We start from the raw sequence: 134,433 nt of genomic DNA, 5'->3' as shown, positions 1-134,433 counted from the left end.
GAGAAAAAGGTTTTATGATGTCAAACCACAACTTATCTCACAATCACTGCCGACAACATAGGTTTTTTTGCAATGGAGAAACTTGACTATGGGCGTGGACAAAACCTGTATAAATATCGAGCTCTCAGTCAAGACTTTATAGCAACTGCAAACTTAGAGTTGAACAAGCCGAAAACTGAACTTCAGCGACTCCTTGAGACGTCCTCAGCTCACAAGTGATCATGGAGGTGGTTGTACTTCTGCTGTTATCTGCTGTGGCTCAGCTGGTGGGATCAGCTCCTTCTCCAAACCTTTCTGCTGAAGCCCTCAGACTCAACCTCAAAAGGGTTATCGACGGGGTTCAGAAATTTAACAAAAGCTTTGCAAATGTGAGTTTTCTCTTTTAAATCTTGACTTTTCACGCAGCAGTTAAATGTTTAATTATAGATACAAATGTGGCAAGTCTTTTTAACTGAACTTGTTTTATTTTGTGACAGGAATATTTTGTGGAAGACGTGTCAGATTTGGTTGATGCTGGTTGCAAGGTTAGAAGAATTTTTTGTCATCACCTAAAGCATATTTTGACATCTTTGAAAGGATTTTTAAAAAGATAATGTGTTTACATACTATTGAATTACTTTTCTTATAGGATGAGTTCTTTTGCAAAGTGCACAGTATTCTGCACAAGCATGAGAAGTTTGAACACTCCAAGGACAACGAGGCTCTCGTGAACATCCTGAAGCATGTCCTCAACAAATTGAATGTAAGATGTTTATGTGTTTTGGCCTTAGCAACCGCATGGATTCTCTAGCAAAAGACTCCAAAAAGTAGTGACAACTGAGCAACTTCAGCTTGAATTAACTTGATTACTTTTCTTTCAGGTTAACTGCACGGAATTTGTGAAGACATCCAAACCCTCTGTTACCAGGCCCATCCCTGTTCTCCTGGAAAACCTTAAAGTATGTAGCCAAAAGAGAAACACCTGCTTGCCTGGCAATTGCTGAGCTACATCTACAAATCTTTAGAGATATCCTACGAGGTTTATCTGCATTTTCTGAAAGTTGAAATTGTGCTAAAAACATGTGTATTTTTGCATCATATGATGAACAGAAATTTGAACGCTGTGGTTCATCTTTTGTGTAGAATGTTAAGTTAAAATATGATTTTATTTTAAGATATTCCATCTTATTTATTTTTTATTTAAGTTAACATAATATCTATTTATTGTCATTTTCTTTTACGGTAATGAAATGAGCTTTAGAGAACATTAACTTTTATTTCTAATGACTTGAACTTCCTCAGAATTTCTTAGTTCTGAATAATTCATCTTAAATCACATCTTAAGAGAAAATATTATATAAATTAGTGTTTACAGTCCGCTCATCTGCCTGTATTTTATGATAATCAGATGGAATTCTACCTTATGTACTTCTGATTTAATTTGTTGAAGTGTATTGAAATAAACTGAATTGAGCAAAGTTGAAATGGAATGTTTTTTTTGTAAAGTAACTGGAGATTTCTTTATATTTTTCAATGAAATTATTGGGTTACATATTCTGCTTTGACACAGTGGCTGAGAAAATTTTGACCATATTTTGGAATCACCTTATTGAATTCATGGGCATCTGCAGTTGCACTCTGACTTAACAAAAAGCATTTGTGGAAGCAAATATGTATGAACTTCCTGTGGTTTGGCTGCTACCTTGGCCAGGTCTCTCTTGAAAAAGAGATTCTGAATCTCAATGGGACTTCCTGGTTAAGTAAAAAAAATAAAAATTTACTGCTGACAGGATCAATCAGCTTCAAAGATATCTTTCATAAATGTATACTTAATATATCACTCGTGTGACTCACACTGAGCCTGGTTCTGCTGGAGGTTTCTTCCTGTTAAAAGGGAGTTTTTCCTCTCCACTGTCACTACAAGCATGCTTAGTGTGAGGGATTGTATTTGAGTCAATGCAATCAACTGGTTTTCCTTAGATAGAAAACTTTGCATCAATTTGACTGTATGATCTGGTTGAACTGTAAAGTGCCTTGAGATGACATGTATTGTGAATTTGGCGCTATATAAATAAACTGAATTGAATTTAACTGAACTTAACAATTAGAGAAAGTTCTAAAAAAGACTATTAATTAAGAATTTAGATCTTTGGAAATCCTAAAGATGTGTTGCTTCTATCAATTTGGTTACTTCTCTGATGCAAATAATGCCTTGCTAAAGTATTCATCCCCTCAGATTCTAAATGGCGTTCATCATTCTTTTCACAAATTGGCTCAGTAAGTTTGGAAGGACCTAACCATTGACCCAGCATCAATTTTAAACCTCTGATGGATTTTTTTTCTCTGCTGAGAAAAAGCTACTTCAAAACATGATGCTACTGAGAGTTAAGTGTAATTGTAATAATGATAGTTTCTATATTCACTTCATACAGTGTTTCAAAAAAAAAAGTATTTCAGATTTTTCTCCGCGTGACCATGGCCTTCTACATGGCTTGTGGTAAACTGGAGTTTGTGTGACTGATGTATAAATACAGTGAGGAAAATAAGTATTTGAACACCCTGCTATTTTGCAAGTTCTCACACTGAGAAATCATGGAGGGGTCTGAAATTGTCATAGGTGAATCATCTAAAACAAATCCAGAAATCACAATATTTGATTTTTGTTTTAATTGTTTATTTGTATAATACAGATGCAAATAATTATTTGCACACCTATCAACTACAATTCTAACCCTCAAAGACCTGTTAGTCTGCCTTCAAAATGTCCATCTCCATTCCATTTATTTTCCTAAATTGGATTAACCTGTTTAAGGGCGTTAGCTGCATAAAGACCTGTCCACCCCATACAACAATCCATACAAGGTCTCACCTCAGTGGGTCTCAATGATCCTAATAAAGGTGAGAAACCAGCCCGGAGCTACACGGGAGGAGCTGGTCAGTGATCTGAAAAAAGCTGGGACCACAGTTTCAATGGTTACTGATGGTAATAAGAGATGGTTTGAAACCATGCTTGGCACTTAAAGTTCCCCTGCTTTAGTTCCCAGCACATGTCAAGCCTCGTCTTCATTTTTCAAATGACCATTTGGATTATCCAGAAGAGTCATGGGAGAGAGTCATGCTGTCAGGTGAGACCGAAATTGGTCATAATTCCACTATACATGTTTGGAGGAAGAAGAATGATGAGCACAATCTCTACTGTGAAGCATGGTGGCGGTACCATCATGCTTTGGGTGTGTTTTCTGCACATGAGACAGGGTGACTGTACTGTATTAAGGACAGGATGACCAGGGAGTGGCTCTGTAAGAAGCATATCAAGGTTTTGGCGTGGTCTAGCCAGTCTCCAATAGATAATCTTTGGAGGGAGGGACAGCCAGGAAACTTGATTGATCTAGAGAAGATCTGTGTGGAGGAGTGGGCCAAACTCCCTCCTGCAGTGTGTGCAAACCTGGTGAAAAACTACTGGAAACATTTGACCTCTGTAATTACAAACAAAGGCTACTATACCAAATTGATAAAATAAAAATGCAATTCAGTTTCTTTATATAACACCAATTCAACACATTTCATCTCAAGGCACTTTACAGAGACAATGCAACTAGATCATACCGTCAAATTGATTCAAATTTTCTATCTAAGGAAAACCAGTTGAATGTAGCGACTCGTTGACTTAAAGGCAATCACTCACACCAAGCATGCTTGTAGTGACAGTGGAAAGGAAATATCCTTTTTAACAGGAAGAAACCTCCAGTATAAACAGGATCAGTGTGAGCGGCCAAGGAGACAGAAGCAGACATACAAAATGCAACTGTCAACCAGCTCCACAGGCGGCCCCGTCCAGGAAACACAAAGCCAGGCAGACGATCTCCGGGCCATATCCCATGTCAGCAGATGAAAGAGAGCATATACAGTTAGTCACAGTAAGAGAAACAGGACTACACTGAAAAAAGGCCAAGCTTCAACATCTATCAACAAAGGTGTTGATGGCAGCAGCGTAGTTGATAATTCTCTCCAGGATAGTGTCACAGCCAAACAGGGAGTATAGAGATAGACTGAAGCAGAATGATGAAAAAGGCTCCCTATGTCCTCCAGCAGCCTAAGCTTATAGCAGCATAACTATAGAGATAGCTCAGGATAACCTGAGCCACTCTAACTATCAAAAGCTTTATCAAAAAAGAAAGTTTTAAGCCTAGCCTTAAAAGTAGACAGGGTGTCTGCCTCACGGACTAAAACTGGTAGTTGGTTCCACAGGAGAGGAGCCTGATAACTAAAAGATCTGTCTCCCATTCTACTTTAAGAAAATCTAGGAACCACTAGTAAACCTGCAGATTGAGAGCGAAGTGCCCTGTTAGGAACAATCATATCTCTGATATAAGATGGAGCTTGGCCATTTAAGGCTTTATATATGAGAAGGAGGATTTTAAATTCTATTCTGTATTTAACAGGAAGCCAATGAAGAGAAGCCAGAATAGGAGAGATGTGATCTCTCTTTTTAATTTTCATCAGAACTCTGGCTGCAGCATTTTGGATCAGCTGAAGGCATTTAACTACAGTTTGTGGACTTCCTGATATTAAAGAATTACAATAGCCCAGCCTTGAAGTAACAAATGCATAGACTAGTTTCTCAGCATCACCCTTGGACAGGAGATTTTGAATTTTTGGAATATTCCGCAGATAAAAGAAGGTAATTCTCTTAGACCTCCCATATAACTTATTTGATATGGGATTTAAGAGTTTTTACTTTATTATTTGAGATCAATTTAATCCCATCCAAATGAAGTGACTCACTAATTAGCTTCTTTCTAAAAAAAAAAACTCTGCTCCATAGACTGTAAGTTCAGTTTTGTCTGCATTCAGGAGCAGAAAGTAAATAGTCATCCAGGTTTCTATGTCTTCAGGACATAGGATTATAGACAGATATAGCGGAGTATCAGCATACCAGTGGAAAATAATTCCATCCCGTCAAATAATTGTACCGATCAGGACTATATATATATATATATATATATATATATATATATATATATATATATATATATATATATATATATGCATGAGGAAGATTTATCATTAACATGACCAAACTCAAAATTGGTCAGATAGATACGATTTAAACCATTCTAGTGCTGTTCCCTTGATCCCTACAAAATATTCAAGTCTTTCTAAAAGAATATTATGGTCAACTGTATCAAATGCAGCACTGAGATCTAACAGGACAAGTACAGATACAAGTCCATTATCTGAGGCCATGAGAATATCATTAGTGACTTTCACCGGAGCTGTTTCAGTGCTATGATGAGCTCTGAAGCCAGATTGAAACTCTTCGAAAAGTTCATTATGGTGTAAGTGTGTGTTCGCACACTTGTTTTGAAACTACTTTCTCAAGAATTCTAGATAAAAAAGGAAGATTGGATATAGGTCTATAATTGACCAAGTCATCTGTGTCAAGAGATGGTTTCTTAAATAAAGATTTAATTACCACTTTAAAAGCCTGAGGTAAATATCCCTGTTACAGGGATAGATTATTCACATCTAAAATGGAGGAGGAGATCAGAGAGAATACGTCCTTAAATAAAAATCTTAGAATGCAGCAGCATTTTGTGTTTACTTGTGTTATCTTTAATATTTAGATTTCTTTGATGTGTTAAAACACACAAGTGTGACAAACATGCAATTGGGGTAAACAACATGGGGTAAACAATTTTTCACATCACTGTATGGAAGTTTTTCTTCCAGCACACTACATGAAGGGTTCCAGGTTCCAGATGACCCTATTTTAGGTTTTTAACCATTTGTTTCACAGATTTTGGAAATAGTTATTTTTACAAATCGAAGAAACAGTCAGCACAAAATCTGATAATTCACATTGTATAATCTTTAATTCACGAAATTACATTGTATAATTTTTAAGTCATACATTTAGAGCTTATCTGTCCTTTATACAGATAACAAGTTCCAACAGGTGCATCTATGACGGGTTCTAGGTGGAGAACCTCGTAAAGAAGAACTAGCAGGACTACCGGGCTGGAATTCTTATGGGCTGGTAGGTGATTGAATGAGTATGTCACACAATAAAATACAAACTAATTTCTTTAAAATCATACAGTGTTAATTTATGGATTTTTGATTATAATTCTGTGACTCATACTTCCGTATGTTTTGCAAGTGAGAAAACCTGCATAATTGAAACTATCAAATACTTGTTCTCTCCACTGTATCCCATTGAAAGCAGCTTGTGTGTCTCAATGATACATAGGTTTGTGCGTTGTACAAAATACATTCTTTTAGACAAAAAAAAGTGCTGTTCTGACTCAGCTGTATCTGTGCCAAGAACAAAAGTAGCTGCTTCAACATTATCACTCTTTCACTTTGAAACCACATAAGTTTTACTTGGTGAGCAAGATCATAGACAAAGTTTCTTAGTATTCAGGAAAAGCTCTTCTGATTTGTATCTTTAAAAACGTGTCTTGCAGCAGTGCAAGACTAAAATCCTGTTGAAAATATAAAAATGCAAATAACACATCCTACTGTTGCTTGGTGACAGATACATGAGGTTTCTGTCCTCAGATTACATTCGATGCCCAATATGAAGTACGTGTCAACCTGCTGTTTTTTTTCAGAACATCTTTAGAAACCTTTTAAAATATATAATGCCCATTTGTGTTTGAAGCTGTAGAGAAATATAAAGCAATTTGAAAAGAGTTAACGATCTGGAAATTTGGATGTGGTCAGGGCACATGAGACGAGGAAAAGCAGCTTTGGCAGCCATCTAGTGGTCAGTCCAGTGTATTTGTATTGGCCTCTTTATTATTTTTTTCTTTTAGCAAATTTGTCTTACAGTTTTTGGCCTTTTTTGGTTTTGTTGGTAAAGAGTTCTAAACCTTAGATATGTGTTTTGTTTCATGCATTGCATAAAATAATATCACAAAGATTATTCTTTTATTTTTGTGTCTCATTTTTACAAACCACAAATCACTTGCTTGCATCATTAGCTCTTGAATAAGTTTGTAACAACAATGGACAGTCGTTTCCATTTTTTGTTGGCTTTGCAGCAATCTCTCAAAAAGAGCATACATGTAGCGACATTCAAAAGGACAACTTGCCTATAAGAAGAAGAAACCTCCAGCAGAACCCTGGCTCAATGTAATAGGCCGTCTTCCACCAAACATGCAAAAAAAAAAAAAAAAAAAAACAGTTGCAGGAATACTTTTATTTTAAAGAAAATAAAAAAGTCTTCAGTAGATCATTGAATAGATTCATCAAGAGAGAACAACTAAGCAAATCCCCACCAAGAAACTTTTACAGATAAATAGAGCAGGATCCAGGTTTTTACATTGAGAATAACAATGAGGGAACACACAGTTTAAAGCAGTAATAACTGCAAAAATGGAAAAGTGGAGAGTAGTAGAAAAATGTAGCAGAGTTGGAATGAATGGACATAATGTTCTCCATCAGATTAAGCTTTTAAAAGCATAAGTACAGAGGCAGCAAAAGATTTAACAGAGAGCCAATCAGGGGAAATGCAAACAGGACAAATATTTCAGTCCATCTTAAAACTTTTTTCAAATGATTAATGATTACGTGTCCTGATATAGCGTTTACATTTCCTATATATGTAATGATAAAAAATTATGCTATTAAATAAGGTGCTAAGTTGCAAAAATTAAGTACTGAAAGATTAAGATACAGCTAATCAGAGGAAATAAACCAGAAATAAAATGTAAATGTACAGATTCGAGGGATCTGGGGAGAAGGTAAGGATAATGATATGGTCTAGCACAGGGGTCTGCAACCTTTCATATCTAAAGAGCCATTTAGCCCCGAATCCGACCAAGTAAAAGTTGTTTAGGGCCGAAAAATATAACCTGTGTGAAAATTTTTTTTAATATCTCATATGGGAAATTAGTTGCCAACAAATTATGTATTTTTAGCTTTTAAAATAATATTGAACACATAAATTCCAAGCTAATTCAAAGACAAATGCTTCTAAAAACATACTTCTGGTTCTTTTAATGTCATTCTTTTCCATCTTGTGTTTAAGAAAAAATTTAAGAATAGTACATTATTTAGCTCTTTATTTACATTTTAGCCACTATTAAGAGCCGCTGTAGGGGGTCCAAAGAGCCGTATGTGGCTCTAGAGCCGCAGGTTGCAGACCCCTGGTCTAGCAGCATTAAGGGATTAGCAATGGAAATATATATATATATATATATATATATATATATATATATATATATATATATATATATATATATATATATATATATATATATATATATATATATATATAAAGAATTCAATGTATAATACTTTAGATGGTCTTTTAACTTGACCTGGTCTACTGCAGTTAACATGAAAAAGACAACTAGTTGCATCTCGCAGCTCTCTTTTGGCCTCAGTAAAAGAAGTTTGTCAGCTTTCATTGAATTAATCAATATTCAAAACAATCAGAGATTTTCACGACATTGGTGAAGTCTCATGATTTCATTTCTAAAACAGCTCATTATCAGCTCATATTATAATCATAATTTCTTATTATAAGTATGTAAATATTATGAATTGCTCCCATTGGATGAAAGAATATTAAGAAGTGCAGAAACAACTCAGAAACCACCAAGACTGAACTACAGTGATACCTTCAACTACAGCCTAGACAAAATTAGATGAAATAAGGATTTTAAAGTTTAGCCACAATGGCAAGACAAGAAGTTAAGGTAAATCTTTCAAACCTTAGAAAAACTGTACTAATAGCCAAGAACAGTATTGGAAGCATCATGCTGTGGGGCTGTTTAGCAGCCTGTGAGGTAGACATATACTTGAATTATGTGGAAAGGCCATCCCAAAGTAATCACACTTGTATTAGTAGCAGAGATGGGAAGTATCGAAGTACAAATACTTCATTACTGTACTCAAGTAGATTTTTCTGATATTTTTACTTTACTACTTATTTTTACGGCGACTTTTTACTTCTACTCCTTACATTTTTAAAAATTGGCTCGTTACTTTAGTTTTGAATCATTTCAATGGAGTTACCGTTATTATTTTTCACGTCATCAATACCAAATTCAATCTAATTGGATGGGAATCTACCTTGCATTTGACTCACCACTACAAGATTCGCGGCAAATCATTGCAGCTTGGTGGCGGTGGCGTTAGCATAGTAGTATGGACGACGAGATGATTGAAAATGAACACAACATAGATCTAGTCCTATTGGCAGACATCCATTTAAAATGTAGGCAACGGCATGAAAAAAGTGGTTTCTACTTTTACTTTTATACTTTAAGTAAATTTACAAGCCTGTACTTTGTTACTTTTACTTGAGTAAAAAAGTTTAATCAGTAGTTCCACTTTTACCAGAGTATTTTTTAACACAAGTATCTGTACTTTTACTCAAGTACAGAAAGTGAGTACTTTTGCCATCTCTGATTAGTAGATTTTAGAAAGTTATTTTTAGAGTAGAAAATTAACCAATTTATATGTAACCTATTCTTTTTTTTATCAGTGGTTAAATTGCATTATTTGATTTTGCACAGACAAAAACAACTGATTGGTGTAGAATCAACTCTTTAAAGGACAGCCTCCTAATGTTTGTGGGGGTATTTGGAGAGGGAGGTATGCACAAATTAAAGCCTATTTTAGATCCTATTTCATCTAGAAAAGCTGCAATATGCTCAAAATCTGGCAATTAAATTTTCTCTTCATGTTTCCTTGGAAGTTGTAACTACATCACTACATCCTTAAAACTAAAGGCTTAAGAAAAACCTAAAACCCTGAAATTATTGCTAATCTTCCCAAAACCATAGTAATAGTAATAGTGACATGAATTGGATTTTCTTTATCACAAATATTTAAAAGACAAATGGTTAAAATATGACCTGAAATGGAGATTTTTTTTTTCCAAAAATCATAACAATCACTTGTTGTTGTGACCATTGGGAGCCATTGTTTATCATTTCTCCTCAGAGGATGTGATGTGACTTGAAATTGCAATGCAGGAGCGTTTAGAAGTTCAAATCATCACTTAAATATTAATGATTTTGTAAATCATTTAACCCAGAAGGAACTTCAGAAGAACCCTCTTTTGATGTAGTGCACTCAGCTAATCGTAGCGCTCCAGAAATGCATTTGTGTAAATGCTGTGCCATGGCTGTGGGGAGCTCGTTCTCTCTCTCAGAAGAACACGTTTCACCACTCTTTTCCCCTTTGCCTCGGACAATGTACCTGTCATTCAATGACTTGATGCAATGTGAGAGCTAAGGGGGAGGCTTGTTCTTGGTGGAGGGTGGGTCTCTTTGTGCCATTCAATGATGTGTATCTATGCTACTGAACCGTGGCTTCCTCATTATTTAATAAAGAGAATCACTATCCTTTTCAGCTTTGCTTTTTATAGAACTGTTGAGGAAAAAAGTCCATCTTTGTGTATGTTTTTCTACAATAAACAAGATTGATGTAAAGATATATCAAAGAACAGGTGAATTCTCATATCAGTTCTAAGTAATGCCAATTAAAGAAAAACCTGGAGTATCCTCTAAGTCACTGGAGAGATATGATTCACTAATATTATTACATTAAACCTGCAGGATTCTAAGTTGAGTTATTCATTGTTTAACACCGGAGCACATTCTAATGGAGCTTTTTTTTCTTAGTTTGTTGAGAGGCAGCAAATGTGCAGCATTGACATTTGTCAGTGCTTAAAATACTATTTGATTATATCATTTTGCAGCACAATAAGGGGTTTAGTGATGCTACATTTTACTTTTTTTTTTTTTAAGTCTGCAACTAACAAAGTTTGAACTGATAGATTAATGGAAAATTATTAAATCTTAGGCAGACTTTACTAAATCTTGATTTACTATATCTTGTTGATCTTGAAATTATAATTTTTTCCATTAACATATGACAGTTGGATGGTTTGCACCTAAAACAAGACAGTGTAGTGTTGGTTTTTTATATTTCAAAAATTAATCATCAAATTATCGTAATTATCTGCAAAAACACAAAAATAACCCTTATTTCAAGAGAAATTTACTTGCCTAAATTTTTGTGTCAGAAGTAACTTGCTCCTTTCACAGATAGAATCATAAAGTGCTTCACAAAAGACATAATAAATAATAAAAGTAAATTAGATCAAATAATGCAAAGCAATCAAAGCTGCTAATCAATAGGAAAATAAATATTTCACTTACATTTCATAGAAACACAACAGGTTTTAAAGTGAGTCTTTGGAGTCGTGAGAAGATTCAGACCTTAGGGCTGAAGGGTGCTTATAATCCAAAGAGAGGGCTGCACAGCGGGGCAATAGATATCACTGCTGCCTTGCAGCAAGAAGGTTGTAGGTTTGATTCCTGGCCTGGGGTGTTTGTGCATGTAGTTTGCATGTTCTCCATGTGCATGGTTTGGTTCTCTCTGGGTACTCTGGCTTCCTCTCACAGTCCCAAAACATGACTGTTAGGTTAATTGGCTTCTCTAAATTCTCCTTAGGTATCAGTGTGTATGTGTGCATGGTTGTGTCTCTGTGTTGCCCTGGCACAGACAGACGACCTGTCCAGGGTGTACCCTGCTTCTCACACTTAGACTGCTGGAGATATGCACCAGGCCCACTGTGACCCTGATAAGGACTAAGCGGGAGAAAATGGATGGATGGAATGGAAAATGCAAGATTTAAAGGCTCAGTTTTCTGGTGTTTTTTATTTTTTATTTTGCCTTGCAGGCTCACATTTACCCACATTTAATACGATGTTCTGATGAAACTTGTTTTTTAAATAAAGAGCAGACATTTTTTTCAGCTGGTCTGATGTGATGGAGGACATACAACAAAATTTAATACACATTTTCTCCAGTTAAAAAACAAGTGTATCATAGTGAGTCCTGCACATGCCTGTAAATCTTTAAAGTGTAAAGATTCCCATTGTGGATCAGTTTGTAATTTAGGAGGGCTTGATAAATAATCATTTTGTTACGTTCTTCTCCTTGATCTAACACAAGCGGGGAAAAACGTGCTCAGAGCTTTCAACCTCTACTGCTTTCTTTATTGTGTTCCTTGTCAATTAGCCTCGGGGCTGTCTTCAGGGCTTGGGGCCGGTGGGAGTAAATGGGGGTGTTGGGGGTTGGATGCGTCTGCTAGGGGACCTTCTTCATGGGGTCCCACTGTGGCCTAGCTCAGTTTTCATGTCTATCTTCAAAGGCACAGCCCGGTGCAGGGAGAGAAAAGAGAAAAGATGGTAAAGAGACAATGATGCTGCTGCTGTTTTCCCCTGTGTCCACAGTAAGAACAACTAATGTGACAGAATATTCTGACATCAAGTTGCCCTTAAGATACACAATGTAAGCTGTGCCATTATTGTATAAATTGGTGTCAATTAATCTTGAAATAAAAACAATTTTGAAATTAAACTTTGAATCTACAAAACTTAAATAATTATATTATTTCCTTTGCCCACACATGCATCAACCTGGTGGACCAGAGGCATGCAATACGAAGGGAACGATTAAGAGTTAGCTGGCAATTAAGAGTATACCCACCCTGCAGTTTGTTCTGAGTATGAATTAAGAAGATAAATAAAACATGCATAGTGAGAGTCTAATGAATAGGCCTTGATAATCTACATGGACAGCCCTTTGCATGGGATAATGTCTCTGCTGTGCAGGATTTTGCAGCCTCCTCTACCCTACTGGTCCTCTGGTGCTCCTGCTGTCACAGGGGTTTAGCTTCACATTTTTCAAACCAACAGGGATGCACTCAACTTGATGTGATCAAGTTTGAGAAAAAAAAAAAAAAAAACTAAATCCAGACAGCCAGAGTAACAGACACGTCCACATTCCAGATTTGTATTTTTGGCTTATTGTGTGTTCATTTTCTTTTTATTTCTTTCATACGAAAGCTGTGAATAAAGATGTTTATGGTACCTTATAAATGTAGTTGTACTCTATGCAACATTATAATGACTGTTTCTAATCATTTAAAATGTATGCCGTGTGTATCCATTTCTTTTTCTTCTGATTCCTCTATATAAAATAGATTTCACCCTAATGCATTTATTCATTCAGACATGACCATTAATGTATTTTGTTCTCAATTAAAATGCAACTGCTCTGTGAATTAGACATTTTCCTTATAGAGGAAAAAAACAATAATTTAATCTAAGCGCCACACCTATTGTAAAACATGTTAGTGTCAGAATCATGCTGTGGGTTTATTTTTTGTTTTTCCTTAAAGGAATAGTACACCCAAAAACATGATTACACTACTGTTTATGCTCTAAAAACATTCTAAATGACTTCGTTTCGAGTAAATTCTGAATGCTACCCACTCAGGACACTTGGAATACATTGGACGAGCAGTATGGAGGAATATTGACACGTTTTTTGTGGACTTTTATGGACTTTTCTGTCTCGGGCACCATAGACCTCCATTATTTGAATGTCAGCAGACAGCAAGAAGCCTCCCAGATCTCCAGATGCATTTGAGATATCAAAAAAGTACTCCAGAGTGTTGTTCAGCATGGGGGTGAGTAGAAAATGAAGGCTAATCATGTTTTGGGTGTACTATTCCTTTAAGGCCAAAGAAGCTGATCAGAGATTAAGATTAGTAGATAACTTTATGAAGGACTAAAAGGAGAAAATGTACAAAGTTGAAAATACTTCACAGGGGTTTACCCAACTCTTGATTATTGCAATGCTCTTAATGTTGGGGTTAGTCTCCATTTTACAGCATCAGCTTGTCCAAACTGCACTAGCTCAGCTGTTAGCTTGAGTTCACAAAATAGATTTTAAAATTCTCCTTCTGGCCTATGAATACCATGATGGACCTGCACTCCAACATTTCTTTGACCTACTTCAAGGGCACTAAGATTATTCGATTAGCAGATTGTTTTGAGTCCTGTTTTTTTTTTTTTTTTTTTTTGCAATATACCATGGGCATTCAGCAATTAATGGACAGGCTTTTATTTATTTCAATTTTAAATATCATATATCTGTGTTTATGTTGCGTTCCCCCTTTATGTTTCTGTTTTACTCTCATCTTTTATTTTATTCAGTACCTTTTTTTTTTTTTATGTTCTTTATTAGTAAAATTGACTTGCAAAAGAGCAAGAAACTTGCAGTGAGTGTTTTAATGGAAGTGATCTGATCATTGTTAGAACAACCCAGGAAAAGTCCAGATTTAAATCTGATAGGTCTGAGGCAAGACTTTAAAGAATACAGGCAATCATAATGCAATCTAACTGGATTCGCAAATTCATTTCAATCTCTATACCTGCAAATGCTGGCAGAGGCAAACTGTACCTCAAGAGACTTACAGGTTTTCTCTCGGCAAATGTTGATGTAAAGGCTTTTTGGTTAAAAAAAGTCATAATATGCCTGAACTCATATATTTTATAATAACATTTATTGATACTTCTGTCAATGTTTATTTCAGTGCAGTGTAGGTTTTCATGGCTGTTATTTCAAGGAACACACTATACACTGGAAAATTCCTATTAAGAGAATGAGTGATGCGTAATGATCAATTAAGACAGCTTTCAATTAGGAAATATGACTCACTGGAATCAAAACATAAACAAATGAATGATGATCTACTGACAGCTTTTCTAGCTTAGGTTTGCATTACTTGTGCATTGTTTTTCCGTTATGACAAAACTACATTCCCTGAACGCTCACGTGCAGAAATCCTGAAGTATTATTTTCATTTCAATTCATAATTACACCCTGTTCTGTGTTTATCTGTCACATGCAATCCAAATAAAATTAATTAAGGCTGCTTTTTGTTGTATGAGAGACAGTGAACATGTTTAGGATGTATTAATATGTAACAACCCTACTTATTTTTTTATTATTTCTGCAATCTTACAGTAGTTTATTTACACTGATTCCTGTATTCCTGATTCTTTTTTCGATCCTTTTCTTTCTGTGTTTAATTCAATGTTCATCCTCTTTTACTTGTTTCCTTGTAACTGTTTTTTACCACATTGTCTGGGAGGATTTTGTTCAGCAGGTTCTATCTCGAGATACTGAGTTCGTGCTTAGGCCTGCACCTGACCAAGTGCTTTAAAGGGAGAAATCACGCCACACTGAGTTATTTCTGGCTGGGTTATTCCTATTTCTCTGGGCGCTTTGATAATGGAGAGCATTTGAATAATGAATGGGGTGTATAATACGGTCGCTAAGACCCGTTGAATGAATTAGGCAAGTGCACATAAGTGAGGTTTCTGTAAGTGTGTCTCTAATTCGCACCCCCCACCCACCCATTATATCCTTTCAGCTTTATGTATTTAGTTGCAGGGAATTTAAAGACACATTTACTCTTTAGCAGAGATGGCAAAAGTACTCACTTTCCGTACTTGAGTAAAAGTACAGATACTTGTGTTAAAAAATACTCTGGTAAAAGTGGAAGTACTGATTAAACTTCTTTACTCAAGTAAAAGTAACAAAGTACAGGCTTGTAAATTTACTTAAAGTATAAAAGTAAAAGTAGAAACCACTTTTTTCATGCCGTTGCCTACATTTTAAATGGATGTCTGCCAGTAGGACTAGATCTCTGTTGTGTTCATTTTCAATCATCTCGTCGTCCATACTACTATGCTTACGCCACCGCCACCAAGCTGCAATGATTTGCCAGGAAGGAATACAGCCGAATCTGTTGATTCATCTTGTAGTGGTGCGTCAAATGCAACGTAGATTCCCATCCAATTAGACTGAATTTGGTATTTGTGAGAAAACGGCTCACCAGCTCCCGCCTCACGTCAGAGGAGGAGTAAGCAGATGACTTGCAAAAAGGTGGTAAGAACCAGCGGACAACAAAATTCCAGTTCAAAAGCGTGTAACGGTTTATTTACTGGTGCAACGGTGAAGACAAAAAAAAAACAAAACAAACAAAACACTTTCAAATAAAGAAAACAAAACCGGCCATTGCAGGCAATACAAAACACTGACAGCCTCACAGCAAGCTGACTTTAAATATAGTCTCTCCAAGTAGCCCTCCCAAGCCATTGGGAGTGTGCCCCTTAAATAGACCCACCAATAATCAGCCAATTGGGACAGCCCAACTAAACAGGAAGGCAAATCGCCAATAAAGCACAGTTAACATTGTAGAAAAGTAAATACAGACAATAGCATCATTCATACAAAAACATACAAATTTCTGAAATAATTTAACCATACTAACATTACCATTTCACCTACTTATTACCATGCAAACAATTATTACATACATTGAAATCCCACTTAACACCCCTGCCCTAATAGTCTTTTCCAATGCCCTGGGACAATGGATAAGAGACTGGCTCCGATGCGGTACGTGTTTCCACACGGACCAGTATGCTGACGGACTAAGGGAAGAGAATGTGTGGGCGTTTCTCTTCACGAGAACGCGAGTACGTACTCGCGTTCTCGTGAAGTCCGTTCTTGGCGAGAATGCAGGAAGATCGGACTTGACGAGAACGCGAGCACGCAATCATGTATGTGTATTGGAACAGAAGCGTACTTGTGACGTCATCACATGCAACGTTCTTTAGCATTTCTTTAACAGTCAAAACTATTTACTCCCTACACAAAACATTTTGAAAACAATATTTTTAATTTCTAAAGCTTAAAAAACATTAAAAAAAATTACCGAACCGCAAAAAACCGCAATCAGAACGAGCGGTAGTTAACACATAACTAGACCGAGAGAAGTGCACTACAGACGGGGTAAATTTAGCCCTGGCTGTGGTTACCCTCGGAGGTCTGCTGGTCACTCTGGTCCGCTCAACGTCTGACTTTTTTTTTTTTATTTCGCACTAACTCTGTAAACAGACCACACAGGGAGGCTTCAATGTATAATGTTTTCGCCTCAAACGATTTCAAAACGTACTTTTGAAGAACAACAGCAGCAGAAAAGGGAATGTTTAACTTAACACTGTGAGCGCTGTCTCGAATCAAGCTGCGGCCGCGGGGCATTCTGGGGAAGCGGTCAGTATGAAGAACGCACAAGTCTGCTCTGATGCATGCTCGATAAAGAGGGCGGGGCAAGAACAACATCCGGGAATTTGGTGCGTTCTCGATCTGGCGTTCTCGAGAATTAGAACGGTACTCAGGCTGAGGCTGATGACGTGTCACGAGTACACGAGCACACGAGAACGCTCAAGAATGCATATTGAGAAACGCCCTGTAATTTGACTGGGAAGTTTTATTGCCGACTACGGAATGTATATTAAAGCTGTCGCAGTGGGTACCTTCAGAGTTTGCTACGCTGGTGAGTAAGTAAAGTGTTGAATGAAAGGTGACATTGTAATTTCGGAACTAGTGTAAATTACCGGGTGAATTGTTCGGAACTGCCGCCACCATGACGGCCGGTCTGTGGTGCATGCTGGGAAATGTAGTGAAGGATGTGACGCTGTGTGTGATAGACGGCAGCTACACTTTGGGAAGAGAGGGGGAAAACTGCTCCGTTTTCACAGTACTGATGACGTGAAAAATAATAACGGTAACTCCATTGAAATTATTCAAAACTAAAGCAACGAGCCAATTTTTTAAAATGTAAGGAGTAGAAAGTACAGATATTTGTGTAAAAATGTAAGGAGTAGAAGTAAAAAGTCGGCATAAAAATAAGTAGTAAAGTAAAGTAAAAATATCAGAAAAATCTACTTGAGTACAGTAACAAAGTATTTGTACTTCGTTACTTCCCATCTCTGCTCTTTAGCACAGCTTAATAAGGAAGAATTATCAAGTGGCCACACCTATGAAAATGTATCAACAAAGACAATTATCTCTTTTATTTATTCTCAGCAACATCCCTTACTAATGCGGGAACTTCTTAATAGCACTTCTGTTGTAGTGATACTAAACAAACACCTTTACCTGAGAAAACTCAGCATTTCAGAGGCTTGATATGTTTTCAGCTGTGAAGTAATGAAAAGTTAATCCCTGTTCAATTTAGAGCGGATTTTAAAATACTTGTCTTTGTTTTTAAGTGCCTAAATAACCTTGCCACATCTTACCTCTCTGAGCTGCTTCACCCTTACTTGCCTCCTCAGTTCAGTAGAACAGCAGCTCCTGCAGGTAGCGAACTTTAAGAGGAAGCTCAGAGGAGCGAGAGCCTTCTCTATCGCTGCTCCTCGTTTATGGAATAGCCTCCAGCTAAACATTAGGGAGGCTCCTTCTCTGCCCAATTTTAAAACACTGCTCAATACTTACTTTTATTCACTGGCTTTTAACACTGGCAGGAGTTAGTTCTATTATTTAGCTTAAACTAATTCTTATTTATTACACATTACAGATTCGGGTTCAAATCCGTCCTGTGGATTCAGCATGTCTTTCCCCCTCTCTCATACTCCCTTTCCTGTCAGCCTACTGTTGAAAAAAAGAGCCAGTATTGATGTATAGATTAAAAAAGAAAAACAAATACATTAAAGTCAACATTTATTTATTAATTGGAAGCTGTCTTAATTAATCACTATAGATCACATCTCTTCTTAGAAATTGTCCAGTGTCTAGTGTGTTCCTTGAAGTAAGAGCAGTGAAAGACTGCATTTTTATTTTTTTTTTAATTACCAGCAGACAGTGAAAAGTATCTTATCTTCATGTTTTAGGCCTATGAAATATAGCTAGTTAAAAAATTTAAGATAACCTAAAACATACAGTATTTGTTTTTTCTAGGTGTGGATGCTTACCATCACTACTGAAAAAATAAGAAATATAAATAAACAACATTTTTGTTTAGGAAAAGCAAGTTTATTTAAAGCACATTTCAATAATAGCAGCATTCAAAGAGCTGTGTATAAGAAAAAAAAAAACAGACAAGGACACTGCAACATAATGATAAAAAGATTGATAATGCAATGGAAAAGAGCTGATCTATAAAACTTCAACTAAAATGATGGCACAGTCAAAGGCCACTCCGAACAAATATGTTTTAAATCTTGATTTGAATCTTTAATTGCTGATATGGATGTGGAATTTGATCCGTTTTCAGCACTTTCACAGTTTTCTGGGAGTTCGTTCCAGTTGGAGCATGAGACTTGGGCTGCTTATCTATGTTTGGTTCTGGTTTTATGTATGTAGAGTAGATTAGAGCCAGAAGACTTGAGAGGTCTGGGAGGCAGATACACCAACAACAACATCTGGATTATCCTGCCTTCCTTCGTCTGCTCAGGTCTGATCCCCTGCTTGTTCTCCGAACTGGACTTCAGCCTCTGGGACTCTCTTGTTGACAGCAGTCCAGCAGGAACATACCTCTTCCTCTGGGCACGGACTGAACTTTAAGACCAGGTTAGTGACTCACACATTCATTATCATCTTCTGCCAGATAGACGTGGTCACTAAGCTGGTGTCTTTACCTACATGCTGATGCCGTTCCCATCTTAAATAAACATTTTGTGAAAACCTAACATTCTCTCTACCTCGAAAACCGGGTCCTCTTGTTGTGAGTCTGACACATTCAGTGATTTATAGACTAACCACAGGATTTTAAAGTAGGGATTTGGCGAGCCAGTGTAAGGGCTTGAGAAGTGGGGCTATGTGCTCCACTTTCTTAGTTTTGGTGAGGATGTGGGCAGCACTTATCTGGATCAACTGCTGCTGTCTCATCAACATTGTAGACAGAGCTAACAAGACAACATTGTGGACATCATTTCTATTAAAGAGGAACACATTCATTATTTTTTTAAGATCCTGCAAAGACTTTAGTCATTTAATCCTGGATATGTCCTTTTGGGGATAAAACTCTGTTACTGTCTTTAGAATGGAATTTTGAAACTTTTGCAACAATGGCCAGAAGATTTGGTAGATTGTCCTAATTGTTACCATGACTTTCATCCTGAGACACTAACATTTGTTATTTATTCACCTACCAGTTCTTTGCAAATCACTGTTAGTGATAAATTCTACTTTATTTCTATAAAACTGCATGATATTTGCTCTTCTTTTAGATTTATTTAAACCAAGTCTGTCTTAGGCCCCGTCCACACGAAGTCAAAACGAACACGAAAAGCTGATATTTTCCAAAACGTTTGCCGTAAAGACGGAGACGTAAAATAAATGTGATCGTCCACACGAATGCATGAAAACGCTGCAAAATGTATGCCATGCCTGTAAGTGGCGCTGTGGTGCCAAAGCAAAAATAAGCGACGAAATGTTGGGCATGCGCACTAATATTTATACATGGTTGCCCTGCGGGTCCATTTTCGTGGTTAAGTCAAATTCAGGTGCTGAACCATGTCGTCGATATTGCTCTGTTCTTCCTGGAGATATTCCAGAAGAAGAGGATTCTGTTGTAAGCCCGACAGCAGAGTGAGTAGCATTAGCAGCAACCGTTCAACACAGTACGGCGCCATTGTTGTTGTGATACTGTGTCGCACATGCGTGTTTAGAGGCGACGCTATGACGCATGCGTGTAAAAAAAAAAATGCGGTTAGAGCGTAAAGATGGAAACGCGAAAACGGCGTTTCAGAATCTTCCCACTCTGAAGGCTGAATAAAAAAAAGATTGTTTACAGACCCCCGAAACGCCGGCTTCGTGTGGATGAGAGGCTGGTTTGGTGAAAAATTTGTGCGTCTAGGCCAGGGTTCGTCTTCGTGTGGACGGGGCCTTAAAGTGCCTTAGAAAACAATTAATGTAAATTATTTCTAATTCACTCAAAGCCTCATTTTGAAGGATTTGCACAAACCAGACAGAAAACCAATAACCAATAAATAATTTGAAAAAAAAGGTCTTACTTAATTTCCAAAAAAGTGTTAAAAAAATAATAATCCGGGCCCAAAAATAAATGGTCAACAAAACAGACTTCAGTTCAGGTATTAACACAAAGAACTCGAGCACAAACTGACCTATAAAACAAGACTTGAGGGAAACTCAAAGGCATAATGGATGATTTTCATGAATTTGTTAAAAGACCCTCCCTCTCCAAAATCTACATGCACAACCCTGCACCTGGTGCTTGTGCACACTCTATTTAAATGTTGCTCTTTGCATCGCTCATACAAGCATACTTTCAAAAAGAAGATTTGCAACTTTTCCACTATGTCAGACTCACCACCGGTAAGTGAAAATGGTAATATCACCAGAATGATTGACAATTAGGAGGACCACTTATTTAGAGGATCCACCTGGGAAAAAAACATCCTCCATTATACTTTTAAATAGTGGCTGATAAGACCACTGTTGACACACAAGGGGGATAACTGACTAACACAGGGCCGGCGATTGCTATAGGCGAGCTAGGCAATTGCCTAGGGCGACAAATGTGTTGGGGGCGCCCTCTATAGCGTCGCCCTTAGGCTTACTTCCCATTAATCATAGAATTAGAAAAAAAAGCGAATTAAACCGGTTATGAAGCGTCCGTCAGTTTGACTTAACCTTACGTATATATAAATAGCAAAATATGAACAAATAAATATACCACCGTTTTTTTATTTATTTTTTCACATTTAAGAGAAAATCGGAAAAGATTCTGATCACTTTTCAAGCGCCCTCCAACCCGGAAGTCGCGACGTCAATCACTGCAGCATGTACACCAATATTTTGGAATGAAATTGTAAGCAAACAGATATTAAAAGTAAAACAAGTGAAGTCTGGCAGTTAACTTAGCTCGCGACTCGAGAATGGCTGAACGGAAAAGACTCCTCCTCCTGCCGCCGCGGTCGGGCCCGTCTTAATCATCCACTCAGAGTACCACCGGTAAGCGCACACAGACTTTGTAGCTTGTCCGGTCAGTTAAAAATATTAATTGTGAAATCCGTCTTGTAATCGGAAGCATACAAGCTAGTTAGCTTGAAAAGTAAATAAAGTTTCAGACGTGCTGCGTGATGATGTGTTCAGATTGGCTCAGTAAAATGACAATTAGGTTATCATGATGCGTTCAAGTGTAACGTAAAGAAAACGGGAAATTTTGTTTTTGGCGAGAAAAATGAGTAATACAGTTGTATATTGCTCTATATATAATTAAACTACTGATGCCAACATTTATTAAAAATTACATTTAATTTAAAATACAATTATTTATTTGTTAAATATTTTCCTAATCACTAAAAACATGATGAAAAGTGACAGTAGACAATACATTAACCAACAATTGTGAAAATATATTCTAGTTAGTTTTATGTCATTTCGAAGTGGCCTATTACATTAGCCATGTTTATTGAAGGCTAGAAACGTTTTTGTTATGCTCACTTGTTAAGCAATAGAAGCAATACCAGTTCTGTTAATAAAATTTTGTTGCATCGTCTTTCCACCAAATAACAGAAAAGTATCGATAGTGGTATCGATAAAGACTCGGATCGATAAGGAGTATCGATAAAGGTATCGATATCAATAAATATTAACGATCCCCATCCCTAATGTTGACAACATTTTTTTCTCAGAATTATGTGCTATATTATTAGTTTGAGAATGGGTAGAAGATACTAATATAAATAAAATATTTTGTAGTGATTATCTGCATTGAGTATTCAAAAGGGATGTACAAATAATCATCAAAATATATGAAGTTATGGCTGTTCATCATAGAATATGTGAACAAAAAAAAAACAACAACTTCAAACTTTTAATTTTGTAATGTATTCATAAAAGCACTTTTGTTTGTAGAGGGTTAATCCTTTATTTAATCACTAATCAATGTCAGAAATCAGGGTAAATATACCTGATATATTTTATTTAGAGGAAAATTTTGTTTATCTCATTTCTATTTATGTTCAAATGATTTAATTGAACTGGAACAGAAAATTTAATTTAATGTTTATCAATTACTTTTTTATGTAGTCCTTGGTTGAAGAATTTCTTAAATTTCTTATTTTTTATTGTTATTTGGTAATTTCTGAAATTGATTTATTTAATATTTGTTTAATGTGTGTTAAATTTGTTAATTGTCTGAAATAAATTCATTCAATGATTCAATCCAGTTTTTTAGTTATACTTTACCTAAGTGTCCTTACAGATGGTTAAAAGTGTTTTTGCACAGTCCTAACTTTGAGTGTGTAATAAATTATTTAAAATAATAAAAAAGAAAAGGTACTGAAACCTATTCTGGTATTTGTCTATGCATCACTCCATGCTAAGTTACAATTTTTTCTGAATGCTTAAACACAACCTTGATTCTTATAGCACAATTTCTAAAACTATTAATACTTATAGCAAATCCACTCACTGAGTTCATAAAACTAAAAGAACAAACACTGCTTTGCACTCAATTTGCAATTTTGTAACACACACTTTGCACAACTGTAGGCACAATTCACCGCACAGCACTCTTTGTGGAACTGTAAACACAACTCAATGAAGCACTAAACAGATGCTGAAAACAGTACTGGTATTTCGCACGGCAAAAGTGAGGGGGGGCGCAAAACTCAATCTCGCCTAGGGCAACCAAAGGGCTAGAACCGGCCCTGGACTAACACATTAACAAATAAACTCAATTAAACAAACAAATACTGGTCAGACACTAAGTACTTTTTTAACTGAACAAATATAACTCAACAATCAAAAATGAAGAATATCTAAATAAATTATAACCAATTTCGCCTCCCATTCCAGTAAGTTGTGTGACCCGCTGATTAGGCTGCAACGACCATATAAGGAGAAGAAAGCTGCAGCTCATTGTAGACCTCCAGCAGCCGCTCTAAAGGAAACTGGCAACTCAAAGAAAAAGAAATGAATCAATTGCATCTTAACCAAAATATAACAAACTGACAAATAAAGTGAACTAAATGAGTCCATTGCTAATAGCTAACTAAGAAGTCAGACTAATGAAAATGTTATTTAAAATCAATGTGAAACGCATTCTAAGAAGAAAAATATATATAAAAAAAGTTACCACTCAGTTTTAGTGTGGGACAGCAGGCTATATCAAACTCATGCTTCCATCAATATTGTGTCATCTGTTCTTTAAAATTCTGACCTAAGTAAATGCAGTAAAGTACTGTAAAAAAAAAAAAAAAAAAAAAAAAAACACATTTAAATACAAAAAATAAAGGAATTGTTGGCAGATGTGCAAACATTTGTGTGTAAATGTTAATTCAAATATTTAGAAACTTGGGGACAAAAGGGGGACACCTTATTGATTTAAAAAATATATATACGGTTTAAACGGTTCATGTTGACAATTTCTTTATTATTTATTATTATTCAGTTATTAACACGCAAAGACTGGATTGTCCTTTTTCATTTTTTTACACTAAATTAAGTTGTCTATTTTATTATTCTTTCAAAGAGTTTGCTATGTATTTTCTTTAATATTAAAAAAAATGAACTAATTTCAGTCAACGCTCTATTTAGAAGTAAACTTGTTGAGTTTAGTTAAGGAAACAGAATAATTTCTTTAATAAACATTTATAACTTTGGCTTTATTTTCTGCACAGTAGCTCACTGGGTGCGTTTATGTGTGCGTGTCCATGCTTGACATGAAAGTAGAATCCTGCAGGATGACTTGCTGCTTTGCTGGTTGGGCTTGTGATGATAACTGAAGGTGACTAAAAGGGAGGTAGCTGTCTTCCTTCGCTCTGGTCACATTCTCATTTGTTGCTAGTGGCATCCTATGAATTATTGAGTCTTGGGTGTCGTGGCTCCCACCTCTCCTCTCACATTCCCTCAGTCTGCTTAACAGCCAACCTGTGTGTTTGTGTGGCTGTTAATAAAGCAAGCGTGTGTTCAGTGTAAAAGTGCATGCATCCTCAGCAATTAAACGGAATTCCCATCCTCATTCTGACAAAAAAATGTCTCTCAAATCCCAAATCTGCGCAATTCCTTGGACTCTCTCTTTCTCTTGGTCCTTTTTAATTCTTGCATTAGTTTTTGGATTAATTGTAAACCATTTATTCACTGAAAACAATAATGCAACCGTTTTTGGCATATACTCAATCATATTTAGTTACTTTATCACAACTGTCTCATGTAAGCAGGGTAGGACATAAAACAATTGTGTTAAAGTAACTAAATATGATTAAGTAAATGCCCTTTTCCCCAGTGTTCGCTGTGGAAAGCATGCTTTCTTTAAAGGGATAAAGCAGAAATTGGCCTCCCGGTGCACCTCGATTATTGCATGAGAAACAGCAATATACCTTTCAGTAACTGCTGAATAATTGAGTTGCCCTCAGTCGCCACATGCCGCTGACGCTCACAGGCATTCAGCTCAACTTACGCGTTATGATATCAATACTAGCGACTATAAAGATCTATTATTTAAAAGGCCAAATTTCACTATTAGACCAGAAAACATCTTATATATTTTTTTAATATACAGATTTTTTTTTAGTATTATTTTACCTCTGAATAATCTTTGTGGCGGATATTTAAATGACCTATATTTTTAACAGTTAACAGACTGTTAGTTACACTAACTTCACTCAAGGTTTTTTTTTTTTCCCTCTTCATTTTTTTAAAACTATTACAAAACAATAAATTAAAACGAATTAAATCCACTCAAACCATCAAAGAGAATATTCATGAGCGCCACAAACGGTTCCGCGTAAAGCTGAAACCTTTCGATCCCATGCAACTGTGGGGCCCACACGGGAAAATTTCCACAGCCGTAAGCCACGGCCACCGTGGGAGCGTTCCAGCGGAAGCTCCTCGCTTTCCACTCTTTATTTCTTCCCTGTCTAGAAACCAGAGTTGATATTTGGAGAAGGAATCCGAGCAGTTTTAAGATAAGCCTTATTTTAGGCATCCGTCATCCTGCTGAGTTGAAGAATCTTTTTAGATTTATTTTTAATAGACTAAAAAAATAAATAAAAGCAAACCTAAAAATATGAACAATAATGCCATATTGCGTTTCTTAAAAAACAAGTTATATTGCTGTAGAATGTAATAAAAAAACCATTATAAGAGCATTAAAAAGATACTTACTTTAACAAAACGCTGGTAAATCCCAGGAGTCGCCCTGTAGCCCCCCTTTCAAACTTCTCCTCACAGCTCGTCCAAACTACTTGCCTTTATATACATATATAATTAATATTGCATCGCCATTACTTAATAATTTCAGTCCCAACGCTGGAGAAAACCCGGTAACACGAGGGCATTCATAATTGAAAGTGCGCTAATTAGAGGGGAAGGGGCCAGGAGGCTCTCTCCTCATTCCACGGTGTCAGAATCAGTGTGAAAATCAAGGGCCTTTCCCGTGTTTAGATGTTTTTCTTGTATCATATACCACAATGCATATTTAAAACCAAAAGAGTTCTGGGGTCTATAAATAATAGAGCCAAAAAACACATAAACACAACCCTGTTTGTATATGATCCTCCTCTCAAATATAAAAAGCTACATATATGTAACAAAAGTAAATAAAATTCTGTTCTAAAAGATTTTCATTTTCAAAAAGAAGTGTTTGACTAAAACTATACACTTAAGTAGCCTATGTTGCACAATTCACAAACTGCTTTAAAAAACAGTCACTGTAATTCGTGTGGGGAAAATAAGAAATGTATCTTATAGCTGATAGTGGACTAATGAACTCCTGCCCCCAACACACACACTCAACCACACACAGCTTTGTTATCATGATATATGGGGATATTTCAATGACTTACATTCATTTTATACGGTTTAAACTAGACACTAGTCCTAAGTCTAACTACTACCAACATATACCTAACCCTTGCCTAAACTGAATTCCCACCTTAGTCTTAAACTAACCAAAACTTAAAGAATTAACTTTACCTTATGGGGACCAGATGAATGTCCCCATAAGTACCTGTAGGTCCCCACAATGTAGTATATTTTACAAAACACTTCCCCTCATTGAAGGTAAAACACACACACTCTGACTGTTTAATTTCTTTGTTTTCTTTTATAGATTCAGATGAAAAATATGAGTTTTGGATTTTTATTCCAGATTTATTAAACCTTCAAAAATAAATAAATAATTTGAGAAAAAGGTATATTGAGCTAAGCCTCTCTCTCTCTCTCTCTCTCTCTCTCTCTATATATATATATATATATATATATATATATATATATATATATATATATATATATATATATATATATATATATATATATATATATATATATATATATATATATATATATATATATATATATATATATATATATATATATATATATATATATATATATATATATAGGCCTCGGGCCGAAGGCTGGAGATTTAAAAAAAAAGCACCCTTTAAATAAAACAGCAATAATAACAACAACATTGGGAATTTTAGAAAATAACGAATAATTTATTAAGTTTAAATATCACACTTCTGTTCCAAGTGAAATCAAGAGTGAATAAAATAGATACGTAGTCTATATCAGGTGTTAAAAGCCATAGAATAAATATCTATACAGCTCACCCGTAATTCAGCAAAAAAAAAAAAACATGTTCACATCAAAATATTAAAATATAGCAGCAGCCACGTTGGTTGTGCTTCCTATAAGGACAGTGTAATTTCAATTTCTTGATCATTCAAGATGAACAGAGTGTTACAGCTTGTGAAAAAAGACACTTTTTGTGCGTAAATCACGATCACTCACAGTATACAAAGAGAGCGGCTCCATTCGAAGCGTTTAGTGTTTAAAAGGTGAAAACTTGGAACATTTTTATCCTATATGATCCACAGGTGAAGACATATTATTTCTGCATATGACGTGAAGAACATAAGTGTTGTTTTTTTATTAATGTATGCAGTAAGTAAAAAAGTCCTGTCCAATGACAATAAATGTGATAGTTTAGAGTAAAAGTCCACTGTCAGGTGTGCAGAGTATGATCGATAACATCCAAAATATCTTTAAAATAAATAAATAAATATGCCAGTTTAATAGTAAAATCCAGAAAGGTGCAACAATGCAGAGTGAGTGACAATAAAGGGGGGAAAATCCTTTCTGGAAACGATCCCAAAGGACGATGTTGATAAATCCCTGTTTGTTGGGGTTACTCGGGTTATTATTAATCACTCAATCAAAAATGTAGTAGGCTATTTTATTCATGATGTTGGTGGGGAGAACTCAGTGCACCGCCGAGTACTTCATTCGCTTCTGTTTCTGCCGCTGATTGCAGAACCACACTCGAACCACGTTCTTTTTCAAGTCCAATTTCTCAGCGATAGCCGCGATTTTCTCCGAGGAGGGCCGCGGCTGGATGGCGAAGTACGCCTCCAAGGAGCGCTTCTCCGGCGCGGCGATGGACGTGCGCTTCCTTTTCCTCTCACTGCCGTTGAAAAGGTCCGGCTTGCTGCTCTTCTCCCGGTGCGCAGCCTCTGCTTCCTCCAGCCAGGCCTGTAGGACCGGCTTGAGCGCGATCATATTGTTATGGGACAGGGTGAGGGACTCGAACCTGCAAATGGTGCTCTGGCTCAGCGACCCCACACCGGGGATTTTGAGGTTGGCCAGCGCAGCACCGACGTCCGCCTGGGTCACCCCGAGCTTAATCCTGCGCTGTTTGAAGCGCTCGGCGAAGGCTTCCAGCTCCCGAGGATCGGACTCCACGTCGCTTACGCACGCCATGCCGCCGTGCACGGACAGGGAGTGAGGATGGGCCATGGTGGCCATCGCCTGGTGAAGCTGCCCCATGGTTTGCAGGTGGTGGTGAGGGTGCTGGTGGTGGTGCGCCGGTGCGGTCATCCCTGGAGGCTCTGGAGCACCCATCCCGGTCACAGCCAGGCTGGTGGAGAGATGATCCAGAAGGTCCCCGGCCTCCAGGGTCTGTCCTAGGTGATGGTGGTGGTGATGGTGGGAGATGGGCACGGTGGTGGAGGAGGAAGTGGAGGCTGAGGTGCAGGGGACACTGCTCATGGTATGGTAAGTCACGTCTGGTTTGAACGGGTGGCTCTTGCCTTGAGAGACAATGCTGTCAGCAGCCGCCAGAGCTTCAGCCCGTGCCAGCAGGCTCTCATCAAAGCCTCCGAATATATTGCCCTGCAGCTGCAAGCAAGAGTGCGCATACTGGAGTCAGTTGGGAATACTGTCAGGCAGCTCTCAGGATCTAAAAAACATTTTCCAAAGGCAAACAGCGCCGAGGAGAGGAGAGAACCCCTCCTCAAAGCGCAAGTCATAAAAATTAATATGAAAGCAAAAGCATTGCTTGAATAGACATGTGGATGGGGGGGCGGAAGGGGAGGGGAGGGGGGCATAGAGAGAGAGAAAGAGAGATAGAACAAAGTCCTGTCAAATCAACTTTACAGACATTTCCAGTGTGATATTTCCCCCCCTCTCCTCTCACCCAGCAGCGACTCAGCCCTTCTCTCCCACCCTGACCCCAACGTACCTGCGGGGCGGGCAGACAGACTCTGCGCATGCCCTCCGAGCCTGAGTGCAGGCCGGGATACTTGGGCTCGTGCAGAGCCGGGTGCATGGAGAAATGCTGCTTGCCATTCATGGTCATCATCGTCATCCTCCCTGCAGCCCCCTCGCAAGCAGTGTGGCCCCGGACATGAAAACAGCCGAGAGGAGCGGGCAGCCACGGGAGCCTCCTGTGCTCTCTGTCACCAGACTGATGCTGTTCACAGTCAGCGCGCCTCCCGGCAACCTCCTCCTCCCTTTTCAGCCCCCCTCCTTCTCCTCCTCCTCCCTCCCACCTGCTCCTCTGCTCAACTTACAGGCTGCAACAGGGTGGCCTGCAGACACCAACACATTAAGGTGGTCAGAATCCCTTATGTGTTTTACCTTTGTAGCCGTGCACTGACGAGAATTTAAATATTTTGGTTAAATTTATTTTTAACTTGTTTACATCTAATAACTTTTATTTAACACAGCAAATATTAAAAGTTAATATGCTGAAACCTATACAGCTGTCTCTTTTTTTTACTTCGATCTATGGTGTTTGTCATTAGAAGAAGAAGATTAAATGTTTGGCGACCCTATCATTTCAGCACCATGGACAGCACTTCAAGACGTTTCTTTGAGAAATGGATAAAAGATCTCAGTGAACTAGAAAATGGTCGACAGGTTCATTTATTTCACTGGTTCAATTAAAAAAATTTAAGTAAGAAATCGCATTTCTGTTCATTTAAGGACTTTTTTTTTTATCGTTTCTTTACATCAGTAATTATTGGTAATAACAGATAAAAGGCCTACATTAAAATAGAATTGTTTTTATCACTATTTTCAAATACATAAATATCTAGCAACATTTCAATCGTTGGTCTTGGCTGCAGTAGCTTCGCTGACATGCAAGAAACTTAACTTTTCTCCTTCACTTTTCTGCGTGTTGGGGTTTAGGTCAGGTCAGTTTATTGCCCAAACATGGGCAGTAATACAATTGTAATCAAACCAGTCATTTGTAGCATGGCGTAGACAATTCACGTTTGCAGTTTGAAGAGCACCTGCTTGCTTCTGATGATTTCCTTTAGCTATCCATTGAGTGTTTGCGTTATATGACTCATCCAATTACACTAGTTTTCACTAGATGTGGATGGCGACAATGATCTGCATTGGATGGCACACAAGACGTGGAATAAATATTAATAAACATTAAACCAAAGCCAAGAGTAACGAGTAACATTTTTTTTTAAATGTAAGGAATAGAAAGTACAGATACTTGTCATAAAGTAGGAAGAAAAATAAGTAATGGAGTAAAGTATAGATACCTAAAAAGTGTACTTAAGTACAGTAACAAAGTATTTGTACTTTGTTACTTGACAACTCTGCTTATAACCTGTTGCTTCTACAGCTTTTATCACCATATTTGTTTTCCTTCCACTCAGCTTTTCATCAAAAAAGCCAGCAAGAAAAAAAGGTATATTGAAATTTGGCTGTTACACAATAAGAACCAGTTAAGTAGTATGAATATCTATTTAAAAAGCTGTATTTGCATGAGAGGGAAAAGAGAATCCAGCTTCAATTTAAATGAATTGCTTCAATTTGTAAGTAATTGAGGCAAGATGTTTTAATTCACTTATTCAAGTTGAAAACTTCTAAAGAAAATAAATAAAGTTGGATCAGTTTGATTAAACTTCTTGTTGCATTCTCTCTTTAGAGTGAATCATACACTTTAATGCAAATGCCTGTCCCAGTGGCCTTGGCCTGCCCTCCTCTGTATGTAGATGCTCAGTTTTTTAGAGTTGCTTCTTTACCCGACTCCTCATCTTAACCACCTGGTTAAAACTCAGAAACCCGGATGAACGGACCGAAAGAGGAGCCATGCGAACAGAGGCTGGGCCGATGACACAGCGGGTCCATCTGATCCTACCGGCTGCCTCTCCGGTTCCCCAGACCCTGAATAATTCAGCAACCCGGTGGCAGGCATCCATTACCATGTTGGCATCTTCTCATGCATTACGCAAATTAAACAGCCAACCTTTTCTCGCCATACAGGCATATTGATGCCAAACGTGGACCACGGGTTTCAGACAGACATAGTTCTGACAAGGTAGGCCTATATTAAAGGCTGGATTCAGATTGATCAGCCTTTGGTGCATGTCCTGCAGATGAACAGCATATAGATGTGACAAAAAGAAAATAAGAAATCAAATGTTTCATGATAAAGCTGTGCTTTAATACGAATAGAGTACAATAAAATAACTATGAAGGTCTTGTATTTCAACAATTCATTGATAACCACCTTAAGCACTAAAACACTATTATGAAAGTATATTTTGACATGTATTTTAATTAGTTTCAGAGGTAACTTGTGTTTAGAAAAGTCCTTTATCAGAAGCGATACGAATTTAATATAATTCTTTTGATAACGCTTTCTTTTACAGTACAACAATAACCATGTAATAACATGGTAATAAAATAGCAGGGTTACAGTATATTACTACGTAACAAGAAACACATTATGGAGAATTTTGGTAAGTGCTGTTCTTCAAATTTTAGGCAAACAAGGTAAAGTCAGACTTCTTAGATTTCAAACAGCTATTACCAGGTAAGTCAGTCATTTCACAGACAGCAATAAATCAACGCGTTATTATCTAGTAAAATGCAGTTTATTACTTGGCATTTATTAGAAAACCAAACCTAGAAGACAGCAAGCCAAGCTTCTTAACTAAACTCTTATTTATATGTAACTTCAGTTCAGTTATATAATGCTTTATTTATTATAAGTTACAATCTACTTTGTAAGCTGTAGGTAGGTGGTGGCCAATAATAGAAACGGTTATGTTGTAACCTTATGGTAAATACCCACCAAACTTCTACATTGTTACATAGTAACATACAATTGTAATAACTACATGCAGGTAATTACTTTGAAATTATATGCTTTAATTTTTGGGTAATTAACAAATCAAATTTCGTGTTACCTAGTAATATAATGTGACTTGCTATATTATTAACATGTTATTGATATGCTGTAAAAGAAAGCTTGAACTGTTTTTTAATAAACTGCATGACATCTTCATGACACATCTCTAAAATGCTTCTGCATGCGTAGAATGGCTATTTTAGAATTTAGATTCCAGTGAGGAAAAGTTAAGCATTAGCATTTTGATGACTGGGGGCTGTCTGATAAATCATATAGTTAGGGATTTTCATAGTCTTTTTGTTGTGATATCTGTAGTTTGGTTCATAGACACACAATTTCAACTCAGATTTTACCTGACCTAATAATAAGCTTTTCATTTCAGTAAGACAATTTATAAGGTACTGTACAGTATCACAATATTAAAAAAGACAATAAAGCCAACAAGTATTAGTAAATTGGTACAGTGGGAGGGATAGAGAATATGTTAAAAATGTAAAACCTTTATTTCTATCATGTTTTTAGGATTAGATCCCTCTTAAACTTCCACAAAACTTTTTTTGACCTATACATCCTTTACATTTTGCTTTAACTAAGATGTTCAGCAATAATAAAAATGGATCATATTCTTATGGATCATACTCTTTATGTATAAATACGTACGTAAAACTATACTTATGTATAGTTTTACGTCTGTCAAGAATCCCTTTAGCAAAAATCACAAGATTAGAGCTCTGATAGAATTACAATTAACTTTTATATTTAACTGAAGAACCTGAAGAAAATGGTCTCTTTCCAAATTTCATAGCCAATTTTTGTGGAATCAAAAGACTCTCAAATTTCATCTGGTCCTCACATTAGCCCTGGACAAGTATAGAGTGCTTAATAAAAAGGTATTTTCCTGGGTGAGCAGCTGCATAGCATTACTTTACAAACAGAATGCAAAGGGTTTAATGCAAGGAGGAAAAACATGCTGCAACTCTATAAAGAACCATTTTGGATGTTTTGGTTAGGGAGGTTAAAGGAGCTTTGAATGCTGCAGCATAAAAGTACACTTGAGACAGTCTTATAATCCTTAACCTTATAGGGATGGTTTTAAGATGTACTCTTTAGTTCCAACACATCTGTGCACAAAACAAAGTCCACAATAACATGAATGAGTAGTTTGTCATCCGTTGGTGTCTGAATGCCCTTAAGGAGGGATGGTTTGAAACTCCCAAAACAACCTTCAAACCTTACTGACAGTCTTCCCAGAGTGGTTGAAGCCATTGTAGCTGCAAATGTGGGCCATAACCACATTCAAGTTTTGTTTTTGAATTAATTGCATCCTATTCTAGTTAATGTTTGGGTAAGAAGACACAAGAATTTTGACAATACAATGTACTTCCACCTGTAACTTACTCTCAAGCTAAAGTTTATAAATCTTTGTAAAGTCCTTGTGAGCAAACCTCTTATTGCAACCAAAGGCCTAGGCCAAGAACATACTTGAGAATAATTTAGTCAACCCTCAGGGGCACATAAGGACAGTTATTAAGTCAGTCTTTTATCACCTGTAGGACATTTCCAGGATTAAAGGACTAATGTCCAAAAAGGATCTAGAAAATCTCATTCACGCATTAATCTTTAGTAGAATTGATCACTGCAACAGTGTCTTCATAGGTTTGCCTAAAAAGTCTGTCAGACAGCTGCAGCTGGTCCAAAACACTGCTGCCCATGTTCTCACTAGAACTAAGAAAGTAGAACACCTCAGCCCGGTTCTGAAGTCCTTTCATTGGCTCCCTGCAGCTCAGAGAATAGACTTTAAAATCCTTCCTTTAGTCTATAAATCACTTAATAGATCAGCACGTCAATACATAACAGATTTATTGTCAGTTTATCAACCTCCCAGACCACTCGTATCTTCTAGGTCCAGCCTACTGTTCACTCATAGCTAGCACAAAACATGGAAAAGCAGCATTTAGCTTCCATGCTCTCCTTATCTGCAGCAAACTCCCAGAAGACTCTAAAAGTGCTGAAAGCCTGACTTCTCTTAAGTCAAAGATAAACACATTTGTTTAGAGCTGCCTTTGGCTGTTGAAGAACCTGTTAACTGGGGTATTATTAGTTTAAGTTTGTGGTCCGACTGTTTTATTTGTTTTACTACCAATTTTTAATCATGTTTTTAATCTTTACTTTTTTTACTCTGATTTACCTAAAGCACTTAGAATTGTCTTTGTACTGAATTGAACTATAAAGATTGACTTGCCTATCCTTAAAATATGTAACTGATAATAGTGACCCATTCTAATTAATGTAAAAGCTTGTATTTTTGCACTGGCTTTTTTTTTTACAATGAATTAAATTTATAAATAGTTTTTCATGTGTTTTTAAGATTTTTTTTATTTGCTATTCACAGTCACACCCTTTTTGCGTTTTACTGATCAACTATTATTTCTATTGCACTCTATATACTAATGAGGTAATCTTGTGAACGTGCGTTGTAATACTGCGGCCTTTGTTTTGAGTTTCCATTCCTCTGGAGGAGCAGAGAAAAAATGTGGTCTGAAGTGTTTATAGGTCCAAAAATAAATAAAATTTATATATTTAAAAGTAAAACAACTCAGCAACCCACTAATCCTATATGACTTGAGTCAAATTCAAATGTCATTTCAGTGCTTTTAAAATTGCTGTACATTAAAAAAGTATTCACAGAGTTTTACATCTTCCACATTAAGTTTGTCTTACAGCCCTATTCCAAATGGTAAAAATAATTTGTGGTAAATTAAAAGGTATAGTGGAGGATTTACGGGAATTTTTGAAAAAACCCGCCCTCTCCACTTAAAAAAAATGCACATGTACAACCCTTTACCCGCTCCTGAGAGGGAATGCCTATTAAACTCCTGCAAGTGCATGCACAAGCCCATTTCTCTTCATGCAGTCTGTGTTTAAAAGTTGCTGTTTGCATCGCTCATACAAGCTTTCTTTCCAAAAGATATTCAATTTTTCCACTATGTCACTCACCACCCTTACTTTAAAATGGGGACAAGCACGTAGGACGGCCTTACGTAAATATATAAGCAGAATGACTGACAATTAGAAGGACCACTTATTTTGATGATACACCCGGAAGAAGAACACCGTCCACTATACCTTTAAGCTGATTGGACAGTTAAGAAAGGAACTCACCTACATCAGGTCGCATAGTTGACCAAACTGAAGTTTCAGGAAACCAGATACTGCTCATCACCAGGTCAATGCCATCCCAGCAGCCAGGCACTGTGGTGGCAGTAGCATGCTATGGGGATAGACTTCTTTTGCAAAAGGAACTGGCAAGGCAGTTAGGATAAAATGGAAGATGAATGCAGTAATGAAGATAGAAATTCTAGTTAAGATCCTAAATAAGACAGAGTGCTCTTGACCTTAGACTAGGGCAATGACCGATTTATTTAGCAGGATGACCCAAAGTTCACAGCTCAAACGATTTAGCTTCCCTCTTCCTTCCAACATGGTAGTTTTAGGTGCACTGCTAAAAACAATGGGTCAAACTGACTTAAGATAGGTGTGCTAAGGCTGTGGCACCATACTAAAAATATTAGAGGCTGTAATTGCAGCCAAAGTGGGATAGCTAAAATCCATGCCAGATGCAATGTGCCATGTTAAACTGCATCTAAAGAATAAAAATGGAAATACGTCCACACCTGTGCGAGAATAGCAAGAGCTACACCAAGAGAAGCACACAAAGGAAAATACACACATGAACAAAAGGAGACCACTCATCAGTTTAAAGGGAATAGTTTTCTGGAATGCTTTTGCTTGAATCTTTTTTTTTTTTTTTTGTCTGTGGCCAATATTCTCATTTTTTTCCCCTCAATTTTTTTAACATCATTTTTTTCCCTAATCCAATTATTTTTTTTAGATTTAGTTTTTTTTGTTTTTGGTATTATCTTACAAGCACCCCATTCCTTTGTCTTTATTGGCAAAAGCAAACATGCTAGTAAATTATAAATCAATTTTATACAAATAAAATACATGAAAAAAAAATACACACACATCCTGCAAATATAAACAGTAACAAATCCAAAACTGTTATCCAATACACATTTTACATTTGTACACTATTGAGTGATAGCATAACAGAAGTTGGAACAGAAACTGAGTGACACTCAGAATCTGTATTTTAGATAATTAAAGAAAAAACAAAAATGACAAACCTCTGTGGCAAAGTGGAAAGGTCTACAATGAAACGTATTAATCTCTTACTGAGACTGACAAACTTGTTTGAAACAGTTTCTCATCCTCTTAAGTGATACCGCTGCTCTGGAGCTAAATGTATTTACATGCAGGAAATATACCTGCTAATAAATTAATCTCACCTTTAATTTGGCTTCATTCTGTCTTTACTGGTCGACCAAGTTAGTTCTAGGAAGCTGAATGTAAACAATTTGCTGTAGGGGTATTGCAATCTTACTGAGTTAATGTATAAAAAAACAAAAAACAAACTGAGCTCCCATTCCAATTACTCTGCATCACAGAAAAGGTTAAAAAAGGCAAAACAGGGGGCAAAATCTTCCTTTATCCAGCTAGAAAACCAACACTGACAACATGGGGCAGCGCTGCATAGTGGTGTAATCCAGACCACACAAACCAAGACAAGTCCATATAAGGTCTTGACCTTGTCTTGGTACTCTGTCTGGCTTGGTGTGGTGTAGACTACAACACTAGCGCTGCACTTTATGCAAAAAAACAAAAAGTTACACTGTGCTGAACGACTTAGAGGTCTTTATAAAGAGTGTTTTAACTGAGAGCAGCTCAGGGAGGTTCTTTAGAGCAAAGTTTCTACTTAGATGAAGGGTAAAAATGAAGACTGTCCAACTCATATGCTAAACTGTGCACTTGTTTGAACTCTTCTACTGATACAATCCTGCCATTTAAGAGAAAAAAAACAACAAAAAAAGATGCAAATCTTAACAGTAATTTCTCTTCATTTACAAAATTTACAAAAGTAAATCACAAATCCTGTAAAAACTCAGCGATCCGCTGATAGTTTAAGGCAAAGAAATTACACACATTTTCTTTTATCATAAAATCAACTGTTAAGTACTACATTCAAACACCTGTCTTTGGATGTCATATTTTGGAAATGTTGGAGCCTTAGTTCAAAAAGCGAGACATTTACACCCTCTTAAATGCGTGTTTTTTCAAATCGGGGTGGCACAGAGGGGGAAAAAAGGTGGGGAAAATCAGGATATATGCTACAAAACTGTCAGGTTGACACAGAGACTGTTATTTGTAAACACTGATCAACTACGCCGGGATCGCTCAGCGCCTGCACTCACCTAAAAGTGTTGGGCGAGTTAAAATATATCTGATCAATTCTTCAATTTTGGAACTAAGTTTTACCGAAGGAAAGTTACACTGAGAGTAAAGTGAAAGTGGAAACCATACCAAGAACAACACAGTTTATCCATGTGGTGGAAAAATAATCTCTCTGGAAGCAATAGAAAGCCTTCTACTGGTGATGGAATGGCTGTCCCTGAAGTGAGGGTGAGATCGTTTCATTTCTTTTGTTTTATACAAAAAACTGGTGAGAAAAAGAGCTTAAATACAGTATGTATAAAAATACCTAATCACAGTAGACACAAATGTTGTGCATTACTGATATTAATCATTTGATAAGCACACTAAAACATACATAGATTTGTTTTCCATCTATAAGAACAAAACATTTATCACTCTCAGCAGAAGTGATACGTTCTACATGTTCCACTGAGGGCTAAAAAAAACTAACGACCCTCTGAAAAACTAAAGATGTTTTCCATTAATTCAAGTCTAAAAGTAATGTAAAGAAATAAAAAAAAATAATAACAGTTTCCTTGTATGCAGGAGAGAAAAGAACAGAATCCACTGGAGGGCATGCAGGGACAAATCTGTCTTATCGTCTCCAAGATCGGCTCTCGTACTCGTCGTCTTCATCGTCGTCCTCCTCCTCCTCTTCGTCCTCCCCCCCTGTGTTGTTTCCTGGAAGGTAGGAGCTCGATTCCTTCTGTTCAAATCAAAGGACAACAGTAAGGTTAGATCTTTTTACGGCCTTAATATATTCTTGCAAAGTAGAATCTCACCCTAGAAGCTATATACAAACCAGGCGTAGCAGTTTGTGCTTTTCTTCCTTTGAAACTCAGCATGAATAATTAAAATTTGTTATAGAAATAAAGAACATTTTCACGGCAGCTATCAAAGTCCTAATGAGCCGGATAATCTACAAATCTTTCAATTATCACATTAAACTTATATTCTTTTTTAAAGCTAATAAGTAGTTTGGACATCTACAAAGTTATTCTGACATCAAAAAGCCTTTCTGCAACAGGAAGACATTTAACATGTATGGGTGATGAAGACAACCTGAGGTTGAGGCAGAAATAACTAACCCAGTTCATGTGACCGCTTCTGAGCAGGAAGTTTCTCAGGTACAGACGTGAAAATCCCACATCTTTCAGCTAAACTCACCGTTTGAAATCTCAAAAAAGTCACCCACAGGATCCATGTAGATTCAATGAGGGCAGGGGGAAAAATAGGGGGGGATAGGTGTTGGAAGTTAACTCAGAAGAGGTTTTATTATGGCTTTAGTTAGCAGTGCCGCTCTGATAGCGAGCCAAGAACGTATATCTGACGTAGGGCTGAAACAATTAATCATATTAATCAATTAGTGAAATAATCTTTAACTAATTTGGTATTAGATTAATCGTTTAATGGACTATAGAGACTGCAAAATATGCTTTTATCTAACAGAGTGACCCACTTAAACCAGCAAATATAACAAAATTGTAAAATAAAAATATAAAATGTTGCATTTAAGATGAAAAATCTTGCTCTAACAAGAATTCCTCCAGTGGAAGCTCTTTAGTTTCACCTGATTTAATTAAGTAAAAAGTCTTCTTTAAGGCACCTTTGGCAATCTGATTATTAATTGATTAATCTAAAAAATAATCAATATAATAACACTTAGTTGCAGCCCTGGTCTGAAGGGAGCCTTGATTTCTTGACTGGGGCAAATGTTGAAAGATCTGGTTTGAGAAACTTTAAGGCGGCATTGACTGACCAAAGCTAATATTAGCTTTTGTCTAAACTGCTCGCGTACAACAGAACCACAGCAGAGATGACAAACCTCTACTTGCTGCAAGATTTCTCTTATGGGGATCTAGGGGTGGGTGTTACGATACATGTCCCAATTCTTGGGTCACGATACGATATTATCACAATATTGCAATATCACCACAGCAGTAGCCATTCAAAATGTCCCCACTTTCCTTGATGGGCCCTTGGCTGGTCCCCTACAATTAATTTTTAAACATCAATCTTTGTGGTAAAATATTCTTTTTGTCATGATTTGTGGACATTAAGATCTAAAGAGAGGCGTCATCTCCTGGTCAGACCCTGTAATTCAGTGAAAGGTTTGAGTCAAAGTACAAAAATATGCATTTCCAGGAGAAGGAAAGGGACACTCCAGGGGCTGGAAGTTGGCTGCCATTCGGTTGGCATTTGACTGGGAAGGGCCATTTTGAATGGCTGCTACAACTATCAAAATTACATGTATAGATAAAACAACAAGTGCTGTATATGTGCATCAGAAGATATTGGTAATTTAGTCATTTTGGTATCCATGTTTGGGGTTGTAGTGAGTCCCCGTCTTCCACTGTGACTGCCTGAACTACAGATATAGTGCTGTCCCTAACAGCAAGGACTCCATGGTGCTATATACAGGGTTCCTACAGCATAAGGCAAGTTAAATTCAAGAGTTTTTAAGAGTTTTTAATACCAGTTGAAATAAAAATTTAAGACCAAATTCACAAGAAAAACCCGCTTGCAACAACTTAACTTAACCTTAACCCAAAGGTTTATTTTAACATAAACCACTGCACTAATGTTTCAAATTTTGAAAAGCTTCCAATACAGGAAGAAAGCTAAAAACACACAAATGACAGATATATTTTAACAATTATTTAACTGAATTCACAAACTTTGTTTTAGCAGGGAGCAAAACAAATCAGTTTTAAAGCCACAACATAACCAGTGCTAAGTCTTTTTTGCAGCTATTTTTCTTTGTATCGTTTTCTTAGTATGTTTGATTTGGTGATAAGTGGAGGCGTTGCAGAGACAAGGGTGGAACAAAACTGAGAAATACCGGCTGGTTCTCAGTAACTCCATTTTGACGCTTTGTGTTTCGTGCTTCGCATGTTCGACTCCACTGCCTTAATTCCCATCGTTCCGAGCTTGAATGACTTCTTGCACAAAATACACTGTGCCTCATGTATGTTCCCTGGTTTTAGCCATGGAGAAAACTCTTGGCTGGAGAAAATTTTCGTTACATTTTCACTTGCTCATATTTTCCAGACAAAAAGTTAATGGCGCATCTCACAAATGTCCCGGCCGCAACAACGCTTTTATTGGTTCTGCTATCAGGAGCCGTTATTTTTTTAAATAAAAAAAATTGTCAATTTTAATGTTTTATTTAGATTACAAAAATAAATCATAATAAAAATAATCCTATTTATGATGTTTTAAAAATTAAGACCTATGAAAGACTGATTTAAGACATATTAATACCAATTAAGGCCTTAGTTTTATTTTGAAGAATTCAATGCCTTTTAAGGATCCGCGGGAACCCTGTATATACCACAGTGGTGGTGCGTACTTAGCCCATTTTCCCCTCATTATTTTAGGTGAAATATTTTACAATCGATACTAGGAACTGAAAACTCGATATTATATTTGGCAGCCGAAAATCACGATATATCGCCAAAACGATTTTTATCCCACAGCCCTATCAGAATCAGAGCTTTTTGTCACAACCGATCACTGACCACTGTGCTGGAATACAGGCACACTTCACTTATCTCAGAAAGCTTTTAAATATTAGTTAGAATGCCAGTCTGATAAGTCTCTGTTCTCTCCATTAGGCCTCTCTCTCACAAAATTACTACCAACCATCTTTTCATCACATACCCTCCTATAGAACTCGTATTTGTACCTCTGACTTCAGGGTTTACGCTCCGTACCAAACTGTAGCTCTAACATTCAGCTCCTCTTTGTGCCACATTGGTTGTGATTTATGCAATTGTGAGGCACTTTACAGTTGAAACAGCTGAATTGTTTTAATTTTTTAACAGGTTTATGTAGAACAAGCTCAAAATCCAATGAAACAGGATTTAAAGAACTGATAGATCTCTAGTTACTATGAGTTGATCAGCAGAAGTAGTCCAAGTGAAAAAAAACAAACTAGCCTTGACCAAAAGGATAAAAATCTTAACCTTAAAAAACTAAATATTTAAGGTACTTACACCTAAAAAAAAAAAAAACCCTACAGTAGTAGGATTCCAGCTAATCTGAATGCTGCTTTACTCAAGAGGCTGAAATGCTCTTAGCACAGAGAGGCTACGCCTGACTTTGCATTGGGAGCAGCGGTGAAAAATTCAGAAGCACTAGAAATGTACAAGTAGAACTGATGAAAACTAAAATTAGGACTTCAGAAAAGTTCACCAACAGACTTTTTTTAATTCTAAAAATTCTCAGTGAATAAGACTTTCTCTGAATAAACTGTATGATGCGACTCCTCCTCACCTTCTCCTCATCTTTAGCCTCTTCCACCTCAGGCTCGGACGTGACAGACGACGTCTTGGGCTTGTACCAAGAAATCTGAAGAACACGACCTTTGAACTTGGCTCCCTGATTGGCTGCCTAAAATACAAAACATAAGGATTATTCAAAGAACAAGAAGGTAAGAGCCTGAGCTGCTTTGGAGCATGAAACATACATTCTCTGCTTCGCCTCGCGTCTTAAAAGTCATGATGACTGTGTTGGCATCTTGGTCACGCAGTTCTTCGATTTCACCAAATTTCTAAAAGAGACAGAAAATCTTAACACGACAGACATATAAAACTCCTGCTAATAATTATGTATAACAATCTGTATGTTCACACCACAAAATGCGGCATTAGCTCTTCCTTTTCCTCCTGTGTGACTCCTAAAATGGCAAGCGTTCTGGTTCTGTGGTCCACAACCATGCGGTTCACAACCCCTCCGCGAGCCATCATCTCCCGGCTTCGGCTCCTGCCACGCCCCATGTGTATCGCGCCGGGATCAAGCGCCATCTTCCCGCGGCCTCGGCCCCGACCCGTCGGTGGGATCAGACCAAGTCGTTTTGCCTAAAGAAATGACATAAAATGCTTGGTTGCTGATTTTTTTTCCAAGTCACAAAGTAAACCTCAGTTCTGAGACGTTGTATCCCAAAAACATGTCTCCCACCTTGCATACTGATGGAGGTCAGAGGGCACGCAGGGCAGTTAGTGAGCCCCATGGCAACTGTGGCTACTATGTAGCCACTATTAGTGTGCGATTGGGTGAATAACTAAATGTAGTGTAGAGCGCTTTGGAGTCGTCTGACCATTTACCATGGGATCTTATTTCTTTATGGATGTTTTTCGAATCTTTTTTCACATTAGTTGCATGCTTATTTTCAAATGCCAACTCTTATTTTAAAACTTTACTTTCTGAATAGGATCAAAAGATCTAACGCTTAATAAAATAAAAACAAATTAAAAACATCAGAAAGATCAGGGGTTAAAGAATCTGAGAAGTTTAAAGACCGCAGACTGGCAAATAGGATCATATCCAAACACCTTAAAGATGGACAGTGCTACAGGGAAAGGGCTCAGTTTGAAATAAGTAGCCAAAAGTCATGATCTAAATCTTAATAAGAGTCTGTGGCAGAATCAAAAAAAGGGTGAACACTGACTGGATGGACAGTGTCTGAGCAAAGCAAAGTTAGCTGCTGGTTGGACATGCGACACCTCACCGTCTTCAGATTTCTCTTCATAAAAACGTTTGAACCCATGTTTAACTTTGATTCCACTTCACATCTGGGCACCTATTTCTGTTCTCTCAAAGGAATGTCCAAGAAAATGTGTTTAAAGGCATACTATGGACTCTGTGACCTAAAGAGTTGTGGCACATGAGTTATTTTAAATGATTCCTCAGGCAAATATACAGCGTTTGCTGCTACAAGTGGGGCTCCCCCTCTTGAAATACTCACTATTTAAGCTACAGTCGTTGACCAGTGCATGTGACCTGGAAGAACTTATCCCTTTATGGCTGTAGGCTCCTATTTCTTCATGGAGCTAAGGCTTTTGCACTACTATTTTTCCGCCTGCCCAACTACTAGTCATGGCTGAGGCAAGGAAAAAGTTTAAACCATCTAAGGAGGCTGAAAAGAGAAATGTGAAAGATATCGTGCACGAGAAAAAGAGTCGAATGGAAAGGAGATTGTTCGTTGGTGCAAGCTGAAAGAAGCCGGATGTGAAATCAATTCTCTTTTCTCAACTTTATTATTAGACTGGTAAGTTAACACTTTGCTCCTAGTATACATTCACTTCATATATCTTTGTTTTTATTTTCAATGTTTAGTTGAAGCAAAATACTGGCAGTTACAGGTCAAGCACCCCTGGTGGCCAAAAGTTACACGTGTGCCTTTAAGGTTGTGGCTGTAATGCAAGAAGATTTTGAAAACCTCTGTGGGTATAAATAATTCTACAAGGGACCAAATATGTTCACCTCTCCCACCACAGCATATGCTGTTCTTCCTCCATTTTTAACAGGACATCTCTCTTCTTCATCACTCAACAAGCTAACAGCCTACTCTCTTCACCATTTGTCCCTGCCTCACTTAGGCCTTTAATTGTCATTCTGTGATTTCCTTACACGGACCAGCACCTCAAACTTTAATGAGACAGGGCAGCATCAGTGTAAGGACTTGTGTCTGATTTGGCTTCGTTAGTGGCTACTCCTCTGGGCTTGCTTAAGTGGCTTCGGTTTAATGCGCAGAAGGACGTTTGGGCTTGAATAGATGAGGCGGGTTTGGGGGCAGAGGATATGCATTTTTAAAAAAAACAGCTAATTAAGGACCCCTGGGATAGAGCAGGAAATATGCAAGTGTGGTGCTTTAAGTGTGGGGTTATGTTGACTTTCGGGGCTCCACCCATTAGAGTCCATATTTTCGATACATTTAGATTGTAGACTTGATTTTCATGGTCAGGGTTTATGTGATCAGAAGGAATGATGACAATAATACCATTAAAATAAATATGTAAAATTTGAAAGATGAAAACTGAAACATATGTTAAATTTACTCTTTATATTATTATTATGAATTTGTTTGGTGTGGGCCTGAGAGATCACCCCAACTACAACATAGAAAACTGATTTCAGTTTGAAAAAGACTGATGCTTTCATCTTTGAGACATGTTCTGAGGAGTGTCAAGGCTAAAATTTAAATGTTTCGACATAACTGCTATGTTCACAAAGAAAAAAAAAGATGGGGAACCTTAGAGGCTGAGAAATATTTGACACATTAGACTAAGATAATACAGTTTAAGAGGCATTTCCATGAAAGAAGAAAATGTTGGTAAATTTCAGATTTTACAGAACAAAAAAAAAGTGTTGCAGGTAAAGCCATTACTAAGAATAGGTGAATTTTACTTGACTGATATAAAACAGTCAGATTAAAAAGAATGTTTTTTCCTAGCCCTGTAGAGCATATAGTAGCCCCCACTTATTGAGTGCCTCTAGTCTGCGGTCTAAAATAAGCCTCCAACATTTTTACTAATAGGCAAAACACATTCAATATAACATTAAACAATGAGATCTCAAAGTGGCCAGAGTGTCATCGGTAGGTTTAACCTTTCTCCTTTTGTTCCCTTAAGGCAGGGGTGCTCAAGTCCAGTCCTCAAGAGCTACTATCCTGCAACTTGATGCACCCCATTTTTAACACACCTGAGTCAAATGAGTGGTTCATTACATGCCTCTGCTGAGCTAAATGAGAGTATTGAGCCTTTCGATTCAGGTGTGTTAGAGAAGAGATGCATCTGAAAGTTACAGGATGGTAGCTCTTGAGGACTGGACTTGAGCACCCCTTCCTTAAGCTATTAGTCAAACTCACAGTACTGACTGAAACAAGGTTTTTTTAAAACACACTGCGATGATTAATTTATTGATGCTAAACAGCTCAATTGGAGCCATGGAGACCAATTGCTCTTGTGTGAAAAAAAAAAGAAAAAACAAAATTTGTGCGCATCAATATGCTCAGGATTTCTATTCTAATCAAGTTACTTTTGCAGTTCCCTGTAACGGCTTTTAAAGCAGATGCCGTTTTTAGGTCACTCCTTTCCTTTAACTTTCTGCACAATATTTCATTATAACTTTCACATGAAGATATTTCTTTAATCATTTGCTACATCTTGCTGCATGTTTAATTTCTTTGCTGCATGAGCAGAAGGCGGCAAGAAAATAACCTCATCTGCAAACTTCCTCCGACAATTCAAAGTATCACATCCTCAATTTCAGCTTGTAAAATATAAATGCTGATAATATTTGATGTTATCGGTGTTTGTTTGTTCTCCTGTATGGGAAACACTCACCAGCTGTTCGGATTAGTATATAAACTTTTATAATAATGTTTTAAGGTTGATCTCTGCCAACAATCCGAGAGTTAAAATGTGTTTTTTTTTCTTACCTCCACCTGTAGCTGTCCAAGTTTTCTCTTAAGGTCTGTGGTGTCTTCTCCAGAGCTCATCTTTTTATGAAAGTCTAATTCAGCATCAAGCAACTCTTTCTGGGCCTGACAAGAAAACCATAACAAATACAAAAAAATGTTTATAAAAATAAAATAACATTTCAATGATCAAGTCATTTAACACAGGGTTTCTTTAGACCCAGATCTTCAGCAAAACATGTTTTAGACGTTTTCTTGCCTACGCACACCTGTCCAGAATGAAAAAGTGATCAACAGACTTTTACAGCATTCAATGGCTACTGAGGAGGTAATACAATTATTTGAATCAGGTGTGCTTAAGTAGAGACGCATCTAAAACATGAAGGACTTAGGGCCCCTGAGGTCCAGGGACATGAAACCCAGATATTAGAAGAAGTTTAACAAGAATAAAAAGCTTGCAGCTATGAAAGTCCACCAACTTATTACTTTAAAACCTTAACATAAAAACCTACATCAGTTTTGGTCTTTGGTTGGTTGTGAGGAGTTTTGCCACTTGAGACCTGAGGGGAGGGGTTCATTTCATTCTGCAGCTGCGTTATCTTCTCCGTTAGCTCCTTCAGGGTTTTCATGATGTTGGCCCGCTCCTCAGGCTTCATAGTACGGTTTTTCTCCAAGCGGTTAATCAGCACCTGAAGGAAGATCAGTGACATTAAATTAGGTGTGTTTAAACAAGCGTAGAAAACATTTAAACAAATTTCACGTCAAAGAACAGTGGAGGAAATAAAGGGGGGCAGTTACTTTCTGACAATCGATCTGTGCCTTCAGCATCTCCTGTTTCTTCTTCCTCATGTCCTGTTGGAGTTTCATTGCCTCCTACAGCAGAAAAAAAGTACTTAGCACACCCTTTTGCCATAAGTACATATTTTGTTTCACGAGAACAAAATATTTACTTGTATGTTTCTTATACAATATGCAAGCAAATCAAGAAAAAAAAAAAAACCCAAAAATGATTCATGAGCAAACTTACCTGCTTCTTTTTCATAGCTTCTTGAGCTTCTAGCGCTTTTCCAGTTTTCCCGAGACTCTTTGAGGAAGATTTGGGGGCTGTAGCGGGGAAGGGACCTTTCTGTGTGTTAGGGGGAACCTAAAAACAGAAAATAAACACACATCCATGTAACTGAAACAGGATTACAGCAAAAAAACAAAAAAACAGTGTAAAAACTAGAATGGTTTTCTTGCAAAACTAGGTTGGCACGCAGTTTAATCTAAATCCCTTACTTTTTAGCCTTAAAGCAAATAATAACAATAATCAAACTTTATTGATCTCTCATTGGAGAAATTTACCTCTGCATTTAACCCATCCCCTTGGGGAGCAGCGGGCTGCCATTGTGTGGCGCCCAGGGAGCAATCAGAGGTTAAGGGTCTTGCTCAGGAACCCAAAGTGGAGGCTGTGGGGATCCAAATGGGTACTTGCAACCCTCTCAGAACACAAGCACACTGCTTTAACCCACTAGGCCATAACTTCCCCCAAAAAGCCCCTGAGCTTCCTGAAAAAGGGTTAGGGTTAACCATTCCCTAATCTCCATCACATTCCCTGGTGTGACCACTGCCAATTTGATTTCAGGAATGGAAACCTTCATGATATCTGCATGTGTTGCAGAGAACCAGTATGATTCAGCACATTATTAAAACTGCATAACTAGTTAATTTTCAAAAACATATAATAACACTTCTGAACACATAAGGAAGAATAAAAGCGTACAATGAGAGGGTCTGAGTTTGGATTCAGGCCATCGCTCTTTATGACATTTGTGGTTCCAGGTGCTGCAATCAGGGGATGCTTTGGTACAGTGTTGTTCAGTACGTAGGCACCTGGACTGTGTTGTTTGATCCCCTGCAGCAAACCAAAACCAAAAAAACAACCCAAAACATAAAAAGGACAGACAAGAGAGAGAACACGTAAGGAAGAGAGTAATTGAAATGAGAAATGTATCAGATTACCAAGAGAAATTAAGTTGGAGCCCAATACTGATTATTATCTTGATCAGCAGGAAATTGCTGATGTGATTTGAGTGGCAGCTTGGAAACTCAACTCTATGATATTTAAACCATGAATTTAAAAGCATTACTGAGCTGAAGAAACGGCATTCTTGAAGTGAAACGGTGCCAACACAAAAAAATTTGATAGATTGCTATGGCTACTGTTAGCCACCAGGTGTCTCTGTTATTAGATTGGCTGAAGAACAGAAACTGACACTTTTTCCAAGTAAAGCAGGAACAAAAGCCATAGAGCCTAAAGAAACATCATCTTCTCATCATTACTTAGCACAGCTATTTAAAAAGGAACATATTCTGTTGAAAAAAAAATGAGATATCTGAGGTTCATTCTCACTCTGCCAGGCATAGAGCTTCCAGGTAATGCTAGCTGCATTTTGGAAATCTCTGAGTAAAGATAAGGTTTTACACTCTCCAGGGTGAAAGTGCAGTTTTTATGCAAACTTAAAAAAGGCTTGAGACAGTAAAAATAGTAAAATCCTGTTTTAACAATAGCTGGTTCATTAAAACATAAAATAACTAAATAAAACCTTATTAGAAATGAATCGATTTTTGTCCCAACATCTATTTCATTTCTATAGCTGTGTCTCATTCTTTCCATTGGGCTTTTGTAACATAAAAAAAATTAAATCTTCTCTTGGAAAATCCAAATTTTGTCTGATTCTGAAGTCTTCACACAAACCTTATGCATGTTGCCGTGCTGCAGGCCTTGGCCCGGGGCCGACGCTGGCCCCTGTGTCCCTGGGTTCTGCTCTTGACCCGCAGTGTTGGTGCAGGGCTCGCGGTGCCAGTACACACGGATGAAGCGGTTGTTGAGGACGGCCTGTGTGCTGGATATGGCCCGTCTGGCCTCCTCATTCTTTGTGTATTGGATCAGCGCTGCCTCCGGGTCGCCACCAAACACCACCTGGGTGGAGCGAAGAAGTGAGCTGGTTAGCTGATGCTCCAATTACATTCGCCTTCCATTAAGCCGGGCTTACACTGTGAGATTTTCTGTCCTTTTCGGGGCGACTTTCCAGTCGTGCGACAATTTTCCGATCGGGCCAACTTTCAGCCTGATCGTGCGTCTTGTAGTGTACAGGGAGTAACGAGGGGCGATCAGTCTCTCAAGACCACCTTCCGATCAGGAATCGTGAGGTGCCTGAGTGAAATTGAGTTCTTTCTGTAAAATTGACGGACCATAGTAGCCATGTTTGCTCAGCCATGTCTTTGTCCAAATACTTCATTGCCTTTTCTTTTTAGGGTTTTCAGCACACAAAATTACACAAATTGCCAAGGCAGCGCGGTTCACTCTAGCTTCATATTCCTCTTCTATTTGTTTGGCTTCTGGATAGAAGAGTCAGAGTAGCTCTATCTCACTGCGGAGCTGAATCTGACGTGGTTTATAGGCGTACAGTGTGAGCAGGTAGATCGCATGAGAGCGCCGTGCTGCACATACATTGTGAGCTGTGAACTTGCACTGTACGATGAAACTGCAGGGTTTCGTCATACAGCGTGAGCAGCAGCAGCGTGCCACGATAAAAACATAAAAATAAATAAATCGCACTGTATGCCCGGCTTTAACAGATGCTCCTCAAAAAGGAAATACTTCACCTGTATGTTGACGATTGTTCCAAACTTGCTAAAATGCTCATTGAGCTTCGTGATGTTATTTAGTTCCCGTGGGATCTTGCGCACCTCCAGCTTCGTGTTCACATAGTGGTTCCTCTTTGGAAAAACATTTTTATCTTGACCGATAAAGTTTGGTCTGAAATGAGAGAAGATGTCATATGAACATTGACATGCATGTTAGACAGAAAACTTCTAGGCAAAGGAGAGGCATCTAATAAGCCAACAAGGATTTAAGCAACTAGGGCTGGGTATTGTTCAAAAATTTTCGGTGCCGGTACCAATACTGATACCTTCACTTCGATACCGGTTCCTGAACGACACTTTTTTCGATACCAGTTTTATAAAATCAATTAGAAGAAAAAGAAAATTACACAACATAATAAAGTACAAATCTTGAGTTTTATTTTAAGCTCTGTTTTTTACCATTTACATTTTTCCTCTTACATAAAAAAAATTTTTTTCAGTGAAGAAGAACAGTTGCAAACAAGTCCGTGTCTAATATTCACTGTTACATTGTGAGGACCTTTTTACTTGGCAGTTTTTCTTTAGAAAGATTAACATGTCTGCTTTCTCAGGAGACAAACAAGCCCGTTGAATGGGAATCCTACTGACAGCTCACCGCTGGTATGTGGGGTCTGAGTGGCTCAGACAGAAATAATATTGGAAGGCAGGATAGTACTCTGGATTAACTGACTGCACTGATTAAAGTTTCAGGTGGATATTCCCACTTAAAAACATAATAAAACGACTTTATTCCCACTGTTCACAGCAAATATGGCTGCAAGGCAAATAAAGGATAGAGTAGCTCCGCCCAACGCGCGTCAGAGCCGCTTTTTGACCGCGCAGCCAGAGCAGCAAAGCTGCTTCAGCAGCGCGTCAGAACTAATTGGTACAAGCAGCAAAAATGAAGCAGCAGACGTGATTTTGTTGCTACTGCTGCGTCTGGTGTGAAAGCAGCATTATTCACTCCGCTCTGGCTTTGCTCTGCCCACGGGCTGCTGAGAGGAGGATGGTTGCGCTGGCTGCGGTCCGCTCTTCTTGCAGTCAAACACAGAGCAACTTTCTGCTCTTAAATTGTTTCCGTTCTATTGCATTGTGCACTATTGGCATCAGTCTTAATAAAGTGAAGCCACACTTTTGACCTGGGGGGAATTTTAAAGGGGTTCCACGACGCTCGCAACCAGTTCACAACAGATACACATGAACCCTGGCTGTAGGCGTGACCACCTATGTATTTTTCCTTGATGGCACAATCACGTTAGGTGTTACAGCCAATCACCGAAACTTGGCACTGAAAGACGAGGCATGTTTCGATACTCTGTAGAACCGAAGCATTTCGGTCGGTACGATAAAAGAACTGATGTTCGGTACCCAGCCCTATAAGCAACCGAACTATAAATGATGCAAGACTTTAATCAAATTGCATCTGAGCCATTTAACCAAATGTCTGCACAATAACAAAAAAAAAAAAAAACCCTACGACTTTCTGGATTAACAAAGAACCACTTCAGTTTGATTTGTATTAATCTAAATCTTATTTGGTATTTGTTTTTTTTAGATCATCTTTGCCTCCTTACTTCTCCATCCAGGGCTTTTTAGCTGCTGGGTACTCAGCTGCACTGGCTCCCATTGTCCTCTTCCTGATGTCCTGTTCAGCGTTGAAACGAGACATGTTATTTCTAGGAGAGCTGGATGCTGTTTCAGGCTCTGTCTGGATCACTATGTTGGCAGCTAGAAGAAAAAATAAAATACAGGACATAATCAGTTAAAAACTGATAACTGATTGCATTAACTGCAAGTGATTTTTCTTCCGTGTCTAATAAGTAGAGTCTTTACATATGGTAACAGCGTGTAACATGTCTTAAAACAAGAACTTTTTCATAGTATTAATAGGAAAAGCTCCTGGAACACCATGGAATAAGCTTAGTTTTATTTTAAGTGTGTCAAACGTTTTAGATAAACAATAAGTGATTATAAAAATTTCCAGTTTCCCAACTTTTAGTTGAAAACAACAGGTCCTTTGGATGAGAAACAGCCCCCAGAGCATGAGGTAGTTTCCATCTATATTAATTTTTTCAGTTTGTTTCAAACTAAACCCACTGGAATACATTTATACACCAGAGAAATAGGCACGCAACTAACCATCCATAAATTGATCCAAATCCAAATCCTTGATCAATTTGAAAAAAAAAAAAAAAAAAAAGTTACATTTACTTCAAAGGGTGTTTTAAGAGATTCTAAAACAATTTCCTTAATAAAAATCTCAAATGATGATTTTTTTTCCTTTAAAATTCGGTGTAGTATTATGCTCCATCAATTAAGTTAACACATTTTTATTTTAATCTACAAAGAACAGCTAAAAAACTGTCTGTGTCTCTTATTGGTCACTGATCCTGGAGCGGAAACGGTTGTTACCTCTGCAAACTTGTCCTTCACTAGAAGTGAGACCAATGAGGTTAGAGCGTTGGCTTTGGACTCTGGGGATAAACTGGCGATAAGAATTACGGCCTGCACCAGTCAGTCCCGGGGATTCTGGGTTGTAGCCTTCTGGATCATAGTTATCTAAAATGAATAAAACACAAATTTACAAAATCGAGCAATAAAAGAGTCAAATATATATACTAAATACTAAAACCTGCAACAACATGCATCAGAGTAAAATTCTATTTTCAAGGGTAAAACTTTGAAATTCATATATGCCCAAACTTCAAAAGAATAACCTATATATAAAGTCAAAAATAATATTCATTAGAATACAAAAACATTAATTAGTTCAATTTAAAGGGTTAAAATAAAAACCTTCTAATGGCCAAAAAGTTCAAATGGGAAAATTTTTTATTATTAATCTGAAATATGGAACCAGCAAAGCACCTGGTAATAAGAATAGGGCATTTGTCTTTCAGATGAATAAACAGCACTACCCCATGGCCAACAGTGGTTACTACAATGATTAAAAAACAAAAAACAAAAAAAACAGCAACAGGAAAAAAAACAAAAAAAAAAACACCCAACAACCAAGATGCCTTCATACACGACAGAAAAACAAATTATTTTTATGCAATAAAAATCTATTGTATGTTAAGAAAAGTTACCAAATGGAAATAAAGGAGAGATAAAGAAGGGAAACTGAAACAAAAAGCCACCCAGTCCTGATCTGAATAGGAGAAGCATTTCTGCTTACATTCAGACTGGACATATTGGGGCCTCAGAGACACAGATGAGGACGAGGAGGGAGGCTGAGGAGGAACAGGAGGAGGAGGAGGAGGAAGAGTAGGTGGGAGCCCCACTCCGGGTGGTCCAATGGGGGGAGAAGAAGTGATTGCAGATTGATGGTTGGGGGTATCGATCCCACTGGTAGCTATCAGTGGGGGTCCTGGGGAAGACAAAAGCCAAAGCTAATGTCTCAGATGTGAGAGAGTCTGAACTTTTAAGAAAACGTATAATTTAACTGTAATAAAAAAATGTTAATAGACAATTCTGGAAATGTAACAAAAGGGGACCAAATATTAGAGCTCTGAAAACTTTTTCTGGGAGGAAAATGAAACACACACACTGCGACCTTCAACTTTCACTAAAACTCACCTGTCATAGGGAAGACACCTGGTGGCGGTGGCTGGGGGTAGGGGGGCATCACAGGTAACCTGAGCGAGGGGGGCGGCTCAGTGATCGGGGGCATAGGCAAACCGGCAGGAGGCATGACGGGAGGAGGAGGGAAAGGAATCATCTTGGGCAGGGTGACGTCGTCGACGATGAGAGGGTCGTTGCCGTGATCGAAGGGGCAAAGGTCTCCACGGACACAGAATCCTTTTTCTGTTTAAGCAAGAGTGACCAAAACATATAGTACATCACTTTATCCATCCAGTCATTAAAATCTACCACAACAGTATTAAAACCTCCCAGTTAAAAAGATGAAATATAACTAAAGAGGAATACATGTTTAACACGCCCAGTGTACATTTATCCCACAGCCTCATTAGAACACTGAGTCTCCAGTGGCTGTTTGAGTACTGTGACAGCAGTGCGCTTCAGGGACAGGGGTTAAGTTTAAACTCTCTAGTGTCTATGCAGAGAAAGCCTAGTGCTTTGCCACCTTCACTGGGGACAAAGGACTGATTGGGAACAGTGGTCATTAGTAAAGAGGTCCAACAAGGGCCTCTGAGGGAAAACAAAACAGCAACTACACATGATGCTAAATTATTAGGCATTTAAAAAAAGTTTTACAGTGTTCCCTCTTTTTACAAAAAAACATAAACAACTCCTACCATCATAATCCCTGCATCGCTGCTTTAGATGAGTATTCTTGCTGCTGAAGGGCTTCCCGATGCCATCCTGCCTCTGGGCGCTGTAGTAGATGGACCAGCTGTCTGTAGTGCTGTCAGGCAGGTGGGCCGGTGTCACTATAGGAACCCCTCCGGCTCCTGAGACCCCGGCGGATGAAGAAGCAGAGGAGAAGGGGTGTGGAGGGGTAGGAAGGGGCAGGAGAGGCGGTGGAAGCTGCTGCTGCTGCTGCTGTTGTTGCTGCTGTGGGCCGGATGTAATGGAGGCGTTGTATCCGTCTGTATCCTTTCTTTCCACCTCAAACTTGGACTTGAACTCTGTTAGAAACATTAGGTAGACAACTTTTGAAATAACATTACAATAAACATAATCTACTACTGAGGAATTAAAAATCAAAAACTTCTTTAAACATGCAGATTAACCTTGCGGGTAATTAATCCAATTCCAACCCATGTTGAATCCCCAATGATGTGGCTGCAGAGCTGTCCACATTGTCCTGTTATCTCTCAACAATCCAATTAGCTACATTCAGCACTTCAATCAATTTTCGCTAAACAATCAAAATCCACTCAGGTCCAGGATGTTCCTAGCAGCTCTACTACATCATGAATGCAGAGCTACAAAGCACCTGCACACCTGGGTCTGGTCCCCTGTGCTTTTATTACTTCTCTCTCTCACCTCTGCCTCCTCTGTGCTCCCCATCTCGGCTCTTTCCTCGGCTGCCGCTGCGGCTCCTGCTGCGGCTCCGGCTGTAGCTCCTCCCACGGGGGCTTCCTCTGCGCCGCTCGTGGCGATCTCTATTCCCATGCCGCTCGAAGTCACGCCGCTTGCGCTCGTCCCGCCTCCTGTCATCGCGGCTCCTGCAGATTTGGGGAAATAGAGGGATCATATTTGAATGAGTTATCTGTGTTTCTGCTTTAAATACAACCGTTGACCAAGCAGGTTTCCAACAGGACAGACAGATGTGGGTCTTAAACTTGCAAGCAGATGCACCTTAAGGGACATAAATTACCATATCCATCCAGTTTTATCTACTTAACTAGAACGGTTTAAGTCACACTTGGAATTCAAGCTAATTTTTAATCAAAAAGAAAAAAAATGTTATGGACTATACAATAAAGAAAAATAAAGGAGGGTAACCCTAAAAGGTCGGCTGCTCTTCATCTAAGCGAAGGGTCACCAACCTTTTTAAGACTGAGGGCTACGTCATGGGCACTGAGTCATAAGAGGTTTACCAATATTGAACTATGAACTGGAGAAGTGAGCATTCACCCAACCTTCATAGATAATAAACATATTTCTGTTGTTTCTTTAATTTCTAGTATGCTTTTAGATATTGTCATTTTGAAATCCCTATAAATTGTTAACTGTTCTACATTATTGATATGATGAAATGCTCTATAAATGATTAAAAAAAATTCAATTCATTTCAGTTTAATCATATAGTGCCAATTCACAACAAATGTCATCTCAAGGAACTTTACTGAGACATTTCAACCAGATCATCCAGTCAAATTGATGCAAAGTTTTACATCTAAGGAAAACAAGTTGATTGCCGGGAGGAGCAGCATAAAATGTAATTTAAAACTTAGTCGACTGGTTAGCTTTTCTGTTTTCAGAAGATCCTGAGGGCACCCCATGTGGTCTTTGGGGGCCCCTTGGTGCTCGAGGGCATCACGTTGGTGAACCTTGATCTCAGCACATTCAGGGAAAGCTTAGTGGAAAGAAAATGTCTAGTTTCTATAATCTCTAACAATTAAGGATGCTGTATCTGTTAATCTATATCTATTACTGTAATAACCCAAAAATATTTTGAATGACTGCAACACACTAGAAAAATGCTTCCTTTCCTGTGGGGGCCACATGCTATGCACTATTTTTAAGGTTGCCTTTTTTATACCTGGCTGGGGGACTACCGATGAAAATTAGCACTCATTAGCTAACTCGGGTATATTTACATTGTTTTAATGTTGATTAATGTACACTGTCCCCTTTCAAATAAACAATAAATGAAAATGAAAATGCGTTTATTGAAAATAATGACACACCAAGTTTATTCAAGGAAAAACTTTAAATGTTAACATAGATTGTTGAAATTTATTATACAGATGTCTGCCTGATAAAAAATTGTATTGAAAGAGTTAAAATAATTGGTACACCGGGGAAGTTATATAAACTCGGACTTATGTTGGCATCATAAAATCTACTCCCTGCCAAAATGCAGCATCCTGAGTCATCCTGAGTCAAACATTGTTGACAAACTGGGTAAAGGTTATAAAAGTGTCTCACGCAGCAATAGCTCTGGGTATTTGGGATATGGAGTTCCTCCAGCAAGATCTTAAATTCATCCAAATACAAATGTAGCTCCTAGCTCCTTTTCCTTGACCCTTTTAGGAGATCAAAGTAAGAACATTATCAGGGAGAGGAAAGCAATTCAGGACCTCTGTGCTGAATCCAGAAGCCCGAAACTTAATAATACAGAATGTAGCAAATGGCTGAAACTCTCCATTATTAAACCCAGAATATATCAAGATGTGACCATTAGCATTGAAAAGACCCGTGGCACGTACCTGCTGCCCTCACTGTATGAAGAAACCCTGCGGTTTCATCTTACAGTGCGAGTTCACAGCTCACGATGTATGTGCAGCATGACGCTTTGATGCGATCTACCTGCTCACACTGTACGCCTTAAAAACCACGTCGGACTCGTCTATCCGGAAGCCAAACGAGTAAAAGAGAAATATGAAGCTCACTAGAGTGAAACACGCTGCCTTGGCAATTTGTGCAACTTTGTGCTGAAAGCCCTAAAAAGGAAAAGCAGCAACGTATTTGGACAAAGACATGGCAGAGCAACACATGGCTACTACGGTCCGTCAATTTTACAGAAAGAACTCCATTTCACCCGCACCCCCGCCAAGCGTCTGTGTTTTCATCTAATACCCCATTTGCACTACCCTTAAAAAACCGATTCATGCCGAGACCGGTCCAAGCTGGGATCAGTTAACCAGGCTAAGCTTGGTTCTGACGACCTTTTACATATCCCGCTATCTCGGTTCCTCGCTCCTGTTTGTCAACCGCCATAAAACACAAGAAGAAGAAGACGAAGAAGGAGGGAATCAAGCAAATCAAAATGTTGCGTGGAGAAGATTTCGATTGTTGCTTATAGTTGTTCTTCTTTTTCGTTTTGTGTTGGTTGGCAAGCAACTTCCGGAGGGGCATTACGGCCAACTACTGGAATGGAGTGTGAATCGGAATGTGCAGCCAGACGGAGATGACGCGTTCTGCTCATGCGCTCTTGTTATCAGAGAACCGAGCCAGGGAAAAACGGAGCCGAGCCCACCTTTGGAACTGGTCTGCAGTTAGCGCGGTCCAGTTGAGTCTAGCTCGGTTCAGTTCAGTTTGCTTTCCATTTACATATGATAAGTTATCTCAGTTACTGAGCTCGGACCGGTCTCGGCACGGTTTTTCAAGGATAGTGTAAATGAGGTATAAGAGGAAGAACAAAAAAAAAGAATCCGAATGAGCAATCTGCCCACGACCTCACGATTCCTGATCGGGATGAGATCGCCCCTCGTTACCCCCTGTACACTGTATGACGCAAGATCAGGCTGAAAGTCGGCCCGATCGGAAAATTCTCGCAAGATTGGAAAGTCGCCCTGAAAAGGGCAAAAAAAACAAACACACAGTGTAAGCCCAGCTTAAGTGAAGATGGGGATGAGCACGTAGGACGGCCTCACATGAACATATCACCAGAATTATTGACAATTAGGCGGACCAATTATTTTGATGATCCACCCGGAAAAAGAATATCGTCCACTATACCTTAAAACTCTGAGCTAGGCTGCCCCTAAATGTCTCTCACTTCAACCATTTCACAGAACATCATTAACTGCTGAAAGATAAGATGTGAGGCTGAGGTTCCTGATCCAGACGACTCCTCTCTACACCTACAGATACGACCCATGAACACCATGAACCAGACTAGCTGCAAGGCAGCATACAAGGTTTGGACAGCCTTTATAAAAGCGAGGGGAAAGATCTGGTAAAGGCCAAGATTGAAGCATTATTGTTCCTTCTGGATCTGAGGTTCAACTACCAGGCAAAACATCCTCCCCAACACCCCTAAGGAACCTTTCTGAGGGCGACCTTACAGTCAGGTTTGCTTTAGCTTTGACAACTTAAAAAAGCAGACTGTCAGCCTGCTTCAAGTTGCTAAGGAGTCATAAAAATGCAGCAACAATAATAAATAGAGTTGGAAAGAAATAGCCTTGCCTGGATTCGTTTAAGTCAGGGCGGTTTCTCAGGGGACTCCTCCTGCGTCTGTTTTCTCTCTCCTCCTCTGGAGTTTCGGCCTAAAGGGAAATGACGGTTGTGTTACACAGGGAGAGATTTCAAATGACAAACATCACTGTTTTGATGTAAATCTTAAAATAGGAAACAACAACAGACAGCTCCGTTCTTTATCAAACTTTAAGGAAATGCTTTACTTATTCAGTAAAATCTGTCACTGCTGACTGTTTTTACCTCAACGACGTCAGCCTTGTTTGCAGCAGGTTTAACCTCCTCTTTTGGAGCCTCCTTAGCAGCAGGGTTACCCAGGTAGTTTTTTGTTGTTAACGACTCAAAAAGGCTATCAACAAACTTCACAGTTTCTGAAACAGATTAAAAAAAATAATGTTGCAAACATACAGTTTTACAGTAGCTGAGACAGAAAAACAAAGGGAAGAAAATATGACAATACTACTGTAGTCCTTTAGTAAACCAGTACTTTTTTTGTATTGCATCAATTAATTATTGTCAAAATATAGCTTTGTTCAACTTAACACGATCCTTTAAAATATTGCATAATACAGGATAATATAATTTTAAAAAAATATGTAGACTATAAGTTGAAAAAAAAAGAAGATATAACTGTAAAGCCCATCTTAAAATAAGACACTGGAAAAGCAATGGTTGACTGCATTAAAATATGACATAATTATCACGTATGACATTATGTGATTTTATATATTTGGGCTGCAACTAACGTTTATTTTAAATAAATTCATCTGTCAATTATTTTTTTGAATAATCAATTAATAGAAAAAGAAAAAGATTCCTTAAAGAAGACTTTTAACAGAGTTAATCCAGGTGAAACTCAAATGTCTACCCTTGAGGAGTTCTGGATACAGCACATTTAGCAGGTGAAAAATAAATATTTTCTATTTTAAATGCAAAATGTTTACTTTTTTTCTACAATTTTTATATAATTACTGCTCTAAGTGGGCTGCTCTGTCAGCTAAATGCAGGTTTTACAGTCTTTGTAGTCCAGTTAACGATTAATCGATTACTAAATTAGTTGATGATTATTTCAATAATCTATTAATCAGGATTAATCTGAATAATTGTTTCAGCCCTATTATATATATCACATTATATTACAAGCAGAGCATTTGCAAAGATTCAGAAAGGTAAAATTTGAAAGAACAGGCAAAATAACACTGTTACAATAGATTGTTATATGCTCTAGAAAAAAGAAAAAACAACTTCTATTAGTCAACATTTTTTTCTTAGTAATCAGTCGGATGTATTGGCATCCCAGGCTGTTATCAGATGACACAAAAAAAAAAAGTCATTGATCTTTACAGTTCTTTTTTTTTTTTTTTTTTTATTTAGCACTCCCTCTAGTGGTCTTAAACGTGAAAAGTGAACTCTGTGGTTAAAAAGCCTGGTGAATTATTTACATGATTCCATTTTGAAACATGCAAACATCTCCCATTCTCAGGTTGAGAACATTTGACTACCCTTCTGACACACATTACGTTTATGAGGCTTACAGCTCGTCATTTTGGAGATAATCTAAAACAATGCCTTTTTCATAAATGTAACCAATCTAAAACCCTTTAAGATAACTTGAGCATTGTCAGACACTAATTTTGCATGATGTGGGGTGAATATCTTTCTATTTTTATAATAACTGCACACGAAATTTACATCTTTACCTACATGTCATAGAAATCTCTTAAAATAACATCCAATTTAAAAATTATTCATATCTATTTCACCAGGGAATACTCGACCCAGTGATCAAACATGTGAAATGTTCCCTTGATTGGCAGCTCAGCACTGAAACTATGTGATTGTTCAGCCCTCAAAGGCAATAAAGACACGGTAACTTAAGATAAAAATGCTAGTGTAGCAAGTGTAGCACAGAAGCATGCAACACATAGGTTACATGTGGGACAGCATTTAAATTATTTACATAACATGCATAATACTAATAATATTACCTATTTTAGTATGGTTTCTGATTTCAGAAATGGGAAAACAAGATTAAGGCTAAGATGCTCCTTTTACAAAATAATATAACAAGAACCATAAAGTTGTTCATTTCTCCATATTTTTAAATCTAGAAACTGACTTTTAAATAAATCAAAATATGGGATAAAGTAATGGAAATTTCCTAACTTCATAATTATTAAAAAAAGATAGTCTAATCTATATTTACAAGCACCTTTTCTAGATGCAAAGAAAGCAGAGCTTCAGTTATTGTCCCAAAGCTGTGACAGGGTCTCATACCATGACCAACTTGCGCACGATGCTATTAAAAATTGAACAAGTAAACGATTTAATGCAAAATATTTTGGAAACTACATTTAAAGAAAATAAAACACAGCCAACGGAAAGACTGCAGAATTGTCCATAACTAAGTGAGTTGTTGAAAGTTGATTCTCAAAGAGCTTTTTTGTGAACATTGCAGAAGTTGTTTTAAATTCGATACTAGGGGGGATGCAACATTGTAAAAATGAGTCGCAAAAGAAACACACAGCTGAAAAACCCACATATGTCCAGCATTGTCTCTGATCAGCATCCTAGTTGTCCCACATTTGTGTTTTTTCAGATCTGGTCGCCCCATAACTTACCCATATATAACTCATTAAATCATCTCCCCATGTAGGGGAAGATCCTTACTGCTCAGAAACCTGTTGCTGCAGGGCGTACTTTGTAGCGTCTGGTGTAATTTTTCTTATCTTTATAAATACACGTGTAAGCTGCGCCATTACTTCACCCACTGCAACCCATTTATATCCCTTTATCCTTCTTTCAGTTCATATGCATCAACAAAACACAAATGTTTTCTAATGCCATTCTAGTTCCAAAGTAGGTCAAAAGAGAACTGATGTAAATCAGCATTTAATCAATGGATTAAAACAGATATCAAATGAAAAATAAATAAAACTGGTAAAGGTCTGTAACATTTCTCACACGGTTATAAATACTTCTCTAACCAACTTCCACCATGACAAAACAGGCAACGACCAGAAGTGCAGCAAGAATAAAGAAGCTTTAAGCAAAAGTTCTTACCCTTTTGTAGGAAAACATCGAGCTGGTCAGCACAAAGGGCTTTCAGCTCCTTCTCTGGTTTGTCTTTCTTCACAAGTGCCACCACATAGTTGGCCAAGGCAGAGGGATCAGCTTCACATCTGCAAGTCAGAAGGAATGAATGTTTAGTTCACAAATAGCTTTTTTTTTTTTTTTTTTTTAAATTGCACAAATTAAAGTAAATTAGTGCTTTGCCACAAACTCCAAAAATGCACTTTACATTCAATGAAAGGTGAACCACTGTTGTTCTGATAGACCATTTCCCCATGTGATTCTAAAAAGTCCAAGCATGGTAACAGAACAGTTTATTCTCAAGGTGAGTAGATCAGGCAGCTCTTAAAGTCTGGTCTAACAACTAACATTATGGCCATTTCTAACATGCAGCGGAAAACTGCAAAGCCTGCAAAGAAAAAGCAGTATTAATAGTAAAAGCAAAGATAAGAGGCAAAAAGAGAAGAGTCAATCCCACTTAAACTAAGAGAGCATTGTGACAGATTGTGCTATCTTCAGAAGATAATCTAATGCTTCAGGAAAAACAAACTGTACAAATCATTAATTGTTTGCTAAAGCAAAGTCAGAAATGTAAAACATTTATCAATATACACAGACTCTTATCTACATTACAAGACATATGATTGTTTGAAAGAAACGTTCATATTACACTCCACGTATAAAACTGTAAAAACAGCTGTTAAGAACATTTAAAACAAATAAATTCCTCCAGCATACTATACTGATATTCGAGAACAATGTGAAAGCTAAACTCCACTATTTTTTAGAAGAAAAACATCTTCAACCATATTCAGGGCATTTTTGAAAGCCAAATACTAATGTTAAAAAGATTATCAGATTTGGATACAGTCATGGATAATAAGTCTAAACTAATGTGTATGTGTTTTTTCTTTTCTTTTCCCTCTTACAGAAACTCAGGATGCAATGGGTTCATAAAGAATCTGTTTTAAAATCAAACTGCATCTTAAGTGTGGTGCTTTACTGAAGCAAACTTTTTGGTAATTTAATAAAATTGCAATTAATTCAGAACAAAATATAAAAAATAAAATGTATTATTTCCTACCAATTTAAACTAATAGTTTTTTGTTTTGTTTATTTACGTTTTAAAGTAAAAAAAAACAAAAAACACACGGATCTCAAAAACTAGCTTTTATTTTAATTACCCTCTCTGTGTGGTGACCTTAATATAATGTGCATCAAAATTGAAGCTGTGAAAAATACTATAAAGCAATCATGCTCCCCAACAATCAATGAAAACATAAGGCTGTGTCCAGTCCGCCCTAAACCCTCAATCACTATATAGAGCAGGGACTCTATAGTAGACTTGATAGTGAAATCATTTAACTGACCACTCGGACAGATGATCACTACCTTTTGCTCCCAGTTGGTCACGTGACTCCAGTTCCCTGCACGGTGCATGCACCATTTTTGTTCTTTCTCAGCCCCAAAATCAATCCCATGATGCTTTGTGAGGAGATCTCTTGCATTCTGGAATATAGCTGCTTGTCACACTACAGTTGGAAGTGCATTGTGGGAAGTTTTCTTTTTCATCCACTAGACATTCGGACATTAAAATGGCATTACCACTATATAGGGCTTACATTCGGACACAGCCAAAATGTTTGCTGCTAGTGGTGTTACACACTAAACTAGTTTATTAGTTTAGTATATATCTAAGTAGAAAAAGTGATGCGTTAATGTCACCATAAGTTATGGAAGTCCAAAGGGTGTATCGGAGGAAGAAAACAAAAAAAACTATTTTTCATAAACTAAATGTTCGTAAACAGAAAATCTGAATTACAATTGTCACAGAAATTTAATCTGTAATCGCAAAAGACTGCTTCCAGGAAGATTTAGTACACAGTATAACTTTAGTTATTCATACATTTAAATAGGGCTAAACAATCATTAAATATCAATATATATATATATATATATATATATATATATATATATATATATATATATATATATATATATATATATATATATATATATATATATATATATATATATATATAACAATATACAGGTGCTGGTCATAAAATTAGAATATCATGAAAAAGTAGATTGATTTCAGTAATTCCATTTAAAAAGTGAAACTTGTATATTATATTCATACATTACATACAAACTCATATATTTCAGATGTTTATTTTGTTTAATTTTGATGATTACAAATGACAACAAATGAAAATCTCAAATTCATCATATCAGAAAATTTGAATATTGTGAAAAGGTTCAAAATTGATGGCCCCTGGTGCCACACTCTAATCAGCTAATTAACTCAAACCACCTGCAAAAGCCTTTAAATGGTCTTTCAGTCTAGTTCTATAGGCTACACAATCATGGGGAAGACTGCTGACTTGTAAGTTGTCCAAAAGACGACCATCGACACCTTGCACAAGGAGGGCAAGACACAAAAGGTCATCGCTAAAGAGGCTGGCTGTTCACAGAGCTCAGTGTCCAAGCACATTAATAGAGAGGCGAAGGGAAGGAAAAGATGTGGTCGAAAAAAGTGTACAAGCAAGAGAGATAACCGCACCCTGGAGAGGATTGTGAAACAAAACCCATTCAAAAATGTGGGGGAGATTCACAAAGAGTGGACTGCAGCTGGAGTGAGTGCTTCAAGAACCACCACACACAGACGTATGAAAGACATGGGTTTCTGCTGTCGCATTCCTTGTGTCAAGCCACTCTTGAACCACAGACAGCGTCAGAAGCGTCTTGCCTGGGCTAAAGAGAAACAGGACCAAAGTCATGTTCTCTGATGAAAGTAAATTTTGCATTTCCTTTGGAAATCAAGGTCCCAGAGTCTGGAGGAAAAGAAGAGAGGCACTTCATCCACGTTGCTTGAAGTCCAGTGTAAAGTTTCCACAGTCAGTGATGGTTTGGGGTGCCATGTCATCTGCTGGTGTTGGTCCATTGTGTTTTCTGAGGTCCAGGGTCAACGCAGCCACATACCAGGAAGTTTTAGAGCACTTCATGCTTCCTGCAGGTGACCAACTTTTTGGAGATGCAGATTTCATTTTCCAACAGGACTTGGCACCTGCACACAGTGCCAAAGCTACCAGTACCTGGTTGAAGGACCATGGTATCCCTGTTCTTAATTGGCCAGCAAACTCTCCTGACCTTAACCCCATAGAAAATCTATGGGGTATTGTGAAGAAGAAGATGCAATACACCAGACCCAACAATTCAGAAGAGCTAAAAGCCACTATTAGAGCAACCTAGGCTATCATAACACCTGAGCAGTGCCACAGACTGATCGACTCCATGCCACGCCGCATTGCTGCAGTAATACAGGCCAAAGGAGGCCCAACTAAATACTGAGTGCTGTACATGCTCATACTTTTCATTTTCATACTTTTCAGTTGGCCAACATTTCTATAAATCCTTTGTTTTTATTGGTCTTCAGTAATATTCTAATTTTCTGATATGATGAATTTCAGATTTTCATTTGTTGTCATTTGTAATCATCAAAATTAAACAAAATAAACATCTGAAATATATGAGTTTGTATGTAATGTATGAATATAATATACAAGTTTCACTTTTTAAATGGAATTACTGAAATCAATCTACTTTTTCATGATATTCTAATTTTATGACCAGCACCTGTAATTGTATTTAATAAGGATGATATGACTTTTAATTTAAACCCATTTTCTCATTTTAATACATGTTAAAGTCTAAGATAAAAGCTGGTGTTAGTGGTGTATATACCAGGTTTCATGTAGCTTCATGTGTTTTGATTTTTAAAGTAAATATTTAATAAATGAGGATTTATAAACATGGTAAAATGATTGTTTTATTCCGTATTGGTCAATCTAAGCAGTCTTTTTGATTATTTTAGTTATTTTAATTTCAATGTGATTCTTATATTGCGTCACCTGAAATAAAGAAATATTTTATTTAGCCAATACTGTCCCGCCCTTTTGCCTTGTATATGACTGTTTATAAAAGCTATACAGCCGGCGGTGGACATAGTGATGATGAAAAATAAACAGACTGTTTTAGTATTGCCAGCTGATCAGCTCATCTTGGTCATACCTGTTATGCTATTGACCTACATAAACACTAAGCAGAATAAGCTGATGTTTTCTTAAATACACTTTTCAAAATAAAACTTGTTCTGTTTTAAAATAGCTCAACTGCAATTTTTTGTTTGTGAGAAAAATACAGATCCCTTGATCTCTTAAAACAAACAACCGGTACACCATAAAACTAAATGTAGAAGTGAATGAATCCAACTGATTGAAAGTTAAATTACAATTATTGGTAATCCTTCCTTCCATTAACTTTTTTCCCCTATTTGCCGCGTTAAGTTTCATTTAAAACCTTTAGAATCCTCTTTTACATTTAAAGAAAACCAGAAAGACTACCTGTGGTATATCGAGAGGCCAACTTGATTCATGTCTCTTGATCAATCTAATAAATCGACGCTCAAGTAAGGCACGTTATTAAAGCATTTCATGCGCGAAGTAAACAGGATTATAGCTGTTCTCTTCCTCCAAAGGCCTGATTACAGCTCGGCTTCACTGATGCTCTGGCCAGGCTCGCTAGCTAATGTAGCATAGCAGCTAAATGTAATTTCAATCGAGTACTCACATCGGCTCCAGGAGTTTAGCAAGCCACGACTTCAAGGCATCCACATTTTCTATTATCATCGTGAAAAAGACTTTAATACTGCCTATAAATAGAAAGTATGCCTTGTCAATCCTAGTTTCATCGTCTACACTTTTGTAAGCTTTAAGGCCTCCTGTCTTCTCTTCTGGCAGGTCGTACGCACTGTTTTACGGCTTTTCGACATGAGTCGAGCTGTCGTAAAGCAGCCTCGAGGCACGTCATAATATCCCAAACAAAATGTTATTTCCAAGCCACGAAAAATGATTATAACAAGCGGATTTTTATATTGAAATACAGAAATATTACTAAAACATTATTTTGAATCAAGACAGTTGATAATTTGGTATTTTATAATGTAAATAACTAAAAGGCGGTTGGGACCACATTTCCCAGAAAGCTTTACGGGAAGTCGATGAGTGTCATCATCTAGACACCGGTGGCGTGGGTTTCTCTTCTCACTTGAACATTTCTTTTATTTTCCCCTTTTTAAAGAACAGAAAAGCACATCCCAACGCATCTTTGCAAAATGACAGTAGGTGACAAACATAGGTTTACCACACTTGATAATGTTTCTATACTTTTAAATAGATTAATACTTTTTTCCATCTCTAACCATAAGCTACTTAAGCTAGCACGAGCTCTCGATTCAGCTGCACAAAATTCGTCTGATACACCAAAAATGTGACAAATTTCCTTTCGTTAACATAACATTATTGGCGTAATTTTTCCTCTTTCTTAAAAATGTTGAATTCATATTTTATTTTTACTCAAATTCTTGCTTAAATTTCTTTCCAAGGAACGAAAAGGAACAGCCAAGTTGGACTACTTGAGAAGGATTGAATTAGAAATCCAGGAAAAATGGGAGAAGGAGAAAGTGTTTGAGAACGATGCACCTTCAACCGTTGGAGAAACTTACAAGTGAGTTGCAGCCGTTATCATTTAGTTCACCTTAAAATTCCTCTTCAGATGTAATTGGTAAATACAATCTGATATGTTTTATACTATAAGCTGAATGTTAGAACATTTTCCTTAAGTTTTTATTTTATTGTGACAGATATATTACAAATGTTATTATATTTTCATTCCTCCAAAGGTGGAAGTCCCAGATTTACCCACAGGAAATACAATAAAAATCATATAGTTGGTATGTTAGGAAAGGTTTCTTAACCAATAGTTTAAACAATGTTTTTATTTTATTGTTTTGTTACCAAATAACAGGGAAAAAACAAACTAAAAGTTTTTCAAAGGTAACATTTGTAATAATTTCACTGAATTTGTTTTGAAATTCAAAAACCGTATTAGCTTTTTTTCCACAGTATTGTTGTTGTTTATATCTTATGTCATCTGTAAATGTCCTTGTGCAATTTCCTGTCATTTATACATTTGACTAAATGTTAGTTTATTCTTTTGTAATCGTCCCTTAATTGTATTTCCTTTTTTTAACCATATAGTTGAAATTAAAATAGAGATGGGAAAATAATCTAGTTTGTAAAAACACAACTATTTAATTTGGACTAAAGCTAACTATAGCCAATGAATAGCATGTCCGTTATTGTATAAATCTTTAAGAACTATTTTTTTTAATTATTTAAAGAAATTGAAATTTTCTTGTAATAATTTTTCACCCAAACAAACAAAAAGTAAAACAGTTTAAATGGAAATACAGAATATATTTTATTTATTTGGAATTTACTCGCCTCTAGTGAGGGGAAATAAGTATTTCTGCTTAAATTTCTATTTAAAATGAGCTTTTGGTACTATATCTTGAATTTTATACATATTAGTTTCAATATATATTTTAGTCTACATCTTCTAAGTTCTTAGGCATTAATTGGGAAACTATTTGCAGATAAAAAAAAATCAGCTGGTATTCCATCCCAACTTCAACGCTTAGCCCCTTCTATTTCACTAAGAGATACATTTACGCTATTTTTCATAACTGCATCCTTAAACAGCAAAAAAGCTATTATTATAGGGATGTAACACCCAGTATTTTAATAAACACTTAAAAGAGTGGATCACAAACAAACACATACTCATAATATCAAAAGTTTTAAAAGCCTACTCTGGATGATTGCATTGAATATCAGGTGCATACTACTACATAGTTATGCCATTTTGGTTTCTTTTCAGCAGAAACAAGTACTTTGTCACTTTCCCGTATCCATACATGAATGGTCGATTGCATCTTGGCCATACTTTCAGCCTGTCAAAGTGTGAGGTAAGTTGGAATTTCGAAGGTGAAATTAGTTTTATTTACTCTTCACATGTATATACCTAGGCAGAAAAAAAAAATTGACGTCTCTGAACTTTTCAGTAGAAAAAAGTTGGCCATGATCTAGATCTTGGCATTGATTCCAACCAGCTGTGATTTACCACATTCTCTCTGCTATTCCTGTGGATTATAACAATTTAATCTATTGTCATTTGGCTGGCTCAGAGAGACTTTAATTGGATAAACAGGAATGCTTGTAAATACGTTGCAAATGTTGCCGTCTTTAAAATAAAGGACCTCCACCTTATACACTCATATTTTATAATGCTTTGTCTTTAGTAGACATGTGCAAATAAATTTTCCTTTGAGAAAATGTTTAAGTCTGTCTTAATAGTCCTAAATTCAAAGATGTGACATAGAAGGGAAAAATCACTTCAATTATAATGTTTAAACAATTATTTGTCCTGAGTTCAATTTGGTTTCAAATGGAGAAGTATTAGATTAAAATTAATGCCAATCATGGAGGTGGGCTGTCCTAAAAACATATATAATTTGGTGTTTGCTGTTTGTTGGAATTTTGTATCATATTAGAAAACTATTATATGCTGTTTAAACTCTGTATCTTAAATGACTTGAAACGTTACTAATAATTTACCAAAGATCTTTTTATGCAATTTTCTTCCTCTAATTTGTTCCTGCAGTTCGCTGTTGGCTACCAGTCTCTGAAGGGGAAAAAATGCCTCTTCCCGTTTGGACTGCACTGCACAGGCATGCCGATCAAGGTTAATCTTCCTTTTCTTTTCCCTACTCCTACCATAAAATTTGAGTAAATTTTTAAACAAGATTTCCTTTTCCTGATCTAATAAGTTTAAGTGCTTTCTTTAAAATAAAAATTATTAAATAAATAATAAAAAAAACAACATAAAGTACAGAAAGTCTTTTTTTTTTATCTACGGCCATGAAAATGCATGAAAATTATATACTGCAGAATAGATTTTCTCTAGTGTTAATACTTTTTTCTAAATAGTTCTCATTGATGAAACACTTCATCATTGGATAATAAAAAAAAAAGATAAATTTGTTCCAAAAATCTTAAAAAATGGTTTATCAGCGTAGTTGTCAAGTTTGATGTTAATTTCAAAGTTTGATGTGTCCAGAACTTGCATGTCTTGTTAAGCCCAGTGGGTCACACCAAATGTTTGGAGTCAAACTTATCTGACCGTATATTTAGATTCCATCTGTTTGTTATTTGATTTCTGTTTTCAGAGAGCAGTTCAATTAGAATTGATGTTCTAATAACCTCAGGCCTCTTTTTAATTGAATTTGAAAAATGGAAGTTGAGAAGGATGGATGCTCTTCCCAGGTCAACCTGTCTTCCATTAAGAAAACTCTACATGATAACTCTGCTGGATGAGTATAAATTTGTCTCAGTGATTGACATTTTCGAATTAATGCCAGGCAAACTGATAAAGAACTCAATTACTGATGAAAACTAATTTGTTTGCCTTTGGATTTAAAGTTTCAAAGGCTATTTCATCCTTTTCCTGTAGATAGCTTAAAAAGGAAACTTATTTAGGCTCCCTTTAATCTCTATAATGTTTCACAGTTGAATGGAAGCTACTACATTTCTTAAATCATATTAACCTCATATCTCAGAAGAAAACTTTTATAAAATAAAACTTAAAAAATACCATCAATGTGCAACTGAATAACTGGCATCAAAGTCTATACAGCTGCTAAACACTAGTTTTTGATAAAAAAAAAAAAAAAAAAAAAAACTCTGTGGTGGCATCATATTATCATATCTGCTTTATCTTTTATTATCAAATTGATCATTAATTATTGATGTGATGTTCATTTCTATGATAAACTCTGCTTAAAACGGGTCATAAGCGATTTCTCACTTGTCGTTCTTAAATTGATTTTTCGTCATCAGGCTTGTGCTGACAAGCTTAAGAGAGAGATGGAGCTGTATGGAAACCCTCCCCAGTTTCCAGATGAGGATGAAGAGGAAAAGGAGAAACCCAAAGCCTCTGATGAAATCATCATCAAGGACAAAGCAAAGGGAAAGAAGGTTGGGATGAAATAATTTTCCAAGTTAAGATCTAATGAATGTAAATTGGATTAAAATAAAGAATGAAATATTTCTTGATGAAAAATAAGTGATAAAAATATTTCTGTTTCAGATTTGAAATAGGAGAAAAAAGCAATAGCCTTGTCTTGTAAACAGAAAAAAACCAATTATTTTTCTTAAGCTGTTTTCTTCCACTTCTTTCCTTGTCAGAGTAAAGCAGTGGCCAAAGCTGGATCCTCCACCTTCCAATGGGACATCATGAGGTCTTTAGGTCTAAATGACCAGGAAATTGCTAAATTTGCCAATGCAGAACACTGGCTGGAGTACTTCCCTCCTTTGGCAATCAAAGACCTCAAACAGATGGGAGTCAAGGTGATTCAGCGTACAAAACTATTGCTTGCAACAGTTTATCTTCTTTATTTATCCTCACATACATTTTTTTCATTGTGTCATTGGAAATACTTCTCAGGAGTTTTTATAAAAGGAAAAAAAATACATTTTCAAGCTGTGCTGGATTATTTTACAGGGGGATTGGAGGCGTTCTTTCATCACCACTGATGTGAACCCATTCTACGACTCTTTTGTCAGGTGGCAATTTCTCACACTGAAAGATAGGAAGAAAATCAAGTTTGGCAAAAGGTAAACCTTTAATCTAGTCTTTTTGAGCAGTTCCAATAATAAACAGGTTCAGTGTTTTCTTACCATGAGCATGTAAGAATTACAGTTTTTCCTGTTTTCATGTTGCCAGTTTACAACCACAGAATATTAGGAATTTACCTGCAATTTAGAAATAAAAAAATGGCTCAACACCTTGCATGGCTTTAAGGTGGAAAGATGTTCAAACCCCTTTACTGTGACACTCCATAAAACAGTTTAAGCTCATGAAAACGTCAATATTGACAGCCACATAGAGAGGTCATTAATTGGAGACAAAGCCAAGAGGGTGGTGGTTACTCTGATGAAGCTGCAGACATTTACAGCTCAGATGGAAGAACCAGACTCACCCCAAACATCTGTGTTCAATTATAATTCACATCTAATGCCATATTTGTAGTTTTTGAAAATTGTAGAAAACAAAGTAATGTTGCATTTTGAAATATAAATGCAGGTCAAGGGGATTCTTTTGCAAGGTTTGTTTTGGTTATACAGTGCCATTATCCTTTATCATTTAATTGATAGATTTATTTCAATGATAAATAAAAATTAACTGCAGATTCCTTCAGATTAAGTTGATGTGTGTTTGAATGTGTGGTGAGAATGATTGTTTTCATCTCTGCAGGTATACTATCTACTCTCCTAAGGATGGACAGCCATGCATGGACCATGACAGGCAAACTGGGGAGGTATGCATGCTAACCTTACTAAAAAAAACAAGTGCAAGTTTATAACAAATGCAGAGTACCTTAACAACCTTGACACATTTATTATTTAATTTGAAATATTCTTCTTTACTAACACTAGTTGACCCTAGATGTCCCTGTAAGCATAGGGAGAGCCTTTGAACCCATTTTATTTGGCTCTCCTTACAAAAGATTTCCATTATGGCCTAATTCACAATATAATTAAAAGTTGATTTTTATTTAATTACTGTCATTTGCAGGGAGTGGGACCTCAGGAGTACACACTCATCAAGATGAAGATAGTTGAACCTTACACTGCAAAATTTAAATCCAAAGTGTTTTACAGCAGGTAAAAAATATTCTGTGACTTTTTGTTTTTTAGTGGCTTAAACTGTGTTGTTTAGCTCTCTTTTTATTTCTTTATTCATTTTGTTCTATATGTAAAATGTAATTTAATATGGCTAATTATACGTACTGTTTACAAATAAGGTAGACAGGCTTTGAGACTTGTTGTCCTCCCAACAGTGGCATGAAAGGCAAAAATATCTTCCTGGTTGCTGCAACTCTGAGACCGGAAACCATGTTTGGTCAGACCAACTGCTGGGTGAGGCCTGATATGAAGTATGTCGCCTTTGAAACAGCCAGCGGAGACATCTTCATCTCCACCAGGAGGTCTGCCAGAAACATGTCCTTCCAGGGCTTTACCAAGGAGAATGGAGTGGTGCCTGTGATCATGGAAATACTTGGACAGGTAGAGAGCCTGTTCATGTTTTGTGCAGATGTAAATACAAGAGATGCTATATAGTGAGGTAGGAAACAGCCTTGACAGATTGCCAGTTAGATTAGCGTTTAGGTTTGAGAATTGATTGACCCAATTTTATTGTCCAGACTTTTGTTATCTGGACATTTTTATGAATCAAAATAACTGCAGCACTTTGGTTAAAAGAAAACTTTTTAGAAGGGCACTGAAAATAAAGTTTTGAGTTATAAATGAAAAGCTGTGATAATCTCAGACTGACTGATTTTCTGGATATCCTCTCATTCTAGGCGACATTCACAGAGAATTCAGCTCATTGTCAGAGTGACATTTCCTATCAGTGAAAAAATGGGAATCATCTATTCTCTGATATTAAGCTGTGACAGTTTAAAAAAAAAATGTGGTCAATAATGTGTCCGTTATTCGGGTCCATTTTTTTTTTACGAACATTAAATAGTCTGCTCACATTTTCCTTAATAGATGCACAGGTTAAATATTAAAACTGCATATTTTGACGTATGTTCTCTGTCTAGGATATCCTGGGTTGTGCCCTAAGTGCTCCTCTGACGTCCTACAAGATCATCTATGCTTTGCCCATGCTCACCATCAAGGAGGACAAAGGTATGAAAACTATTAAGAAAAAGGATCAATTATCTATGTATCAATTTTTTTTCTGATCTAGACAAGATTCTTGAGATTTTTTTTAATTTTTCACAGTATTTGATAGCCACTGTTTAACAACATGAGGGTTACACAACAAAGACTTAAAAGTATTGCAGAACAAGGTCTCAAAGATTTTAATGAGTGACATGACTACAAGGGTTGGGCATTGAGAATCATCAAACCAGTTCTAACTTTTCAGCTCTCCCAGAATCGTTCAAATAGTTTATTTTTGGTTTATAGTTTTCATGGCGCACCTTCCACAGGGAGAGCAGAACTTTTTTTTTTTTTTCTCTTGACCTCATTATAGATACCTGCATCATCTCCTATGCACTCTGAATAGAATGAAAATAACTTTAAAGGCACACTATGCAACATTTTTCAGTTAATTAATGTGTTCCATAACATTATGGATGATTAAATGATTCATTTCAGGTTGAACAAAGGTATTCTCGGCCGCCCTGGTGGTCTGTGGGGGAAATACCGCACTTGCAATTGCAGGAGCACCGACCCACACTCACAGGCTCAGAAGTCTCGCGAGAGTCAGTCTTGCTTTACGGTGAGAACTGCTACACGCCCCCACTTAAAAGCATGCTCGTTGCTAGCACAGTGGCGATCTTTGTGCAGTTATGCTACGTTCACATCGGACGCAGCAAAATCGCGTCTGCTGCTTCATTTTTGCTGCTTGTACCAGTTAGTTCTGACGCGCGGCTGAAGCAGCTTTGCTGCTCTGGCTGCGCGGTGCAAAAGTGCGTCTGACGCGCGTTGGGCGGAGCTTCACTATCCTTTCTCTGCCTTGCAGCTATATTTGCTGTGATCAGTGGGAATAAAGTAGTTTTAATATGTGTTTAAGCGAGAAAATACACCTGAAAACGTAATCAGTGCAGTCAGATTATTATCCTGCCTTCCAATATTTTTTCTGTTGGAGCCGCTCAGACCCCCACATAATAGCGATGCGCCGACAGTAGGAATCCCTTCATCAGCAGCCTCTGGCCGGGTCGCCTCCTCGCGGTTCACCGCGGCAGCTGGTAGGTGTTTTTTATCTAAATAATCCAAACTGCATATTCTGCCAGCAGATTTCTGCATTTTAAGTTAATTTAGGCGTCAATAAACTGTTTAAGAGGAGTGATCATAGCCTCTGATCATCAGCGCTGTGTCTCTCTCCCTGCGTCAGATGATTAAACGCGCCTGACGCGCTGCTTCAGCTGCTCAGACGCGCTGCGCCTGCTGTTCAAAACGCGCCGCGGGACCTTTTGCTGCGCCTTGACGCGCGTCAACCATTGACTTTGCATGTAAACTCGCTGCTTCTGTCGCGCCAGCTGCGTCCAGTGTGAACGCAGCAATAGTCATTCGTTGCGTTCGCATGTCTGCTAAGCTCAAAACAACCACGGCTGGCTTGACAGAGAAACCAGGAGAACAGCTGAGCATATTTACGACAGTGCACTTTTACTTTCGCCCTCTGGGGGGAGCCTCGCTGGAAAATCAACACCAGTTGCATAGTGTACCTTTATTCTCAATCTACTAGACATAAATATTTTAGTATAACTCCTTTTTATTTTATTTTAATCAGGATCAGTTTCATTCAATAAAACCCACTAACTGAAAGGCAGAGTATTAAGTTGTATCCTTCCTCGATCTGCAAAAGTAAAACATCTGAAATTCTATCTGAGTGGAACTGAACACTGGATATAAATTCTGTATGTGTCACTTCCTATTGCACTGCTTTTTCCTCCTAACACCACATTACAGTCAGAATCAGGTAAATGACATCATAATATTGTCTTATAGAGCAGGCATCCCCAAACTCGGTCCTCGAGGGCCGCTGTCCTGCAGGTTTCAGAGGTTTCCTTTGCTCCAGCACAGCTGATTTTAATTGAAAGCTGATTAACAGGCTTTTGGTCTACTGCAATCATTATAACCAGCTGTGCTGAAGCAGAGAAACCTCTAAAACCTGCAGGACAGGGCGCCTTGAGGACCGAGTTTGGGGATGCCTATTATAGAGTATTAGTACCTGCAGGGTCAGACTTTGGATATGTTTGAATGTTTTAATGATGTTTGAAAAAGAAAGATGATTGTAAATGTTAAACTGTGTGAAAGAAAATAAGAATATATCCGTTCATATGTTTGATGTTTATATACTGGTTAAAAATAACTATGTGATCATTTATAGTATTGTTCATTCAAAGTTAGATATTCAAGGAATTTAATTTTAGACTACCCAGGTTATCTGATAAAAGGGATGCCCTTATTTAGGACAAACTCATGTTACAGCATATTTACTTTTATGCTCCTTCCTTTTAAAAGTCTGACTGTAGAATTGATAGGAACCATAATCAGAGCAGATCAGAATCAATTCAGTTTATTTATATAGCACCAATTCACAACATGTAATCTCTAGGCACTTTGCAGGTTAACCAGATCGCACAGTCAAATTGATTCAAATTTTTCTATCTAAGGAAAACCAGTTGATTGCACCGACTCATTGACTCTAATGCAATCCCTTACACTAAGCATGCTTGTAGTGACAGTGGAGAGGAAAAACATATTTCTGGCAGGAAAAACAGTGGAGATGGCATCATTTGAATAGTTAAATTTCAAATAAAGCCCAACCCTACTGACTACAGACAGCCCCCACACTTCTCATGTTGTAGTTGACATTTATAACTAAACTAAATGTGAGAAGGGTTGAAGGGTTTGAATACTTTTCTAAAAAGTAGTGTACATAGTGACATTGTGTGTTTCTGGGTTTTGTGTTGCCCTTTCCCCCAAACAAACTCACCATATTGAAGATATTTTCTTTTTTGCTATTTAGTTACTAAAATATTCATAGATTGCATTTCTGAACCACTAAACTGAAATGTCACAGTATCCATATGAATAATAATGAATTTCTCGTGCTCAATCTGTCATCTTGTCTTGAAGGGTTATGGAGTGTAATGAGCAAGAGTAAATGAGATCATGTTTTTGTGTCCTTTTTCACAGTTGGTCTGTTGCTCCAGTGGTTGTTGCGCAGCAGATAATGAAATGTGGCAGCATGGGGCATTTATTAAATTTGGAGCCACATAGAATGAATAAAATTAGTTTGTATTTCCATCCGTGTTTCTTTTCTCTTTCTTTTCTTTAGGTACTGGGGTTGTAACCAGTGTGCCATCTGATGCTCCTGATGACATTGCTGCTCTCAGGGACATAAAAAAGAAACAGGTGACACAACAGATACAAACTTCTACTCTGCAATAACCAAGTGCTATTTTTTTCCTCTCAAATAATAGCTTTTTAATTTGTACAGAATCAATTTAAATTTGTGGTAACCTCATAGATTTTGAATGTTTATTAAAATGATCAATAAATTATTTCACTTCCTAAAGGCTCTAAGGGAAAAATATGGAATTGAGGATAAGATGGTGTTGCCTTTTGAACCGGTAAGAAAACCTTATAAAAGTCTTTTTTTTTTTGCTACACTGGCACTGAACTCTCTTATTTAATGAATGAGTCTCAATTTACATATTTAGTTTTCTTTCTGAATGTCTGCACCTCAGGTTCCCATCATTGAAATACCAGGCTACGGAAACCTTTCAGCCCCTCTGGTCTGTGATGAATTGAAGATTCAGAGCCAGAATGACAAAGAGAAACTGGCTGAAGCCAAAGAGAAGGTTTACCTGAAAGGATTTTATGAAGGGGTGAGTTTCAATCAGCCGCTTAAATCAAACCCCCGGTGGATTTAACTTCAGGTTTGAAAGGAATCTTTATAACTTGCAGTAACATGGAGCGACTATGAAATGAATTTGCTAAAGTGAGGTATGGGTTTCTTTCAACTGGCCTGCTCCCGAAAAAAATCTGAGCGCAACCTGAATTTATATAAGAAAAGAGACATTTTAGGTTTTCTTTTTCTGTAAAGATTTTGCCAGACCATCACATTGGTAAATTCAGCACAGCCATCAGTGTGTACAGTTCTGAGATTATCTGCAAAAAATTCCTGTCTGACTTAAAATATTGCACATATATTATCTATTTTTACATTAGTGTAAGTGAGCCTCTGTGAATGTGTCTCTCAGATCATGCTAGTTGAGGGCTACAAGGGGCAAAAGGTCCAAGATGTGAAGAAGCCAATCCAGAAGATGATGGTTGAGAAGGTAAAACATTTAGCTCCAACTTGAATTATTTCTTGCCTCTGTGCAGTGATGCCCTTGTGTGAGATACCTTTGTGTCTGTAACATCCAAATTTATATTATTTTTGAATTATCAGTTTGTTGGATGCTTATATGTTACAGGGTGAGGCTTTGATTTACATGGAGCCTGAGAAACAGGTCATGTCTCGTTCAGCTGATGAGTGTGTGGTGGCACTTTGTGACCAGTGGTGAGTGTCTCTGATATGTTTATCAAGGGAAAAAAAAAAACATTTTTTTTTTAGCAGGTGTGTGTTGATGTGAAGTTGCTACAGTTTTATAACTTGGAGTAAAACATACTGTTAAAAGAAAATTTAAACATGTAACATTCAAAATAGAAAAAGCATTAACTGTTCTTACACCAAACAAAAGCTGTAGTTAACATTTATCAATTGTTTTAATATCTAGGATAAAAAATGAAGCGCTTGTCATGGGTTGTTGGTTGGAGTCTACTTCTTCGTTCCAGTTATATGTGGTCTCAATTCTTTTTATTTCTAATTACCAGTATTTTTTGTAGTTTTTGAATTTCTGGCTATGATGAGTGAGGTTTTATTTGGTTCATATGAAGAAATTCATATAAAAAATATTACATTTGTGTTTTGTTCAGTATCTGCAGTAGATGTATGTTTGGTATTTTGCAGGTATCTGGATTACGGGGATGCTGAGTGGAAACAGCAGGCCAATGAGGCTCTGAAGTCACTGGAAACGTAAGCCCATGACTTTAAGAAAGAAAATTGTTTCATATATACTCACTTTTCAAGGCTCTGGTAATAGCTCAGGAACACTCGTTTGGTTATTGGGAACAGCAGGAACTAAATAAGTCTAAGGTAAATCATTGAAAGATAAATAATTTTACTTTTAATCTTTTGCAAAATTCTAGATTTTGTGACGAGACGAGAAGAAACTTCGAGGCAACTTTAGCCTGGCTACAGGAACATGCATGCTCTCGTACCTATGGGCTTGGTAAGTAGCTCTGTCTACAGTTGGTTAAAATGTGCACAATAACATACAGCCTCTATGGTTTAGTTCTATTTCTGCTTTTTACCTTGCCCACCAACAGCCACTTAACAAACAGTAGAAAAACTGTATGTTAACTGCTTATTTCTTTGACGAACAATAGATGGAGACTAAGGATGGGTCATAAGTACCCAGGATTCAGCCTGTGTTCATGCAGGAATAGATGCAGCTTGAGGCCAATTAAGAATTCATTTCAGGCCAGAGTAGTACATTATTGGCTTGTTGTTGTTGGCTCTTACTGCAGAACCCCATCTCCATTTAGCCTGCCTTTAATACAATGCTAAATGGATTACCTTCTTCCAGATTTAAACATAAGACAATATGCATTTCTTCCTCCAAACATGAAACCAGTATTTGATAATGATTACAGCTTCACTCATACTAAAGACAGAAAACATCCATCGGCTTTACTAAACCAAATGTTTTTCTTTCTTTATTTTATAGTTTTTATTCTTACTTTTTGAATTGATCATTTTAAGCCAGAAAAAAGGAGCTTATTATGCAGAAAGGATGCTCTACAAACAACACTTCAGTTTAGTTGTATTTTGAAACCTAAATAGAGATGTTTAGATGCCCTCAGAGACACCTCATAAGTTTGAGGATCTCGTTAGGATGATGGAATTACTTATTTTTTTCCTTATAATGATAACTGATACGATATATGTCCACAAGTACTTATTACACAACAACATGAGCCAAGAGGCTCTGAAGCAATCAACATCATGTTAAGAATATGGCTTTAAAAAGGGAATGCAAAAATACATCTTCACAGTGTATTAAACCCAGGTTATCTGATAAAAGGGATGAATGAGTTTGGTTTTGTTGTCTGGTAACGCCTGTATCTCTGTTGAGGCTGAAAAAATCTAATCGTGATTAATCAATTATTAAAATATTTGGTGAACTAATTTAGTAGTTGATTAATCGATAACTGGAGTAAAGAGGCCGTAAAACATACCTTCAGCTGACAGAGAGACCCACTTAGAGCAGTAATTATGCCAAAATTGTAAAAAAAAAAAAAAAAAAATATGTAAACATTTTGCATTTAAGATAAAAAAAGGTTTTCGTCTGTCAATATGTTCTATCCAGAACTCCTAGTGAAAAGTTTGTAGTTTCACCTTTGATTTGCAAAAAGTCTTCTTTAAGGAACCTTTGGCTCTCTGGTTATTAATCAATTAATCGAAAAAATAAATAAATATAAACAGTTTAATCGATTTGCAAAATAGTCATTAATTGCGGCCCTGATCTCTATTTATTTTAAGAAGTAAAAATTTTAATAAAAGCTTTTGTTTGTTGTTTTTGGCTGAGTATGAACCCAGATTAAAAGACGACATGTTTATAAAAAACATTTTATCATTTTAAAGAAGTAAATTGTTGTTTATATAATTTTCTTTGATCTCTGTTTACTTGTATCCATGGTTGTCTCTATGATTTCCCTCTTCGACTGGACCACCTGGTTACCATAGGAACACGGCTCCCTTGGGACGAGCAGTGGCTGATTGAGTCTTTATCAGACTCGACTATCTATATGGCTTACTACACTGTAGCCCACCTCCTCCAGGGAGGTGTGCTAAACGGACAAGGAGACTCTCCACTGGGCATCAGGTAAGGATGCACCAAGCACAGACCTGCTATTGAAGCAAATATTGAACTAGAACCTATTCATATCTGGGGGGGTGGTTTATCCCTTCTTTGTAGCCTTTTTTTTTTTTTTCTTTCTCTGCTATCTAACAACCAGACCTTTCAAGGCCACGAGTTATGATATATTCTGTCAAAATGTCTTCGAACACACAACCACTGAAACCCAATTGACAAAAAATAGCCTGTATTCTACAACTTTAAATTGCGTTTGCTGTAAGCAGTTAAATGTGTTTCTCTCCCACCAAAATAATAGTTTGTTTAAAGCACACATTCACACCCAGCATTTGCAGTATATATGTCTGGTATTTAGCTTTGCTTTGCCTTAACTATATTTTCATTTTTCTACAGACCAGAGCAGATGACCAGAGAGGTGTGGGACTTCATCTTCTTTAAGTCATCTCCTTTCCCCAAGACTGACATACCCAGGGAACACCTACAGAGGCTGAGAGGGGAGTTTGAGTTCTGGTATCCAGTGGATGTCCGTGTGTCTGGAAAGGATCTGGTGCCCAATCATTTGTCCTACTATCTCTACAACCATGTAGCCATGTGGCCTAAAGACAGGTGAGGTTTCCTCATTTGACCTGCTGGTGTAAATTGGGTTCGCCTTTTAGAGTTATATTTCTTTAGTCTAAAGTAAGGAGTCGTTAAGGTCGGAACAAACTTAATGAATACAGAGTTTTGCAACCATACTTACAGCAATTCGCCTTTATCACAGATTTCCACTTTACAACTTAAACTGATGTGTTTTTGTAAAATTCAATATGTTTGACAAATGCAAAGATATATAAACAAACTGAAGAGAAAAACGCATGCATTTATATTTTATATACAAATAAAAATCTAAACAGTCTTGTATGGATTTTCACTGTGAAACTACTTTAAAAGTAACTACAGCTGCAGGTCTTTTGAAAGACATCTCCCCTTTTTTCACAGAACAGAATAGATGTTTGGCCGTTTTTTCTTTGTTCATACTTAATGTGCTTGAGCCACTTTGGAGAGAGATTCTTTGCACATCAATTTTTAGTTGTCAAATGTTTTCAGTTTAGGTCTGGACTTTGACTTGGAGGTTTTCCAGTTTTAACAGATTTTCTCCTAGAATTGCTCTATATTTAGCTCCATCCATCTTCCAATCAATCGTGTCTTGCTTCACTGTTGCTGCAAAAAAAAACATCCCCACAGCATCATGCTGTCACCACCATGTCCCGCAGTGGAAATGATGTATTCAGACGGATGTGTTGTACCAGTTTTCCTAAAGCACACTGATATTTTCCATTGAGGCCTAAAGGTTTGATTCTCGTCCCATTAAATAAATCATTGTCTGCCATGTTTGCTGTGTTCCTAAAGCCCCTATCACACCTTGACGATTTAGACAGTGTATGCCTGACATTCCAGAATCTTCTAAAACGCTGACATAAGCTGAACCTTCCATGTATTTTTTCAATTTTGGGCATATACACAGTGCTGAATTTTTATAAGAAATTCAGAACTTATGTCCAACAACAATCTAACTTATGCATAATGCACGGCAGCGTAATGCCCATGACATGTCACAAGCCAGTGTCCTGAGGGGGGCAGCAACACGCCCGGAGTATCCTGGCCTGCATAAAAGGATTTCTTTGATTACTGTATTAACCTAGCTGCTATTACCGCCCACAAAAAAAGATATATAAAAATAAATATATTAAGAAAAGGAAAGGTTTGCAGTTGCAGCAGATTCAGGGCATTTCTGCTTGGAAGTTTGTTGGTCGTGGGCGTGAACGCAGGCACGATCCATCACACTCACCCTCTCGCTCACCCTATGATAGGGATGAAGCCTGGAGGAGAACTGATAGTTTCCTCCTGTGAAACATGTGCAGCGGCCGTCTGGAATATGTCAAATATGTTGATATGGATTAATAATGCATAAGTTTTCACAAGTTACTCATAGATTTTGGATACACCCCTTTCACTTAACGTATGTCAACGATCAAATAACTTACCTGAAACTTATGCCCACGTATGGCGTACTTGCCATATGTCGATGTGTGCCAGCGTGCTCATAACTTATACAAAACATACCCATAACTTATCCAATGTATGCCAACATTTTTGCCAGATTTTTCAAACGTCAGGCATACGCTGGCTTAAATCATCCAGGTGTGACAGGGGCATTACTTAGCTCATTTAGATGTTTGAATGGTAAACCCAAATCTTCAATAATAGCTTTTCCCATGAATCTCTTCAATACAGGGAACGTTTATGAGGCCAACTAACAGTTGAACTTTCTACAAATTGAATTCCGAGACAATTTTATTTATAGCAACACCAGAATTTGGCTTAATTTGAGGTACTTGAACTCGTCGTCTTCCTCTTGTCTGGGACCCGATCAAAGGGGCAGCAGTTTTCAGAGAGTCACCCAGACTTCCCTCTCCATAGACACTGCCTAATTGGAGATATATTTTAGAATTTTTATGTTTAGGCTGAACGATTGTGCCAAAAATAAAAATGCCATTATTTTTAACTAATATTGCAATTGCGATTTTATCTTTATTTTCTCTTTACTAACCCCCCGAGCTTGTAGATATATCTCCACAGGCTTTGAGCTTTAAAAGCTTGCTTGCAAGGAGTCCATTGTTGCTGGACTTTACTGTAATTTTGGTTTGGGAATGCGGTTACTTCTAATTGCATGCATGAATCTGTGTGCTACCTGTAAGTATGTGACTACGTTGCCAGAGTCTTCTATCTTTTACCCCTGCCTTTAGGGAAAAGCACAGCCTCCCACTGTACAAGCTTCTCCTGACCATGTACAGGCTGATGGCTGGCATTGTGCAGAATATACAGGAGTCTATGCAGTGCGTATAACTTCACATGATGCTCGACATTCCTCATTTTAGGGAAGAAAGTGCTTCTTGTAAGAGTTGTCATAAGATACGTGTTTCTCGTAATTTTAAGACTTCATTCTCTTAATATTACGACTTTATTCTCGTAATTTTATGACTATTCTTGTTGCGACTTGATTCTTGTAATTTTACAACTTTTTTCTTGTAATGTTACAACTTTATTCTCAAAATAGAAGAAAAAAAAATCTCTAGCCTGTACCCAATACTCCTTTGTACCATCAGGATCCAGGATTTGTTGAAAGATTCTGTGAAGATTCTTATACTCGTGTTTTTCTAGCATGAGACTGTTATACCTATATCTATACGTTCCTTAAAAGGCCACAGCTGGAATATAGCCAATGTTAAAAGCTGTTCTCATTTAACTGTTAGGAAGTTTTTATTTTGGAAAACAAATAATCTGACATCAATGACTGGTGTGAAGGAGTTAATTATTTAGTTAATAATTTCCATAGTGATAGCACTGTTCTTAAAATCTTTCTATCCTGATCTGAACAGCTTCTTTCCGTATTTCACCATCATGAGTGAGCAGATGCAGTCACCAAATGGCTTAAAACTCGTTGAGTAACTGAGTGTGGGGCACTGACAGAGGCACTGATTCTGTGTCTTTGTATCAAAGTGTCAGACGCTGCTCTCCACTGGCACAACGACAAAACAGGGAAATGGATTTTGTGAAATCAGTGTAACAAGGAGAATATCCTTTAATAAAAGAAACAATCTTTTATTTCCTTTTACAGTGGGAAGTGGCCACAAGCTGTTCGAGCAAATGGGCATCTGCTTCTTAACTCCGAAAAGGTAAGCCAAGCAATACTAGCCTAAAATGCCTTTTTTTTGCTCAGCACATTTCCATGAAATTAAAGATACTGAAATCTGGACAAAAAACACATATCCTTGTTTTTGCTAGACACAAAATCTCCTTTTTTTGTTCTTAGTCTTTTGTTATAATAAAATTTTGGTTTCTGATTCAAGCCTTTAGTTTTTATTTAACCCTTTGTCACTTTGATTCTGTCTAGATAGCTACAAAGGGTGCTAAAAGGTCAGACTGGTACAGGAAAGCTACAATTTTACAACTACCGTATTTTCAAAACCATAAGGCACACCGTACTAAAGGGCGCAGTCTCAGTTATGTGTGCCATTACTGTATTTAACACACACATAAGGTGCATCGGATTATAGGGCGTGGATTTTATATACAGGTACATGTCCTCTACTACGTTTAAATACCTCTACTGCGTATTTAAAAATAGAGCGTGAGTATTACAAAGTATTAATCAAACCTGGGAGCTGGCCGTGAGACACATCGCTGATGACACAGAGCGCTGTGATCACTCCTCTGAAACAGTTTATTGACGCATAAATTAACTTAAAATGCAGAAATCGGCCGGTAGAATATGTTCGCTTTTATTATCCTGGTGCCTTCAGCTTAGATTATTTAAATGGAAAAACACCTACCAGCTGCCGTGGTGAATCGCAAGGAGCCAACCCGGCCAGAGGCTGCTGTTGAATGGGATTCCTACTGACAGCGCACCGCCGGTATGTGGGGGTCTGAGCGGCTCCGACAGAAATAATATTGGAAGGCAGGATGGTAATCTGGATAAACTGACTGCAATGATTAAGTTTTCAGGTGGACTTTCTCACTTAAAAATATATTAAAACTACTTTATTCCCACTGATCACAGCAAATATAGCTGTAAAGCAAAGAAAGGATAGAGTAGCTCCGCCCAACGCGCGTCAGACACACTTTTGCACCGCGCAGCCAGAGCAGCAAAGCTGCTTCAGCCGCGCATCAGAACTAAACTGGTACAAGCAGCAAAAATGAAGCAGCAGATGCAGGAACGTAGCATTACTTTGAACGGCCGGTTCACACCGATGTCGAGCGGTTGAAGTTCCTTTGTCAGACCTCCTGGAATAACAGCAAGCACAGCCTTCATTTGTTTCACCATGTTTTTACATCGGCTGTGAGATGGGCATGCATGGAGTCACAGATTAACAGCGATGGTGATGAGTTTAAAAAAACCACCTGGTCTCCTTACATACACCTCCCTCAGCCACTCTTTCATCATCTCCTCAATGAGGAGATGATGGAGGAGTTCTGCATAAAGCACATACCTGTTCTTTTATACACAATCTACGCCCACAATTCCCCCTTTAACGTTCTCATGGTGGTCTCAGCAACGTCCGCAGTAACAACACACATAGGGCGCACCGCACTATATGGCGCGCCGCACATTTTGAGGGAAAAACAAGACGTTTATATGCGCCTTATAGTCGTGAAAATACGGTATGTCTCACGTCACTTCTCGGTTCGAGATGTGACGGTGCAAGGTGTAAAACTAGACTTATGTCTTTGGTTTTGTAAACCTAGAAGGCCAACCTATCTGATGCCATGACAGAGTTGGACATGAAGCCATTATTTTTAAATAATGTAGGAACATGCTCCCTGTTTGTTTAAAGAAATGTTTTTTTAATGTTTGTCCAGGATCTGGATTTTCTCAAATAGAATTACACCAATATTAAATGTTGAATTCCTTTAGATGGATATTTCTTTCAGGCTTTATCTCTTATATTTGTCGCTCTGATTCATTGAGATGGCACTAATTAAAAGGTGTGTTCTCTTCATATAGATGGCAATAAAATAACTTTTGTCGTGGGTTAGCTTTAAACAACTGTTTTATAGATCAGTGTTTTGTTGAGGCAAAAAAGTTAAAATTATCCTTTTTGATATGATAGTAATTGATTTGAATGTTAAGCATTACTACATTTACCAATTACAAAAATGGCATTTAGCTTATGATTAGTAACTCCAAACTAAACTAGTGTTGGTATTAAAACATGTTGTGATGTATTAAAAGGTATTATGTTCAACATAGAAACACCTGTTTGCGTCCTTTGTTGAATATTCCAGCTTTTTAATTTCTATTTTTTTTTCTCATTTTTTAACTGTAAATCTAAATTTCTGTTTCAATGCATTTGTTTTGATTATAGACATACGGTTAAAATAACATGGCTTCCCACATTTATTGTTTGCTATTATTCTTTTTTTTTGGTATGTTTCTTTTTTACCAGATGTCCAAGTCAACCGGAAACTTCCTAACTCTCAGCCAAGCAATCAGCAAGTTTTCAGCTGATGGTAAAATCATTTTTGTGTTGTCTTCCTTTTGTATTTTATACATCGTCTTTCTTTACAATGTCTTATTTTACCCATTATTAGTATTCTCTTGTATTTAAGTGATATGTGTATTTTTGTTTCCAATGGATTGCGTTGTTACCATTTTCTGTGTCAATCGATGGCTAGAATTACAATTTCACATCATTACATGGCACATAACATAGATGATTCAATCCAGTCACACAGAACATTTTCTATCTAAAGAAACCCAACTGATTGCATTAAAGGGGAACACCGTTTTTTTTTTTACATTGGCCCCTTGATTTTACGTTATTACACCATGTTCTACTCACCCATATTATGTTTGTGTCATGCTGGCGTACCATAAAGAATAGATTATGAACAGTTTAGTTTGTGCCTTCAACTTGTTGCCCATAGAAGACGTTACTTGGATATAACAAAACCAAATATCTTCAGAACAGCTCCAAATGAAACGAAAATAATATGGGTGACTAGAACATGATGTAATAACGTAAAATCAAGGGCCCAATGTAAAAAAAAAAATAAAAATAATTGTTCACCTTTAAGCGATTTAAGTTGTAGGATTCACTTGTATTTCATGAACATGTAGTGACGGTAGTTATTAGTTAACTGTGCTTTTGACGTTGGAGCAATCCCTCCACCAAGCTTTAGTGCAGCAATAGTGGAGAAGAAACATACCTTTTAACAGGAAGATTTACGCTTGAGATTATATTGTTTATCATGAAATACTTTTTTAGATTATTATTATTATTATAGTGCAAGTAGCCAGTGCGTAATTCTATGTATCCTTATATATATTTTTGTCAAATAAACAAAATAATAGTTTATCCTTCCTGTTTCTCAGCTTTATCTACTGGTCTTTGACCATGCTTTATTGGGATAATTGAAATTTGTGATAAATTATTACACATTCACGTTTAGTGCACTTCACAGTGACTGAGCGTCTTTATTGAAACAAGAATGTTGTGGGTCCCATAACATTTCATTTATTAAATGTTTATTTAAAGGTTTATTAAAAAACACGTTTTAATAATAGTCTAAAAATATACTTCTTGGATTTTAATATAATTTTGCACCCTAATAGAAATGAGACACCTCACTCTTAAAACCTGCCTGCTTTTATTCCTAAAGGTGGTCATTTCAAACTTTTTACAACCCTACACTGCATCCATATCATCAGCCCAAACAAATACCGCTCAGCCAACCTTCTTCAAATGAGATTAATTTAAGTTGGAGGATAAAGTTCATTTTCTCCTTATGGAGCTGATACCTAGATAAAAAAAAAAAAAAATTACATTTAATCCTCTCGTTAAACGTTTACCCTCTTTCTTGCTTTCAGGTATGCGTCTGGCTCTAGCCGATGCTGGGGACACGGTGGAAGATGCCAATTTTGTAGAGACCATGGCTGACGCTGGCATTCTGCGCCTCTACACGTGGGTGGAGTGGGTGAAGGAGATGATCGCTAACCAGAACAACCTGAGGACTGGTCCCGCCGACACATTCAACGATCGTGTGTTTGCCAGGTATGTGAGAAACATTGCCAAATTGGTTGGACATTTTCAAAGAACCTTTTCAGATATTGAAAGTAAGCGACATGTATTATTGTTTTTGTCTCTTGTGAATATAAGGCAGATTTGGATGTCTAAAAATTTTATGACAGAGAAGTATCATGGGAAAAAACTTAAGATTCAATAATATTTATATCATTCTGGATGCCAATCAGCATATGTAGATGTAGATGTGTGTATGTATATATATGTATATATATATATATATATATATATATATATATATATATATATTAGGGGTGGAACGGTTCACAAAATCCACGGTTCGGTTCACGGTTTCGTGGTCACGGTGTTCGGTTCGGTATATGTTTATTGTTACACCGAAAAATTAAAAAATTTATAAAAAATAATGAAAAAATGAAAATTTATGAAATTAATGAAAAAAATCCCAAAAAATGTATGAATTGTAATTATTTTTAATGATCCGCGGAAACCCTGGATCATTTCTGCATGTTTTGCTGCTTTGAATTTAATCATCTCGCGCATGCCCTCTACGATCTCCAAGAAACTCAGAGCAGAGCGGACGGGAGCCACAACGGAGGCTGTAGGCTTTGCTTTGTGCAGGCGGTTACGAGCGCAGCGGGGCGGAGCGGAATGCTGATGGAGTATGAGGGATTTCGGGGTTAGCATGACATGTTGGTCGTGTTGCTGTTAGCATAACCAAAACGTGTTGCACGATGCTTGCACACTGTTGCACACTTTTATCCACAACTTTCTTTCCGCCATCATCGTAGGTCACTCTAAATGCAAAGTGGTCCCATACAGCAGACCTATAAAGTGCTGCTGGCGCGTCTTCCAACGCCTGTTCTTCCCCACTCGCCATACCCACACAATTCTCCACAACAACTGATTTTTTTTCTGCTACACCCGGCTACGCTGCTTCGCTTCTTCTTCTTCTTGTTTACTACTGTGGTTGGCTTTGGTCGTAGTGCCGCCACCTTCTGCTCTGGAGTGTAAACACTTCTCCTATGAGAAAATGGAGCAGCGCATGAACCGAACGCAACACATGCGAATCGAACCGAGACAGTCGAACCGAACGGTTCGGACGGTTTTCATAAACCGTTCCATCCCTAGTGTGTGTGTGTGTGTGTGTGTGTATATTTATATATATATATATTTGTTTTTTCATTCCATTTCAGCAGCAGCAGTGCGTGCGTGTGTGCGTGCCAGGAATAAGAGGGAGAGCGCTTTTTTTTTCTTTGTTCCATTCCATTCCAGCAGCAGTGCGTTTTGTGCCAGAGAGAGAGGGACAGATTTTTTTTCTTTTTTTGTGTAGTTTTAACTACAAATATGATCTTTTATCCAGTGAAATGAATGCTGGCATCTTGAAGACAGAACAGCATTATGAGAAGATGATGTACAAGGAGGCCCTCAAGAGCGGCTTTTTTGAGTTCCAGGTAAATACTTTACCACACTGGATAAGATCTTAAAGGTTTTTGTTATTCAGCTTAAGAATAGGAATTGCTCTGAAGCGTATTGATATTAGAACTTCTTAAGAAGTTATTATCCATTGAAATGTCTATAATTGAGTAATTTGTAAAAGTGCTACTCACTCATGATCATCTTAAAGTTAAGATGCAGGTGTGATCAACAATGTCATGCTTGGTCTTATGGAATGCATTTGGGTTCCAACATATATCAAATGTTTTCATGCTTCTGTTTTAGGCGGCTAAAGATAAGTATCGTGAGCTGGCCATCGAAGGCATGCACAGAGACCTTGTCTTCCAGTTCATAGAGAGACAAACACTGCTGCTGGCCCCCATCTGTCCACACCTCTGCGAATACACATGGAGTCTACTGGGGAAGGTATAGAAACAGATTTTTGGTACTTTTCTTCTTTTAAGTCTCAGGGTATAAACATAGCTATGTTTCTCCCCTCCTACCCTTTTTTGTAGGGATTTTCTGTGTTGCATACTTTTACTTACAATAGAGAAGTGCTGCAAACCCTGACCTGTCACCATAATGTGTTCATTTGCATTCAGAAACGGTTCGTGTTTGCCTGTAGAAGCACTGTTTCTGCTGCTCATTTACTGGTGTGAAATGGCCATTGACAAGTTCCCAGTGGTAAAATACGAGTCCGCTGGGAGCCTGTCTTCACACTGAGCCTTTCCTCTGCAGCATGAAACCAGTACACACGCAGTTAAACGCTTCCACCAGCAGCATTCTTGAGCCAGGAATATTTTTAACACTCAAATTTGTGATTATAAAGGAGTGCTGCTGTGCTGGAGATATGTTTCTCAGTTGTCGCTTAGCAACAACAAGAGAGCCCCCTGAACTACCTTTATTTTCCCCTCATCCTGTGCTTGGTACCAAAAGCTGAAATCATGTATTTTTACAGATGCTCAAAAAAATGATGCCTCCTAGCAATGTTACAAAAGTACTGTGACTTCTGATTGTGTAATTATTAAGGCCTAATTGTGTTTCCCTTTAAAGATAAAAAATGAGCTTTGACTTCTCTCCTGGTTACCCCTGACAGGCGGGTTCTCTGATGAAGGCGTCATGGCCCGTGGCTGGCCCAGTCGATGAGGTTTTGATTCGTTCCTCTCAGTACCTAATGGAGACTGCTCATGACCTCCGATTGCGATTCAAGGCATACATGCTTCCTCCCAAAAACAAGGTATAAGATGTCTCTGTTTTAGGGTTTCTCTGGTGTGTTCAAAATGTTTCTTTATCTCTACTCTTTTCCCAAGATGTTTTGAATACATTTCCCTGTACTTTTTGTCCTAAATCTGTAAGTTCTCTCATTCTTTACTAGATCGGAATGGTTTATAAAGTGGAAGTAGAAATCAATTTTCGATTTGATTGCACTCTCTTGGGTTTCTCTTTTTTTGTGTTTGTTCAAAACCCCAAACGGATGAGTTTTTAATAATTAGATGGAGATGAGACACAGCAATAAAAAAAAAAGAATTAATTAGACTACAAACTACAGAAGACTTTTTTTTTTTAAACTTCTTGTTTTCAGAAATAAGATTTCTTCATATTTTTACCAAAATTTTAAACACATGTATGTTACAAGTTTTTAGAAGCAAAATAACAATGGAAGAAATGCTTCTTTGTTTGGTTATTCATCGCTTTGTGTGCCATCCCTGAGATGCAGCAGTTGTGGATTATTGATATTTTTTCCTTTTAGATAAACTCTTTGTTAAATCTTGTGTTAACAATAGGAAAGTTTGTTTATCTGTTGATAGTTTAAATTCTAGATTTCACTTGCAGAGATACAAAACTAAACAAGTATTGACCATATTAAAAATGGACAATATCTTTGGTTGCTAGCCCACTGTTATCGATTTGAAGCAAATGTTTTTTTTAGGTGAGGGGCTTGACTGCAGGAGGATTGGAAAAGTATAGAAAAAGCATAGGAAAGGCTGTCTTTAATCGTTTATATTTATTCATATCTGATCTTTGGTCAAAGGTACACATGTTTAATAAAGTAAATAAATCCTTACTTGTAATTTGTGTAATATATCAGCCGTTTCCTTTTTCTCAAGGCAAAATAGCTATGCAGCTTTATCTAAATAGTTTTTTTTGTTTATTTTTTTCCCATTGTAACTCATTTTTAGAAACTTACATTTTGTACAATCTGTAGGTAGACTTGGCAGCTGCCATGTCAATAAAAATAATAGATCACACCCTGTTAATGAAATCAAAAAGTAATTTGAAATATTTATCAACGGCTATTTTTACATTCTGACCACCTAGTGTTTTATATACAAGAATTAATCAATCAAACACTATCAAATGTTCTCTTTGTTTGAAACGCATTGTTTCATTCTTTAGAAAGGTGACTCGAAGCCCCCTGCCAAGCCGTCCCACTGCACTATTTATGTGGCAAAGAGCTACCCTCCATGGCAGCACAGTGCCTTATCTCTGCTCGGCAAGCACTACAAGGTAACAAAGCCTTTTTTTTTTTTAACCCTTCATACAGCTCTTTCATTTGTCCTACTAATTATTTCTTTTAAAGTTACATTTTGTTTTAATTAGCAGCATGCTTTTGTCTTTTTGACCAGAGCAACAATGGGATCCTTCCAGACAACAAAGTTATAGCTAGCGAGCTGGGAGGCCTGCCTGAGCTGAAGAAGTATATGAAGAGAGTGATGCCATTTGTCGCCATGATCAAGGTATTAATTATTACTTCACAATCCAATTGGAGGTGCCCATAACAGACTTTTCCTGGTGTATACCAACTTCCTATTCTGATTTTTATCCCCCTTTTTTTCCATCAATATTTTTGATACATAATGTGAAACAAATGTGCTGCACCTTCTTTCATAGATTGAATCCAACAGAAAATTAACCCTGGTTGCACACTCAACTGCCACAATATGTATTTTATTGACAGAGGAGAATAAAGAACAATATCATCCTGGAGGGTATAAAATAACATATAGTCACCTAAAAGTTGACAGAATGGTTTGGTACCTCCACTACAATCTGATCAAAGTCGATAGTTTTCTTGATCTTATTTATAGCTAAGTTTATTTACATATAAAATATATTTTAATTAATACATGTTACTCCTGCATTTTTAAAGTAAATTATTTAGAGCAAAATCGCTTTTATATATTCATTTTCTTCAATATTAGACTAAAGCAGCTAATAATAGCGATCAAATACATTTCTTTTCTTTTAAGTCAATTCTCTTAGTCTTTTTGAATAGTTTCCACCTTAAATGAACCTCTTTAATTATGAATAACTTCTTCATGTTCTCCCTTATGGTTTTTATATTTTAAGCTGATCTTGCAGATTGAAGAACAATCTAATTTAATCACTTTTTGCTTTAACAACCTTCACCTTATCTCTTGAAGCTAGATTTAACATGGAAGTCAATTACAAAATCACATTTTTAGTTGCAATAGTGCTTAGTATTTCCCTGACTTTGTGTGTGTGTGTGTTTTTTTTTTTTTAGGAAAACCTGGAGAAGAACGGGCCCAGGGTTTTGGATCTAGAGCTGGAGTTTGATGAGAGGGCAGTTCTCATGGAGAACCTGGTCTACTTGACTAATTCTCTGGAGGTCTGTAGCACATAACACCTTAGATCAAACTTAAACAAAACTCCTTCCAACAAAGCTTCAATGATTAAATGATTGTCTGTATTCCTAATATTTTAAACAATCCGTTTTCTCCCTGAAAAGGCTTAAAATTATCAAATAAATGCACCCACAACTCTGGACAAAGCTTTTTACAACTAGTGAATACTCACCCACCTAAATAAAAACCTAAATTATTTCAAATCAAAACAAAAGTCTAAATTTCAAACTTGCACAAATCAGTAATTAGATGAGGGTCAGTGATACTTTACTTTAAAAAGGATCTTCAGCTGGGAGGTGGTGATAGACTCCATAAAATAGCTTCTGCTGAACTCAGATCCTTTGGGAGCTGTTGCTTCATAGGCAATAAAGTGGCCTTAGATTGCTTCCAGCCTGTGTACCTTGGTAAAGTAAGGTAAAATGCATAGACCAAATTCCTTTTATAAAGCCTACTGAGAAGAAAAAAAAATCCTTGGTATAAAAAACTAATTACATGCCTTTTTTTTTTCTCAGCATACCAGTTTTCAAATAGCATATCTTTGAATTGCTGTTGCCTCTCCAAAATACACAAAATATTACATTTTCTGGTGTAAGCTTTAGCATTAAGTCTGGCTCTCCACTGGATTTAGTTTACACTTCCAGTTTCATGTTTTCTCCTGTTTTTTCCCTTGAATAGTTGGAGCAAATCGATGTGTTGTTTGCATCAGAGGCTGATGACAAAGTGAAGGAGGACTGTTGCCCTGGGAAACCATTCAGTATCTTTAGATCAGAGGTATACTTTCAAAATAGTTATTACATAATGTTATATTAAAATTTTTCTATTGCAGTGATAAGCAAAATAATAAAGAAATACATTTTTTGCCTTCAAAGCCTGGAGTGTCCCTTACCTTGATCAATCCTCAACCGTCCAACGGCCTGTTTTCTACAAAGGTTGACATCAGACAGGGGGACAGCAAAGACAGCATCGTACGTCGGCTAGCCAAAGTCAACCGGCTAATAAAAGGTTAGTAGCACATATTAGTCAGGGAAAGGAAAAACATTTAGAATAATCTCTAAAACCAGTGAGACACAACGCAGTTGATTCCCATTTTATTTTGTATCACTTTTCCTAGTAGCTAAGTGGATTCATAGACATGTATACAAATCTGTCTTGGAGATGTCTTTTTTTTTTTTTTTTTTTTACCAGCCTTTGCCATCTCCCAGTAAAGAAATTCAGAAAACAGACTTTCCCATTCACTACTCTTTTGACCTTTTGCAATTCAAACTGCAGTTAGATGCATGCTGATTGCTGTAATTACCCCTGAGATGCGCATACAGCTTGAAAGTCCTGCTGTTACAAATTAAGTTAGATTAGGGCAATTGAAGCTAGAATAACATACGGACTGAAGGAAATGTTATTGTACCGCATTAGTTTGTTTTGTAATTTAATCTTACCACCAACCTGCCGGGGACTGCAGATAATAGCCTTTATGACTAAATCCGGTACATACAGGTGCTGGTCATAAAATTAGAATATCATGAAAAAGTAGATTGATTTCAGTAATTCCATTTAAAAAGTGAAACTTGTATATTATATTCATACATTACATACAAACTCATATATTTCAGATGTTTATTTTGTTTAATTTTGATGATTACAAATGACAACAAATGAAAATCTCAAATTCATCATATCAGAAAATTAGAATATTGTGAAAAGGTTCAAAATTGATGGCCCCTGGTGCCACACTCTAATCAGCTAATTAACTCAAACCACCTGCAAAAGCCTTTAAATGGTCTTTCAGTCTAGTTCTATAGGCTACACAATCATGGGGAAGACTGCTGACTTGACAGTTGTCCAAAAGACGACCATCGACACCTTGCACAAGGAGGGCAAGACACAAAAGGTCATCGCTAAAGAGGCTGGCTGTTCACAGAGCTCAGTGTCCAAGCACATTAATAGAGAGGCGAAGGGAAGGAAAAGATGTGGTCGAAAAAAGTGTACAAGCAAGAGAGATAACCGCACCCTGGAGAGGATTGTGAAACAAAACCCATTCAAAAATGTGGGGGAGATTCACAAAGAGTGGACTGCAGCTGGAGTGAGTGCTTCAAGAACCACCACACACAGACGTATGAAAGACATGGGTTTCTGCTGTCGCATTCCTTGTGTCAAGCCACTCTTGAACCACAGACAGCGTCAGAAGCGTCTTGCCTGGGCTAAAGAGAAACAGGACTGGACTGCTGGTGAGTGGTCCAAAGTCATGTTCTCTGATGAAAGTAAATTTTGCATTTCCTTTGGAAATCAAGGTCCCAGAGTCTGGAGGAAAAGAAGAGAGGCACTTCATCCACGTTGCTTGAAGTCCAGTGTAAAGTTTCCACAGTCAGTGATGGTTTGGGGTGCCATGTCATCTGCTGGTGTTGGTCCATTGTGTTTTCTGAGGTCCAGGGTCAACGCAGCCACATACCAGGAAGTTTTAGAGCACTTCATGCTTCCTGCAGCTGACCAACTTTTTGGAGATGCAGATTTCATTTTCCAACAGGACTTGGCACCTGCACACAGTGCCAAAGCTACCAGTACCTGGTTGAAGGACCATGGTATCCCTGTTCTTAATTGGCCAGCAAACTCTCCTGACCATAACCCCATAGAAAATCTATGGGGTATTGTGAAGAAGAAGATGCAATACACCAGACCCAACAATTCAGAAGAGCTAAAAGCCACTATTAGAGCAACCTGGGCTATCATAACACCTGAGCAGTGCCACAGACTGATCGACTCCATGCCACGCCGCATTGCTGCAGTAATACAGGCCAAAGGAGGCCCAATAAATACTGAGTGCTGTACATGCTCATACTTTTCATGTTCATACTTTTCAGTTGGCCAACATTTCTATAAATCCTTTGTTTTTATTGGTCTTCAGTAATATTCTAATTTTCTGATATGATGAATTTCAGATTTTCATTTGTTGTCATTTGTAATCATCAAAATTAAACAAAATAAACATCTGAAATATATGAGTTTGTATGTAATGTATGAATATAATATACAAGTTTCACTTTTTAAATGGAATTACTGAAATCAATCTACTTTTTCATGATATTCTAATTTTATGACCAGCACCTGTATGTGTGTTGGACAAAAGTACTCAGTTTGATTTATTGATAAAGATCAGAAATTCAGCCTTTGATGCTTGATTGGCAGGTTGAGTGTAAAACAAATGAACAAACAAATTAATTTATTTAAAAGCGTCAGGAAATCTGAATGGGTGAAAATCCGAATCTGCAGGTCAGACTTGGAGAAAACAAACATGGTTGCTTTCCAGCTGGTCTCTCTTTATGCTCCATCACTTTCCCACCACTTAGATATGTAAAATGATGAATGATTGTCAGATTAATCTCATAATTTCTTGTACGTATTGTTTTTAAAGTAACAAATTGTTCATAATTCTTAACAGAATACTAATAAGTTAAGAAACAGCTCATCTAACTGGTATTTAGGTAAAAAAAAAAAAAAGCAGATGCATTAAAAGCGCTACTTATTTACTTAGTTTTTTAAGGGATGATACCACACTTTGTTTTTGCAACTGACGTTTATTTTTTTTTGTCATGATTTTTAAGCAAGACTCTTGTGATCTTTAATCTGGTAATGCACACCAATTAAAGACTCTAAGAAGACATTACATTTATTCTTCCAGTCACTATTTTACCCCATTTACATTCACCTTCTATTGCATCTCACTTCCTTTCTTTAACCTTTGTTGTCTTATTTTTTTCCTCGTTTGTTAGATCTTTCCAGAGTGAAGCTGATGCGGTACGAGGACCCCGTTCTAGGCCCCCGCCGGGTGCCTGTCCTGGGACAGGAAGAAAAAGGGAAGCTGCCCATCTCTAGCAAATCTGTGTTCAACATAAATCTGGCTGAGAAGAAGGTCACTCTGGCTGACAACGGCCTTACCGTAGACATTGGAGACACTCTGGTTTATCTGATCCAATAATGTTGATAAGGCTGTGTCTCCAGAAACAAAGGAGCAGGTTTAGCACCCTCTTTTTAAAAACTCTTAATTCATAACTGACCTGTTACAGTAAAAAGAGCCCAAAGACTCTAAAAGAAAATGTTCCCTTTGTTTTAATTAGGGCACACCTTCAGTAAATTGGAATTCTGAGCTAAATATTACCGGGCTTATAAATGGTTTTGCAGTATAAAACATCCTTTCAATTAGTCGTCTTCTATGAGGTTCAGGTTGCCATGTTTATAATAGACACTGTTCCTCCTGTCTGACGTTTTCAGTGTTTAAGCTTTTAAATGGATCTGAACTGAACAAACATCTATCACCTCCTCCGCCTACTGACAGGATGGAGCATCTGTGCTCATAGTCAGACTGCTCCAGCTGTGCTCTGAATGCCAGATGTTATCATATAAATGGAAATGTGTCTGGTGTTATTTTCTACATCAAATGTGAGGCATATCATGTCTCTTCAGCTTGTAGGACAGCTTTTATGTTTTCTAGCTGTCAGTTGTGCTTGTCTGGATTTTCCACAAAAATAAAATGAATAAAATATTTACAGTTTGTCTCTTTGCTTGTTTATAAACTCAAAGATTTAGTTGTTAATTCTTCAAGTAAGAACTCAACTGAAGATTAAGTTTGTCAAGAATATACTCAAAGATCTAAACAAAATGTTTGCTTTTCTAATGTTAGCTATAAAGTTGAAATAGTATAGCTTGGTGCTGCTGTCTAAATACATGTTAAAGAAAAAACGGTTAACAACCAGTCTAAATTTTATCACATCAAATAAAACGTATGAAGAGTACATTTTTATATTTTTCTATACTCTATAAATTTTCATGAAAAATTTATAAAAATTTTAAAGTCTCTAAAATTGCACTATTGTTTTTTGAATCTCATTTCAAAGGAAAAGTTTAAAATGCAAGCCAAAAGAGGTATTTTTCTTTTTTTTGTTTTTGTTTTTTAGACTGACAAAACACTGGAAAATATTTTCTAACTTGCATAAAAGCTCAAAATTATCAATGTTTGTGGATATTTGGGGAAAAACGAAAACCTTAAAAATGAAAAACTATTATTATAATTTTTTTTTTAAACGCCTTGAAGCAAATCTAATTTTTATGGTTGTAAACTGCAGCCAGTCTCATTATGAGCATTTGCTCGAGCCTTTAAGCTCACCTCCTCGGCTTCTTGTATTCCAATCACCATACAGGGCGTCGTCCCTTCCTCCTGGACGTCATCTTTCCACCTTCATCTGACTGGATTCCCTTCTTCAGCCTCCATCCCACCAGTGTTAGATACCAAGGAGATAGATGTGTCAAACCCACATGTACCTGCTCAGGTGGAACTGCGTTCAGCATCAATGCCTTCTGCCAGGGTCGGAGACTCATTTCTCCATGTCAATAAAACTGTATAATTGCTGCTTTTTCATCATGTGTATTATCATTTAATGAAGGCCATGTTTATCTAAACCAGTGTTTCCCGACCTTTTTTGTCTTGTGTTCCCCTTTTGGGCATTTTGTCTTACAATGAGTACCTCTCAGTCAAAAGTATTGATGATTTTCCAAAAGTAAAGCGTACAATAACTGATTATTAAGTAAACATTATTTTGCTTAAACTTTTGATTAGCATTTAACTCTTAGGCATCTTATGCCTTCCATCTCAAATAAAAAACATAAATATGTTGCAGGAAGTTAGTAAGGAATCGAAGGTTATAGACTCACTTAAATAGTTTTACTTTGTTTTCATCAAAACACCTGAGCTGCTTTGATGAGCTCCGATACTCAGTTCAGTGTGGAAAAACAGCAGATCCCAAGCTGTTCTCTACATCCAGTCTGTTCCTCTGTCAAAGCTGAATGAAAAGCAATATTAAATGTGATCGATCAGACCTGAATATTTTTTTTTATTACATTGTGTTGAAAACTGTAGCATTCGCTTTATTTTAAAAACTTTATAAGACATCATCTTACTTTCTTCTGTGCAAATACGTCCTCATCCAGCCAAGCTGAACTATTTCAGTTTTTGCACCCTGATGTGAATCTGCCCTCTCCTCATTTGCTGTATTAGCAGGGTGCACTGCAAAGTCTCAGACTGAAGACAGCAAGACTTATCTTAGTCACGCAGCTTCTGGCTGAGCCATCTGACTGCTGGTTTATCTGTTCCAACACAAAGCCTCTCACCCGGATAGTGTCACTTTGGCTCCTCTCCTGCTGACTCCTGACTCCACTCTCTTCTAAAGGAGCTGCTGGAAGAACCAAGTCATGGAGGAGACGACAGCTACTGACCAGTAAGTGTTCCATGTTGTCAGATCACTTAATACTGTTGTCAGCGTTCAAGACAATTAAGGGCAACTTTTCCTTTGTTTAAGGCAGTGGTTCTCAAACTTTTTCTGTCATTCCCCACTTTGGACAAGGGGGAATTTTCAAGCCCCGCCTGTCCCCATCGCCCCAACACAATGCTAATGAAATATGCAACAACCTTAAAATTTTCCAATTTTATTGAAGTAACAAGTAGTATCTAAATACAACTATCTACATCAAATAACAGCAAGCTCAAAAATAAAGAAAATAAAAATGCAGCTGTGTCAAAATTTGTATCAAGCTCAAAGATAGAAAAAATTAAAGTGCCACTCTGCAATCTGTTAATAAAAGAAAGGAAGTGAAATCCATCTGGCAATACAGGTCTATTTATCCCTGCATTAGTGGCTGCAATGAGCCTGTTTTGCATTGCACAGTTTCTCAAAACGGGGTTGCAGGCTTGATACTGCCACTCTCAAGTCATGCTCAATGTTCAGCTGAGATCTGTATTTTGTTTTCAGTGAAGCAACAGTTGAAAAGCCCATCTCACAGAGATATGATGTGGCAAAGGGAAGAAGAATGCACACAGCTCTCTGCCCGATGAGTGGATACTCCCTCTCCACTCCAAACCAGAATTCACTATTAGTCTGAGCATTAAACCTGAGCCTCAGGGTGGAGTCAGACCAGTGGCGGCTGGTGAAAAATATTTTTGGTGGGGCTGATATAGCCTAGTGTATGTCTCCAACTAATCCGGAATAAGAATTCAAATAAACAATTGGACAATACATACAATTTAACAGTAATGATTTAATTTACTATATAATAACAGTAACAGTGATGATTTGGGTCACTGTGACGGGGTTCTTTGGCCTCCAAGAATCCAGTCTCAGTCGGGTTACCGGTGTTGGTGATTTATTGAGCTCAAAAACTCAAAACAGGGTGCAAAAGAAACTAAACATACAAGATACTCTGGGCCTCAGCCTCCCTCCAGTTACCAGCAATGTAACAAAGAAACAGAAAACAAAAATTGCCGCTTTTCTTCCCACAGCCCTCATTAAATAGTTTAAGCCCCTCACATCAGGCTCTCTTATTTCTGATTTCTTCTCATTAATCAGTTTTGTCCATATATTACCTCCACAAACAATCGATGTACAAAAACAAATAATTTTTACAACTTAATTCTTTTACACAGATTCATTGACTTATTCAATTACACCAAACTGGGTTTGAACCCAGCAAAGACGCAGCCAGACTGAAGATGACAAGTCCCCGTAGCATAAACACGTACACACCCACACCCACCCACACACACACACACACACCCCCCCCCCACACACACACACACACACGGCTAACCCCACTGAAATATTAAGTGTGCACCCTCAATACGCCAGCAGGTAACCAGGAACAGCTTGTGTGTTTTAAGTTCATGGAGCTACTGGTCTCAGCGCGAGTGTATTGGTCCTCACAAACACAGTATAACAGGAATGTGTGTGTGGTGCGCAAAGTTAGAGAGGTTGTTTTAAGCGACGAGGTGGATTCGTCACAGTCACAATAACCATGACATAATATGTTCATATCCTACAACAGGGATATTCTTCTGGCAAACGGGTAGATAAATAAGGATCTCACCGAATTTGGTGGAAGCTGCATCTCGGTCGTTACATTCGCCATCTTCCCTCTAATTGTCTGCACCTGCGCTTGGGTGCAGAAGCCTGTTAAAGCGCAGTATTTTCAGCGCCCCAATACCATAAAGTTCCGAGACGCTGATTGGCCATTAAATTCACCTAGCAATAGTACATGATTGACAGATTCTCTGCAAATGTGGGTCAGTCTGATAAGCGCCCCCAGAACAGAGACGGTAGGAGTCTGTCTGTGGAAATCCACAAATTAATGACAGTAGATAGGGAAATGTAGTTTATATAATTTGTTTTGCTTATAGGTACACAGTCTAGAGAGTAAAACTGACATTTATGAGTTAATTTCTAAAAATATATTTTACGTTTCTCTCTTCTTATCAGGGAGGGCGGTGCCCCAGCGCCCCCTATGGGCCGGCCGCCACTGAGTCAGACGTCATTTCAATGAACTGGTCCTATTTATTTAAGATAAAATATTTCAAATTCAGTTATTTATGATCAACCTGCGCCGTCAATCCCGGCGCATGTGCGCTTTAATTGCAGTCTGGACGCTGAGGGTAAACATGCTGTGTCTCTGCAGCGCTGAGAGGGACTCCTGCGATAGCGGGCGAGAACGGGGTTGGGACGGAGGCGCCCCACGGCAGCACCTGCCGCTGGAGGACAAGAAAAGGGACGATACGTGCTTTCACGTAAGAGTCTCCAAAAGTCGCTAATTTGTCGCTAGTCCCTTTTTTAAAAAAGAGTCGCTGGAGGGGTCTAAAATATAGCGACAAAGTCGCTGAGTTGGCAACACTGGGGCGCGAAAGTTTATTCCGTTACAAATAATATGCCGACGTCACGTCAATCATTATTTTGGCACTTCAGTTCCAGGTGAAATTTTTCTCATATCTAATGTTCTTTTAATTAGACTGCATGTAGGCTATTAATGATTACTTTGTGGGTTTGATTGGTCTAAAAAGCGGCAACATACAGCTATAAGGACAGTTTGCTCTCACACATTCTACATTTATAGTCACACACACACACACACACACACACACACACACACACACACACACACACACACACACACCGGAACTTGGCGCGCCCCACCTGTCACGTCTCAATTCCCCACCAGTGGGTCGCGCCACACACTTTGAGAACCGCGGCAGTAAATAAAATCAAAATAGATAGACATTTACTACTTTAGTGTCATATTCACGTCAGGACACTCAGCCAGAGACCGTAACACACAGACATCACTAGGCTAATCCCATTAATCATGAATTAGTTCTCAGGTCAATATATGCTCTATTAATTAAAATTCGCTGCTATTTGAGGTAGGCGGACCTTCTCCTCACTCAGGCTGCTCTCTGTTGTACCAGTGTTCTTCTTCACTGGTGGTTTTGTTTATTTTTTAAATCCGAAATGCATTTCTGTGCCATATTTCCTCCTCGTTTCTCACATTAGACTATTGTAATTTTACTAGTCTGCTGCTGCATGTGGGATACCTCTTCAATCGGCGATCACTAGCTTTCTTGACGTTGTCATGACAACGTAACTTCCAAGAACTTGTGTTGATTAGGCCTCAAAATAATTTAATTAAAATCCGAATACCCGTAATAGTAAAATAAAAAAAGTCAAATTCATTTCCCAAAATATTCATAAGAAAGTTATAAAAACTATATATACACTATATATATTCATATAAAAAAGTATTATTAATACATTTTTTTTTTTATATTTTGAAAATTTCAAAAAAAAAAAATTTAAATATTCTCTTAATTTCTGTACTGTATTAACAAGGAACAGATTACTTTGTTAGGTTAGAACTATTTTGTGAAGAAAAAGTAACAGTTCCTGTTTGAAGCTGCCTTCTTTATTTATTCATTTTTTAGAGCAGAGCTGGCGGTTTCCAATGTGTCACCGTTAATGAGCCAAGATGAGGAAGAGGAAGACTTAAGCATCCAAAACGACGATCCCCCGAGGTCAGATAAAGTTCCTGTGACGATAGACCCAGTGCTAACTCAGCCTGGTCCGGCCATGGCTACAACCACCATCACCACCGTCACACAGATGGGGGGAGACTGGAGCACGGGGCTTCTTGATGTATGCGGAGACATGACAACATGTAAGTAATATACACCCACAAACTACACATAAGCACATTTTATTATCAGCATTGATTGAAAGCATATATATTCTACTGGTCAAGATTCTAAACTGGGATTAGCTTTTCTTGTTAATCTACCTTTAAAAGTTACCAAGGGGGATCAAATATAGTGATCAAATATTTTTTTCCCAACAGGCACATGAAAGGCAGGGGTTTATATTTAAAATATGAGTGTGAAAAGTTACATGTATTGTGCAAATCAAAAGTCACTTTTAGCGCTGCACTGATGCCATTTTTTTGGCCCGATACCCGATACCTGGCTGTGCAGTATCGGCTGATACAGATACCATACCGGTACCATCTGTTTGAAATTGATGTGTGTGTGTATTTAAGAAGAACTGCATACTACTTGGATGTAAAATCATTGCCATCGTGGCTTTGTCAAGCTGCTGAAAGTGAATCCAGTAGAACTTTTATTGCCTACCTGTAATGGGTGACAATAGTTGAATAAACTTTTGGCTCTCAAAATGGTGTCGGTGCCCTATTTTTCGGTAATCGGCGATACCGATATCACCATTTTAGTGCTGGATCGGGGCCCCGCCTGATACTGGTATCGGTGCAACACTAGTCATTTTACCTCATTGCCATGTCATCTTTCAACAACCTCCTGATTTTATGCTGCTGGGTGTCTTTTCATCAGGGACTTTAAGCTTCATTTATAAGTCTGTTTCTGTGTTTCTATTGTTTAAAAAAGTCTTTATATACGTAATTTTTCTTTTCTTTTGAATAAGCATAAAAAAAGAACAATTTTATGGGCCCATATGAGGCTGCAGTGAAATCTGTATCTCTGGGAGGAATTCTAAGGTTATCTGTCAGTCAATAATACTTGCTTAATCCCATTTAGAGAATTCTAAACTGGAACAAAAACTAGTGACTTTTCTTTTTTCATTTTACATATAAAAAGCCCCGTTCAGATCACAGTTCTGTTTAAGTACTCAGCCCCTTCATTAAGGATCCCTCTTTCATGCCATACAGCTTCCACCAAGTTCCTGGGCTTCATGCGCTTTTAGCTCATCCTGCAGAATCAAAGGATTGGCCTCCAGCCGCAACATTTACCAACACAAGACATGTGTGGAGTTTCCCCATAACTCTGCCTCACGATCCTTTTGCTGGTGTACTGTCCAAATGCATAAATTTATTGAAAAACATGTATAGTCGGGATTTGGGTAGTGGGATAGTGGGATTTGTTCTTTATCTTTAAACCTCTATCTATATAGAGACCTTTTAGTTGATTCCAAGACAAAGAAAAACATGCTGACCACAGAAAAGAGGCATAATCTTAAAAGGCTTTTGACATAGTCAGCAAGTGTTTTGAGAGGTCTAAGTTTTGCAAATTTACAAAACTTAGACTTTAGCATGCGTAGAAAGTGGATAAAGACCTTTTTGCTGTCAAAAAAGGATTCCCCCTAAATTGCCAGGAAGTACATATGGCTGTAGTTTTAAATGTGTTTACTTAACACATTTTTTTCTGATCCTCATTCACTGACAATATTTTGTGGTTTTATTAAAATTCTCATAACGCAATTATTCTCACACCTCTTTTAAAATGTATTAGGATACTTATTCCAAGAACTATATGCAAATGCATTTTTGATTTAAATATGATTTACAGCAATTCATAGCAAAGCAGTATGAATGAACTGTTATTTATACATAAATCCATTCATTTTTATGCTGTTCTGTTGAAGTTTACATAAATGAATGCTGCCTTGTCTCTCTTTCGCTTGGAATGCCAGATTATTAGACTATTTTTTTAAACACTCTGAAAGAAAACCTTTTAAAAAGAGAAAAGCAACAATACAATTTCCATCGCTTGTTCATCATTGGGCCTGTCTCCAACAGTCAGTTGGCAAAAGGCAGGGTACAGCCTGCTCAGGTTGCCAATCCATTCCTGAGATATATAACCATGAACACACTCATTTATACCTGGGAGCAATTGAGAGAAGCCAGGTAACCAAACAAAAATGTTCTTTGACTGATGGAGGAAACCAGAGAGAACCAATGCATGCACAGGGAGAACATGCAAACTCCATGCAGAGAGACTTGAACCCAGGACCCTCTTGCTGCAAGGCAGAAGAGCTACAAATGGTGCAACCAGGAAGCTCAAATACCAATTTTGATTTTCCTTAATTTTAAAAGAAATGGAAGTGAGTTTAGTTGCATATGAATTGGGTTTTAGTTACAATTAAATTTTTTCTTTGCTTCAAATTACCTTTTATCCTTTATCGGATCTTTGGTCTCACACACCTTTTTTAAATGAGTGATTTGTGCCTCAATAAAACCACAAACTAAAATGCAAAACTTTACTGCCACCTTGTATTCTTCCAGGTATTCTTGGAGCACTGGTGCCATGCTTCTTAGACCTGAGTTTAGCCCACCAGTATGGGGAGTGTCTGTGTCTGTCCCTCCTACCAGGATCCACTTTAGCCCTCAGGGTTGGAATTAGGGAGCGTTACAAAATACGAATGAGTGAAAAACACATTACTATGTTTTTTTCTTTTGAACAAACCAAAGTTTACCATTGGAAAATAATCATTTTAAAGACAATAGTTTACTATTATTAGATATATATCTGATTTCATATCCAATATCATGTCCAAACTAAGATGTGCATTGGAACATTTGTATTCTTATATGTATTGCACCTGTAGTTACAGATTTTATTTTTATGTGTTTCTCCTGCATCATTTTGTACGTCTTTCTGCCTTTGTTCTATTTCTGCCCCTTGCTGTCCTGCATGTTTACCCACAGGGAAGTGTTTGTGAGGACTGGAGTGCAGTGTGCTGCTGTTACCCTCTGGCTGTATGTCAGATGATAAGAGAGATGAAGCACAGGATGAAGACCCAGACATATCATGTGTCTACAGCAGTAGAGTCCTTGTGATGAAACAGTTGACTGTAACCTTGTCCTTTGCATGACATTTCAACATGGATCAGCTAATATAACAGAGATTAGCATAAGTCTATAGTAGCAAATGACTTGAACCTTTGAAACATTCTATATTATCCAACACAATGTCCAGATTTCATTCTTTTATATAAAAACAAATATTTCAACAGCTGTTTGAGTAAAGTATATCATTAATAATATACCATTACTTTTATAATATAAATAATATTGTGGCAACATCTGAAATCAGATGAAAAGCAGGTGTGAAGATAAAGCGTTTTTTTTTTCACTTCCATTAGACATCAGAAAAGCTCTAAACATGTCATGCAAGAATAAACTTAACACACAGACAAATAGAAAAGGTAGGTGACTGCCCTACAAAGACATGCCTCTGTTACTGTTTGTCATCTTAGCTGAAATTTTAACCCATTTTTCAATAAATTATTTCACTTCAGTCATTATTTTCGTACTGGACTAGGATTATGCCTTTAAACCTCTATAAAACACATGTAACATACAATTTAAATGCTTAAAAATTTGCTTATTTAATTTGGTCATTGTTGAACTTTCGCTAGCACATAACAATGGTTTCTAAAAGCTGTTTCTTTAATTTATTTTTCTTTTTTTAGTCCCTGATGAATGAAAATGACAGTCTTTATTTTTGCATGCCGTCTAGTTTGCCAGAAAGTCAGAAGTGCTCCAGCTTGAGAATTTAGATCATTATTGTAGCGCAGGGTTGCTCAGTTAGGGTCCTCGAGGTCCTGTGTCCTGCACCTTTTAGACGTGTCTCTGCTTTCACACACCTGAATCACATCGCTTAATTACCTCCTCAGTATGCTGTCAAGTTCCCCAGAGTCCTGCTGGTGACCTGATCATTTGACTCGGGTGTGTTGAAGCTGGGACACATGTAAAAGATTCAGGACACCGCATGTTGAGGACTGGAACATAGGAGCCCTGTCCTCGAGTCTTATTTAAAACATAAAGATTTATCACATTGATCCTAGAACACTATTAAATATGCCTCCAAAATGTTAGCTGTTGGGAAATATTTTTAAAATTAAGGGTGTAATTTTCCCATTTTGTTAATATAAACATGCATTTATGTGAAAAGACAAGTTGTAATAGGCGTTAAAAATGAAATGACTGAAATACTCAAACAGGAAGTGCTTTTATCCTGAAGGGCCAGAAGTGACTTTGTAATGACAGCATTAGGTGATTTTTTGTTTTTTTTTGTTTTTTTTGTTCTGTGCAAGCTCAAAACTAGTCAGCAAAAGGTTAATTTGGAGGACATCTTGGTGGTCATTAATCTGATACTACAGCATTAGTCCATAGGATTTATCCCACTGTTAAAAATCGAGACTGTTGGACTTGTCGGTTACTCTAAAATGCCCTTAAGCATGATTCTGTTTGCATGGCTGTATGTCCTGTGTATCCCTGTGGTGGACGATCGCTCTATCCTCGGTGCACCCTGCCTCTCACCCATCAACCAAACTGGTGTCACATAGAGATAAGCATCAGGTCCTATCTAGATGGATCCATAATCCATGGAGATCCCTGGTGAATAAATCAAACTAACTTTATTTTTCACAGGAAATAGGCAGATTTGTGTCAGAGCTGTAGTTGCAGCTTATCTACTGTAAATTCTGTTTGATAGTAGCATTTGTCAAAAAAATTACTTAAAAGCTGCTGTTAACTCCTGTCCAACAACAAACACAAAGGGAATATGTCACTATGATGTCAGTCATGGTCACTCAGATGGGACCACTACTAATTATATGAGATAAACCAAGTCTGAAGGGTTTTGTTTTGTAACTTGAGTGTTATGTGAGTTAAGGTTGCAGATGTAATTCTCCTTTCTGTGCATCCAAAAAGTGAAATTCAGATCTTCAGTTTGTAGTTTTGTTACATCATTTAAAATGGAGGTGCATGCATGGGCAGCAAGGAAGTTTTTTTTTTTGCCACAAAAGATCAAATTTAACATATAATTTTTTATACTTTTTTTATTTAACCAGACGAGGTAGTATTTTTCTTTATCAAAATTTACTTCAGTATTTTATAAAAGATGTTAAGACCTCTGATTCACAATGGTTGTTAAGGTGTAGAATTGTCAAAGAAAATACTATATGACAAGTTTAACTTGTTTCATATCAGAGGGATAATGTATGGCTTAGCTAATTTGACCGTAGAAAATATATTACCTAATGTAATTAGTTTCAACGCCAATTGATAATCTGTAAGCACAGCAGTGTAGCTTTATTTTATTGCACTGGAAACACACACACATATATATGTATTTTTTTTATTTTATCAGAAATTTCATTTAATTTTTTTCATTATAATTTACAGCAATATTTAATTGCTATATATCACTAATCAAAAACATTAGAACCATCAGGATTTAGATCATCCAGGCTGATCAGCTTCTTAAGTCATTTTATTGTTTAACACAACCATCCTAATCATTATGTTACTTTAATAAACATGCTAATAAACATTTTTCTTTCAGAAAGTGGTTATAAGGTTGATTTGGTATGATATACTGTACTCAATGTCTAGTTTTGAAAGCAAAAAGGGTTTTGAGTTCAGATGGGTTTTAAGGAAATAAAACTCAGTAGACATAAAATAGATGTTGTTGACTTTTTTATTGCTCATTGTAACTCTGACCGAACTGAAGTAATTTATTTTAGTAAATCAATAAATTGGGATTTCTTATCTTTTATTTATCTGACACTTTTATTCTGTTTATTCAAGCAAAGGTCACCACAAAATATGTTTCATTCCCAATAAACTGCAGGAAAGTCAAGAGCAGATAATCTATCATGACAGGAACAGATTATATTTCTTTATTCAGTTTTAATGCCACGTTAAGGCCCAGTGATATTATACATTCAACTGCTGTTAGTTTTTGTTTGAAGAAGGCCTAATTACCATTGTAAGAGATTTAATTAATTGTGTTTGGTATTCAGAGCCTCATGTCTAGTTAACAGGCATTCCTTCCACAGCGCAGCTTCCAATACAAATAGTTTTGGATAAAAAAAACCTGTTCCCTGTTGTTCTCCTTAACGTGCATTCCTTGATTCACCCCGAGGCATTGAACCATTTTATTAATCCAGTCCTGATTGCTCTGCTTCCCTGAACCTGAAATGCCAACCACACTGAGCGGATATGAAAATGTTATTTATTCACAAAAGCAGATGAATCCTCAAAGGGCAAATATGTAATTTGTTAACTCTTGCAGAGACAGACTCCCACCTGGCAGCTTCCATGAAGGAAATAATAAAATAGCTATTATGGTAATATTTGGTATTGTGTTTTGTGGAAAGTTATTGTAGATTTTTATCAAATGAAATGTAAAAGTTTTATTTTATTTTTTTTTATCTGGTTAGGTTCCAAGAAGCATACACTGTAATTATAGATGAATGTATCTAAGCAAGGAGACAGAACAAAGATCTTTGATCAGAGACAGGGAAGCCTGTTTGTTAAATTACACATTATGGACTCTGAGACTGACATGCCCAACAGGACCCTCCAGACTTTGGCAAATTAAAAGAAGTAACAGTGATATACTTACTAATATGAAATAATACATAAAGGGATAATGGTGAGAGTGACTAAGGAGGTTGTAATAAATAATTTGCTCTTTTTAAAATACATTTTAATTTCAGATAATTAAATAATGTGAAAGCACGGGTGTTCAGTTTAGATACTTCGTTTGAGGTTAACGCATATTACAAAGGACAGAAGTTAATTAGGATGATATAAATGGCTTTTCAGAAGGAGGTAAGAGGAGGATGGTGGAGTAAAAAAGATTGTAAAAATGGGGAGGATAAGAGGAAACAAAGAACAGTTTTGATGGAGATTAATGAGATATAAAAGCTTTAAAAGGCTTCACTCCTAATTTAAATATGAAGAGTATAGCACTACTGCAAACAAATCTTTATTTCCATATTATTCCAAAAAAATGGATTTAGTACAGCCATACTGGATTATCAATACCTTCATTAAAAAGATTAAATATATAATGAACATCTACCTCTTTCAAAGCAGTTTTTAACGTGTTTCGTGGCATGTATGGTTCCTTTATAAATGTTAAAAGTTGCCATATATGCTACCACAAACTGCATAACTGATGGTTTTTTTTGTATCAGTTACAAACAGAGTGGTCCAGCTGCAAAGATACTTTAACATGATTTTACTTTAAGAAGAGAACATCTACACTCACCGGCCACTTTATTAGGTACCCCATGCTAGTAACGTGTTGGACCCCCTTTTGCCTTCAGAACTGCCTCAATTCTTCGTGGCATAGATTCAACAAGGTGCTGGAAGCATTCCTCAGGGAGTTTGGTCCATATTGACATGATGGCATCACACAGTTGCCGCAGATTTGTCGGCTGCACATCCATGATGCGAATCTCCCGTTCCACCACATCCCAAAGATGCTCTATTGGATTGAGATCTGGTGACTGTGGAGGCCATTTGAGTACAGTGAACTCATTGTCATGTTCAAGAAACCAGTCTGAGATTATTCCAGCTTTATGACATGGCGCATTATCCTGCTGAAAGTAGCCATCAGAAGTTGGGTACATTGTGGTCATAAAGGGATGGACATGGTCAGCAACAATACTCAGGTAGGCTGTGGCGTTGCATAGATGCTCAATTGGTACCAAGGGGCCCAAAGAGTGCCAAGAAAATATTCCCCACACCATGACACCACTGCAGGATGGATCCATGCTTTCATGTTGTAGACGCCAAATTCTGACCCTACCATCCGAATATCGCAGCAGAAATCGAGACTCATCAGACCAGGCAACGTTTTTCCAATCTTCTATTGTCCAATTTCAATGAGCTTGTGCAAATTGTAGCCTCAGTTTCCTGTTCTTAGCTGAAAGGAGAGGCACCCGGTGTGGTCTTCTGCTGCTGTAGCCCATCTGCCTCAAAGTTCGGCGTACTGTGCGTTCAGAGATGCTCTTCTGCCCACCTTGGTTGTAACGGGTGGTTATTTGAGTCACTGTTGCCCTTCTATCAGCTCGAACCAGTCTGGCCATTCTCCTCTGACCTCTGGCATCAACAAGGCATTTCCACCCACAGAACTGCCGCTCTGGATGTTTTTTCTTTTTCGGACCATTCTCTGTAAACCCTAGAGATGGTTGTGCGTGAAAATCCCAGTAGATCAGCAGTTTCTGAAATACTCAGACCAGCCCTTCTGGTACCAACAATCATGTCACGTTCAAAGTCACTCAAATCACCTTTCTTCCCCATACTGATGCTCGGTTTGAACTGCAGGAGATTGTCTTGACCATGTCTACATGCCTAAATGCACTGAGTTGCTGCCATGTGATTGGCTGCTTAGCAATTAAGTGTTAACGAGCAGTTGGACAGGTGTACCTAATAATGTGGCCGGTGAGTGTATATTCATCAGTGTCAAGATCAGTATTCCTCTTTGACTGACCACTTTTAGATATCATCCAACAGAAAAGGGACATCTCGATGGGGATATAATCGCTGTTTATCACAAAGCTTCACCAAGGATTACTTAGAATACGTTCTGTCCCCCCCTGGTTAGAGAGCAGAAGATAGTAATCCTGGAGAGGGAACAAAATAGCTCATTTGAAGCTAAAACTTTTACTCTGGGTCCCTGAGCAGGACCCTTAACTTCCAGGATGCTCACGGTGAACCGCACAGATTGCCAGCCCACCACTCATTTGTCCTACAATTTCTGCATTGTGGGACAAATGAAACATTTCCTCTCCTGTCCCTTTCTAAAGTTAAGTGGTCTTGGTAGCATATGGTTTTAAATTCAACTTGGAATCAAATTTCCAGGAAGCTGTGTACTGCCTGGCCACATGGGGGAAACTAAATGATCTTGGAGTGGCTTACTAAAATGAAAATTTTCCAGCTTTCCTGGGAATCTTTTAAACAAAATATTAGTTTGTTCTTGTTTTGGTTAACTTTATAATAAATATTGACAGATTTAGTTATGTTTGAACTGTGATTCTGCAGTTTTTATAACCCATATATGGTGAACTTTGTGCCAAATTATGCCAAGGCCATGAGTGAGTTAGAGGAAAAAGCAGCAGGGGAACACAATATAAAAGCCTGTTCTTTTTTTTTCTTTTTTTTTTAACAGAAGAGGAAAAACAGAAAAAAAGGGAAAAGATGAAAGATAACACCTAGATACTATCGTTGAAGTAGTATTATTTAATCTGACATTATTAGACTAAAAGCCTATTCTGAAAATAAAATTTAGAAACTCATCAAAGTGTATCCTTTCTCTCTTGAACCTCCTTGGAGATGCTACTGATCTCACTACATTTCTTCTACCTAACCCCTTTTCCTTTTAAATTGGAGATAATACTCGTTTGTGATGTAAATTTGTTGAATGGCTGCTGCTGAATTTAACTATAAATTTAAGGACATTTAATTTGCTTTTACCTTAGTTGTAATTTTTGTACTTCTTTCAGGAAGAAAACTTTTTTTTTATCTGTACCATATTCACTTTGCTCTCCACAGCCTTACGTCATCTCTACCATATATGCTATTGCATCTTGACCAGTAGGGGGCAATGTTGCCCTAAATCTATCTGCTGGCCCATCTTCTATACCTCAATGGCTCAGCAGGGTGGCATCAGTTTTAAGTGCTGATGTGAGGTCAGAGTTGGGATTTCCAAAGCAATAGCCAGGTCAAGATCTGGAACAGTGAAGCCCTTCCTCAGTCAGCAGTCAGACGGGCGTCATAAAATATCTCTGTGGATGTTCCTTCCTGCTGCTTCAGCATGAAGACAACTATCCCTACAGAGGCATCAGGTGTAGAGTACAAGCTGTTATCGACAACAGCCCCCGTGAGAGTTGAGTTTTGCGCGTGGGTGTGTGTGTGGGGGGATGTATCTTGCAGAGCTGTTTCTTGCTGTTGTGCTCATTAGAAACTGTTACTCGTACAGAGAGGCAACCACAAGATCAAGGCATTATTTGCCAAATAATACTGATTGTGCTCTCTCATATAAGAAACCATTTTAGCACATCAAACCTCCCACTTCCTTCTTTTCTCTATTTATGAATTCAACAAATTTAATCTCCACCATCTGGGTATATTATTTCTCCCTTTAAACCCTTATTCCTTCATTTCTGTCCCGTACTTCTTCCAAACTCTCTCTCTTCTTATTTGCTTCTCTTCTTCCTGCCTGATGATGCTTCATCTTTGGAGGACAACAAGCGCCACCTGGGGTTTGCATAACAAAAACCCACACACTCCTCCCTGCAGTCTCTTGCCATATCTACTGTACGTCTCTTCAAAACACATTTGTTTCATCTTTTTTCTTCGTTTGTTTTCCTCTGATATTATCTTTGTAGATGTTGTGCTTAGCTGCAGACAAAAGCAGAATTAGTTTGATTTGTATGTATGTGATAATTGGCACTCAATTCAACTTCTTATGTTAGCTGGTTCATTTAGTGTTTTCTTTTATTTACAGACAGAGGGGAAGAAATAATTTGAGACCAACATACACAAGAATTATAAAACTAAATATTCTGTCTGCTTTTTGCCTTCTGGTCTCTGGTTTATGCTAAATTTATCCCTAAAATGTATTCCTTCACATAAAAGGAAATCTTTTTTTATCCATTACGCTGTACGTCATTTGAGTCTTTTGTTTTCAGAAAGCCTTCCAATATTAATTAAAATACACAAATATGAGCCAAGTTTACGAATTTGTCATGGATCTTTCTCCATTACATGAGCTAATTTTAGGAAAAATATACAGTTTAAAACATCAAAGCAATTTCCAACCTATTGAGAAAAGGGGAGTTGTTTTTATCCATTGTTTCCAGGTGGTTGTTGGTTACATCTCACATAAAGCTTTTTATTTATATATTTCAAGTATTTTCCTTTTAAAGTTGTTTCAATACAACTTAAAGAAATTTGTTTATTTAAGGGGTGTCACACCATGAAACAGGGGATTGATGTCATGAATCAAAACAGAGGGACTCAGTAGTCAGGCAAGACAAACAGTGGGATAACTCAACTTATATAAAAACCAGATCTGCAGTAGCAGCAGCTAGGGTGTCTAAGGCAGGAACCTCGACAGGAGAGAAACACAAGTTAGTGACCACGATAATTGGAGGGAGAATGGTTATGAACACCTAAGTCACTAACCTGGTTTTAGTGTTCAGTCTGTGCCCAGAGAATGAGGTAGGATCCAGCCGGTGGGCTGCCAACAAGATGCGGCAGGCGTTGCCTAGTGTGTGCCAGATGCTGCAGCCCCAGAGAGCATGTAGGAGTCTGAAGCCAGGCTCAGTGGTTGAGAGGCAGAACAGGTCAGGGTCAGGTAATCAGAAACACTCAGCTAAGCTTCAAACACTCTCACCACTGAGATCAGACAAGAACAGGCAGGTTCAGTGCTTTAAAGCTTTAACATTCCAGTGCAAGATGGTAATTATAACAGTTTGGGATGATGGTTTTTCTCCAGCAGGGGTAGGAAAGCTGGTCAGAGACATCAGGAAGAGGTTAGGGACTTTAAATGAGTTGGGTGATGATTCACTGTCCACCTTGACCATAAAACTGAACATACAACCAGAGCTACTGTTGAACCATTTAAATTAAAGCTTGGTAAGGGATCAGAATGCTCCACTCCAAATTCAGGCTTAAATCTGTAGCAGGCCTTGCTAGCACAGTTATTTAAAGGTAGTATTAAGAAGTACTGGCTTGGGGAGGCTAAATATAAATAGACAATACAAGGTTAATATTTATAAACTTTATAAACCCTAATTATAAAGCTCTTTATCAGATTCCTGCAAAATGCGTTGACTTATTGCTGTAATATGATTTAATATGAAAATCCCTCAAAGGGGTTTAGATACTTCTACTAAGTGACTGGATTTCTTTGTTCAAGTACCATAAAATACAATATGGTTAAAGATTAAAAAAAAAAAAGCCATTTTAAACAACAAAGAAATTGAAACAACAAGGAATCTAAAGCAAGCAGAAACAAAATTATTCATCAGAAAACTCAGAATTCATAGTCCTCAAACGTTGAATAAATGGCAGAAGGTGCTATGACATGGCTACGGTTGCCAACTGAACTTTTAGTTGGATGTTAAATGTGAGAGCCTCTCTGACATGCATAACCATAAAATGTTCAATTGAGTAATGCAATTTGTGCTTGTGTATGTGAAGAGTGACTGCTGCATAAGCACTTTAAGAGATAGGAAGCACTTCTAATTTAAACTCACATTCTGCTTAATATTCCATCATCACATTCTCTACTTTTGCCCTGAGAGCAGGCTGGCTGGTGTAGCTATTGGCTGTTCAGCTGTACTTAAATGCAGGTACATATCTAAAGTAGAGGGTCTTATTCACTTTTGCTTTCACTAGGGGAGAAAATTGTAACCGTTAAATCCAATTGACATCCAGTAGAACATAGAATATAGGTTTCATTTAAAAAATGTGACATTATGAATATCTTTTCATAATGTATGATAATATTTGACCCTAGATACATGTCCCACACTAATGCATGTCTGTCTTCTATTTCAGTGACAAAGATTTTTTTTACAACTTGGGTGAATTACTTGTCCTAACCGTCAATGTTGAAAAAAAAAAGACTGCACTACAAAAATGATCTAGAAATAAGTAAAAATGCATTAAATCAAGTGCATTAACCCTTAATTTGAGTATGTAAATAAGATTATTTGCCAAATCAATGAGTATTAGATAATATTTAGATAATATACACTTGAAATAAGACAATCCAATAGTTTTTTTTCTTATTTTAAATGTCAAATGTCTTGTTTCATTGGCAAAGCGTCTTACTTACTTACCCACGCACAATAAGGGGCACACTCTGGACCTGATAGTCTCCAAGGGTCTGAACATTTCCAAGGTTGTGGTGACTGATGTTGCTCTGTCTGATCATTCCTGTGTTTTCTTTAACGGCTCTATCTCTCTGCCCAAAATTGTCCAAACAAAGATAATTAGAAAACGGTTTATCACTGAAAACACCACTGAAACATTTATTCAGCTTTTTTCCTCCACCCCCGCCCTTTCAGGGCTATCAGTCACTGAGCTTGTAGATCTTTTCAACTCTAAAATTACAAATGTTATTGATGCCATTGCTCCCACTAGGGTCAAAGTTGTCTCTGGTAAGAAAAGGTCTCCATGGAGAAAAGAGAGTGACAAAAAGCGGAATGAAGGTGGTGAAAAACAAATCTCCTGGTCCATTACAACACCTATAAAGAGAGACTTCGCATTTATAATTTGGAACTGAGGAATGCAAGGCGGTCCTTCTTCTCTGATATTATCTCTAGAAACAATAATAATTCACATGCTCTGTTAGCTATTGTTGATAGGTTAACAAACCCTCCAGTACCAGTAGCATCTGAACTTTTATCTACCAAGGCCTGCAATGATTTTGCCTCCTTCTTCAAAGACAAAATTCAGAAGATTAGACAAACAGTCAGTGCCTCCATATCAAGTACAGGATATGTGTTGCCACAGTTTTCAAGCAGAACTAGTTCCAATATGACAGAATTTCATGTGATCAACCATAAAAACCTGGAAGACATAATACAACATCTGAAAAACTCCTCGTGTTGCCTTGATATTCTACCAACGGGTGTTTCCAAAAATGTCTCAAATTTTTTAGCTTCTGATCTTCTACAGATTGTGAACGTGTCTCTTCTTACAGGTATCTTTCCACAGGCCCTGAAAACTGCAGTAATCAAGCCACTCTTAACAAAGAACAATCTAGACACATCCGTAATGAGCAACTATAGGCCGATTTCAAACCTTCCATTTTTAAGTAAAATCATTGAAAAGGCAGTTTTTCAACAACTCAACTATTTCTTGTCACTAAACAACAGTTTTGATACATTTCGGTCGGGTTTCCGACCACACCACAGTACTGAGACGGCACTCGTTAAGGTCTTTAATGACATCCGCCTTAACACAGATAATGGCAAAATTTCAGTCTTGGTATTACTTGATCTCAGTGCTGCATTTAACACGGTTGACCACAACATCTTAAGAGACCGATTGGAAAACTGGGTTGGCTCTCTGGCTCAGTACTAAACTGATTTAAATCCTACTTACAGGATAGGGATTACTTTGTGTCAGTAGGTAATTATACATCTGAGTGTACAAAAATGACGTGCGGAGTTCCCCAAGGCTCCATTCTGGGGCCTCTTCTGTTTAACATCGACATGCTTCCACTGGCTCAGATTATGGAGAACAATAAAATAAGCTACCATAGTTATGCGGATGACACACAAATTTATATAACCTTATCGCCAGGGGGACTATAGTCCAATACAAAAACTGACTAAGTGCATAGAACAAATTAATGTCTGGATGTGCCAGAACTTTCTGAAATTAAATGAGGAAAAAACTGAGGTGGTTGTTTTTGGAGCAAAAGAGGAACGCTTAAAAGTCTGCGCTCAGCTTCAAACAACAACAGAAAGCCAGAAATCTTGGTGTAGTCATGGACTCTGACCTGAATTTTAACAGCCACATTAAGACAATTACAAAGTCAGCCTATTATCACCTTAAGAATATATCAAGGGTTAAAGGACTTATGTGTCAATAGCACTTGGAAAAACTTATCCATGCTTTCATCTTCAGTAGACTTGACTACTGTAACGGGGTCTTTACAGGTCTCCCAAAAAAATCAATCAGACAGCAGCTGATTCAGAACGCTGCTGCTAGAGTCCTCACTAAGACCAATACACTGGATCACATCACTCCAGTTCTGAAGTCCTTACACTGGCTTCCAGTGTCTCAAAGAATTGATTTCAAAGTACTTTTGCTAGTTTATAAATCACTAAACGATTTAGGGCCAAAATAAATTTCTGACCTGCTAGTACACTATAACCCCCCAGACCTCTAAGGTAATCTGGGACAGGTCTACTTTCTGTTCATAGGATCAGAACTAAACAGAGGGAAGCAGCTTTCAGTTACTATGGTCCTCACATCTGGAATAAACTCCCAGAAACCTGCAGGTCCGCTGCTTCTCTCAGTTCTTTTAAATCAATGCTGAAGACCTTTCTTTTTGATGTTGCCTTTCTCTAAATGGCGTTCATTTCTTCACTGTTTAATCTCTTATACCGCACTGTAATTTTTATTGTTGTGTTTTATTCTGTTTTTATTTTTTAACTTTTTCTTCTGTGTTTTATTCATTTTTTAACTGATTTTATGTAAAGCACTTTGAATTGCCCTGTTGCTGAAATGTGCTATACAAATAAAGCTGCCTTGCCTTGCCTTGCCTTATCTCCTCAATTCAAGAAAAATTGCACTTATTTTAAGAAAAAAATGACTTATTTATATTTAAATTGTTTGCAGTGTGGATAGGATGTGGTACAACAAATATTTGTACATGTCTGTCTATCTCACTGTATGGTGGCTGTAAATTGAGATACAAGTGACATACTGAGTTAATGCAAGTTCTAACTAAATGTTCCTGCAATGACTAGAGAAAAGCATCACCTAATCAAACACTATGATAATCTGCAGTGGTGAAGATTCCTTCATTTCTGCATACAGAGTTGTTAGAGCACTAATGACAGTCCTCCAAGCCCTTAATTGGTTTTGCTCCTATCTGTCTGGCATAAGCTTTTCTGTTCGGTTGGCTCAGTTTTCACTGTAAGAGGGATTTTAGGTTTGTGTTAAAAACAATCTTTTTAGCTTGGCTTTTTAAACCCATTTAATAAAATTACCGGGCTGGTAGTCTTTTATTTTATTTTATTTATTTTTTACCCATACCTTTTTATTTAATAGGTTGTGTTTGTTTATTTTGTTCAATGTTTTAATGTTCTGTTTATTTTAACAAGTGGACCTGTGAAGCCCTTTGGTCAAATTTGGTGTGTAAAGTATCTGAATTTTAATTTAAGCTTGCAACTATTTGACCATTTGCTGGAACTCAGAGTGAGGAGACAGCTATTGACCACCATACACAGATGGGTAGGTAATAATTGACTTTTTGAGTTATGTGATGTACCATGCCGAGACCTCTACAGACCTAAATACGCAATATGTAATGTGGGGGAACTTACTTTCGCAGGTGGGAAAAATGCTAAACATGCTTAATTCATTTAGTAGCCATGTAAAGCCAATGTTCACTTATGGGCAAGAGTGTATGAAAAGTTATAGCAACCACTTCAAGGAAGAAACCCCGTAGATTGACCATATAAATGCCCTGAATTTTTGTGGCTAAATGCTTTTCCCTGTATGTTACTGTTATGATTCAACACAAAGACAATAATTTTGGGACTATTTTCCCATCCGTCGTGATTAATGAGCTGCTTTTAGCTCATTCCGAGCTGAATGTGTGCACATAAGATCATGATGTGAGGCTGATCTGCTCACACCCAGCTTTAGATGAATTGTGAATTAAAAAAAGAATATCGCCCAAGGACATGCATACAGACTGTTTTAGAAATCAATTTATTTTTCAACATTTTTGCTTTTGTGGGGAAGGTTGGTGGAAATCTTTGTGTCAATCCTTTGCACAGCTTTGAAGTAAGAGTATGTGGTTCTTTGATATTCAAAGAATGAAGGTTTCCCTCATTACTCTGGTTTTGGATTCCCTCTACATGGTTTGAATAGAATAAGAAAAATCAGCTCCAGCTCTGTTTTTTCAAATAAAAACTTATTTGGCTCTATTTTTTTTCTTTTTATAATCTTGGAATGTAGAGTTTAGCCCACCAACAAATGAATAAATAACGTTATTTAACATAACCAAGTAAAAATTAACAAATTTTAAAGATGCAAACCCTTTTTTATATAATTCGTTACATATATAAACACATTCTATGTATAATTTTGTGCTTATGTCTGAAGAGAGACATGAGGAATAAAACCTTGTTTATTCGTACCTGTTCACCTTCCTACAGTAACTAACACCTACAATTTTTCTGCTTCCTACTAACTTATAAGTCTACGCTCTTCCAAAAGTCCATTAAGTGGGCAATAAAATTAGTTAATGTACAAATAAACATACATATAAACGTTCACATGCATCTATAGGCCTCTTTATCCATACAATTATTACCCATAGGTCACACTGCCAAAATCCTTGCAAAATATGTAGATATATTTCTTATGTTTTAAAAAGCAGTCTTCTTCATAATGCAGATACGTGGCACAATGGTTGAGAAAATCGCATTGTTATGATTAAGGCATATTTTCTTTTATTAGATAAAAAAAAAAAATGTCCAAATGCCCTAAAAATAAAATTCGATCCCAATCTACTGCATATTTTCTCAATGACTTTATGATGCAGCTAATGAAGCCAGAGATGCAGATTTCTCTGTGGCTGGTTTAAATACATACCAGATATATTACCTTTTATTCCTTTTGCACTGACATGATGTTTTTGATATTTGTATCACTATTAAGTACACCAGCCTATATGATACATGCAGCAAGAGATTGTAATATAGTCTGGCAAGATTTCAGGGTTCATATCCTACCTGGTACCTTTCTATGTAAATTCTATGTAAATGATTTAATGTACTCCATGTTTGTTTATGGGTTACACTGTATGAGTGTATGTTTTTGAGTTGCAATTGGGAAAAAAAAGGAAAGCAGCCTTGGTCATATATCCTTCTGTTTTCTTTCAGTCCATCTCATGCTGTGTGTCACAAGTTGGGGTTAGTTACATTCTTTGTACTTTGCCCAACTATTTTATAACACAATATGCAAGTGAAGGGTCTTTTAAAACTCTAGGATACAGGAACTGTCATCTGGCCAAGATACATGTTTCATTAAATGTAAGTTATTCCAAAAGTTCATGGGTGGTAGAGTACCCAAAGCCAATATATATCTATTTCAAAGATGGTTAAAAATGATTGGCTTACATGAATTGTTGGCAAATATGAGCGTTTATAATTAAAAGTCTTTATTTAATATAGAACATAATGCCTTACAAGACCAATGTTCACTTAAATGCATCAAATTCTTGATGGACACCAGATTGAAATTGACAGCCATTAAGCAACGTTACTTTGCATATGGTTTACACTGCAAAAACGATCTGAAAATAAGAAGAAATTTATTAAATAAAATGTATTTACCCTTAATTTGAGCAGGTAAATAAGATAGTTTGCCAATGGAATGAGTATTTTTACAGTTAAAACGAGATAATTGGATAATATGCACTTGAAATAAGACAACACAATAGTTTTTTCTTATTTCAAATGTAAATTGTCTTGTTCCATTGGCAAAGTGTCTGTCTTACCTCATCAGTTCAAGGAAAAATTCACTTATTTTAAGAAAAAACTACTTATTTAGATTAAAATTTTTTGCAGTGTAGGGAGTACATATGGCTACTGTCCATTTGTCTTGATGATATTGTTTTCCGATGTATAAAAAAACATAGCAGATATTTTGTCACGGTTATTTCAGTCAATTTCAAGCACTGAAAAGCAGAAAAGAATGACTTAACTACCTTTATTTTTGTAAGAAGACTTAAGTTATCAAAATAATCTGTGCTACAACAGCTTTGTTTCATTGGACCTGTAGCAACACTAACTGTTATGCATGTAGGCTAAGCATAGAGCAATAGAGCACTGCTTTGGCTGCAGCCTGTTTTGCTGTGGAAAATGCCACAACAAGTTTTTTTTAAAAGCAGTGCTAACAAAAACTCTAGCAAATATGTTCCTCCGCGCATCACTTTGATAAAGAAGGACAGGCATAAAAAAAATAACAGCCCCCATGCCCTCTCAGTATGTAAATAAATGAACACCACCTTCAGAACCTCCTTTTTATATTCTGACATGTGCAAGGTTTATAAAATGAGTGGTTGTTTGCAGTTTACACACACACACACACCCAAGCACTTCTGCTGCAAGTATGTGGTCATCATTCTTAGGTTTCTCCCTGCAGACTTACAGGACCCATACTGAGCTGAATCAATACAGAGCACTAGTCTTTAACATCCAACGGAAAACCTCAGGGGGAAAATGACTTCCTTTGAAGGTGTCATGATGGCTAGTTGCTTATGAAAACATCAAAGTGAATGTTTAGGTCCTTCCTTTAGTTCGCCAGAAGGGCTTGTTGCCATTTCACTTTGCAATAGGATTTCTTTATAGCACCCACTTCTCCCAGACAAGTCCTTACCCCATGCTTTACAGGTGCCCCTTCATCTGGAAGGCCACTGTGATTGGTGGTTTTCATTCATAGACATAGAGCAGCTCTGCTGATGAGAATTTTCTGCCGGTGGCGACGCAAAGCTTCCTGCTTTCTATGTGTTGTAAAGCATTTTGGTTTGATGTTGAAGTTGGATAGAGATCACAGGATCGCAGGGAATGTGATTAAGTAACTCCCGGAACTCATCAGATTTTTAATAAACACCAAGGATCCCAATTGAATGGCTAGAATGGTTTTTGAGATTTACGGGTTAATAATTAAAACAATACATGCTCACATTTCATCAGCTTGTTAATCATTTTATCGGACACTTGTTTTGCTGTTTTAATCTCCACCTAAATACAGTCCTAAACATGCAGACAGCCTAAATAAATTTAAAAAAGCCTTTCTAGAATAATCAGCTTCATCTAAAATGTTTATGACTGGTTGATGTGACGTTTGACAGTAGATAAGAAGCAGCTCTGACAGCCTGATGTCTTATTTTAGCTCTTGGGCTTTTGTCCGGTTTTTGTACGGTCAGTGAGCAAGAGTATCAGCAGACCATCAACCTTTGTTGAGTCAACAACTTTAAAACACATCAAGTCCATTTCAAAAATGCTTGTGGAATGACTGACACAAAATATTATGTGTGATAAATAGTAAACAGAAAAGAAGTTCCAAAGTCAAATCAATCATTTAGTTTTAATTCAGGCAGTATAGCAAAACATACACAAAGTTTCTGTTTGTTTGAAAAGCTAAAAGAAGAGATCCATAATGTTTTGATTTGTTAACCCAAAGCTGAAAATCCATCTGGTATGAGGCTATATCAGTGCATTATAATCTTAAAAAAAAAATCATAAAACCAAAGCATGAAGTAGCAAATATCCATTGTAAATATTTTATAACTCAACCTGTCTTTGTCTGTCTCATCACTCGTGACCCAGAAAGTTTCTCTTCTTCTTGTCTCTAAATTCAAAATGCACTACTGCTTACACACAAATGGCTTTTCTTCTCAGAGTTTTTTAATATAACATACAAGAGGGTGAAAAATTTCCATTTGATTTTCTGCAACTTAGCTTGGAGGTAAATCTCCTCTGATGATTCAAGTTTGCAGCTCCCTGTTCATGCTGCTAACCAGACATGGGCAATGTGGAGTCAACAAGTCATCTCCATATCATGTATTTGTTCTACCCAGCCACTGAAGCAGGTGAGTCCAATCTTCACTGTGAATTAACCCGTGCAGATTGGACTCACCTGGTTAATTGGCTGGGTAGATTAAATACATGACATGGAGATGACTTGTTGACTCCACATTGCCCATGTCTGCTGCTAACTGCTGATCAAAGAATATTTGTTTTTTTTTATTTCTGTAATCTTATTTATTTTATCAATAAAAAATAGAAAACACTCTCTGCATCAACATTGGTCTTACAAGAATTGCGGGTTGCCTGCATGGACACAGATCACTCAGAGGAATTGTTTTAAACGATTTCCAATGTGAGCTTGTATTTGAGAATTTGAATAGATTTCAATTGTTTACAAGTATATGGTGGAGTGGAGACCCACCATAGATAGGCTTTTATGCCTCAAATTTTATATCTACTGTAATCTATTAAATTTTTCAGTACACAGAAAGCCTACTTTATTTTGTGTTCGATTTGACTTAATGTTTAAATTGTGGTGTTTTTCTTTGTGGTTATAGAGAACCGACATGAAGAGTTCACTAAGGGTTAGATTGCTGTACTGGACATCCGTCAAAAACACTGGTTTTGCTTTCCTACAGTTAGGAGCTTTAACTTTCACTGCACCATTGCTCTACTCCCTGTACTTACAGGGTTTAATATTTCAAGTGGAGCTTCAACTTGTACTACCTTGAAGTATAAGGTTGTCAGGTTTGGTGAATATTGTGGACCCAGAGGCAGAATAGAACGAGGCAGAGATGAGTTCTTGCACATTTAATGAAATAAAGGAATGTATATAATTGTAAATCCCTTTATTGTCCCACAATGGGGGAATTAACTCTGCATTTTAACCCACCCCGAAGTTAAAGGCGGAGCTTTAACTCCCATCTCCGGCAGAACTTCGAACACATCCCGGGGGAGGTGGGGGACATTGAGTCCGAGTGGACCATGTTCCGTTCCTCCATTGTCGAGGCAGCTTATCTGAGCTGCGGCCGCAAGGTTGTCGGTGCCTGTCGTGGCGGCAACTCTCGAACCCGTTGGTGGACACCTCCGGTGAGGGATGCTGTCAGGTTGAAGAAGGAGGCCTATCGGGCCTTTTTGGCCTGTGGGACTCCGGAATCAGCTGATGGGTACCGGCGGGCGAAGCGGCATGCGGCTCGGATGGTTGCTGAGGCAAAAACTCGGGTGTGGGAGGAGTTTGGAGAGGCCATGGAGAAAGACTTCCGTACGGCTCCGAAGCGATTCTGGTCCGCCATCCGGCGTCTCAGGAGGGGGAAGCAGTGCAGCACCAACACTGTTTATAGTGGGGATGGTGTGCTGCTGACCTCGACTCGGGACGTTGTGGGTCGGTGGGCGGAATACTTCGAAGACCTCCTCAATCCCACTAATATGTCTTCCATTGAGGAAGCTGGGCCTGGGGAGTCTGGACTGGGCTCTCCAATCTCTGTGGGCGAGGTCGCCGAGGTGGTTAAAAAGCTCCTCGGTGGCAGGGCCCCGGGGGTGGATGAGATCCGCCCGGAGTTCCTCAAGGTCCTGGATTTTGTAGGGTTGTGTTGGCTGACACGACTCTTCAACATTGCATGGACATCGGGGGCAGTCCCCCTGGATTGGCAGACTGGGGTGGTGGTCCCCCTGTTCAAAAAGGGGGACCGGAGGGTGTGCTCCAATTACAGGGGAGTCACACTCTTAAGCCTCCCCGGCAAGGTCTATTCGGGGGTGCTGGAGAGGAGGGTCCGTCGGATAGTCGAACCTCGGATTCAGGAAGAGCAGTGTGGTTTCCGTCCTGGTCGTGGAACGCTGGACCAGCTCTACACCCTCAGCAGGGTCCTGGAGGGTGCATGGGAGTTCGCCCAACCAGTCTAAATGTGCTTTGTGGACTTGGAGAAGGCGTTCGACCGTGTCCCTCGGGGGGCCCTGTGGGGGGTTCTCCAGGAATACGGGGTGCCAGGCCCTTTGATACGGGCTGTCAGGTCCCTGTATGACCGGTGTCAGAGTCTGGTCCGCATTGCCGGCAGTAAGTCGGGCTCGTTTCCGGTTCTTTCGGTCATGACCCAGAGTTCATGACCGAAAGAACGAGATCACGGATACAAGCGGCCGAAATGGGTTTCCTCCGTAGGGTGGCTGGGCTCTCCCTTAGAGATATGGTGAGAAGCTCAGTCATCCGGGAGGGACTCGGAGTAGAGCCGCTGCTCCTCCACGTCGAGAGGAGCCAGTTGAGGTGGCTTGGGCATCTGTTTAGGATGCCTCCTGGACGCCTCCCTGGTGAGGTGTTCCGGGCACCTCCCACCGGGGGGAGGCCCCGGGGAAGACCCAGGACACGCTGGAGAGACTATGTTTCTCGGCTGGCCTGGGAACGTCTTGGGGTTCCCCCTGAAGAGCTGGAAGAAGTGGCTGGGGAGAGGGAAGTCTGGGCCTCCCTTCTTAAGCTGCTGCCCCCGCGACCCGACCCCGGATAAGCGGAGGAAGATGGATGGATGGATGGATGGATGGATGGATGGATGGATGGATGGAAAAATAAATCAAGATATAGATGGTAGTGAAGACTTTAATTTCAATAAGATATTGTGGGAAGATTTTTAGAGATTTCTGTTACATTTTTCTGTGTTTGTGTTTTCACACTTGTGATACAGCTCTTGCTTTAATCATCAACATAAAATCTATTATAGAGGCATCATTTGAATCAGAAATGTTCCATCCATCACCAAACCACAGTACAGTACTGGAGTGTTGGTAACCAAATTCCTTGACCAATTTCTATCCTAGGAAGCAGAAAGTAAGGGATTAAAAATTCAAGAATAATAATTGATGCTGATTTATTCAAAAGTTATTATTTGAGTGCTGGTGATTATGCTTCTGGTAATTTTGTTAAAAGGAAAACTGCATTAACATTTTCAACATAAAGAAATGTTAAATGAATGAAAGGATTGTTTTTTCTAGAAAAGAAAATCACATTGCAAGAAAACTTAATTAATATGAACTTAAAAAATCAGGGTTTTAAGATAATAGTTAGAGCACGGAATTTCTAAAATGTTATTATTTTTCTCTGATCCATTACGCCTTAACATTCCTTTCTAATTCTACCTCAATGCATTTTCAAACCAAAATTTTAGTCACTAACGCTCATAATGTCGTCTTGTGCAGATTTAATTTTCTTCCACCTCGTGCATGAACCTCTCAAAGATGAGCCCCCGCTTGGCTGTCGCCTATCATTATCCTTTCAGACTGTCACACCCATTTCACATGCTCTGTGTCTCCAATGTTTCACTATACAGATTTAACCAAAATCGTTTAGCCTTTACCTATGGAGTAAATACAACCTATATTAAAGGAAACTTTTTTTTTTTTTTTAGGATGGCATGTTATGTAATATTTTAGTATCTGTGTTTGCATGTTTCCGTTAGTCCTGGCATTGATGTGGGTGTTATTTCATCTGCTGTTCAACTCGCATGCATGTGTGTGTGTGTGTGTGTGTGTGCGTGCAATTACAACATGTCGAAAGGCTGCAGTGCAGAAAAATGTGTAGGTGTGTGCTGTGAAGCCAGTTGTAATGGTGCAGTGAGGGAAAAGAGAGTGTGAATGAATTAAAGTCTTTGGGATTCATCCTCTGCACCCTTCTCTCAGCTTGTTCAGCCCTCCCTCATTCCTACCATTGAAAGCTTTGATGTAGTTTATTATCATAACTACAAACAGCAGTTGAATAATAATAATTAAAGTGTGAAAGCATCAGACTGATTTAGTATCTGCAGCTTCTGATGTTTTGATTCCATCAGAGTAAAAAGGATGAGTTGTAATGGCTTGATTTCTGCATTATGACTTAAAAGAACACATTTGACAACATATATGGGAGTAGTTTGGAATATAATCATTTTGAAGCCATTTAAGCAGCCGAGTTGCCATAAAATATATATGAATGGGCTTTGAAAAACACTTGCATAAATCTATCATGTATTTCATTCAGTCTGACACTTGTCATTTTAGATGTCGCATCCATCACAACTCTGTAACAGCATACATTTAAAATTACCCCTAAAAATGATGCACCATATATAACTGATACTTACACTGTTTTGAATGAGATGATACTGACTATGCACACTGTCTCTTTCAATTTCCTGTAATTGAATCTGTCACGCAACTAAGGAAAACTGGTTTTCCTTTTCAACATTTTAGATGGCATCTATATTACACCGAATCCATACTGTGTGTATATATATATATTTATATATATATATATTTTTTTTCTGTCTGATATTTTATAGCAAATTTAATTTCGATTGAAAATTTATCTAATTTTTTTTAGAAATTGCTTGACATAATCATAAACAGTTTTGAGAGACAAATAATATCTTCTCACCAGCTTTTGACACTAACAAATACCATTAAACCATACTTTCATGACTCAACAACCGCATGGTTTAAAGGGAGACTATCATGATGGGTTCAGAGAGGCCCAATATGCAGAACACCACAGAAACAGAGAAAAGGTTTAAATGAGTTTATTGAACACAAGCACATGGAATTAATACTGGAAACTGGTTCACGCCTGGGGGGCAGGTTCACTGGAGTCTGTGGAGATGACAGTTCAGTTAGCCAGGTAGCAGATGAATCTGGATTTGAGAGTTTCTGATCTCTACCTTGAGAAGTCCGGGTTTGGCTTTGAGAGAGGAACTGTTGGGTCCAGAGACTGTTTGATTCAGCAGAGTTCAGTATCAGCTTCAGCGTCTTGCATCTAGCGTGAGGATTGACCTTGACTTGGGTTTTCCAGCTCTTAGTCCAGAGCAGCATGGAAATCCAGAGGAGAGTCTTCAGGTTTGGCTCTGAGGGCAGGCTCGGCAGGTTAAGCTCATCCAGAGCTTACAAGGCAAAAACAGGTTTCCTGTAAGCAGAGACGAATGGAGATTAGAATCCAACTAGGAGATATGAAGCAACAAAGATTCACAGAAGAAGTGAGGCTCAGGTGCTAACCAAACTGGATTAAACACTGCGGCGTTGAGGCAAGGCCTGAAGGCTGGTTATATACTGGGGGATCCTCCTGATGATGAGATGCGCCTCAGGTGTGTCGAAGGTTTAGCTGAGGAGGATCCACAGCGAACTCTGCTGGAGAAAGGTGGAACTTCTCCAGATCCCAACAGTACCCCCCTCTCAACGACCGCCTCTTGGCGGTCCAGAAGACGTCGACGGGAGGGAGCGCTCATACTCCTCGATGAGAGAAGGGTCGAGGATGTAGGAGCCAGGAACCCACTGACGGTCCTCTGGACCGCAGCCCTCCCAATCTGAAGGTAATGCCAGCCACGACCTCGCCGACGGGAGTCCAGGATCCGGCGAACGGTGAAGGCTGGATGTCCATCGACTTCCAGGGCGGGTGGAGGGGAATCGGACGGAGGGCACAAAGGGCTGGAGATCACAGGCTTGATTTGAGAAACGTGGAACGTGGGATGTATACGAAGAGTCGGGGGAAGTTGCAGGCGTATGGCAGAAGGGTTTATGACCTGGGAAATCCTGTAAGGACCAATGAATCTGGGAGAAAGTTTACGGGACATCCCCTTGAGGGAAATGTCCCGAGTGGAGAGCCATACCTCCTGACCGACGGAGTAATCTGGGGCAGAACGTCTCTTTGAATCGGCAAATCGTTTGGTGGTCTCCGAGGAACGATTGAGTGCGGCGATGGTGTCTCTCCAAATTCGATGACAACAGCAGATGTGGTGGTTGACTGATTGGACCGAAATCTCTCTCTCGTCACCAGGAAAAAGTGGAGGTTGGTAACCAAGACTGACCTGAAATGGGGACTGCCTGATGGAAGCTGACTTAAGAGAGTTGTGGGCGTATTCAATCCAAGGGAGATGTTGGCTCCAGTCATAGGGATTATTGGAGGTTAGACAGCGAAGGGTGGATTCAAGCTGCTGGTTCATTCTTTCCGTTTGGCCATTTGACTGTGGATGATAACCTGAGGTGAGAGACGACTTACAGTTAAGTGCAGAGCAGAAGGCCTTCCAAACTTGAGAGATGAATTGCGGTCCGCGGTCCAAAAGAATCTCCTGTGGGATACCATGTAGACGGAAGACGTGTTTGACAAGGAGCTGGGCGGTTTGAAAAGCCGTGGGGAGCTTCCTGAGGGGGGTAAGATGGCAGGACTTGGAAAATCGGTCAACAATGGTAAGGATTGTAGACATACCTCGGGAGATGGGAAGACCAGTGACGAAGTCAATTGCGATATGAGACCAGGGGCGAGTGGGAACAGGAAGAGGATGCAGCAGGCCAGAAGGTGGTTGGTGTGAGGTCTTGTTTCTGGCGCAGGTAGGACAGGCCAGAACATATTCCTTAACATCCCTGTGCAAGGTAGGCCACCAGAAACGTCTCGAGATAAGGGCGATGGTTCTGCTCACTCCCGGATGAGCGGAAAATTTGGCAGTAAGCATCCACTGGATCAGGCGTGATCTGACAGAAGAAGGAACATAAGATTTGTTTGGTGGACCGTTACCTGGGTCAGGTTCGGAAGCCAGGGCAGAGTTTATAAGGTCGGTGATTTCCCAGGTAACCACCCCAACAGTGCAGGAAGCGGGTAGAACAGGTTCAGGCGTCTCAGATTGATCAGTGGAATAAAGACGAGAGAGAGAATCTGGTTTGATGTTCTTGGATCCGGGTCTGTAAGAAATAATGAGATTGAAACGAGAGAAGAATAGTGACCACCTTGACTGCCGAGGATTGGCCTTTTTTGCGGATTGGATGTAGGCAAGGTTCTTGTGATCAGTCCAAACAAGAACCGGGTGTTCAGCCCCCTCAAGCCAGTGTCTCCACTCCTCTAATGCCAATTTGATGGCCTATAGTTCGCGGTCACCAACGTCGTAGTTTTGTTCAGCCGGGGAAAGTCTACGGGGAAAAAAAGCACATGGGTGAACTCTTTGATCCGTCTCTAGTCTTTGAGATAAGACAGCACCAACTCCAGAGTCAGAAGCGTCGACTTCGAGGATGAATTGTTTAGAGGAATCAGGCTGGATTAACACTGGAGCTCTGGAAAACAAAATCTTAAGTTTGTCAAATGCAGCTTGTGCCTCGGGGGTCCATTGGAAGGTTCTTTTGACTGAAGTTAGAGAAGTAAGAGGTAGAGCTGTCTGACTGTAATTCCTGATGAATCTTCGATAAAAGTTTGCAAAACCCAGGAATCTCTGCAGCTGTTTGCGGTTCTCGGGAACCGGCCACTCCAAAACTGCTCTTATTTTATCTTCAGATGGCTTAACCTGCCCGCCCTCGAGCACAAACCCCAAAAAGGTGACTGAAGATTGGTGAAACTCGCATTTCTCGGCTTTGACAAAAAGCTTATTCTCTAGTAGTCTTTGTAAGACCAGGCGGACATGCTTCTTATGCTCAGAAAGATCATTGGAGTAAATGAGTATGTCATCGATATAGACAAAAACAAACACATTCAAAAAGTCTCTGAGAACGTCGTTAACTAAGGCTTGGAAACACGCAGGGGCGTTAGTAAGACCAAAAGGCATGACTAAGTATTCGAACTGGCCCAGAGGAGTCTTAAAGGCTGTCTTCCATTCGTCACCATCTCTTATCCTGAGAAGGTGATAGGCGTTCCTTAAATCGAGCTTAGTAAAGACAGTAGCCCCTTGTACTGGTTCGAATGCAGAAGCTAGTAGAGGAAGTGGGTACTTATTCTTTACAGTGATTTGGTTCAAACCTCTGTAGTCGATACAAGGTCTAAGTGAACCATCCTTCTTGCCAACAAAAAAGAAGCCAGCTCCCAATGGAGATGAAGAGGGGCGGATTATTCCAGCAGCTAATGACTCATTAATATATTTCTCCATCGTCTCTCGTTCTGGTTTGGAGATATTATAAAGTCTACTGCTGGGTAGAGGTGCTCCTGGTAATAGTTCGATAGCACAGTCATATGGTCTGTGAGGTGGAGGGGACGTAGCACTGACCTTACTGAAGACAGGAGCCAGATCATGGTACTCAGAAGGGACAGAAGTAAGGTCAGGAGCGTCCATCTCCCCCCCACCTCTAGGAGACCTCACAGCGGGAGCTGCTGAACGAAGGCATGTCTCATGGCAAGAGGTCGACCAAGACTCAACGTGACGATCAGTCCAATTTATATGGGGGTTATGTCTTTCCAGCCACTCAAACCCCAACACCAAAGGAGAACAAGCAGAGGGAAAAACAAAGAAGGTTAAGGTTTCACGATGGTTACCTGAGATCAACAGCTCGAGGGGTTGTGTTTGATGAGTAACTTGGTGAAGTTTCTTTCCATCGATCGCGGAGACACAGAGAGGCTGGGTTAGAGGAACAGGTTCAATCTGAAGCTGCTGTACCAGGTTGGAGTCAATTAAATTCCTTTCACAGCCTGAATCGATAAAGGCAGATAATGTGAGGTTTTGATCAGAAAAGAACTGAGTGGCTGGAAGCATCAGGCGAGGAGATTTTTCAGCGATAACATGGCCCGTCAGACTCCTCAGATCCTCTGACGGGCCCCAGCTTTTGATTTAGCTGGGCATGAGGCAATGAAATGGCCACTCTCACCACAGTAGATGCATAGCTTGCTCCTGACACGTCTTAACCTTTCCTCAGGAGTTAGTCTCGTATGTCCAACCTGCATGGGTTCGGCTTCAGTTTCTACTGCATGAGAGGCTTGAACTGGCAAAGGGAGAGATTGGGTCTTAGACCTCGGCTTGGAAAAATGTTCTGTAGGAGCAGAAAAAACAGTCACATTATTTGAAGCTGGGGCAGAATCGAATGGACCAAAATTCCTTGGTTTAGAGCTGTTTCTGGCTCGGATCCTATTATCCAGCCTAATTGTTAGGCGGATTAATTCCTCAAGAGTTGCTGGTTCATCGAGGGTTGCAAGCTCATCTTTAATATTTTCGTTAAGAGCCTTAAAATAAGCACTCTTTAAAGCACATTGATTCCAACCGGAAGCTGCGGCTTTAACCCGGAAGTTAATAGAGAATTCAGCTACTGAAGAATTTCCTTGTCTTAGATTCAAAAGAGCGCGAGAATCTACTGTTTGATCTGTTTCCTGGTTAAAAACTTGAGAAAACTCAGAAATAAAGTCAGAGTATCGACAACTAAGACTTTCTTCGGAGGAAAACCTAGCCTCCGCCCACTCAAGGGCTCTTCCGGTCAATTGGGACAAAATAAATGTAATCTTCTTGTGATCTGTTGGAAAACTGCCAGGAGAGTTTTGAAAAATTAATCGACATTGAAACAAAAATCCCTTGCAGTCCTTTATATTACCTGAGAACTTTTCAGGGAGACTAGGTCGGAACTCAGATGATGACGTCACTGCCGGTGAACTCGGAGGAGGAACTGGACCCGGAAATGGTTGTGCTAGCGGTGTGGCGTTAGCGCTGCTCAAATTGTTTGCAAAGCCTTGAATTACTTGATTTTGGTAAATTACCATTCTGTGCATCTCACGGAGGGTTTGGGTTTGTCCCTGGATTTGAGCATCTTGCTCCTCCAACCGACGATGAAGATGGTCTGCTGGGCCTTGTGTTTGGCCGCAGTGTTCTGTCATGATGGGTTCAGAGAGGCCCAATATGCAGAACACCACGGAAACAGAGAAAAGGTTTAAATGAGTTTATTGAACACAAGCACATGGAATAAATACTGGAAACTGGTTCACGCCTGGGGGACAGGTTCACTGAAATCTGTGGAGATGACAGTTCAGTTAGCCAGGTAGCAGATGAATCTGGATTTGAGAGTTTCTGATCTCTACCTTGAGAAGTCCGGGTTTGGCTTTGAGAGAGGAACTGTTGGGTCCAGAGACTGTTTGATTCAGCAGAGTTCAGTATCAGCTTCAGCGTCTTGCATCTAGCGTGAGGATTGACCTTGACTTGGGTTTTCCAGCTCTTAGTCCAGAGCAGCATGGAAATCCAGAGGAGAGTCTTCAGGCTTGGCTCTGAGGGCAGGCTCGGCAGGTTAAGCTCATCCAGAGCTTACAAGGCAAAAACAGGTTTCCTGTAAGCAGAGACAAATGGAGATTAGAATCCAACTAGGAGATATGAAGCAACAAAGATTCACAGAAGAAGTGAGGCTCAGGTGCTAACCAAACTGGATTAAACACTGCGGCGTTGAGGCAAGGTCTGAAGGCTGGTTATATACTGGGGGATCCTCCTGATGATGAGATGCGCCTCAGGTGTGTCGAAGGCTCAGCTCAGGAGGATCCACAGCGAACTCTGCTGGAGAAAGGTGGAACTTCTTCAGATCCCAACAGAGACATTCTAAGATGATTACATGCACTAACCATTAGCATCAAGGATTTAATAATTGTTGGACTTTTAATGAACTATTTTACCCTTTGTATTTGCAGGATTGATTGTGGAGGATTTTCGCGAATTTTTTAAAAGACCCACCCTCTCCATTAAAATGCAAAAAATGCACATGCACAACCCTGTACCAGCTCCCGAGAGGGAATGCCTATTAAACGTGAGAGAACATGCACAAGCCTATTTCTCCTCATGCACATTCTGTTTAAAAGTTGCTGTTTTCATAGCACATACAAGCTAACTTTGTCTGAACGTCCGCCCTAATCCCTAAATCCCTCAATGACTTTATAGAGTGGGGATTTTATCGTTGACTTAGTAAAGATATCAGTTAACTGACCGTTCGGACAGATGATCACTGCTTTTAGCTCTCTGTTGGTCACGAAACTCTGCCTTCACAGCATCGTGCCTGCTCCATCTTTATCATTAGTCTCCGCTGTCTGGTAGCGACAGCCTATGCTGACAGTGGGCTGCTGTGACAGGAAATCAGGTAATGGTTTGTGCGGAGAGCTCTCCGTGCAAAGCATTCAGGGATATATCTGCGTCTTCTGAGGCCTTTCTTTTCTTCTCATACACTTTGTAGACACTTTTTCTTTTACGACCCTGGCCATTTTCAAAGAACCACAGTGAGAAAGGTGAGCTTCAATGACTGTCTGAAAACGTAGCTCACCACACATATGCGCCTGAAAGTGCGCATGTGCAGAAAACGATAGCTAACTGTGGACGAGCATGTAGGACGGCCTTACATAAACATATAACAAGAATGACCGATAATTTGGTGGACCACTTATTTAGATGATGCACCCGGATATAAAAGATTGTCCTGTATACATTTAATGCAACAGAAAAAGCTTCAATTTGATTGTATAACAAAACCGGGGCCACAAATTTGAATTCATCGAGGCTTGTGTATCACACGGGCTCAAAAGTTTACATTTTGGCCCTATTGTGTAAATGCCTTAAAAATGGCACCTTTATGGAGTTATTTTGTGTTTTTATTAAATTCTGAGAAAAAAGGCAATCTTAAAGAGGAAATGATTTTGAAAGTAAAATAAATATATATTGCAGAAAACACATTTTCACACTGATAGCAAAAACTGATGTTATTTGGTTGGAAGAAAATATTTTGCCATAAAATAAATAAGAGATAAATTGACATTTATTTTGCAGTCACAGTGAAAATATTTTTGTTGTTGCATACTTTACCACTTTTCTTAGCATAATGAGTAAAGTTAATTTAAACTGATTGCTTGTTACTGGCATTATCACTAATGTGACAAACATTCTACAGTAATTAATGGGCGATGATGCATCCTGTTTGTCATGAGAAAGCAGGAAAAATGAAACTCCTTTATGTAAATCAGAAAACTCATATTTCCTGAGCATTACTGCATCAGTGCCAGAGGCTCCACCCATTAAAGCAGCACTACTGAAATGTTGAATAGTATATTTCATAGAGAAAGCAGAGGCTTCCTCTGAGACAGGACCAATATTCGGCCTTACTAAAAGTATAGGAAGTACATTTCTTGCCTTTAAATTGTTAATAAATGATTCAGCCATTCAGAGGACAAAGTATAATGCTCTTGAACTAAAGATCTTTAACAACATTTTTAACAAAGTGCAGTTAAAATTTAATTCAGCATTTATATGTGTAAAAGGGGATATTAACTTATTAATGTTCTTAATATAGTTTCTCACTCTCTGTATTAAAATCAGGTTTCAAACAGCCCATTTAGCTACGTTTTGAAGTTTTTTTTTCTTAACAGAATTTCTGACATGTTTTTTTTTTACATTAAATATTCATACAATATGACAGCATCAGATTTGCTGCTTCAGTGAGATTCAGCTGCATTCTCTGTTTTCTGCTGCCCACTTGGAAATTGTGTGGGACTACAGTAGAGTGGAAGAT

General features: G+C 38.0%; 4 protein-coding genes across 7 annotated transcripts; 2 read left to right on the top strand and 2 right to left on the bottom strand.

Annotated features, from left to right (window-relative positions):
• Nucleotides 1–27,100: 27,100 nt before the first annotated feature.
• On the bottom strand, nucleotides 27,101–29,407 carry pou4f3 (POU class 4 homeobox 3). Its single transcript, XM_038292061.1, has 2 exons — nucleotides 29,153–29,407; nucleotides 27,101–28,809 (listed from the first exon to the last, which is right to left on the bottom strand). The coding sequence occupies exons 1-2, from the start codon at nucleotides 29,276–29,278 to the stop codon at nucleotides 27,895–27,897; spliced, it is 1,041 nt and encodes a 346-aa protein (XP_038147989.1). The 5' UTR covers nucleotides 29,279–29,407; the 3' UTR covers nucleotides 27,101–27,894.
• A 7,852-nt stretch (nucleotides 29,408–37,259) lies between these two features.
• On the bottom strand, nucleotides 37,260–65,711 carry rbm27 (RNA binding motif protein 27). Of its 3 annotated transcripts, XM_038292076.1 has the most exons (21): nucleotides 65,517–65,711; nucleotides 60,876–60,994; nucleotides 58,056–58,183; nucleotides 57,804–57,883; nucleotides 54,210–54,391; nucleotides 53,516–53,848; nucleotides 52,836–53,063; nucleotides 52,435–52,626; nucleotides 51,669–51,815; nucleotides 50,831–50,984; nucleotides 49,236–49,389; nucleotides 48,325–48,549; nucleotides 47,350–47,481; nucleotides 46,615–46,731; nucleotides 46,386–46,460; nucleotides 46,100–46,276; nucleotides 45,609–45,713; nucleotides 42,022–42,246; nucleotides 41,856–41,939; nucleotides 41,663–41,779; nucleotides 37,260–38,090 (listed from the first exon to the last, which is right to left on the bottom strand). In XM_038292076.1, exons 1-21 carry the CDS (start codon nucleotides 65,573–65,575, stop codon nucleotides 37,980–37,982), a joined length of 3,144 nt encoding a protein of 1,047 aa, XP_038148004.1. In that variant the 5' UTR covers nucleotides 65,576–65,711; the 3' UTR covers nucleotides 37,260–37,979. The 3 variants fall into 3 exon arrangements, with proteins under 3 accessions (XP_038148004.1, XP_038148005.1, XP_038148006.1); XM_038292077.1 differs by lacking the exon at nucleotides 47,350–47,481; XM_038292078.1 differs by lacking the exon at nucleotides 52,435–52,626.
• A 215-nt stretch (nucleotides 65,712–65,926) lies between these two features.
• On the top strand, nucleotides 65,927–96,557 carry lars1b (leucyl-tRNA synthetase 1b). Of its 2 annotated transcripts, none has more exons than XM_038292074.1 (32): nucleotides 65,927–66,066; nucleotides 66,331–66,452; nucleotides 67,668–67,755; nucleotides 68,451–68,531; nucleotides 69,686–69,823; nucleotides 70,034–70,195; nucleotides 70,350–70,462; nucleotides 71,103–71,166; nucleotides 71,424–71,512; nucleotides 71,689–71,914; nucleotides 72,454–72,541; nucleotides 75,705–75,781; nucleotides 75,946–75,999; nucleotides 76,117–76,257; nucleotides 76,633–76,710; nucleotides 76,849–76,934; nucleotides 77,385–77,450; nucleotides 77,624–77,706; nucleotides 79,224–79,362; nucleotides 79,747–79,959; nucleotides 83,012–83,069; nucleotides 85,341–85,404; nucleotides 86,765–86,948; nucleotides 88,300–88,390; nucleotides 88,659–88,799; nucleotides 89,470–89,610; nucleotides 90,771–90,881; nucleotides 91,001–91,111; nucleotides 91,900–92,004; nucleotides 92,696–92,791; nucleotides 92,890–93,022; nucleotides 95,782–96,557. In XM_038292074.1, the coding sequence occupies exons 1-32, from the start codon at nucleotides 66,061–66,063 to the stop codon at nucleotides 95,985–95,987; spliced, it is 3,555 nt and encodes a 1,184-aa protein (XP_038148002.1). In that variant the 5' UTR covers nucleotides 65,927–66,060; the 3' UTR covers nucleotides 95,988–96,557. The 2 variants fall into 2 exon arrangements, with proteins under 2 accessions (XP_038148002.1, XP_038148003.1); XM_038292075.1 differs by having other exon boundaries at nucleotides 67,671–67,755; nucleotides 95,782–95,987.
• A 1,545-nt stretch (nucleotides 96,558–98,102) lies between these two features.
• plac8l1 (PLAC8 like 1) lies at nucleotides 98,103–106,167 on the top strand. Its single transcript, XM_038292094.1, has 4 exons — nucleotides 98,103–98,280; nucleotides 101,805–102,037; nucleotides 104,408–104,544; nucleotides 104,831–106,167. Exons 1-4 carry the CDS (start codon nucleotides 98,255–98,257, stop codon nucleotides 104,960–104,962), a joined length of 528 nt encoding a protein of 175 aa, XP_038148022.1. The 5' UTR covers nucleotides 98,103–98,254; the 3' UTR covers nucleotides 104,963–106,167.
• The last annotated feature ends 28,266 nt before the right edge of the window (nucleotides 106,168–134,433 follow it).

This window comes from Cyprinodon tularosa, unplaced genomic scaffold (assembly GCF_016077235.1).
Source record: "Cyprinodon tularosa strain WSP-4 unplaced genomic scaffold, ASM1607723v1 ctg307, whole genome shotgun sequence".
NCBI classification, from domain to species: Eukaryota; Metazoa; Chordata; class Actinopteri; order Cyprinodontiformes; family Cyprinodontidae; genus Cyprinodon; species Cyprinodon tularosa.
This window is presented reverse-complemented; position numbering and strand designations above follow the sequence as displayed.

Excerpts from the sequence above, each read along its gene's own strand:
- plac8l1 (XM_038292094.1), top strand. The coding sequence starts at position 98,255 with ATGGAGGAGACGACAGCTACTGACCA. Across the intron at positions 98,281-101,804 it reads GAGACGACAGCTACTGACCA|AGCAGAGCTGGCGGTTTCCA; the intron begins GTAAGTGTTCCA and ends TTCATTTTTTAG. Across the intron at positions 104,545-104,830 it reads GGGAGCGTTACAAAATACGA|GGAAGTGTTTGTGAGGACTG; the intron begins ATGAGTGAAAAA and ends GTTTACCCACAG.
- rbm27 (XM_038292076.1), bottom strand. The coding sequence starts at position 65,575 with ATGATAATAGAAAATGTGGATGCCTTGAAGTCGTGGCTTGCTAAACTC. Across the intron at positions 58,184-60,875 it reads CGATGTTTTCCTACAAAAGG|AAACTGTGAAGTTTGTTGAT; the intron begins GTAAGAACTTTT and ends AATCTGTTTCAG. Across the intron at positions 51,816-52,434 it reads CCAATATGTCCAGTCTGAAT|ATAACTATGATCCAGAAGGC; the intron begins GTAAGCAGAAAT and ends TATTCATTTTAG.
- lars1b (XM_038292074.1), top strand. Across the intron at positions 88,391-88,658 it reads GCGGCTTTTTTGAGTTCCAG|GCGGCTAAAGATAAGTATCG; the intron begins GTAAATACTTTA and ends CTTCTGTTTTAG. Across the intron at positions 88,800-89,469 it reads CATGGAGTCTACTGGGGAAG|GCGGGTTCTCTGATGAAGGC; the intron begins GTATAGAAACAG and ends TACCCCTGACAG.
- pou4f3 (XM_038292061.1), bottom strand. The coding sequence starts at position 29,278 with ATGACGATGATGACCATGAATGGCAAGCAGCATTTCTCCATGCACCCG. Across the intron at positions 28,810-29,152 it reads TCTGTCTGCCCGCCCCGCAG|CTGCAGGGCAATATATTCGG; the intron begins GTACGTTGGGGT and ends TCTTGCTTGCAG.